General features: G+C 40.4%; 3 protein-coding genes across 5 annotated transcripts; 1 reads left to right on the forward strand and 2 right to left on the reverse strand.

The window, feature by feature from the left end:
- The first annotated feature begins 46,084 nt into the window (after positions 1 to 46,084).
- slc38a2 (solute carrier family 38 member 2) lies at positions 46,085 to 56,234 on the forward strand. Of its 2 annotated transcripts, none has more exons than XM_086146880.1 (16): positions 46,085 to 46,444; positions 47,553 to 47,663; positions 47,756 to 47,837; positions 47,936 to 48,051; positions 49,423 to 49,496; positions 49,586 to 49,678; positions 50,051 to 50,126; positions 51,485 to 51,567; positions 51,694 to 51,752; positions 51,999 to 52,160; positions 52,257 to 52,336; positions 52,464 to 52,564; positions 53,287 to 53,411; positions 53,492 to 53,636; positions 53,731 to 53,828; positions 54,290 to 56,234. In XM_086146880.1, exons 2-16 carry the CDS (start codon positions 47,554 to 47,556, stop codon positions 54,404 to 54,406), a joined length of 1,521 nt encoding a protein of 506 aa, XP_086003006.1. In that variant the 5' UTR covers positions 46,085 to 46,444; position 47,553; the 3' UTR covers positions 54,407 to 56,234. The 2 variants fall into 2 exon arrangements, with proteins under 2 accessions (XP_086003006.1, XP_086003005.1); XM_086146879.1 differs by having other exon boundaries at positions 46,297 to 46,444; positions 47,918 to 48,051.
- Positions 56,235 to 58,036: 1,802 nt separating this feature from the next.
- Positions 58,037 to 74,244, reverse strand: scaf11 (SR-related CTD-associated factor 11). The gene is made up of 15 exons (XM_086146881.1): positions 74,061 to 74,244; positions 69,325 to 69,371; positions 69,044 to 69,189; positions 68,183 to 68,266; positions 67,834 to 67,913; positions 67,650 to 67,729; positions 64,953 to 64,990; positions 64,792 to 64,865; positions 64,065 to 64,190; positions 62,952 to 63,052; positions 60,470 to 62,638; positions 59,390 to 59,715; positions 59,133 to 59,303; positions 58,927 to 59,046; positions 58,037 to 58,565 (listed from the first exon to the last, which is right to left on the reverse strand). The coding sequence occupies exons 2-15, from the start codon at positions 69,341 to 69,343 to the stop codon at positions 58,470 to 58,472; spliced, it is 3,630 nt and encodes a 1,209-aa protein (XP_086003007.1). The 5' UTR covers positions 69,344 to 69,371; positions 74,061 to 74,244; the 3' UTR covers positions 58,037 to 58,469.
- Positions 74,245 to 77,839: 3,595 nt separating this feature from the next.
- Positions 77,840 to 119,871, reverse strand: arid2 (AT-rich interactive domain 2). Of its 2 annotated transcripts, none has more exons than XM_086146888.1 (21): positions 119,389 to 119,871; positions 119,172 to 119,265; positions 118,160 to 118,257; positions 105,277 to 105,410; positions 97,482 to 97,700; positions 97,161 to 97,228; positions 95,496 to 95,565; positions 94,980 to 95,230; positions 91,983 to 92,079; positions 91,683 to 91,892; positions 91,268 to 91,432; positions 89,415 to 89,493; positions 87,109 to 87,243; positions 86,637 to 86,851; positions 82,854 to 85,243; positions 80,000 to 80,118; positions 79,726 to 79,864; positions 79,187 to 79,269; positions 78,843 to 78,966; positions 78,221 to 78,312; positions 77,840 to 78,102 (listed from the first exon to the last, which is right to left on the reverse strand). In XM_086146888.1, exons 1-21 carry the CDS (start codon positions 119,478 to 119,480, stop codon positions 77,991 to 77,993), a joined length of 4,986 nt encoding a protein of 1,661 aa, XP_086003014.1. In that variant the 5' UTR covers positions 119,481 to 119,871; the 3' UTR covers positions 77,840 to 77,990. The 2 variants fall into 2 exon arrangements, with proteins under 2 accessions (XP_086003014.1, XP_086003013.1); XM_086146887.1 differs by having other exon boundaries at positions 80,000 to 80,154.
- Between the last annotated feature and the right edge of the window lie 10,849 nt (positions 119,872 to 130,720).

Here is a 130,720-nt window from a genome sequence, read left to right on the forward strand (position 1 = left end):
AGTCCAATAACAAAACACCAATCGGGTTCAGATAGGTGGGGCCATTCTTCCCGATCATGCCCTCCCAAGTTGCATTGTCGTTGCCCAGGTCAGCGTTGAAGTCTCCCAGCAGGAGCGCTCTGAAGCAGCCCCTCCAGGGACCCCAAAAACGGAACTGTTGTTAGGTGCATAGCCATAAACAACAGTCAAAACCCATCCCCCCATTTGAAGGCGGGGGGAGGCGATCCTCTCGTCCACGAGGTTGAACCCCAACTTGCAGGTGTCAAGACGGGGGGCAATCAATATGCACACACCTGCCCGGCGCCTCTCAACAGGGGGCAACTCCAGAGTAAAAAAAGAGTCCAGCCTCTCTCGAGAGGTCTAGTTCGAAGCTCCATCCTGTGTGTCTAAGTGAGTACGACTATATATAGTCGGAATCTCTTAGCCTCGCGCACTTGCTCAGGCTCCTTCCCCGCCAGAGAAGTGACATTCAATGTCCCAAGAGCCAGCTTCTGCAGGTGAGGATTGGGTTGCCAAGGTCCCCCTCTCCAGCCACCGCCCAGCTCACACTGCACCCCACCCCATTGTCCCTTCCCCTGGGTGGTGAGACCAGGGGAAGAGGAACCCATGTCGAGCCCCATGGGTGAAGGCCAGGCCACCAGGTGCTCGCCATCGAGCCCCGCCCCCAGGCCTTGCTCCAGGTAGTGGCCACGGTGGCCCGCGTCCATGCAAGGGAAAACTAGGTCCAACATTTGTCTTTTTCATGGGGGTCTTTAGAGCCACACTTTGTCTGGTCCCTCACCTGGGACCTGTTTGCCTCGGGTGACCCTTCCAGGGGCATAAAGCCACCGACAGGATCACTGGGACGTGCAAACCCCTCCACCACGGTAAGGGGGCAGCTCACTGAGGGGTCAGCTCAAAATAGTATGCTTAATTATTTTATTTATACATCATTGGACTATTTGCAGGAAGGTCAGCCAAATACCTGTCTGAATAAATATATTTCAGCTGCTGCATAAAAGCTGATGCAGTGAGATAAGAACTTTTCAAAACCCTCAAGTCACAGATCGTGAAGCCCAATAAATTCTGGTTTAAAACCGGAGTTTATTGGGCTTCACGACCCTGAAGCCCAATGTTGTGAAGTAGAAGGTCAGAAGTTCTATGCGTTTATCCCTGAAAAGGTTAGAAATGAGTCTATAAAATGTATGCAAAATTGATCTGTAAATCAGGTCGGAGGCTTCAAGTATAGAGATGCTCAGCTTGAAGTAACAGGGAACAGCTACATTGTGGTAAATGTGGAGTCGGTTTCTCCACTGATTTTAAAAGTTAATGATCAAAACAAATCTCATTTGTTCAAAAATCAATTGCAGGAAGTTCCGATTCTTTTTCAAACCTGAGTTCATGAAAACTGTTGAACCAAACAGGAAGTCTGATGATATGTCAGGATGACACAAAGCGTGGAAAAAAATTGCACCCGTCAGTTCACAGCGCTTAGTTTGGTTAGAGTTTCTGCCTGAAGGTCTATACAGAATGAGGTGTGCGATTTACCCAGGATGCACAGGGGTTTGTGGGAAAAGTCATATAAAAAGGCGTAAATTAAATAAGGTCTGGAACAATCAAAAAATTATTTTGAATAATGAAATCCTAATCTGCAATTTTGCTTAATGGTACATGAGTAGAACAGGAAGCAGGCAACATGTGTTTCTTCTCTGCACGGCGGAGACAGAAACAGCATCCTGATCCTCTTATTTCGTTACTACGCTTTGTTAGAAATCTTGTTACAGAATCGCCATCAGCTCTGACCTTTGGGTATTTACTCACTGTATTCTCTTCATAGCAGAGTGTCATTAGAATCGCCTAACCTACTATCCTCTTCCTCACTTCACCAACGTCTGCCACCATTTGATGAACTGTGGAATCAACTCCACTCACCAGGTATATTTAACCAGTCAGCCGCAAACTTCAATTCAATCTAATATGCTTTAATTTTATCAGGTGTCCATCATGTTTTTTTTTTTTACATTAAGCAGAAGGTATTGACGCTATTGATTAAATTATTGTAACATATGGAATTTGAGAAAAATATAAGATAAATGGCAAATTTGAATCAGTTATGGGCAAAGCCAGTTGAATTTAATCAGCTAAACAAAAAAAAAAGGAAAGGCCGTTCAATTCTTTTGAATAGTGTGATCAGGTAGTTCTGATTGTCTCTCCTATCCATGATGTCTGCAGCTACTAAAAATCTCTAATGCTTGATTTTTGTAAGTGTATGAACATTTTCTGGAAATCCCATTACCCTCTGAAGACGTGTTCTCTTTGAATTATTTTAAAGACCCATCTTCACTCTTGTGGTCTCTCTTTTTCCTTCCATCTCAATTTTTCATGATTGCCCAATTTAATTTTCTCCACCATCGAACTCCTTTTGTCCCACCTCTCCTCTTTCTCTCTTCTCTAAATTCCTTGCTTTCTCCCGCTGTGCTGCCCTGCATCACCCTCCACCTCCACCTCCCAGGATTTTTTCCTTTTTTTTTTTCACTTCGATCTTCTTTTTATGAGGATTAACTGTTCCGTTCTGGGTAAATTCCAGGAATACAGCCACTGTTAATAACCCACTATCTGTGGGAAAAAGGCTGCCGCGGCACCACTTTGCACCAATTTTATACAAAACTAGATGGACAGGGGTCAAAAAATATTTATTCAATTTGAGATCAGTTTGCTGGTCCAAAGAGTCAATTTGCACCACACTGCAGTAACTGTGGCAATTAAAAAAAAAATGGAGGGTACCTTAAATCATGAAATCAAAAGCTCATCAAATGGTTCTTCTAAATATGTGATATAATACGTTGTACTCAACTCTTATCACATTAATAGGTGCAGCCAAACCAAGAAAGAATTACTTGAATACCAGACAACTAAAATTGCTGTTAGAGCCACAACTTCTGCTATGTTGGTGTTATCCTTACCTTGGACTGCAAGATACTTTTGAGTTATGAACCATAAAGATGGAATTTTGTGACTTAAGAGTAGCTCCATCATGAGGAGGAAACCACAGTTTCATCAAAAATAAAAAAAATGATATGCATTCAGGCAGCAGCAACAGTCTAAATGTTATCCCAAATTAAGACATTCATTGCATACAGCTAGCAATGCAGCCTCAGGGCGGCACTGGCCCGTGCCTCTCCAAGCCTGCCTTGGGGGGACACGGAGCAGTGTCTCCCTGTGCCGGTCCCAAGCCCGGATAAATGCAGAGGGTTGCGTCAGGAAGGGCATCCGGCGTAAAACTTTTGCCAAAACCAAATATGCGAGACAACCAAACTATACCATACCGGATCGGTCGCGGACCGGGTTAACAACGACCGCCATTGGTACTGATGACCTACAGGGTACTAATGGAAATTGGGCTACTGTGGGTCGAAGAACAAGAACAAGAAGAAGAGGAGGAGTGCGTGTTCGGAAGCAGAGAGAGAGGAGGAAAGGAAAGAGTCTGGGACTGAGAGTAGGGACTTTGAATGTTGGGACTATGACAGGAAAAGGTAGAGAGTTGGTGGACATGATGCAGAGAAGGAAGGTGGATATACTGTGTGTCCAGGAGACCAGGTGGAAAGGTAGTAAGGCTAGAAGCTTAGGAGCAGGCTTTAAGTTGTACTATTATGGTACTGACAAGAAGAGAAATGGAGTAGGAGTTATCTTGAAGGAGGAGTTTGTTAGGAACGTCCTAGAGGTGAAAAGAATGTCAGATAGACTTATGAGTCTGAAATTGGAAATCGAAGGTGTGATGCTCAATGTTGTTAGTGGCTATGCCCCGCAGGTGGGATGTGAATCTGAAGAGAAGGAGAAGTTCTGGAATGAGTTAGATGAAATGATGCAAAATATTCCCAGAAATGAGAGAGTGGTCATTGGTGCAGACTTCAATGGACATGTCGGTGAAGGCAATAGAGGGGATGAAGAAGTGGTGGGCAGATTTGGTATCCAGGATAGGAATGCAGAGGGACAGATGGTGGTAGATTTTGCAAAAAGGATGGAAATGGCTGTAGTGAACACCTTTTTCCAGAAAAAACAGGAACATAGGGTAACTTATAAGAGCGGAGGTAGGAGCACGCAGGTAGACTACATCTTGTATAGACGAGGTAACCTGAAAGAGATCAGTGACTGCAAAGTAGTTGTAGGTGAGAGTGTAGCCAGACAGCATAGGATGGTGGTTTGTAGGATGACTCTGGTGACAAGGAAGATGAAGAGGACAAAGGCAGCGCAGAGGACAAAATGGTGGAAGCTGAAAAGGGAGGAGTGTTGCATGGTTTTCAGGGAGGAGTTGAGAAAGGGTCTGGGTGGTCAGGGAGAGCTTCCAGATGATTGGACAACTACAGCTAGTGTTATCAGGGAGACAGGTAGAAGAGTACTTGGTGTGTCATCTGGGAGGAAAGTAGATAAGGAGACTTGGTGGTGGAATGAGGAAGTGCAGGAGTATATACAGAGAAAGCGGTTAGCGAAGAAGAAGTGGGATACTGAGAGGACTGAAGAGAACAGACAGGAGTTCAGGGAGGTGCGGCGAAAGGTAAAGATAGAGGTAGCAAAGGCAAAACAAAGGGCTTATGATGACTTGTATGCTCGGTTGGATAGTAAGGAGGGTGAGAATGATCTATACAGGTTGGCGAAACAGAGAGATAAAGATGGAAAGGATGTACAACAGGTCCGGGTGATAAAGGACAGAGAGGGAAATGTATTGACAGATGCTAGAAGAGTGATGGGAAGATGGAAAGAGTACTTTGAAGAACTGATGAACGTGGAAAATGAAAGAGAGGCAAGGGTAGAAGAGGTGACTATTGTAGACCACAAAGTAGCAAAAATTAGTAAAAGTGAAGTGAAGAAGGCATTGAAGAGGATGAAGAGTGGAAAAGCAGTTGGTCCTGATGATATACCTGTGGAGGTGTGGAAGTGTCTAGGAGAGGCAGCCGTAGATTTTCTGACTAGATTATTCAACAGGATCTTAGAGAGTGAGAAGATGCCTGAAGAATGGAGACAAAGTGTGATGGTGCCTATTTTTAAGAATAAAGGGGATGTGCAGAATTGTGGCAACTACAGAGGGATAAAGTTGATGAGCCATACAATGAAGTTATGGGAAAGAGTAGTGGAAACTAGACTGAGAGCAGAAATCAGCATTTGTGAACAGCAGTATGGCTTCATGCCTAGGAAGAGTACTACAGATGCAGTATTTGCGTTGAGAATGCTAATAGAAAAGTACAGAGAAGGCCAGAGGGAGTTGCATTGCGTTTTTGTAGACCTAGAAAAAGCATATGACAGGGTGCCAAGAGAGGAGCTCTGGTATTGTATGAGGAAGACTGGAGTGGCAGAGAAGTATGTTAGACTGGTGCAGGACATGTATGCTAGCTGTGAGACACTGGTACGGTGTGCTGTAGGGGTAACAGAGAAGCTCAAGGTGGAGGTGGGACTCCATCAGGGATCAGCTCTGAGCCCCTTCTTGTTCGCAATGGTGATGGACAGGCTGACAGATGAGGTTAGACAGGAATCCCCATGGACCATGATGTTTGCGGATGACATTGTGATCTGTAGTGAGAGCAGACAACAGGTAGAGGAAAATCTAGAGAGGTGGAGGTATGCTCTGGAAAGGAGAGGAATGAAAGTTAGTCGCAGCAAGACAGAATATATGTGTGTGAACGAGAGGAACTCGGGTGGAGCGGTGAGGCTACAGGGAGTGGAGATCAAGAAGCTGGAGGATTTCAGATACTTAGGGTCAACAGTCCAGAGCAACGGAGAGTGCGGAAAAGAGGTGAAAAGACGGGTCCAAGCAGGTTGGAATGGGTGGAGAAAAGTGTCAGGGGTACTATGTGATAGAAGACTATCGGCCAGAATAAAAGGAAAGGTGTACAAGACAGTGGTGAGACCAGCGATGATGTATGGACTAGAAACTGTTACAATGACCAAAAGACAGCAGGCAGAACTAGAGGTTGCAGAGATGAAGATGTTGAGGTTCTCTTTGGGAGTGACCAGGATGGATAGGATCAGGAATGAATCTATCAGAGGGACGGCACATGTTAGATGTTTTGGAGAGAAGGTCAGAGAAGCCAGACTGAGATGGTTCGGTCATGTACAGAGAAGAGATAGTGAATATATTGGTAGACGGATGCTGGAATTGGAGCTGCCAGGCAATAGGTCTCGAGGAAGACCAAAGAGAAGATTTATGGACGTAGTGAGAGAGGATATGAAGGTAGTTGGTGTGAGAGAGGAAGATACAGAGAATAGGGTTAGATGGAGAAAGTTGAAAGTCGCTGTGGCGACCCCTAACGGGAAAAGCCGAAAGAAGAAGAAGAAGAAGAAGATTGCACACAGCTAGCATGATATGCAAAACAATATCATGATGTTTACATCATTATGGCCTGCTATCAGTGCTATTTTGAAAACATTTCAAAATAGTTATTCTAAGCATGACAAGCATTTGCTATTATTGAAAACAATGTCCCAATGTTGAGCTCTGATTGGAATCCATGCAAAACACAGCTAGGATATGGTTAATTTTGAGGTAAAACTATTTGAAGTCAATAAACCATCGGACAAATAAGCAGATTCAATGCTATTCAATGCAAATGTGCTATCTGAACAAATTTGTTCATATTGGGAACATGATGAGAAGTAAACACAGATACAGATAGCTGACAGTTCAGTCGCATAACACATTTCCCTTTGGTTTTCACCACATGCAACTGTTAGTTTCAGGCAGAAAAGTGAATTTCCAGCTTTCTATCAAAACTTCACACCGGGATCTGGGCTATTCTATCATTTGTTCACAATGCAGAACATGAAGCTACTCAAACTCCAAAATATATAGCCTTCAGTGTTTGAAGTGCAGCAGTTAATCGTGACACATCGATAGATGCAACCATACAATCAACATTCACAATAGTGGGTAATGTGGGACAGTTGAATTTATGATGATGCTGCACACTTGAACAATTTGAAACGATAAATGAGCCTTGACACGCTGCTCCATTCATCACAAGTACATTTGAAGTTATTTTTTTCAGGAAGAAGTCAGTAGCCATTTCTTCTGCTATAACACCAACCTCAGTTCTGAACTATGAAGCCTGAAATGAATGTCCTGGCTTTCTTCAAATCAAAGATTATGTCTCTGAGACATGCTGACTTGAGGTCCAAAAGACACCAAATGACTCAGCGGGTATTCTTGCATCAGCTTATGTTCTATGTACAACATACAGACTGTTTCTGGGCCTGAGGAGACATTCACTCGGGATCAGGCACTGCGGGAAAAAAATCTGTCAAACTCATTTATCTGCACGGTCGTAAGGCCAGTATTATTGTGACTGCCATTACTGCAAAATGAAAGTGAAATAACAACTCACCTTGGAGTTTAAAAGGAAGTAAGATCAAGTTTTTTTTTATTGAAAGGCCACTAATTAAAAACAAGCAGGAATATACCAAGGGGAAGAGAAAACTTTTTTTCTCTAATTATGCAATTGTAGTATTCTGCTGTTTGCAGAGTAACATTGCACTCTGAGGGTAGATTGATGTCCGCGGGAAAAAGAAACTTTTCCTGAATTGCGCAACCTGCCATGATGTGAATCTGCAGGGTATTGCATCACCTTGACAGCAGGCTATCAAAGGCTAGAAACACAGGGGACATGACATTTTAACATGCACCCTCAATCTGGCCTTGTGAATGAGGTTACCTCTGAATAAGTTTACCTTTCTTTGCACCCATAGTCACTTCCATAAGATTTACCATCGTTGGGAAGCAGAGAAGTCTACTTTAAAATCCTCAACTCAAAAGAACCCAGTAGCACAAAGGTGTAGTCATTTTGAGTATTAATATCTGAACTGGATATTCTCTGGCATTGGGGACAGAAAACAATAGTAAAGAAAATAACAATCAACAGTGGATTTTAGGCGCTCATATTCCAAAGGCTCTGTATCCTTTAGATTCCAAAGGCTCTGTAGTTAATAAACACAGATTCAATCTCCTGGGCGCAAGTCACAAAAGTCAGACGAATGACAGTGTCTGCGAGAACAGCCATAAATACAAGCTGCTACATAACATGGGGTGCCTTTAATTTATCACTGAGGAAATGAATGCCTTTGTGTGTGTGTGTGTGTGTGTGTGTGTGTGTGTGTGTGTGTGTGTGTGTGTGTGTGTGTGTGTGTGTGGGAGGCAAGATTACATACACAAACTCAGTCTTCTAGATGGCAGTTTTCTGTGTGAGTCTCATATTGACTCAAATGTGGCTGAAGTGTCACTTTCCAAAGCATGCAAAAGCAAAGCATACAATAAGACAGACACACACCCATGCACTGTCCTATCAGCTCTCTGAATAGTTCTACCAAGCCAACCACCCACTACAAGTGCACACACACACACACACACACACACACACACACACACACACACACACATTCACACAAACACACACAGAGCTAGAGAAAGCTGGAGTTAAGGCTCAAGCTGACTTCAGCAGATATTAATTTTTCTCATTTGATATTGTTATTGGATTATACTTGTGATTGTTTGTATTATCATCATGTGATATGTTTACTTCCTTTTAAAGCTGTATATCAGTTCCATTGCCCAATACTTTAGAGAGTACGCAAGTATTGACCTAACCTTTTTTTGGCAGTCTCTCAAAGTTTTATCCATTGAACCATGAACAATGCAAGTCGAATTGACTAATCTGGGTTCAATGCCTTGCTCAAGGTCAAATGAAGAGGCAGAACCCAACCTTCAGTCCTATGTTTGTCAGAGACTCTGCTATGCCCGTTGAGACATCCTGTAACCCCCCCACACATGCCTCAGTTTTAGGATTGAAATCATATCTCTTCCATAAATCACTAAATCCCAAAGGGATATTTGTGCAAATTTGTCGGTCCGAACTTTTTATTTGATCAATGTACAGCAATCCGCCTAACTCCAACAAGAGGAAAACCAGTGAAATACAGTCCATAAAAAGTAAAGGGGACTGCAGTTTGGGATTATCACACAAAAAGCCAATGCAAAGTGCTTGTATATTCTTAATTTAAAACAGTTTCCGAGAGTTCCAACAGGACACATCAGTAGCCGAAGCAACTACCCATTAAGATGATTGCTGGTTGAGATGTAGGTTGGTATAGCATGCATGTTATTTGTGGCTATATGTCTTTACTAGTGAAGGATGCCTAACAGCAACCTGTTATATCTTAGTTATATGCGTCACCCCCTTTCAAAGGTAGAAGCTCCCATGGAAATTTGACATAATGGTGTGCTTTTCTATGTAAGGGCCAAGGTCTACATTATTTTTAAGGAAATTGATCGGTAATAATTACCAATTGTCTCTCATCTGTGGGTAGTTGTGTTTATTCAAGTCATTTGAGGGGAAGAGACCCCAGCACAGAACTTGTCTGATTGGTCGAGAAACTGTAATTACAGGATTTTATTTCATCACCACTGTTTTACCATGTGTGGCTACAAGCTTTCTGTTTGAGACATTTTTTTTTGCAAGACCGTATTTACTAGTCTGCTGTGAGACTGAGTCACAAATGAAAGATATAGACAGAGTTGAAAGCGTCACACTCTGCACTGCAGTGTCTTGCAGTGGAGTGCAGTTATATGTATCTCCTTTCTATAAATCCATCGTCTGCCGCTTATCCTGCACTCAGGGTCGCGGGGGATGCTGGAGCCTATCCCAGCTGTCATCGGGCAAGAGGCGGCCTACTCCCTGGACCGCTTACATAAATCATTAAACATAATTTAATGGAAATTCTGGCCAATCCAAGTTACTAAAAGCATAAAGTCAGTCTTCTAAAGTGAACAATAGTAGCTATTAGAACATTTCGAACTAATATTGGTTGCTAAAACTTTTTGAAAAAGTTTGATTTAATGTTGTTGTTGTGCTTCTTTTTGGGCTCTGATTGTTGGTAATTGTACTGTGGTGTTTATTAATTTCATGCATCTTTGTGTGCCCCGGGCTATTGTTATTGGGGTTGGGAAATAATAATAAAATGATTATATACAGACGGCACAAATAATGTTTCCCAGGAGATAGAACAGTGGAGATGAGCAATACAAGTATGAACTGCCATGGCAACAAACATGAAGTTGTCATAATATATGCATATATGCATGTTATACTAATATGCATTCATATAAAAATATTGATGAGAATGACTATACGTCATGACTTGGTTCAGCAGACATCGCGAAGAAGGTTAATTCCTTACATGAGACCTCAGGGTTGTTTGATTGTTGTAGTTATTACTTATTAATTGTAGGCAGGTCGATGGCATGATGCATTTCGTTCCTGTCTCCCAAGTATATAACCTACCAATGTTTTGTTACTATTTTTCCTGCTTGAATGACTGTTTCATCTTTGTTCCTTCAAGATGAGATGTGATTCAGGTTTCAGAGGAAGACTGCACTCCTCTCAGAGACATGGCAGCCCCACAGGAGTGTCAGAGATCATAGGTGGCTGTTTGATTTGCTGTGTCTAACTGCAAAGGTGCTTTGTGACATACAGCCAGTGGCAAAGATGCCGACACTATGAGAGAAACAACATTTCAGTGTGAGAGAGCAACCAAGACTAGCGTCGTGCCAGGTGAGGACACACAGTTGGATGGATAATTTACACACGTATATTGGCAAATATTTCAAAGCTGATGCTTAGCTTATAAATTTGAGGCTTTGCTTGACTATAGATCTGCAAATGAAAGACTAGAAGTAGTTTGCTCCATTTTCATAACTGATGAGGAATAAATCACAAAAAGAACAATCTCCCTTTACTATTTTACAGGTCTTCAAAGAAAAGCTCCACACTATGGTTTCCTGGGAAATGATATGCTGTTCATTCGTGTTTTGGTGTTTGGGTTGTTTCATCTGCCACATCGTGAGCACTGTTGACCTGACGAGAGGTCAGGTCACCTCACCACTCACAAGGCTTCAGCTGCCAGGCTTTGTGGGTCAGCATATGTGTTTGTGTCTTTGTGTTTGATGATGTAGCTCTTTGAACAGAGCTGATCCTGGACGGCTCATACTGCAGCAAGAAAATGGAATAAAGGTTAGATACAAGTATTTCCGTACACAGTGCAGGGTAAAGTTACACACAAACACACATTGTTTGTGTGTAACTGCTAAGATGACAGTAAAAGAAACAGCTTTACTGCATAAACCTGCCAAATGTATTCTGATCCAGCAGGTTACTATTATCAGACTAATCGTGTTTTTATAAAAATGTCTTTTAAACTTCTATTATTACTACAAATACTTCTGCTACTACTTATTTCCCATTAATCCTTCACTAATGTCTTATCCTCACCCAACAGTATACTATACTAATTTGACCGCATTTCATTAAATTTGGTTTGTTGTTTTCTTGTCCCAAAAATAATCAAATCTTCAATGGGAAATTTCAACTAGTTACACATATTCTGGCATCTGTATCTGGTTGAAAGAAGAAATCTTTCTGAAGATATCCGAGGTTTCAACCCAGATATTGTTATATATTCATGAGCCAAACCTCAAAACAAGTTTGAATCATCAAAAAGCCCTTCAAATATTTCAGCTGCACGATTTTGTACCCCACAATGTCCCTTCAAGACACACACAGACACTGGGGGGGTGTTAGTGCTGAGAAAAGAGGCCTGCTAAAGGCTACACATAACTGTGATTCATTAAAAAGATAATTTTCCCTCATTGTGCTTAGGTGACAACCTGAAGCAGACACAGATAAGATGGTGACCCTGGCAACGGAAGAAAGAACGAGGAAAGGAAGGCGCCAGGAAAAGAAAAGGTGACTTTGAAAGGAAATACACATATTTGTGAAGCAACAAAAAGTAATAATAGAAAGATAGAAAACATAATACAATTTTGCATTTACATTCTATTTCCTTTTTGATTCACTTGCAAAGACTATTGTATAGAAGCCAGTTGAAATACTGCAGGTCTGGGAAAGACTCCAACCAAAGACCTTCTCCTCAGCATTTCATCAACTCTATGTTCTTCTCCTGCTGAGTGAGAAAATCAATCTATTTTATTAGCTGGGTGGGTAGCCTTTGAGGAAAAAAAACACCGGTAAAGGATAGTTGGGACCTGAAAAGAAGGTTTTGTGAATATTTTTATAAGTCATTGGTCACCAAATATCTTTTTGAACAACAAAACTGCATTTCAGCGCATTGTTATACTGTAGCTTTTGTATTTCCTTGTGTGAACACATCACACTTTGTCCAGGAGCATGACGAATATCTGCTGGGTTTACAAAGATCGAGCTCTGTCCTTGTGGATTCAAAGGCCCGAGGAAATACTCTGAATTTAAATATCTTAACACCCCTTCTAAACATCTTCCTCTTTCTATTTGTGTCCATAACTCATTTATCCCGGAATCTATGGAAGATCAAGTGTGTTAAACCGTCTAAGACTTGAAGTTTCCATTTCTGATCTGTGACACATGATTACAGTAATAAGCTATTTGTTGTTTCATTGTATCAAGTAACTTTGGTCTTATATTCATCATACTGCCCATCATACAACCAAAAAATCCACTCTAAAGTGGGCCAAGCTGCAGTATTAAACATCATGTAGTGCGTAAAAGAAAAAAAAAGGATGGTGGTATTTCAAAATTAAAATAGAGATTGCTGTTGTAATTGGACAACTGTACTACCACACCATCATAGACTACAAAAATATGAAACATCCAGCATTAACATGGCCCTTTATCACCCATTGGATTAGGATTTCAAGTCTTTGTTTCTGGTGCTGTTACAACCAGCAGGCAATTGACCTACCACGAAAAATGCCAAAAATATAAAGTTTAATGTTATGTTTCATGCTGATGCTAATTTTAAATCTGATAAAATAAACCTTTTTTTTTTTTTTTTTTGTTTTTATGCAAACAGATGGATGCTTTGGTAACAAGGTGGCAGGGCCCTGCCATCCTGTAAAAATACCTTTCTTTCTTTGTCTTTGGAAGCCTTTTTGTCTCCCGGTAAATGTAAAATACTCCAGGCCATATCTAAAACATATATAATATACAGCACATATTTATTTAGGACATATGAAAAGCAGTTCTGTATAAAAAAGCATTGAGTTTCTTGAGTTTTCACACCATACCATAATGTTTCTATAGGAACAGAAGTGGCAAACTTACACACCCCCTCCCAATGGTCAAAAACATAGTGTGTAATATCCCCAAATCATCTGGTTCTACCAAAAATGGGGGCATTCATTTTGCACAATCACCTCTACCTCAACACTTTAATTTTGCTGTGTCTGAATTAAAATTGAAGACTAAAGTAAGCACATGCTCAATGACAATATTCTTTCCATGTGCTCAGTGTACATATCAAGAAATAAATGGGTTATTAAAGTGCCTTCATGTTTCATTTCTGTAACAGTCAGAGTAGAAAAAATTCTCCTGCTTCTGCTTTGGGATGCGTCTGTACTTTTTTAAACCAAATCTTGGTTGGAGTTGCCCCAAATGTGCTGCTGGAAAAACCAAAACAATGAGCCAAAATCAGCACAAACAAATTGAAGGTATTTTGAATTTTCTACAAATGTCTCCTTGAAAAAAAAACTCACCTGAAAAAAAATATGAAGAAGTAGAAGAAGAAGAGAGACCTTTATTATCACATTCAATAATACATAAAACACAACATCAGCAACATCAGCAACATTATACCCTCTGTGGCAAGTATGTTTGCTCACTCATTCCATTCACTGTTCTATTGCAATGGTCACATTCATATCTATATATGCACATATCCCAGCACACATCCCAATGCACTGTGGACAGCAAAGTAGGAATTTTACTGTACAGGGAAACTATTTCTATACCGTACATGTGACAGTAAACACTTTGAATCTTGAAAATTTGACCACTGCATTCAATCCACCCTGGATGAACCATGAGCAGAAGCCAGCTACTGAACAGCACCAGGGGGAGAACTTAAGGGTTCAGTGTCCTGCTCAACAAAATTTTGACAGGAAAGGAGTGCGGGTATCAGACCGGGAATGTTTGCCCCCTTAGACACACTGTTCCTGCAAACCATTAAAAATTGTCATGTCTATAGCTTTAATCAAATTATTGCTAAACTCACACCCATGTCCGGTTTTTACAATATTGCTTTCATAGCTTGATTTGCTGCTAATTCCTGAGGATACGATAAGAGCTCATTGTTTAAAAATGTGTGACTCATCCTTGCCTTGACACATTTAGGTCACGTGGAGACATTGTCAACACAATGGTACTGAACATTGGGGCCAAAGGACATAACTGAGGGCATTTCATGGTTCTATTTAACAATATTAGGAAATACCATCATCACCAACAATGTGGATAGATTATTAACATTAACACCCTTGGGAGGACAACACCTGTGCAGGAGTTCTTTTAAATGTTTGTGTGTTCATCCATTTATGGTTAATTACAACTGAAGGATCTTGGAAACGTAAGTTGTCACAACTCTCCATCAGTAGATTAAGGAGTTAAGGTTTTAAGATATTAGATTAAATAGGAAATTTCACTCTACTCAACACACCTGCAATATAAAAAATAAAAAGATAAATAGAAAAAAACCTTTTCAGGAATTACATGGTTGCACGAACATTATTAAATCTTTTTGATGCAGAGGCAATATCTCTGAAAATTCCTAAAAGAGAATTTTTCCTAGAAGGCATTTACAAAAGCTTAGCCGTGTTATTGTTCTGGAAGAGACAGTCACCAGCGGCCAACAGGAAATATTTGAGTTATTGTCCAAGAAGGGGCAAACCTGGTATGGAATTCATAATGTGAATCCATGTTTTTTTATCAGTTAAATCAGGACCCCCAGTATCACATAATAACATGCCGCTCACATCAATAATAAAGTGCATAGGAATTATAGTTGAAACCCCCAGGTGGTTTCTTCTGCTCTCCACCACCTGTTTCTTGTTTTGGTGTCACTGTTCATGTGACACATATCCCTAAAGTGTACATTTTATGAGTCGAGCTGATGACATCTATTTAAATATGATGGGTGGAGTTGCACAACTTTGTATGTTTTCGGCTGGTTTGTTTTTCTGGTTAAAAGTGAGATTACTGGTCAGTGAGGCATAACTGTACATCTGTTCAGCCCCTTGGCTCCCTTCCTGTTTATACCAAAACATGGAACATGATTCACACCGCTTCCTCTTTGGAGTTTTTTTTTCCGAGTCTACCTGATGAGTGAAGAGCATAACAGAGAATTATGTTACAAAACTGCGTAATAATGGGCCAATATAAGTCATAAAAGTGTGTACTTCAAGCACATGTGTTTGAGTGCGCTTTCAGATTGAATATAAAAGAGCTGAATAAATCAATATGTATCTGTGAGGCTCTGGTGAAAGCGGAAACAGAAGAAGTATCACTGCTTGTCATGTGTGATACCTCTGCAGGGAGAAAAGAGTAATTTTGGAAAACTTGTCTCTGTTTTTTTAAAGAATTTGACATGGTTTGTGTTACGGTTGGTTCCCAAGAGGACAGACACAGGTTCGTAGAATCGCAGGTGGTTTAATAAGTGGATAGACCGGGAGGTCATACACACATCAGGGAGAAGACTACGCAGACTTCTCATGGCAACGAGATCAGACAATGTCTGCAACTTTGGGTCCACCTTATACACTCTTGCCTAATTAGTGGGATTGTTTCCTGGTGAGGCGTGTTCACCAGGTGCAGGGGATAACTGCCTTGATTGCTGTGCCACCTGCCTGGGGATCCGATGAGTCGTGACAGTACCCCCCCCCTCCAGCCTCCTCCTCCTTGGACGAGGGCGCACGGCGACGGGGACGGCCACGGGAACGCGGAGCCGGTTGATCTGGATGGGTGCTATGGAACTCCTCCCACAGCCCTGGGTCCAGGATGTCCTTGCGGTGGACCCAGGAGCGTTCCTCTGGCCCGTACCCCTCCCAGTCAACCAGGTACTCCAGTTGACCCCGGCGGCGTCGAGATTGGAGTATCTGGTGTACTGCGTAGATGGGTCCCTCGTCAAGGAGGGGAGGTGGCGGAGGCGGCACAGCAACCCCAGGGCCTGCAGCGTCTGAAGAGTCGGAGGAATAGCACGGTTTTAACAGAGATACATGAAATACTGGGTGAATTTTATATTCAGGCGGGAGTTGAAGGCGAAAAGTAACCGGATTGATCTGGTGGGAGATCCTGAAGGGCCCGATATACTTTGGCCTGAGTTTTTTGCAGGGGTGTTTCATGCGAAGGTCCCGTGTCGAGAGCCACACTTTCTGTCCCACGACATAGGCAGGGGCCTGGGCTCGGTGAGCATTTGCACAGCGGCGGCGGCGGCGTAGAGCCCCTTGCAAATGCTGGTGGGCCCTGGCCCACACCCTCTCACTCTCTCTGAACCATTGATTGACTGCTGGGACTTCTGAGGATTCTCCTGTCCAGGGAAACATGGGTGGTTGGTAGCCAAGCATGCACTGGAATGGCGTTAACCCGGTGGTTGGTTGCTGGAGGGAATTTTGAGCATATTCTGCCCAGGGAAGGAATTGACTCCAATTTGCAGGGTGTTGCTGGCTGTACGTTCGGAGGTAGCGGCATACCTCTTGGATCTTGCGTTCTGTTTGTCCATTGGTCTGGGGATGGTAACCAGACGACAAGCTCACTGTCACCCCCAGCAGGCGAAGGAAGGCTCTCCAAAACCTGGATATGAATTGGGGTCCCCGATCAGAGACGATGTCCTCCGGCAGTCCAAAGTTCCGGAAGACCTGGTTGAAGAGGGCTTCTGCAGTCTCTGATGCTGTAGGGACTCCCCTCATGGGGATCAACTTTCATGCCTTAGAAAAACAATCCACTACCACTAGGATGCTCGTGTATCCCTTGGAGGGGGGAAGGTCTGTGGCATAATCAATGCCGAGATGGGACCAGGGTCTATTTGGGATGGGTAAGGGTTCCAGTTTCCCTGCTGGTAGGTGACGAGGCGTTTTCGCCCGGGCACAGTCGGGGCATTGGCTGACATATCTTCGGACGTCTCTAGACATTCCTGGCCACCAATATTTGTTTCGAAGTATGTTCTGAGTCGCACTCATTCCTGGATGCCCGGTACCTGGTGCAGAGGTGAGGAGAGATTCCCGGATGGTTTGTGGTACGTAGGTACGATTGGCCGGAGTGTTGGGTGGTGCGGGGTCGGACACTGATGCTTCCCGGATTTCTTCATCCAGGCTCCATCGGATGGGGTTTACTAGCACACAGTCACGCAGGATTTTCTCCGGTTCTTCTGGGGCGTTTTCTGGAGAGTGAATCCGTGACAGAGCGTCGGCTCGCCCATTGAGAGTGCCAGGGCGATATCGGATGTGGAACTGAAATCGGGTGAAGAGGGCCCATCTTGCTTGGCGGGGGTTTAACCTCTTGGCTTGGCGCAGGTACTGCAAGTTCTTGTGATCGGTTAGCACCGTGAATGGGTATTTTGCGCCCTCAAGCCAGTGGCGCCACTCTTCCAATGCCAGCTTGATGGCCAGGAGCTCTCTATTGCCGATATCATAATTGCTCTCTGCTGAACTCATCCTCTTTGAAAAGAAAGCACAGGGCTGGAGTCGGGCTGGCTTTCCATGGGGTTGGGACAGGACGGCTCCCACCCCCGTGGTTGAAGCATCAACCTCCACTGTGAAGGGAAGATCTAGGTCCGGGTGGTGCAGCAGAGGGGCGGACGTGAAGGCCTTCTTGAGCTCCAGGAAGGCTCGTGTGGCGGTTGGGTTCCAATGCAGGCGTTTTGGTTGGCCGCGTAACAGGGAGGTGAGGGGCGTAGCCAGTTGGCTGAAGTTCTCTATGAACCGTCGGTAGAAGTTAGCGAACCCCAGAAACCTCTGTAGTTGCTTGATTGTCTGGGGTTGAGGCCAAGAGTGGACGGCACTGACCTTTTCTTCATCCATACTCACTCCCTGTGGATGGAGGTGGTAGCCGAGGAACTGGACGGTGGTCTGGTGGAACAGGCATTTCTCTGCCTTGAGGAACAGTTGGTGTTCGCGAAGCCTGGTGAGGACCTGGGTGACATGGCGAATGTGACTGGACAGATCAGGGGAGTGGATCAGGATGTCATCTATATAGACGACCACAAATTTGGGAAAGGGAAAGAGGAAGTCTCTGAAAATCTCGTTCATGAAGCCTTGGAACACGGAAGGGGCATTGGCTAGGCCATATGGCATGACCCTGTACTCCCAGTGACCAGAGGGGGTTACGAAGGCAGTTTTCCACTCATCCCCTCTTCGAATGCGCACCAGGTTATAGGCGCTCCGGAGGTCCAGTTTGGTGAATATTTTGGACCCCCGGAGGGACTCCAAAGCCGCTGGCACCAAGGGTAGAGGATAACGGAATTTTACAGTGACTTGGTTCAGGATCCGGTAGTCCACACAGGGCCTCAACCCTCCATCCTTCTTTGCGATGAAGAATGGCGAGGCCGCAGGGGATTTCGACGGTCGGATATAGCCCTGGCGCAGGGATTCCTCTATATAGGTCTCCATGGCCGCCTGTTCAGGGAGAGAGGGTAGATCTTTCCGTTCGGTAGCGGTTGGCCTGGAAGTAGATCGATTGCACAGTCCCAGGGACGATGGGGAGGCAGCGCGGCGGCTCGTTGGGAGCTGAAGACGTCCTGAAAACCCGCATACTGGGAAGGGATCTGGGCCCGGTGGTCTTGCTTGGGGCTTTCTACTGATGTGGCATAGAGATGCACTATTCTCCTTGGGGGGAGCTGGGGAAAACAGTGCTCCTTGCAAGTCTCACCCCAGCGCAGGATTTCCCCAGTGGCCCAGGAAACCGTCGGCTCATGCGCCCTCAACCAAGGTCTGCCTAACACCAGATCTATTTGTGATTCCTCCAGGACATGAAACGAAATGTTCTCCACATGCAGAACCCCAATGCTAAGCCGAAGGGAGGAGGTTTGTGTGTTGACTTGCCTGGAAGATAGAGGTTTTCCCATCACTGATCGTACGGTGAAGGAGGGGGAACACGGGAGCCGGGGAATTTGTAGCTGTCGGCAGAGTGCACCGGAGATGAAGTTCCCTGCCGAGCCGGAGTCCAGGAGGGCGTGCACCAGGTGGGTAGAGTCCGACACACAAAGCTGGGCTGGGATAGTCAATGGTGTCAAGTAGACGTTAGAGGAAAGCACAGCGCCTACCTGGGGTGTTGGAGGTCTCGTGGGGCAGTGTAATATCCGGTGATCCTTATCTCCACAGTAGAGGCGGTTGGCTATGCGTCTGCGTCTCTCTGTGGTTGATAATTTGAGGGCATCCACCTCCATGGCCTCTCCTGCTTGCTCCGGCTGGTTCCGGGACGGCCCTGTGGCAGACCTTCCCGGGACAGAGAAACAGGCCTCTCTCCGGTGCGCTACCCGGATGGCTAGCTGGATGAACCTCTCCAACCCCATGCCGTCATCGTACGCCGCCAGGTGGAGGCGCAGGGAGGTGTTCAGGCCTTGTCGAAACTTGGCCAGAAGGGCTGGCTCATTCCATCCACTGGTGGCTGCTAGCGTCCGGAACTGTAGGGCGTACTCCACGATGGACCCCTTCCCCTGGCGGAGGTTGAAAAGTCGAGCCTGGAGGGAGGAATCCCCATCGGGCAGGCTGAAGGCTTCTAGGAAGTGCTCCACGAAGTTCTGCGCTGTCGCCGTCACAGTGCCTGGGGTATTCCAGATCGCTTCCGCCCACTGGAGTGCCTTACCCAACAGGAGGGAGATGACGTAGGCGATCTTGGACTTCTCCGTGGGGAACCGAGCGGGCTGCATCTCAAACATCAGCGAGCATTGTAACAGAAAGCCCTTACAACTTTCTGGTGCGCCGGAGTAGGTGGCCGGGCTAGCCATCGGGGCAGCCTGGATGACCTGATGAGGCGTGGAAGAGCTTGTGGGCTCCATACCAGGTCTGATCTTCTGTTACGGTTGGTTCCCAAGAGGACAGACACAGGTTCGTAGAATCGCAGGTGGTTTAATAAGTGGATAGACCGGGAGGTCATACACACATCAGGGAGAAGACTACGCAGACTTCTCATGGCAACAAGATCAGACAATGTCTGCAACTTTGGGTCCACCTTATATACTCTTGCCTAATTAGTGGGATTGTTTCCTGGTGAGGCGTGTTCACCAGGTGCAGGGGATAACTGCCTTGATTGCTGTGCCACCTGCCTGGGGATCCGATGAGTCGTGACAGTTTGGATGCAAAAATACATTAAATACATAATAAATACATATTGTAAGATTTTTGGAAGTAGTCAGTTTTGTCAGATTCAAAAGATGAGGGAAATTTTCTTTTTAGACATCTAACATTAGATTGCCATCCATCTGATATTTGAAGATTTGTGAATATAACAGAAACACTGGTAAGTCTGCTTATCTCTAAGAAATGCATGGTGGTGATAATGGAAGTTTTTAAAGACTAATAACAGATATTATGAAATAACTTACTGAATACAAATATTTATTACCTTTGCTCATGGTTGTACTGCAATAATGGATAACCATTACAGTTAACCTTTTGTTTCAAGACAACTCCTGCTATCTTGGGGGGCGGCTTGGCGCGGCACAGGAGGTAAAGAAATCGTCTTTGGATCCAAACATTCCTGTTTTGATTCCTCGCTCCTGCTAGTGTGTCGAAGTGTAATTGAGCAAGATACTGAACCCCTAACTGGTGGATTGCAGCCTATGGTTCATGGCTCATCCATGATGGGTTCATTCCAGAGAAATAATTTCCCCACAGGTATTAATAAAGAATCAACCATCTGTCCTTTTGGACAGCAGTGTGTGAAAAAAGCAAAATCACAGTTTCCATTTTGTGTTGCAATACCATTACAACATTACAACAGACTCTTATGTGAAGGAAAGAAAAAAACATTATTTTAGGTGTGGGAGTCAGAGGAAGGGTGACAAAAGGGTGACAAAAAGAAGATAGAAGAGCAGAATTACCATCTGGACAAAAGTATACCCTAATTGGGTTTTAGTTTGTGCACCGGGAATCAGTCATGACTTGAATAACTCTTTAATCCATCAGGCACTTACTGCCTCGGTTCTCTGTTTTTTTCTCAACACCTCCTTATCAGTGGCATAACTGCAAAGGTGCTTTCCAGAACAGAACCATACTGGGACTCACTGAGCTCTTATGTTTGTAAACTCAGGCAACATGAATGACTCAGACATCATTCCCTCTTTCTCAACTGCCCCACTCCATTTAGGCAGTTTTTCTAATTTACACAACACTGAAATATTTAGCAAATAATAATGTTAGTTATCACTGATTCTCTACATCTAGGAGTTACCTTTGATTGATCCTGGAAATTTCACTGACAGATTGATGACATCTGTTCTTTTAAAAGTGGTTTATTTATGTTTTTTTTTAATTGAAATCAATCACTTATTTATTATTCTAGTATTTATTTAGTATAAGTTAGTATTATTCTTACTAATTTTTCTAGTATTTTTGCAAGTGTGAAGAAAACTTTGAAAAGTTCCTGGTCAGCTTTCTACAGCGCTTCAGACCATCAAAAATGTAAAGTTAGGGAATGTTATATATTTGTATCTGTAATCCTCTGAGTATTACCATATTTCACTGATCAGTAAGACAATGATAGCACACTGATAAAATAGGAAATCTAGCAGAAACAAGTGCGGGAGAGATAAGGAACCATTTTACTGCTCATGACAGCACAGTGTCACATGTTATAGTTCATTCTGACAAAGATAGAAACCATGGCAACTTTTTTCTTGAGGGTACAAGTATTCATAAATTTTATTTATATTTGATTAACCACAATTATCTAAGGTGTTTGAGCTTCTACATACAGCATGAAGTGACAGCACTGTGTTACAAGGTACCTGAGATCACCACGTAAACAAAAACCCATCGATTAGATCATTGCCACAATTCTAATATGCCAGTCATTGACATGTAGACTTTAAAAAATGAGTAATAAACTGGACAGATTTGTCTCTGTGTGAGTTTGCTATTTAAATATCTTGTTTCCGCTACACAGTGTTTGCTAGACAAACGTGTCACTGTAAACCCAGGTTTTTTTCTTATATTGACATTTCATTTAAAGAGCTGCACCGCAGCTGAAGATGAAAATGCCTCTTTACCCTTGATGTGCTGCATTATTTTTATTTTTATTTTTATTTTTATTTTTATCTTTATTTTTATTTTTATTTTTATTTTTATTTTTATTTTTATTTTTATTTTTATTTTTATTTTTATTTTTATTTTTGATAACATTTTTTCTCTTCAGTATGTTCTTTAGTTTTATCTTTATTTATTTTATTTTATTTTCAGCCAATGTGGCATTCAGTCATTTGAAAGGGTCAAAAATTGCATTTTAAGAACATACAATGATATTGTTCTTAATTAATAGGAATAATTATTAGAATACCTTTCCGCAATCTATTTGGCAATACTTGATTTTATCCCGTCTTTATGCATGTTCCCCACACTTACACAACCACATTTTATTTTTCAGAGGTTTTCCTCTCTTACCAAAGTGCCCGAACAGCTGAAAATGAAATCGAGTGAGTTGATTTCAAGCCTTGTGACATCAGATGTTGCGAGATGTTGAGACTATGATCACAATCTGGGCTCAGTACACCAGGTTTCCAAGGAAGTAGATCTTAGTGTTGTGCAGGTGCCTGCTCAGTGTTATGCAACAATGAGATAGTAATGTGGTACAGATGAAGATAACAGACAAATGTTTGCTATTGCAGCTTCTTTTCCTGCTGCTTTGAAGAAACCGTGACTACTAGATAAATAATCTCTCAGTTCTCTCAACAAATGGAGCTGCCAATCAAAGGAAATGAACTCATATACTGTCTTACTATTACTAAGCTTTATGTAACGTAAATTGGTACCAGGTGAAAAAGGAGTTCTTTGATGGTCTGGATTCTTGGGGAGGGGGGGACAAAAATATTCCGGAGTTGAAAAATGCCCTGGAGAAAAATCATTGAGGACATTTGGGAATAGTTTCATGCAACAAAACTTGTAGATCTTTGACAAAATTACTCACATGCAATGTCACTCCACTCCTGGAGAAAGTGGTTGCCTTGAGATTGCACATCTGAGATGAGAACAGTGATATACATCATTTCATAAGGTGTTTTATGCAGAACATCACAATGTCACAGTGAGTTTGAGCTTTGCCCTTAGGGTATTTTTGCCTTCATTTCATCCTATTAGACATTCAAAGGATGTTTACTCACAATGAGGATATACTTTTTAATTTGACTTGCACCGTCCAATCTGCTCATCCTTGACTTTGCACCCATTATAGTAGGTTGGAGGAGCGGCATGGTCGCACAGTGGTTAGTGCCTCCACCTCACAGAAGGAAAGTACCTGTTTTGATTCTGACTTGAAGTCTTTCTGTGTGTAATTTGCATGTTCTGTCTGCATGGGTTTCCTTTCACGTTCCAAAAACACACAGTGAAGATTCTTCCTTGCCTACACGTGTGAATGAGAGAGTGAATGTTCGTATGTCTCTTTATGAAGGAACAATAAGAGCGTGAATGGTTACATCTCCATATGTGGCCCTGCGATTGACTGGTGACTGAGTGCAAGATAATCAGTATAGATAATGAATGAATACGTGAATGAATGGACTGGTCGACAGAAAAATTTAAAGGACGCTTTCCCGAGATATCATCTTCACAAGAGGATGGTCGGACAGGACCAAGACTGTCACAGCGGCTCTGAAAACTGATTCAAACATTTATCATTATTTACTTATTAAATTAGTCCATTATAACAATTCATTCACTATTCATTGTTGATACCTCTTGAGATTAAGCTGTGGGAAGACCCAGGCTCCTGGACCTGCTGCCAGGTAATCCCAGGACAACATAGAGACATCCAACCTCTCACTCTCTCATTCACATTTGTGGACAGAATTACACAACCCATACGATAGCGGGAGTGCAAATCGATAGCGGGAGAGAGCTCCCGTCCCTGTCCCACCCCCACCCCAGGCCTTCTGGAAGTTAAGATGAAGGATGCTTCTGACGATAACAACGAAAAAAAACACTAAATATTTTGGTCTGTCATTGTAGTTTACATTAATGAAATATATAACACTTTCCTTTTAAGGGTGATTGCATGACAAGTATGACAAGGCAGTCAAGGGCAAGATAATGCCAGATAATTTGATTTTCTGACAAACAAACCGGAACACAGAATTGCAGCAGGCTATATGTCAGCCAGTTCCAACAGTCATTCAGTTACAGCTCTGACAGTGACTGGAAAGCAGACGACAGACCTGTTACTGACCCAAAGTTGGTTACATGATCAAAACAAATTCATCTCAGGATATTATTTGGTATCTCAATCCCCAGAGCCAATGCATACTGCCCAAACTAAAGCCCGGTTTAAAGCCAAGTTTGATCAATTTCACATGTGCTCATTTTGAAAATATACCTTCAAGAAAAAGGACTGAAAACAGCTTCCCGTGTCCCCAGGCACAGATTAACCACTTGGTGTCCTTACTGATCCGTAACTCTATCCTGGGCAAGTTCCGAGGTCCAAGCACTCAATGAATACTGCTGTTTTTTACTAGTCGCCATCTTTCTGCCATTCTCCTTCCTCAGATCCTGCATCCAATCTACCTGCAGCCATCCTGAGCCCCGTGCATCTTTGTGGCCAGACTTTTCTCCAGACAGCCCCTGTACATGAAATGGTACACTGCACTGAGCCTAATAGTCCTGGTGACACTTTTGTAAGGTTTTACAAAACGTAATTTTATTTTTCAAATTATGACTGATAACTCTGGTCTACAAGATTACTGGAATTAAAGCGATCCTTTGATCAAACTTTGTTTAAGAGCTGCTTTCACGAGATATACAAGATGCAGGTCGTTTCATGCTGAGAAGGCACCGTCCCAAAATTACCTCTCAAGCAATGTTGAAACTTGCTATAATATTACACGGTGGTCAGCAGAGGATGAAATGCACAAGTACAAGTATCACTATTTTAATAACTGCACTAGAAATGTATGTACTTGAAATAGCAATTGTAATACATACTTCAGGTTTTATTTGCAGTCTGTGCCTTTAAAAAGTGCCTGCTGCGCACTGGTATTCCACCGGTGCAAACTTTACTAAACCCGCTGATAAAGTGTACAGAACTGTTTTTAGGCACACAGAGACATTTTAGATGAAGGTGAAACACGTTTGTGAAGGTCTCTGTGAAATATTGTCGTATGTCCCGGTCAAGTAGCAGGACCCCCTGACTGAATGTTATATAACTGTCTGCAGAGCCACCAGCTCCTGAAGACCCAGCATAGCCCAGCTCAGTGTTTCATTTCCCCTCAAGTCTTGGTGCTACTGTGTCATCTGTAACTGCCTTGAATTTCAATTTCAGTTTTTTTTTTATATATTTTTTGGTTTGTATATTATTTTGCTGAATGTAAAGTTTCATTTATTCTGTTTTGTTGTTTTGTTATAGTTCATCCTCAGGTATTTTAGAGTTCTTCTGGTTTCTGCCCTTCTGTTTGTTGTAAGTTAGAGCGTTATTTTGATCATTTTAAGTACTTTTGCTGATTTATTTTGCTTCTTTCTTTGTTTTGGATTATCTGATAGAGTATAGCTGAGTGTATCTTTTTATCTACTTGTCTTGTCATTGATTACACACATTATTGATGATGTCCAGGGCTCTCCAGTAATTTGACCAGTGCCTTAAGCAGTGTTTTCTAAGCCATTTTTTAAATTGCTTTGGTGAACATTTGGAGTGTTGTTGACTACATCACTTGGTTCTCATTGGCTGGTGCCATGCTGGTCAGACCGCCTAGAAAATGGATAGTACGGGACAGTCTGCTTCCGGGAACAGCAACAGGTGTTGCAGGTTTGTAAGCTTGTTCAAACATATTGTGAAATTTCAACATGATTAGACAGTTTTCAATAGCATACCGGGACATGCCTCGGTCACAACTATGTGGTGTTTTGTCACCATGTCTAACTGATTTTCTGACACATGGAAATAGGTTTCATCACAATCATGCAGATGAACAACAGGAGAGAATCATTAAAAATTTCTAGCAAACTAACCAGGCTCCAGATGCTTCTGGTTAAACTTCTGACAAGCAGATTGTTTTTATCAAGTGTTTGTGAATATTCTCAATAAAAAAAAAGTTTTTAGGTTATCCCAAACCAATGTTAATCTTGGGTGTTGCAGTTGAGAATGAGCCTGAAAGTTTATTATTATGGAAAATATGAAAGGTTACAAACCTGTTTTCATTTAAGACAATAGAAGCTAATAACGTCTATTTTTAAATATGAATTTATTATGCAACACAAACACAAATACTAATAACAAAAATTAGCCTTGACAATATAAAACGCAATCAGTTCCCTTCCTTTGGGTTATTTGAATAGTTTTTTGTTTGGTTTTGTTTTGGGTTTTCATGCTATGGTATGCTGCATTCTTATGAAATGTAAAGAAGTTGGTTTTATGTCTGCTATAAACTTACAAATATTAATTTAAGATATACAGTATATCTTTTGATTTCTCACATATTAAACTTAAGCTGTCAATTGATCGAAAATAAAAGTAATTATTAAAACGCAAATGTATTTACATGTTAAAATTTACGTTGTTTGTCCAAACATTACAGAATGTGACATTTTTTTATTGGTGCTATAAAAGGAGTTGTTTGTCACTTGAACAATTCTGGATACTTTTTCAGATCTTATTTGGCAGGATTGCAATAGATAAGAAGTGTATTTGCTGCTGTAGTTGCAGATTTTCAGTCACCAGCTGCTCCCAAACATAGATAACTAATGTGCGGTGTTTTTTGGGCTGAATGTTTTGAATTTCCAACAGGAGGTGGAAAGAAGTAGGTTAGTATCAGTTGTTACTCAACAGAACTCTGATAGACAGATCCCACTGATAGTAGGTTCTGCACACTTTGTCCACTTGAAATATATTCCCAAGTGTACTTGGAAAATAACAACGTTGCTAAAGAGGAGCATTTGGCACAACTTTGAGACACTTTTATTTCTTCCAATTGATAATGATGTTGTACTTCAAATCTGTTAATTTTAAGGGGAATAGAACTGGTCTGTATATAATTAATTAACAGCTTTTGTCGCTTTTCTGACTGACAACATACAAAAGTATATTTTAACAGTAACATTTTACTAAATGTCGAGCACTTTGAAGGACATGTCCTATGCATGTGTATTGAACATACATATATTACATTTTTATTTATTATGATATGATGTGAAATGATGGACTTAGATGTTGACTTTTCCGAAGTGGTAACTTATCCAAATTGAATATATTGCATATGAAGACATCCTGATATATACTTCCCACACCACAAATCATTTATTAAGTCTGTCAACTTCTTTACTTCTTTCTTTGTTTTGTTTTTTTTAGTTTTATTTGCTTTGTTTTTGCCAATCACAGTGAGAGTAGATGCTCATTTTTTAATAGATTAGGCATGGAGACTGAAATAAAAACCTTGTATCCCTTGCATAATCATTTTGGGCCCAGTGGAATGCAACTAAAAATGACATTATATACTGGAGAGAGATGAGCAACTGAACTGCTTAAGCAGAGAATTTTTTTTCTAACAATGACTAGATAAGTAGTATAAGAATGACGCAAAGTTTGGGGTTAATGAATCTTCTTTTCAATCACTTTAACCCTGTTAAACTGATTAAAAGGGTTCTCACATATCACAGATTTTTTTTTTTTTTAAGAGAAAAATATTCATTACTATGACTAAAGTGCCTCTTTATATCATTCAGATGAATATGATTTATTGGCTTGGCATTTATTATGTTCACAAGTTGCACTGTGTGTTTCCTTTGAATTTAGTCAAGTGCCAGTCATTGGTTTGATTCAGGGGTTTCTTCACTTCCCCATCATCAAACTGCTCTCCATCTCATGGATGGGCCTTTCTTAAGGGAAAAGATTTATTGTGCAGTGACTTTTAGAGTTCAGTTTCCCTTTCACATCCCCACTAACGTCAGAGGGCCTTTTGTTCAGGCACACACCATTCATATTTGTGATATGATATAATATCTTCCCTCGTCATTCTCCGGTGTACGCTTCCTGAGATTGATTTGAAACACATACATGTGTGGCCTATTTTATCACCATACTGGATTGTCTTTGTGTGTGTGTGTGTGTGTGTGTGTGTGTGTGTGTGTGTGTGTGTGTGTGTGTGTGTGTGTTTGAGGCCTCATTAAAGAAAAACTCTCAGGTCAGTTTCAAAGAGACCTGGTTTCAATCAGTCTGATGCTGGTCACAGGGACTTAGCGGGACTGTATATGGCCTCTCAGTGAGTTCACACCTTACTGAATTCAGGTCAGTGCCAAGAGAATGATGGATGAACATAGGGGCCTGCTGGACCTCACTGACCCGTGTGAATAAGACAAGTTTTTCAGTTCAACTTCAAAATCATTCATATTTCTGATGAAACATGACAGATACTTTGACACTTTTCTGCATTTAAAACCCCTTCTTGCTGGTAGATGTCGAGTTTTCTATATTTAAAACAATGTTTTGCTGGCATATGCGTGTGACTGGTTTAATATATACATACATATATACATTCATACATACATATGTATATATGCATATTATGCATATACCAGTACAGATAGTTATTTACTGAGACAACTGGATGTAGAAAAGCAAGCTGAACCTCCAAGTTGAATGCAAAATACCCTAAATTTGGTTAATTCCCTCTTTGGAAAAATAAAACAAAAACAAAATTTAATTTAATTTGATTTATAGAAAGTGGACAAAGGTCAAGGTGGACTTGATCCTTGACTTCAAAGCCTTGACCATTTAGATAAGTTGACGAAACATTACATAACACATGGGAATCTCCAATGAAACCTCTGTTCAAACCACGTAATAGTTGCAGGTTAGCAGACACACTAGAAATCAATCAGTCAAATATACTCCGTCTCAGTTCTCCGCCAAATGCCTCCACTCGTGGAAACAAACAACCACAGAGTGTGTTGGCTTCACACTGGCAGACTGCTATTTCACAATGCATTGAAGCAATAACAGTACAAGAGGCCCTGAATTCTAAAGTAGTGTTGTGACACCAAGAAGTGTTCCCCTTTTTTAAGTAAACGTGAATATCAAAGGGCCAGAACAGGAAGAGTGTTTGTTCATTGCAATTTGTTATCAAGAGCTAATATATTGTTTAAAAAAATGGACCGACGGTAATTGTATTTTTAAACATCTTGTCCAATCCTTGGTTCATTTGGAATGGTTTCAGGTATTAAGTCAAGTCACTCATGGTTTTCTTTTCAGCCGAAAGGTAGTTCAGACAATAATGAAATACCTCTTTTTCTATTCGTCAAAAATGATCAACATTAGAAACAAAGAAGTCAGTCTCTTTCAGAGTCGTTCTGTGACCCACAGACAGTTCGGACCCCGCTTTGTGATCATAACAACAATAACAACAACAACAACGATTATAATATTAATACTAATAATATTGACAGGGTTGAAGTAGTTAGCTTGGGTCTTGAATATCTCCAGCTGTGCAGATTTGCAGAATTCCAAAGCTACAACAGTAAGCGTTCAAAAGTTTCAGCATGAAATCTTATGACGTCTTTAAGATCACAAATGTCCATTAGATCGGTGGTCCCCAACCTTTTGGTACCAGGCACCAGTTTCTTGCATGAAAATGTTTCTGCAAACCGGTTAGAGGCACAGGGGTTCAAATAACAAAAACTTTTGTCAGTTGATTTGTCAGTTGGTTGATTGATCGTATTGATATTTGACATCAGTCTGTGGTACAAAATGTGATTTAAAAAGAAATCCCTCTTAAGACATTCTTTTGAGTTTTTTTTATGAGTTTTTCCTTTTACCTGAGCTGTGGAAACAATAATAACGACACGATGTATACAAAAATAATCATTAGAAGCAGGATTCTGACAGTAAACTATCAGCCGGTTCATGCACTTTGGTGTGGAATGAATGAAAGGGGAAATAAAACAAAGAGACGGGAAGTGTAGACATAGAAACTCTAACTTTCAGTTAGAACTACAGCTACATCCTAATTTAGTCGCATGCAAATAAATTACCATTTTCTTTTGACAGTTTTCTGAAATATCTCCATTATGTGATAGAATTACTATGAGGCTTTCAAACTCTGTTCATACAAATGAGGCTTACAATTAAAAAAAAAACCATATGTTTGTATTAAGTTATTCAGACATGTTCTGGGGCAACATGCTTCGCCCCAAGGCTTCCAAAATCTTAACAGAACCTTTTTAAGTATCTGAAAGGATTCATGATAAGAGTTGCCAGATTACAAAGTGAGGCCTGGTTTACACAACATAGAATTTGTCCAAATGCATGAAAAACAATGTTGGAAGCTGAGGTATTATCTTACTTTAGATGAAAAAAAAAAAAAATGAAAAAAAAAAGAAAAATCTGACATACAACTTTTTTATATCAATAAATATATATTTCTCACAAATGTTATTACACATAAATATTATGTGAGTAGAAGTTGGAATTCAGTTGGTTAAATCACTGCACATTTTTTTGATCATCTCCACAAATGTGGAGTTAACTGTGTTATTTATTAGCTTTATCCCAAACACTTCAAATCAGAAACTGAATGACCTGACCTTCCGACCTAACAAACTTTGGCTTGTCACAGGAAACAACAGCTGTGTCCATCAGGATCTGTTTTTCAAAATAGAAAAAAAAACAAAACAATGATAAAATGACAAAAAACAAACATGCATCTCAAAACACGTACCTCAAGCGTCTCTCAGCCTTACAGCGAGGGGAGGGGGGTTAATCTTTTCAGGCTCTATGTTATATTAACTCAAATGTTTCCCCGCACTAGTCTCAAGTTCTGAAAAGAAACATCATACAGAACAAAGCAGATAATAATAAAATCCTTTTTAAAAGCAAGTTATAGATGCTGAGCACATTAAGACATGATAGATTACCCTGGCCTTTGTTATATATTAGTGGAAGCATTTTGCAGTTCATATTTTCAACCATTTCAAACAGTTGAAAAACCAACTATCTTTCAATGGGACATCAAACTTTCTTTACTGACTTCTTTAAACAGATGTCACAGCTCTTTCCACATGGAGAGGATGTTTCTAGATATTGACTTCGGGATATTTTTGCCACTTCCTAACTTTTCTCAGCATCACTACTCTGTTTTGTTGTGTTTTCTGCCAAAGAGGAAACTGTCACAGTGAAGGTATTTATGGCAGTTCCTGCAGTGGACAGAATTCACAATAAAGAGGCAAACAGGAGCAATTATACCAGATAGGAACCAAGAGGTTGGCTGATGTAGGCAGATCTCTCCCTCTCCTGCTACTCGTAACTCTTGTCAGAGATTGTGAGATGCATGCTGTGCATGTGATAAATATTATAATCATAAAACATACCCGCAATGTCCGTTGGGATTTCGGTAAAATACTAATAAATGAAAGCTATTCTGCCATTAAAGGAGGCTGCAACTTCAAACGGGTACTATGTTCTTCTGGCTTTATTTCTCAGCATTGGTAAAATATAACATCCAACTCCAAAGTATGTGTCGGTACAAATGAGTACCTCATTAATACAGCCTCAGGGGGGCACAAGCCAGTGTCTTTGTAAGTCGGTCCCAAGCCCTAGAAAAATGCAGAGGGTTGTGCCAAAAAGGACATCCGGCGTAAAAGTTGTGCCAAAAAACAACTACATAAATCACACCAGTGACTTCCATACTGGATCTGTTGAGACCTGGGTCAACGACCACCATTGGTGCCAGTAACCTACAGGGTGCCATTGGAAATTGGGGTTCTGTGGGTCAAAGAAGGAGAGGAGGATGGCCTGTTCAAAAGCACAGAGAGAAGAGAAAGGGTCAGAGTATGAGACTTGGAGTAGGGACTTTAAATATTGAGACAATGACAGAAAAAGCTAGAGTTGGTTGACATGATGCAGAGAAGGAAGGTGGATTTACTGTGTGTTCATGTGACCTGGTGAAAAAGTAAGAGGGCAAGAAGCTCAGGAACAGATTTAAAGATGTACTATTCTGGTATTGACAGGAAGAGAAATAGATAAGGAGTTAATTTAAGGAGTGGTTTGTTGGGAATGATCTGGAGGTGCAAAGAGTGTCAGATAGACTGATGAGTCTGAAGCTAGAAATTGAAAGTGTGTTGCTAAATGTTGTTAGTTGCTATGCTCCACAGGTGGGATGTGAGTTAGAGGAGAAGGAGAAAATTCTGGTTTGAGGTAGATAAAGAAATGCAGAATATCCCCAGTGTCGAGAGAATGGCGTTGGTACAGACTTCATTGGAAGTTGGTGTAGGAAATAAAGGTGAGGAAGGGATCACAGAGGGAGAGATGGTGGTCGACTTTGCAGTGACTCCTTTTTTTCCAGAAGAGGCAGGACCATGGGGTCATTTTTGTGGAGTTTCTCAGTAATCCAGGTTATGGTTAATTCTTGTCAAAATATTCTTCTCATAGTAACTCCACTTGATTTTCTTTACCTATAGACATTTCAGCCCTCATCCAAGTGGCTTCTTCAGTGCGAATATCAGGTAACTTGGTACCACATCATTTATCACACTCCAAAGGGATATGTTGCAACAATCTCCACATATTGGGAATATCTACCCATCTCTATAACAACAAGGAAATATTAACCTTCTTGCCGTGCGCTTTGCATGAACCTCACCTTATTTTATCCCACCTCTGATCTCTCAGTTACAGGTCTTAACTTTTGGTTCTGTAATGATGGTAAAGTCAAGCTGATCCTTTCAAGTTAATATCAATATAAGGAACCAATCTGTCATGTGTTAAAGTTTTGAGTTAGTGCTCTTGTTCAAAGTCAGATACTGTTTCATTTCCCTATAAGTTCAGGTCTATATCACAGTTTGTACCATTTATTTATTTATTTTTGTAGCATTTAAAATAACAGCCATTTCCTGTCAGAATTATTTTTGTGTTTCAGCTCACATTAATCTTTTCTTTGGACAACTCTTATTGCCCTCACATTCAAATTTACAAAGCACCCGGGCTCTGAGTAAAATCAGAACTTCATCTGATTGCAAATGATCCCATAGCTCAATGCCTGCAGGGTTCATCCCTATTGGCAAAAGGTATTTTCACCTCTCAACAAGTTTGTTGTCCATTTTCTCTCTGGGGGAACAGAAGTGAAACATTTTTTTTACAATACAGCTCTTGTTTTTTTCAGTTTCATTTATCCACTGATTTTTTTTGCTCAAAAATATGTACAAAAACTGGAAATAATCCTAAAAGCTCAGCTAAAGACTCTCCGTTGCCTCATAAGAAAAAATGAAATAAAGCAGGACTGGATGGAACAGTTAATTTGATCGGCTGTTTTGACATTATTGGCTTTATCAAAAACATCTCCCTGGGAGCTTGACAACGAAACTGCATTAGTCATTGTTGATCTGCAGTTTTCATCAACATTCCTGAAAAGAGAAGTGAGCAGCATCACCATAAGTCTTCAAAAGAGGATCAGATACAAGCGTGCCTGAAGCCTGTCTATCAACTAGCTGTATGTGTATGTGTATGTGTATGTGTATGTGTATGTGTATGTGTATGTGCATGTGTATGTGCATGCGTATGTGCATGTGTATGTGCATGCGCATGCGCATGTGCATGTGCATGTGCATGTGCATGTGCATGTGCATGTGTATGTCCATGTGCATGTGCATGTGCATGTGCATGTGTATATGTATGCGCACATACATGCATGCCACTGCAGGTGTGTCTGTGTGTACTTTGAGGACCTGTTACAGGCGTAACAAAGAGCACATTAAAGAGCATATTAAAGTACTGTAGGGCTGCAACATTTCAAGATGCCCTAAACCTAGTATGAGGGTCAATGTCAGTGTCTGGTTTACATTTTGGTTCTGGAAAATGTTTCAGAACGTGTTTCATTGATGAATGCAACTATTAGGATGGTGAAATAAAACTACAGCTAAACTACTGGCTATGCATTTAGGTGAATGCCTTTACTTTGGAATGGGCTACTTCCTGCATGTTGTGTATTTCCTTTAACAATAACAAACAACTTGCCAACTGTTCAAGACAAGGACAGTTTGGTCTATTTTTGATTGTCTGAACACAGTGACCCAATCAACCAGCACCAGGGTGAAATGAAGGTCATGAGCTCCATTGGCACATTTACACCTGTAATTTAAATGGGTATTGTGTAATCCGACTGTACTTGGATTGTACGCATCCAGATGCACAAATGTAAATTCGTCCATACATGCTGAGGACAGTAGTCATGATCAAATCAGCCTAACACCACAATACAGCGGTCTTAGATTCTGAATACAACTATGTTGGACTCTGTATGTGTGTGTTCTTCTGATCCTCTCAGCCGCAGCAGCTCTAATTCCTTTGCCACAGGGCTGCCCTAACTTTACCCTGCACTGTGAACCAAATTACCTCCATATAACCTTTATTCCATATTCTCCCCACTCGCCGCAGTGTGAGACGTTTAGGATCAATTCATTTTTCAATACATACGTTGTCACACACAAAGACACAAACATATACTGACCCAGAAAGCCAAGCAGCTGGAGCCATGAGAATATTGAAACTGATATTAGTAATTTCACCTCTTGTCAGGTAAACTGTGCTCATGATGCTGAAGAGGAAATAATCCAAATACCAAAGTAGTCAAGGGAAATGTTCTTTTAATGGTTTAATATTACTCATTTGAAATCATTTTTTGTCTTCTGTGGTAAACGATGGAGCACAGGAAAAGATTACAAGATCAAAAATTTAAAATTTAATTTTTTTTCACTCAGCATCAATATGCACAACTTTTGTCCCTTCATGGTTAAGAAACATTTATTATTCCTACTGAGATACAAAATTCTGAAATAAACTGTAGCCCTACATGGTGGCAAAGTGACCTCTTGATTTTCTCTTTGATACAAAATCCCTGCAATTCATAAACTAAAGAATGGAAGCAATTGCAAAATTGTGCTATTACTCGGAACAAAAATATCAAAATGTGCAGAAAATGCAAATTAAAAAAAAAAAATTGACAATGTGCATAATTGCAATGTGACCGCTCATATATTTCTCTTGCCTGTGCCGAGGTTTCTCCCTCTGCCTTTCATCCCTCTGCAGCCTGGCGGAGGGGGACAGGGAGTCAGTGGGTTCACAGGGCAGACCGAGGACCATCCTGGGTGGAAAGTTTTTGGAGAGTGAGACGAACAGCCTCCGTCCCCCTCTGGGGCCCCTAAGGCTAACGTGATCCCCCATTTGTGCTCCTGTCATAAAGAATGCGCCCGCTAAACCACTTTCCCACCACTAAGAGGATTACTAAGGTAATGCTCACAAATCAAGAGATGCTCCGGCTCATTTGGACACAGGGAAGCTGAATTTAATAACTCATGTAGAAAACTGCAGTGAGATTTTACCCCAAGCGTCAACTGGGCGCCAAACATTTTTGTTTGGAAGTGCTAGCTTAGCATCCAGGCATGTCCTGGATCGAAGTTGGGGAAAGGGAACATCTTACCTGAGGCATATGGTTCAATACTCAAAAAGATGAAATTATTTTTCTGAGTATTTTTAGTCCTTGCAAAAATGGATTTCTATCTTTCAATTCATGTATATTCACATTTTGGCAGGCCTTTGGAAGTGGTAGCTTAGCATCGAGGCATGTCCTGGATTGAAGTTGGGGAAAGGAAACATCTTACCTGAAGCATATGGTTCGATACTCAAAAAAGATGAAATTATTTTTCTGCGTGTCTTAAGTTCTTGCAAAAATGGATTTCTTTCTTTCAATTCATGTATATTCCCTTTTTTGCCGGCTTTGGATGTTGAATGAATTTCGTGCTATAACTCACCTGCAAGTCCTTCATGCAAAAAAATGTTATGACTCTAATGAAAACTACCAGTGATGTTGGGTTGAGTTCCTTGACTGCATAGTGAATGGACATAGCTTTCCACTAATTTGAATTTGTACTGTATGTATTGCAGTAGCAAGAAGGCGTCTGTTTATTTTGCAGTAATTTTTTCCTTTCAGTTGCTGTGTTTTCAAAGTGGTGAAATACACTTATACGATTTACGTTCGCTAACAATGAAGGCACCCGAATCAAGGCATGGCTACCTCGAGCTTGTCATCCACAGCGATCTTTCTCCATCAGAGAAAATGCTTGCATCAGAGAAAATGGTTGCAAAATGCTAAGATGGTCTGGTCCACACTTGCTGCTCCCTCTTAATACTTCTTGTTGAATCTACTGAATCGGAGTGCTCTTGCCAGAGAAGCCACCAAAAAGGACCATGTGCAGTCATGTTATATAACTCTCTGTAAAGAATATCACCTCCAATGCTGACTATCAGGACCTTACGTCCTTGTATATGGTGCACAGGGTTCACCTGCAATCGTAACCACCTGATTTACAACCTCTTCGCCGAAACTAAGTACAAGTCAGAGACACTGGGACAAAACACATCATTCATGGAATCGCTGCATTCTGTTCTCACAATGGTCAGACCCTGAAGAAAAACTTTAAATCCAGGGTGTGAACACTGGCTTTGTTCATTCACTCTCTTCTAAGTCTATATAAAAAAAGAAATAGTTCAGTTTTTAAATGCCGCACTGTGGTTATTTATTCTATTGTGGTATTTTCAAATTGCTAAAAACTGGGTTTTGGGTTGTCAAATCTGCTCGAGCTGGAGCCACCCTGCATCCCATAATGGTTGTTAACATTGTGGGTTTTCCCACTATGCTAGGAGGTCTTGTTTAGCTAAGGAGTGTTTACGTAGTGAGCCTGATCCCACCGCAGGATTCACATCCGATCAGGATCAGCTATGCATCTGTGTGTGTGTGTGTGTATGTGTGTGTGTGTGTGTGTGTGTGTGTGTGTGTGTGTGTGTGTGTGTGTGTGTGTGTGTGTGTGTGTGTGTGTGCGAGAGCGACAAAGTTTCCAAAAGATAATCCATTTCCTCTTTGGCGATTTGTTTGTTTTTCAGTCTGATGGCCACAGGCCTTCTTTGTGTCACAAGAAAATGCCAGCTGCATTCAAGCACCCAATGTAGATTGAAACAGACACACACACACACACACACTCACACACATATATGCTTCAAATGCATCCAAGCTTTCCATCCCCATTCAAACATATCTTGAATGGAGAGCAAGTCGGTGAAGTAAAATGATATTTTGCAATCACTTCTTGCAAAAAATTGAATGTAAATTCACTTTTAATTGAATTACATTTTTGTGCCAAAAACTCAAATGCATCTATTTATCTAATTTTCTCACAAATCAGAAGACCATCTTTACCTATAGCGGTGTCTCCATTTCATGCTTGCATGCTTTTATTTCCAGAAGGAAATAATCCACTCAATGTTCTCTTCACATAATTTGACCCCAGCAAGTTCTTGTCATTCTCCTTTGGTGTTCACCTAGAGCCAAGGGATAGAAACCCAACAACCTCTATTTTCCTAATAAAGCTGGCGGATCATGAGAACTCCACCTTGGAAAAAAAGTTGTCTGTCTATATTGTAATAACGATCCTCCTTGGAGGTTAACCGTTCCAAGAATGCTCACAGTGGGGACGGGGTGAGTAAGGTTGAAGAGCAAGAAAATCCCCCATCTAATGTTGGGGAAAATGAAAAGTTAATAAGTCTGGGTAGGCGGGAGAGGCATAAATGGGCAGGACCAGTGTTAGTGATCTGGACCAGAATCAGCAGGAGGTCTTGGCAGGAGACGGGCACAGTTAATTGTGGTATCCTGGGAGGTATTTATCTGGTCAGTGGGCATTAGAGTACAAGAGAAGGATGGCTAATGAGGAGGTGATTAGTGTTGGGTTTGGGGTGATTGAGCACCGTCAGTGCAAGAGGGAGGGAAAGTGAAAGGTTTAATGACAAACATTATGAGGTTCCTGCTGTACATTCCTGTCTGGTGACAGATGATCTGTCAACGGTGAAAAGTAAAATCCATGGGTGTGATGTTCCTTTTATATAAGAGTGTCAAACTCAAATGCACAGTGGGCCAAAATTAAAAAAATCTGTACAAGTCGAGGGCCCGGGTGGTTCAATTATGATTGAAAACATATTGAAATGAACTTGTTGCACATATTGACCCTGAAACTAACAACTGTTTTAAATAATTGCCTATTAAAATGATATCAAACATTAAATCAATTGAAAATCAGTTGCAACAATTTCTTATGGCTCGATCTGCAGCATTTCCAGATTGACTTCTAATAAAAAAAATTTAAAAAATCCTTTAATGTCCAACATGGCTTGTGGTAGGAGGAAAAAAGTACAAAATAGAAACATAGTTTCTATTTCGTACAAAATTGGGGTGAAACATAGTTTCTATTTTGTACAGCAGTTTTCTGCTCTCTGATGCTCTCTTGTCTAGGCCGGAACCTTGAACTGACAACGCTTATACGCCTATAAACACAATTAAATACAAGAAAAACCTGTTGCATTTATTTCTCATGGCTCTATAGACAACACATTCTCATCCAAACATACCGGCTTATTACGCGCCCCATTTTCATTATTTTTCAACTAACTTGGAGAAGCGTCTGATTTTTTTCCTAATTTTTCGACAACACCTTCCCATGCGTCACTTACCGGCGCATTACGCGCCCCTTTCTCATTAGGTGTCATGTCAGTGGAGGCACGCGATTTCTCCTTTAAAACACAAACATGTGCAAAATTCAAACACCCCGTTTATTTTGATTAGATTTAGGGAGGCATGACGCTCCAGGGTCATCGAAAAAAATAACGAGAAAGAGATTCCTTGCTATGTGACGCGAAAGGAAGCCTTCAACATTCGTCAGGCGGTTGACGCATTGGGAAGAGAATGGACTGTCAAAAACAGCTTTTCCTGAGCAATTTCCTGAATAATTCCTAGCGCATTTTCTCCCGGATCCTGCCCACCAGTCCACTCTTTTGACCGCACATCGCGGGCGCTCCATCTGTTGTCAGTGCCACAAATTTATCCAAAAGCAGGCCCATTTCATTTACGCATCCGCACACCGCTGCAAAAATAAACTTTCCAATAGTTGTGCCATGCATCGATCTTCACCCCAAAAATCCCTCTTTTACGCACTGATCTGAGCCCACTCCACGGATAAAAACCGACTGCTGCGCAGCATCAGAAGTGTCTCTGCTCTCTCCTCGAACATATACACTGTCTTGAAACCCCCTGTTTTAAAAGTCCACCTTTTATTTAGCCATTTTTAGGAAGAGGGGTAACTAACAGTTGACAACAGGTGACCCAGCAAGGCCAGCCGATGAGCGGGTGGGGCTGGCGCTTGCCGGAACTCAATTGACGCGCCACTGCACTCGTAATGCATTCTGGGACTTGTAGTATTAATGGTGCTTGCAACACATCAGTTGGCCAGCTCTAATAGTAATTAAATATCATCCTGCGGGCCAAAGATAATTCCACCGCGGGCCGAATCCGGCCGTGGTGGGAGTATCTTGACACATATGCTTTATGAGATAGCAAAAGGCAAACGGTCTCAGTGCATCAGTATGCAAAAATTTTAACATTGATATTTATCTGTATGCAAGTACACACAGGAATATTCTTATTTTCTTTTTCCTTACGTTCAGGAGATAGACAACAATGCAGGCGCACCCAAGGTTGGTATGCAGCATGGCTCCTGTAGTCAGAGGTTGTTCCTTTTATTCCATATAGCTGCAGTGCAGTCAGTTGGATCCAGGTTACAGTGAACAGGGAAAGCCTTATTCCTTAAACTTCTCGACGCGGTTCTCAGTGCACTGCAGAGCGTCCACGTGACAGAATCAGTATTATTATTCAGACCGTGCTGCAGCAACAGTTATGATTACTGGAGTGGTATTGAGGCATCAATTTGAAATTTGTATTTCTGTGGGAGAAGAAAATTACTTGGAGTAAAAAGCTGGGGGAGTTGTTTTGATCCAGTGCTTTCATTCACCATTAATCTCCGTGTAGTCCACTCCTGTTGCAAGTTTCTTACGCTAAACTCAACCTCACCTTTGCACTGGCCCACTTCCACTGAGTTAACCCACATCACAACAAATTGGGAGCTTTATGGGTGTGTATGAATTTAGAAGGGGCAAGAGGGTACCAGTGTTCAGTCTCCGTCCCTTCCTGCACCCCTTGCCCCTGCTCCACTTTCCTGATCCGTCTTAGATCTGCCAGATCGTGCTAAACCCGCAGAACAAAGGCCTGCACACAGAGGGAAATACACAAAGTTACTCATGTGTGAAGGAGGGAAAGGGAATGCACAAAGTGTGCGTGTGTGCGGATGTGTGTATTTCACAGAGATTATGAGTTGTGAGTGAGAATCAACAGAAGCGTCTTTTCACTCGTGATTGTGCCTCTCTTTGAATTATTCATTTTGTGATGTGTATTTGTTTGTGTCTGTCTGTGTAAGGGTTGGAACTGTTCTTGTGATCAAATTGAGAGACAGTGAGTATATTCTTGTTCATTCATGTTCAAGCATACCTCGGTTTAACGCACTAAGGTAACTCCTTCCTCTTTCTGAGCATGTCAGTAATTTGGACAAAAAATACAAGCATCAACCTTTGTAAGTATATTTCAAAGTAATGAAAATAAGGAATCGGTTCTCAATCCTGGAGGAAAGATGTTGAAAGACAAAGCATTTTTTTCTGCAACCACAACCATTTGAACTCAAATAATATAAAACTGGTTTTTCCTGGTTTGGTTTCATCTTTCTATGTGTCTTTCTGTGAAGAAACAAACGCGAAAGCAAGAAGCCTTTAAACTACAACCTCAGGTTTGTAAAATCTTTGCCATTCAGTATTTGCTTTAAGGCCAATTGCTGTATTTTGACTTCACAAATGCAGACCAGAATCTTAAAGCCTTTGCATCATATGTCAAAGAAAGTCCTCTTCATATTATGAAGTTGCATATCATCGCTACATTTTTCTGCTGGTCTTGATTTATATTGCTAATAATGTCATAATATGTTTATTGAGCTCATTGCAACACAGATGAGCATGATCCAGCATTCCGACTAAGAATAACAAAGGCATAAGAAAATTAGCATTAATAATTGTATCAGTATGTAGTAATAGTAGTGGTCTACAGTCTTTGTTTTAGCAGTTGTAAGAGTTTTAGCAGTAGGTTTCTTATCACCATAGTTTATGGTATGGAAACACCAAATGCGATTCACAGAGATCATTACTAAACCAGTACAACTTGGTGATGGTTAAAGATTGGTCACATATCTACGTTATTTTGGTCCATGTATATAATTGGAGACAGTCGCCTTTTATTTTGAACAGTGTGGCGATCTGGCTGTGGGTACTGTTGTAGTTGGGATGATTTCTCCCAAGTCGCAACCACTGTGTACAGCATTATGGGCTGTCTGCCGGGTGGACGGGCAAAAAACCATGAATGCCCTGCAAATACCTTTTGGATCTGAATGAGCTTTGACATCACAAGACTGGCATGAACTCAAAGCTATGGTTTACGATGTTTGCTGGAAGTCCTCAATGCATTTTTTTCTGAGAAGTTGAACAAAATGTTCCTGTCTGTTCAGACTTTGTCTCTGATGGCATGTGGCTGCTCCCAGCGCCTTCTTATTCCTTGCAGGATCTTGACTGGATATGCTCTTTTCACTGGTGCCAGAAGTTACATCCAAATATTTACGGACATGACTTCATTCAAACTTTAGTGTGACTCCAGTCACTGCACTTGACCCTACTCTTAGCCAAATTATTTGTTGATACGGGGCAAAGAACATACGTCTACTAAGGTAGACATCTATCAGTCATATGTGGTCAGTTGTATAATAAGTTGTATAATCAGATATCACTGACAGTATAGTAAAGCTCCTTGCTGCAATATATTAGCCATCCTTTGTACAGTGACCCCACCCAGTCTCCCATTTGGGCAGTTCTGGTTTGACCCTACCATGACCTTTAACTCCAACAGCAACAACAACAATGGCGATGATAATAACAAAAATAATGATGATAATTATAATAATAATAATAATTATTATAATAAAGATAGGGGCGGCCTCACCCCATGAAGGACCCTGGTTCAATTCCAACTGTATGGAGTTTGCATGTGTCTGCATGGAAAAATTGGGAAAATTGCTCCAAATGTGTTAGTGAATGGTTGTTTGTCTATATATGTGGCCCTGCGATTGACTGGCGACCAGTCTAGGGCTTACCCCACTTCTGGCCAGATGACTGCTTGCTCCAGCATCCCCCGCAACCCTGAGTGCAAGAGAAGCAGATATGGATGGATGGATGGATGGATGGATGGATGGATGGATGGATGGATGGATGGATGGATGGATGGATGGATAATAATAATAATAATAATAATAATAATAATAATAATAATAATAATAAGAGGTGGCAGAGTGGTTAGTGCTTCAGAGCACGAAGGACCCTAGTTCGATTGACCCAGGTTCAATGGTTCTGTATAGAGCTTGCATGTTCTCCTCATGTCTGCATGGACTTTCATTGGGTTCTCCAGTTTCATCCCACAGTCCCAAATCTTGCAGCAGGTTAATTGGAAAAAATTGGGAAAATTGCCCCTAATGAGTAAGTGAGTTAATGGTTGTTTGTCTGTATATGTTGCTCTGCGATTGACTGGCAACCAGTCCAGGGTGTACCGCGCCCCTTGCCCAGTGACAGCTCATCGCCCATGACCTTGAGTGCAGGATTAATGGCAGAAGATGGATCAATGAACAATAACAATAACAATAACAATAACACTTGCAGTTGACTAGCGACGAGTCAAGGGGTCCTTTCCCAATGACAGCTGAGATAAGCTCCAGAATCCCTGCAACCCTGCAGAAAGTGCAGGAAAAGTGGTACAAAATAGATGGATAAAAATAATGATAATAATGAATATGATAAAGTTGATAATAATGCTCCTGTGCTTCCGTGATCCCGCGCTCCTACTAGCCAGTCGAAGTGTCGTTAAACAAGACACTGAACCCCGAAGTGCTCCCCCTTAGCTGCCTTCTGCTCATGGTTCATCCATGATGGGTTAAATGCAGTGGTCAAATTTCGCTGATCTTGTGCTCTATGTATAACTGAATGTGACAATAAAGGTATCTATCTAAAACCTTGAACCACTTATGTTGCATTAAATTTTTTCTTGCCACTAGTTATATATTATGTATGTATATTATGTACTTATTCTGTTAATCTTGTTTTATTCATTTCTATTTCTTTACTGTATGAAGCAACTGACATCATTCAATTTCCTTCCAAATCAATAAAGATTTTCTGATTCTGATGATGATAATAATAATCATTGTGATCAACATCATACACATAAGATTAATAAATATTTCTACAGAACTTTCCATCAATGTGGTCCATAATCAATGTGGCCGTTTGTGTCCCAACAGGAAATGCTCACAATATACAGGACTGTCACAGAAAATTAGAATATTGTGATGAAGTTCTTTATCTTCTGTAATGCAATTAAAAAAACAAAAATTACTATTCGTGATATTCTAATATTTTGAGCTAGGATTTTTGAGTTTTCTTAATATGTAAGCCATAATCAGCAATATTAATATAATAAAAGGCTTGCAATATTTCAGTTGATTTGTAATGAATCCAGAATGTATGACATTTTTGTTTTTGTATTTGCATTACAGAAGATAAAGAACTTTATCACAATATTCTAATTTTCTGAGACAGTCCTGTACATGCAGTTGCTTCTCTCCATTATCTCACATTACAATTTGGCATGGGATTTTGGATCATTTCAAAGACACAATGCCTTTGACAGCCTTTGAATGTTGTTTCTCCATGACCTCCCTCACCCAGAGAGTCTGGGCCTCCACCGGTCTCTGAAACAACCTCTTAAACTTAAATTGGAGGCTGCACTGTCAACTTCCAGGTTTCTCTCGTGGAAACTCTTTCTATATGGTAGGTAAAGGCACCCTCTCTAGCTTGTAATTTTGGCTGCCTCAGACCAAACCCTTCAGTTAGGTAGCTTTAAGCCTTGGCTGTCAAAGAGAACCATCTGACACTGGGATCTCTGTTTCTCCCTCTCTATTTGTACCTGTAACAGGTTTCTCTAGGTCATAGACACAGTGCTGTTCATCCAGAATGTAAAGTGCCAAATATGTGCTACACACCTCATTTGAAAACTGACACACCTTGGGTAAAAGTATTACACTGTCAGTATGACTTTGTATCTTACTCTCGATGATGATAAATATTAGTATTATAATTTCTGCCACCATAACGCAGGAAGCATAAACACGTAATGTTTTAATGCCTCCCGTGGACCATTTCCCCAAACACACACACACACATAAGCACACCCATACCCCCACATTCCCCCTCCTTTCAACACAACTGGTTGAGGCAGATGGCTATCCACATAAAGTCAAGAAAAAAATGTTAAGAATATTTTTCCCTCCAACCTCTCTCTCTCATACACACACACCAGGTGCTTAGTCATTGTGTTATTACCAGTCTCTGGAGCCGTAATAAATGCATGTCCTACAGGAAATTAGAAAAGTGCTGAAAAGATCATTCACGTTATGAAGGGGTGCTGCACAATAATAAAAGTCAATTGAGTGCAAGTGCTGAAAGCCCCCTTCTGTTTGTGATAGTATTACTGCATCACTTTACTAATGGAATTATCAAACTAACTAAAGTGAATGTTGATATAACTCAAGAACAACAAAGAAAAAAGGAAGTATTTTTTTGGTGGCTGCGGCAACAACTTACAACAATTATCACTTGTAACCAGATGTAAAATGGAAACTTACAAACCAACTTGATTATTAACTGACTACGGTCTTTGGGGATTAATAATAAACTAGAAACCGGAGCTGGAAAGGTTCCACCCACACACGCAAACACACACACAAAAGGAAAGACAAGTGTGTGAATACGGATAAGGGATGACCCCTGTCACATGACAGCATTCGTGCATAATCTCCTTCAGGCAGGGAGGTCCTTCTCATCCTGAGCCACTGCTTCCCATCTCTCTGTTGAACCCACCATGAAATAGTAATGTATTTCAAATACGCACCTTCACGTACAAAATACAGCTTGGATGAACTTTATATGTGATAATATAAAGGGTGTGATTGGACATGGAGAACAAATTTTGAATCCCTTCCTGGATCGTTTCTTCCTGGAATCTACTGAAAGTCCCATATCACACAGGGTGCAAGTTACATTACGTGACGTTCATGGTTGGTGAGGCACTGACTCCTTTGGAGTCAGATTTGCAATTGCAAGAACTCAGAGGAGTATCTTATTCTCTAATCAATAGCATGCAAATTGTCATCTGGTAATAGTGCATATCTCATCATCATTCTTCTCATTCTCTCTCTCTCTTTCTCGCTCTCTCTCTCTCTCTCTCACACACGCACACACACACACACACATAAACACAAACATACACACACACACACACACACACACACACACACACACACACACACACACACACACACACACACACAGGCATACATAAGAACATATTTGGTCCAGAGAGAATGTTTCTTTTCCCTTTTACAGTGGTAAGAGACAAGAGTTTTGGCTGCCTGTTGTTTTTTTTTTTTTTAGATGTTTTCAAACTTTAAATTGTGGTGCTTATAATCATTTTAATCCAGGTTGAACACAAAGTGGATAACGAGACAAACAAGAGACGGAGTCACTTAAGGTCATTTTTTTTTTTTTTTTGACTTTATCCATTCTCATTTTTCTAGAAAATCAAAATAATTTGTGAACAACATTTGGATTACATTGTTGTAAACGCCCAACTTTTTTCTACTCTGTTTTATTTATTTTACCATGTATCGCTCCGAGAGGGACGGCAGCAACGAGCGCTTCCGTGCTCAAGTGCGCCCCTTCAGGTGAGGCACAGTACTGTCTGCCTCACCTTGAGACTTTTCTCCGCAGTTCTCTGCTTTACCTCGGTTTGCTGTCCTGGATTTGACCCAGAATTGCGCGAATTTTATTTGAGGAAATGCTAGAAAAAAAGATTGGAATAATACAGATGACACATTTACATTTGACTTTTACCTGACCGTTGCGTCTCGTATTGTTTACAAAACACTTTGGCGCTGCGCGTAACACAGAGTCCGCCCACATCAGCGGCTCAGAGTCGTCCCCCTCCCCCTCCCATTGCATCCCCGTCATTCCACCGCCCTCCTCCCCCTCCTGCACTCTAACGAAGCTGATGCAATGCTCATCATATAAAGGGTCGCTCCTTACCCATCCATAGAACACACACTTCGTCCGAACGCGTCGCATCTTTGGGAATTTTGGGTGAATAAGACGGAATTAATTCAATTCTGTGCTTTTACGCACCAAAACCTTTTGACTTGAGACTATTTCCAATCGTACTGTTTTCCGATAGATTGTAAGATTACATCAGTTCTGGTGACAGCCTGTTCATTCTCCTTTTTCTCTTAAACGACAAAAAACCTTTATACATTAACAAATCTCGAAGGATTTGGAATCCTTTTATTTAAATCGGTGATTTTTTTCCGACTGTGAGACGGATTTTATTGGCATCCCTGCCATATCTTCAAAAGGTAAGAATGTCAGCATCTTATTATACTGTGAAATGTGTTTGAATGGCGAAAAAATGAAAAATATAACAGAAAATGATTTTTTTTTTCATAATTATTGTGACTGCAACGGCGTTAAACGCCTTTAACGGGCGTAATTTGCGGTTGTCGGATCAGACGCTCCTCGGCTGCGGTCTTTTACCATCGACGCTTATAGTAAGCGTTATTACGAAAAGAGAGATAGAGGGGAAATATTTTAGAGAGGAAATGAAATGTATTTAATGTTTTAAAGGTGTAAAGCGACGTTTTGTTCCAGGTCAGTTGCGGTCAGGATAAATAAATAAATGAATAATGAGTTAGTGATGCTGCAGTGGAGAATTACTGGCACATGGCGAAACACACACACACACACACACACACACACACACACACAAATTCTTAATATCGGAGGCGGGATAGGAGAATTTTGTTGGATGTGTATGGAGGTGAGACTCGAACCAGACGCCGTGCCCGTAAATGGACAGCACGTGCCTTTGTTTCCCCGGCGCCGGTGGAGGAAGCTCGCCCCCCCCCCCCCCCCCCCTCCGCGCACAACGGCGTGCGTGTGTTTGGCGGGGGCCTGACATCAGAATGTGATCCGGGGAATATAACACTGATTTTTCACGAGACTCTTCATCCATAAAAATTAGTTGGAGGAAGACGCGCGGACTGATTCTGCCGCTCATCATGTCTGGCTTTGGCGCAGAGTGTGCGTAAAAGTCAACAACGCGGACTGCGGGTTTTTTCTTTTTGTCTTCCTTTTTTTTCGCCTTCATTCCCATAAAGAGGGGTGCAGGACGCGGTTGCCGGTCTGGTACTTTTCCACTGCCGGTGCGTCAGCCCCCCCTTTTTCCCTCCGCCTCATCTCCATCGCTCTCCCCCTCCCTCCTCGGTTGAGTCATATGACCCAGCGGGAGCGCGCCCCGCTCACTACAATATTGATCATCCTGAAAGGCGTGAACGCGCACGGTGTTAGTCGGGTGGGGGAGGGAAGAAGGAAGGGGTGGGGGCCGCGCTGCGGATGACGCAGGAAACATGGCGCATGGAGTCAGACTGCAGAAAATTACATCAGATCTTTGTCTCTCCTGTGCAGGATGAAACAACCAACAGAGATGAGCCGCTTCTCTCATGAGGAGGACAGCAGCAGCTGCAACAGCAGCGAGTACCCCTACCCAGACTACAATAGGAAGGTCCCCCCAAATGGGTGAGGCTGACTTCTTCAAGCTCTCCCAACAGTCCTTTATAACATGTGCTTGAAATTGTAATAACTCCAAAACACTGTCCTCTCCTTTAAAGACAATACACAGATATCGAAGCGGAGAGTCAAAACTTCCTCCCCGAGCAAAATCTTGGAAAGAAGAAGTACGAGACTGAATATGTAAGAGCTTTTCCCAACCTCGAACGAATACATCTGATAAAGATTCATGAGTTTTTTTCTATTTTTTGTTTTAATTCAAGTGTGTCTCTCCTCCGCAGCACCAGGGCAATGCTTCCTTCGGCATGTCAGTCTTCAACCTGGGCAACGCCATCATGGGCAGCGGCATCCTGGGTCTGTCCTACGCCATGGCCAACACCGGCATCGCCCTGTTTGTGTGAGTATGCGTTTTATTTAAATGGTTTATTTCCTCTTATTAAAATAGGTTCGTGATTGGAAAAAAAAAAGGTAAGCAGGAAAAATTTCCAATGAAGGAGCGTCGCTGAGTCGACCCCGTGTAGGGTTCGATAAAGCAACCCGAGGCCTGCACACGCAGCTGTGTGAGCCTCAAGGTTGCAGGTCAGGATGTTCTGGAAATATGCAGGAGTTATTTTTCACACCCACTGCATCTGTATGCGCGCGTGTGTGTGTGTGTGTGTGTGTGTGTGTGTGTGTGTGTGTGCGCGCATTCACACAATTGTCTGGCCCTGAGCTGCACCTCATTCCTGAGTCAAAAGTGTACAGATGTTGCAAAAGATATTCTAGTGTTTACTGAAGATAAGGAAGTGGAAATATCTCATTTTTAAAGTAATGATAGAAGAGGTATTCAACTTCTTTGTTTTTTTTTTAGACTTGATGATAATTTTTCTGTGTTGTAACACCCTATGTAGTATTTTGTGCATCGCTGCTTGTCTTTACAAGTCGTGCTGGATACATGAGCTGCTGGCAACATGCCTCAAACGTCAGTTTACAGGCGCAGGGAGTGTCAGGAGGAGTAGCTTAGTTCAGCTAATCCTGACCATTGTTACATAAAGAGAACAACCCCCTGAATGAATGCCATGGTGCTCTCTGAGTGCAGGAAGCTAGGGATTACTAAACCAAAGCTCCAGCTCTCACTGGTGGAACACATAACATCAGAGGAGGTTTGCGTTCATCTCCTCAGACTCGCGCCATCACAAATCATCCAGAGCATGAGAAGCAATAAGATCGAAGAGAACCTGCCAGGGGGGAGGAGGTGCTGCACCGCACCCCAACCCCCCAGCCAGGATTTCTAATGGTAGATTGATTTTCAGCCGTGCTATTAATACAACGCCGGCTCTGCGATATCCCGAATGTTGAGAGAGAAGAGTTTTGTCCTGTGAAACCCTGCTGATGCTGCTTGTGACTCTCAGGAATGTCCTTGCTTTCACAATCAAAATGTCAGGAAGTGAAGGTTGCCATTAAAAACTGTTAACCCGATGAATCTCTGTATTACACTCATGTTGGGATAGTGACAAAATAAATTAATCAGTTAATAAGTTGGTAAAAGAACAAAGGGCTCATTTTCTACCCATTACACTTATTCTTTTCAAACACTGAGGCCACATTTGCAGATATCTTGAATTAAGAGTGTGTTTGCTGAAAAGTATCCAACTATTTGTCGATAGTGTTCATTGCTATATATTCTATAGATTCATTAATGTTTACATTAATCGCTGCATTTTCTGAAAATAGTTGAAAAATGTGTCAAAAATTGTCAAATAATTTAAGAATCTCATCTTGATTGCAGGATTCTCCTCGTGGCCGTCGCCATATTCTCCTTGTATTCTGTCCACTTGCTACTGAAGACGGCCAACGAAGGAGGTAAGTCAAAGTCCACAGTCCAAAAACACCTTTCTCTCAGTTCATTCTGGGATGTTCGTTTTTTGAATCGCACGTGTCCCTCTCTAAAGGTGCACTGGTGTACGAGCAGCTCGGTTACAAAGCCTTCGGGATGCCGGGCAAACTGGCCGCCTCTTGCTCCATCACCATGCAGAACATCGGAGGTGAGGGATTGCCGGGTTTTAAAGGAACAGATCCTCTGCCTCTTTTTTTTTCATGTATTATGTAACAATAATTGAACCGCTCACATAAATGTGGCTACCATGTGTTTATTCCACAAGTAGAAACACTGTCCCTCTGTGTCTAAGCTAAGCGTAAGGGGGTGGGGGCGGGGGTGGGGGGTATTGGTGGAAAGAGTTTTCCACCAGAAGCGCAGTTTCCAGTTAAAAAAACACGAGTCATCCTTCACACTAATTGTAAACACTTTTTCAATCTGTGGAAGCTCCAACCCTGCGCAAATATTAGACTTCTTTAAATTTGGACTGGGAGCGTTGTGTAGTATGTCACTAAAACCAACTGCTGTCCTGTGTTTTCAGCTATGTCAAGCTACCTCTACATTGTCAAATACGAGTTGCCCATCGTCATTCAGGCCTTTCTAGGACAAAGCAATGGGTGAGTTGTTAGATTTGTCTTTTCAACCATCTGCCTTCTGATCTCTTCCTGGACAGGAAACTTAAGAAATTATGTACCATTTCCTTATTACTCCTTATTGCTCTCGGCTAACCGGCATTTTTCAGTACAGGTTTCGGTCTCTGAATGTGACAGAAACACAATGACGGCATTTCATGAAAATAAAAAAAATCGTGTTTTTAGGACATCATTCTATTTCAATGAATCATAGATATATTTTGCTTTGCATACTTATATATTACTTTTTTAATTTTGTGTAAAAATCTGCTGACCAGCCTGCTCAGTGGCCAGAAGAGGTACTGCTCATATATTACATTTTTCTCAAGTTCTTTTGATAAATTAAAACCTATTGACCTAATTTCTCTGTTTGAATAACAGACACTATAATGTACACTGAATACAGGTAACTTACATGCTTGTTGTCTGTTTTAATACCTAAAGTAATCAGTACATTTTATCCCAGAAATTTAAAATAGTGCTATCATGAGATTTTTAGAAAATCAGCATTGTTTCAAAATTTAGAACTTTGATTCACTCAAAGATATAATAATTCAAGCGTATTAATGTAAGAATCTTAGAGGTTTATATGGAAACAATGGGTGTGGTAAAGTGCAATGAACAGTAGATGGCTTTCGATTTTGTTTTTTTTTTTCTCTGAGCGAGAGAAGGTAAAGCCATATCTTTGTCTCCGAGAGGAGCGAGGGGTCTGGGCGCTTACATGGAACCAACAGCTCTCAGTGTTTCCGAGTGGCCTTTCAAAGAGCTCTTTTAGTCGTTGGCAGGCCAGTGCCGCATGGAGACAGAACGCAGGATGAGCTCACTTCAAGTCTAAATCATTGATGTAGCTCCTCTCAGTGCTGCTTTGTTTAATCTATTTCTGTGGGTGAGGCTGTCAACCTGTGTGCATTTGATGTGTGATGCTTCAGATGCAAAAAAACTCCCCCAAACTGCAGGCTGAGTTTCCTAATAAACATAATAAAAGGTGATGTTTCATTTTTACAGTAAGGCTTGTTATTCAAGGGAAAAAACGTGATTCATTTTCTGCTGTTCGAATGGAAAAAAAATATCTTTCATGATCTTCAGCTGTCCTCTTTAAGGATCGAGAAAGAAATATTTTCATCTGTTTAAGGTTTAAAATGTCATTGTGCAACGGAAAATAAATGTAAATGTGTGACTGGATTATGGAATTGACTCAGTCCGGCCAATTCTAAATGTAAACGCATTTTCTCCGGACTGTATGATGTGATAGTGGAATAGATATAAAAGTGAAAGTCTTTAAAAGAGAAACTCTTTGTTTATAACATATTTACTGATATCTTCTTGTTTTTCATGTGTTTCAGAGAATGGTACACCATAGGAGACAACCTGGTGCTGCTCGTGTCGCTCATCATCATCCTTCCTCTCTCACTGCTCAGGAACTTGGGTAAGGAGTGTGTGTGGTTAAAAATGAGGTTGAATATGTCTCCCACACACTTTCGGGTGGGAGACACTTTAAAATAGAAGAGTCCTATAAAGATGGGGGCTAATGTTTATGTTTCCTCCACAACAGGTTACCTTGGTTACACCAGTGGTCTGTCGCTGCTCTGCATGGTGTTCTTTTTGATAGTGGTAAGTGAAATGCTTCACCAATTCTTAAACACACACACACACACACACACACACACACACACACACACACACACACACACACACACACACACACACACACACACACACACACACACACACACACACACTCACACAAACAGGTTTTTAGACTCTCGGTATATAGCAGAATAATCTCTTAAAAGACCCTGAAAAATGAGATGTAGAATGAAAAATAAGAAAAGTAAATTATCCACTTGTTTACTGCAGGTGATTATCAAGAAGTTCCAGATCCCATGCCCTCTGCCTGAAGACGTAAACGCCGTGAATGAGACTCTTAAAATGCTGAATATCAGCATGCCTTCTCTCAACTCCACTGCTGTGGACTACAGTGACGCCTGCACGCCCAAATACTTTGTCTTCAACTCTCAGGTGACGTTTTTGTACTTTATCCCAACAGCTTTCAAATTCTTTTATATCATCAGCTGTGTTTTAATTGGACAGTTCTTTTCCCCCTCCCCCCATTAGACTGTCTACGCCATTCCGATCCTGACCTTCGCCTTCGTGTGCCACCCAGCTATCCTGCCCATGTACGAGGAGCTCAAAGAGTAAGCGCTTTTACCTCAAACCTGGAACCCCGGCTGCTTTCCAAACAGCCGTCTCCCATCACTGCGTCCCGGTATAAACATTAAACCAGTGTAAACATTAAACCTCTCCTTTCCTCCATCCCCACAGCCGTTCCCGTAGAAAGATGCAGGGTGTTGCCAACGTCTCCTTCCTGGCTATGTTCATCATGTACCTGCTGGCCGCCCTTTTTGGATATCTGACCTTCAACGGTGAGTTCATTGGCATGAACGCCAAGGATGCACTTACAATGGGAATTGGCTATATGTACGCCAAAATCAAAATTAATTTTGAATCAGTGCACCTGAGATGGATGGGTTGGAAGTATCAGAGATGTTCATGACAAGCAGGCATTGTCCCTGAACATTACATTGCAGTGTCGAACGTCACACATTTTAGGGGAACGGCACTCAAGTTCAAACTTAACTGGAACAAAATGCTAGGACTGGAGGTCTGTTACATAACTCTGTGAAAAAGGCCACCTGATACGCCTCACCAGCACGCCAATGGGTTTTGTCTGTTTGTCATGTATGGAAATTTTCCTGGAACATCTAGCTGGTTAGACAAGAACGATCAATCAAGCCAGGATTCTTTCCCCCACAATGACAGGTCAAAACCCGACGCATTGAGAGAGAGGAGATATTGAGAAACCAACTGGTGTTTGTTCAAACCTGCTCAGTGATGTTTGGCTTCTTTTTGAACAAAATGGTGGCACCGGAAGTTAAGGTGTTTCCTTCAAGAAACTAATTGAAATGCCCTAAAAAGCAATGGGACATGTTCAGCTCGGGAGTTTTTGCGTTAGAAGTTTGAACAGAATACTAACATTATTGAGGCGACTTCACCTTTCCAAGCTCCGCCCCCCCTAAATTGAAATATTTTTTGGGTGTTTCGTATTCTGTTGCTGAAATATTCAAAATACCCATCACCCCTACAGTCCACGTGGAGCCCGAGCTGCTGCACACCTACTCCAAGGTCTACAAGTTCGATGTCCTGCTGCTGATCGTCCGTCTGGCCGTGCTGACCGCTGTCACCCTCACTGTCCCCGTGGTGCTTTTCCCTGTAAGTGTCTCAAGAGATCCTGCTCGGATCAGAAATCACCGCATAATGAAAGCGGCCCTAAATGCAATTTCTCTCTGTAGATCCGTACCTCTGTCAACCACCTCCTGGGGGCCTCCAAGAAGTTCAGCTGGATCCGCCACACCATTATCACAGTGTGCCTGTTGGCCGGCACCAACGCCCTGGTCATCTTCGTCCCCACCATCAGAGATATCTTCGGTTTCATTGGTGAGTGTTGCCCCGGATGACAATGTGAAGAAACGCGTAGAAAAAAATGAAAAAAAAAAAAAAAAAAAAAACATCACAATGTCTCTCTCCCCAGGTGCATCCGCTGCCGCCATGCTGATCTTCATCCTGCCCTCTGCTTTCTACATCAAACTGGTCAAGAAGGAATCCATGAAGTCTGTGCAAAAGATCGGGGTAAGTTTGCTCTCAATCATAAACAGCTTAAAAATTGTTTCAAAAGGTATCCAGATACATAGAAGTCACTCCCCTTTAACAAACAATATGGGCTGAGGTGACCAATATGACAAGCTGGTAACATTGACAAGAGCTCTAATAGCTGATGTAGACACTTGTTCTTTAAAGGTGAACTTGCCAAAATACAATATCCTACAAAAATCCAAAGTCCAACATGTTTTGTGTTTGATATTTTGTGATAAAAATAGCGACAACAACTCTTATAAGTTTTTTTGACTTTGTCCAACATTACGTCTTACATCTTTCTCAAGATGGATTAGACATAGCTACTAAATAGTGCAACTTAAGTCCAAATAGAAATAAATTGAACACTTGGTGTTGAAAGGACATGAGAGTTGCCCCTGTGGCCCTGCAGCTGATTTGTATTGATTTGTGCTAAATGTACAATGTCTCACCTCCAGGCTACCGCCTTCCTGCTGTTGGGCTTCCTGGTCATGATCGGCAGCATGAGCCTCATCATTCTTGACTGGATCCATAACGCCACCGCCTCCTCAGAGGGACACACCGACGGGCACTAAACTACACTTCCGAGGGGAGGACGGAGGAAGGGGGTCTCTCAATGCTGGATTGCAGGCGCATAAACAACGAAGATCGCAACACATTGTAAAAGAAGAAAAAAAACACAAAAGACTCACTTGGCACTCAGCTTTGACTTCCTGAGTGATGGACCATGCCATTCCAAGAGAATGTATGCAAACTTTGTACAGTATGCTATTCTGCACCAAAAGCGTGGTGTGCTACTTGTTTCTCTTTTTATTATAACTTTCATTGTCCTTTTTTTTCCTCGTTTTTACCTATAAGGTCAATTCTTTTTGTTGTTGGTTTTTATGATTGTGGTACAGCTGAAAACAAAATTTTGAAGGTGCCTCAAATCAAAGATGACATTGGTCTTAGAGTTCGAACCGCAGCTTACACTCAGGTACGGTGACGTGTGTGACAGTGTGGCTGTGACCTCACGGTTCAAAAGCAGCGAAAATATGCCGAGAGAAGTATGTGAACCTTCCCACATTCAGTAAGAGGCGACAGACTTGAGTGCTCATCATCACAACAAACATTAAGTTCCTTCCAAGATTAGTTTTCTATTTCTTTTTTTTTTATTTTGCCAAAAATGTATTTGTAAAGCATATTTGTATATTGAAAAAGCACTTACTCTTTAGCACATTTGTGGGAAAAAAAACAAACAAACAGACTTGTCATTTTAGAGGCGAGGCCAACTAAACCGCCTATTCAGTATTTTGTAACAAGGCTTTGTTACCTTGCTTTTTTGCGTCAGCTTTCCTTGTAAAAACAGTGTAAGTCAACAGAACCTGCCTTCTCAAAGCCGACACTGGGAGTTGCAGAGGACCTCGCATGAGGGCCTCTCTCAAAACTGTATTTACTCTTTCTAACCTGCTGAGGATCTTGTTGGAATAGCGTGCGCAGCGACGACACTACTTCTGCGAGACCTGGTGGCCGCAGCGCCGCCTGTTCCACCGCCCCACTCAGGGGAGGGGGGGGACTTAAATTTTTTTCTTTATAGGAGAATACTGAATTTGACCACGTACAGTGGTTGTAATATACCTGTTAAACTTGCATTCAAAGCCCTAAAATGTCAGGTACAGCGACACCGAACACCAAACATGTCGAGTGAGAAAGTCAAAGTGAGAGAGTGTTTTAACAATGTGAGCGTTCAGATGGTTTCGCGGTTTTCTTGCTGTTGAAATGTTTCAAAATGAAGACCCTGAGCGCTTGATGCAGACTTGTCTGCCACGGAGTGCGCACACATCTGTGCACATCCGACGGCACACTGTGCTTCCGACACTAACTTAACACATCAAAAACTGTTATTGTCCAACATCTATTTATGGAAGACCGCGAAATCAATGTAATTTAATCTATTTTACTATATTTATATAATATTGTATGTATATATATATATGTATATATATCTATTGAGTTCAACTGTATATATGCTTTTTTTGGTTTGGACTTTTTTTTAACAATAATGCATTGGAGCTGTAAAACAAACAAAATTGTATGATTGAATTAGCCTGGATAAGTTGAAGCTTCATCTCTGTTCAAACTGGCTGAATTATCTTACTGTGTTGATTCTGTGAAAAATGTTACATGTGGAAGCCATTGGCACCGTGGCAGCAGTCTTGTGCCCTTCTTGACCCTTGCACACACACACACACACACACACCCGGCTCAGTGAAATGTTCACGCACATTCTGGTTGGAGAGTATGTCAGTCATCTCTTGACCTCAGGAGCAGAGAGGACTTTGCCTGCCAGTGTTACACTCTTGTTTCAATGAAACACTATGTATATCCTGTAATTACTGACCAATTAAATTCAAAGATAATCTACGACAGAGACTGTTGGTGTTCTTGTGTACTGTCTTAGCTCTACAGCTGCCTTTGCCATTGTGGTGAGTTGGTATTTTCTGGAGTCATAATTGCGATGGGAGGACTGTTTGCATCTGTGCAATGTACAACTTATTTAAAAACAGCATAGGTTCGGAATTTTGGGTCCACTATATGAGCAACATCTAGATTTACCGATAGGAGGCCTCAATAATCCAATTTTACATTTCAGTGACGGTAGCAGCAGTTTTTTGTTCTGCCTGCATCTAGAATATCCATCTAAATACAGCTGATTTTTTTAAGCGGCCTGAATTTTAGGTTCTACGGGAACTTAATCCACAAAACCTTTCATAAAACTTATAGTAGGACATTCCCTTTTCCCACACCTGCACTCTAATGTGTTTAATGTCATACTAGTTTTTAACAGCCAGTCTAGTCTGGGAAACTAGTAGAGAATAGACAGCTCTAGATTCATACTTCCTGTGTGTATCTGTGCTCGTAGTGGCAAAAATTAGGTACTGGTACAGGCACAGTATTTCTATGGGACAGTGTAGTATTTGAGGTGCAGCAATTACACAATCCTCACTACATGTTTTTCAAGGGCAAATGAAAAGGTACTTGTATTGAAATGAAGGCTTTGCCCCTGGAATGGCTTTTCCCTCGACAAAGCTGCCTCCTGGTGGCCAGTAGGACATCATGCGACTTCAAAAAGTTCCATGTTTATTTTTGCTTTAATTATATTGCAGTTCTATTCAGTAGTGACTGCCATGATAATTTGGCTGGCAAGACTTAAACATGTGCAATGAGCAGTGAAAACACAACCATACACCCCAGCAGTTGTGACGCCAAAAGAGAATTGCCTGTTTGTTCTTCAAGAGGGGTGACAATGAATTGTCATTAGATGTCAAATGATCAAGGAGTCTGTGGGGCTTATTTACCTGCAAGACAGACACTGTTCAGTAATATGAAAGTATACAAACTGATGTTTAATATTAATTCCCAATTTGTTCTTAATTACTCTACGGTAGGATGTATAACACCTAAAATCTAATTTACTGTTGTGTTATTGATTAACCAAACTACATCTTCAAATACAAAATAAGAATAATAACATTCTACATATTAACTTTTTTAAGTTCAGTGACAGGATTTGATGTTGTAAAAACTGATTAACATTGACATTATTTTAATTTTAAACAAAAGGTTTACATATACAGTATTTGACAACATATCTATCTGGGGTTAAAGAGTAGCTGATTGTTGCAGACCATTCAGTGTCATGTTACTAAATTGCCAGTGGCATTTAAATGCTGCTCAAGTATCACTGAAATTGGGAAAAAAAAAAAGATAGACTACAAGTTTTTCCCTTTTTATGATTAGTGAACATTGTAAAGGGGGATGCATTCACTGTCTGTATCTAATTCCCCCATAAAGGGTGTGTAATTTATTCCATTATTGAACATCAAGAGATGATTGAGATGAAAGACTTCCAGGAAATGCAAAGCGGAAAACAAAATGAAACCTTCCCCCCAGAGGAAGGAGGCTCTTCCATTTTTCCTGACAGAGACGCAGAAGATCAGGAAGCAGCTACTTTATTTCACTACTCTCTGGATAATTTGCACAGTTCATTCTCGCTTTGACAGTAAAACACATTCATCCAGGGGGTGGGGTCCATCTCTGATCTCTTCCCCCCGGGAACTGTGCCTTACATTACACGCTTACCGCTGATTGCATCTCTTCAACCAACCAGAGCCCCGATTACAATCAGTCATCAGGTCGCTGAGATGAAAAAAGGCAATGCATTGTGTCTTTTAAACTAGGATTTAATCTGAAATATTATATATTTTAAAAAGAACATTGACATTATTTTAATAAGCTATGCAATCGGGATGCCATGGAGGAGAAAGTCATTGTACCAGCAGGCAACCTGGCAGATTCTTTCCACAATATGAGCTGAGTCATGATAGCTACCCTGCTCTCCTTACAGTAGTTCTGCAAGAAACGATCTATGCAAAATAAAGGGCTCTTGCATTACAATTTCTGATTGGGTCATTCCTTTTCTAACAAAATATCAAAATCTATAGAAAAAAATCTTCATCATTCAATAAAAGGTAGAGATATCAAAAAAAAAAATGTCAGACCCCCGTCTGAGTTTGGAGGCCAAAATTCCAGCTAGAGGAAATTGCACTTGAGCAGCTGTATGGGTCTGTGAGGGCATCGTCATGCCGGGGACACTGTTCATTTCTTGCGAGCATGTTTGTATTTGTCCACATAGGCCTTCACCAAATTGGCTACCTTGCTGGAGTTAACCTCACCGCTCTTGCTGTGACACACCTGAAGAGAAAAAAACACAATCAGACAAGTTGCAATATGGCCAAATGATTATGGCTGCCCTCTGGTGGTTGCTATGAGACAGACCAAACATATTAGGTTCCTGTAATTTGGGTCTAGGTGAGAAAACACTTCTTATTATCTGAGTCCCAGGATACAGATCATGTCTGCTTGCTTATGGATCCAGTTCACTGCTTCAAAGTGCAATAGGTATTGAGCAGGGTTCTTATTTTAGTTTGTATAACATCATAATGTGGAAAAATGAAGAGAACAATCGAAAAAGGTGACTTATCATTTGAGTAATATGCAAGGACTCACTGATAAATCATTTCCATCCAAAATTTGAAATGTAAAAGTGGTGTACCTTCTCAACTGCTTTGCGGACAATCTCCTTGTATTCTTCCTTTGTGATTTCCTTTTTTTGGTAAAAGGGCTTGATGGCTGTCTTTACTTCATTTATAGCTTTTTCTTGGATCTGCTGTTTCTATAGCAGGTGGAAGAAGAGCTTAGAGAAAATCTGCAATGTTTATGCTGCAGTGACTTGCAGTAAAAAGATTTCATCAAAGCTACCTTTTCCTTTTTAGAGCTGTCAGCTTGAGCCTTGTTATGCTGAGCAGGCTGAGTCGTGGAGGATGGCAACGCCTGGTTGGCTGGTTGTCCCTGGGATGATGCAGCCACATTTGCTTTGGTTGGAGTGGGAAGCAGGCCAGGCTTCCCATAACCTACCACATTACTTGCCATCTAGATAAAAGCAAGTAAGCGTGTTTTAGTCAAATGGTTTTGAGTTCTGGATGACTTTGTAGGCAAAACAAGCAAATGCAGCATACCTGTGTAGTGAGGCCGTCAGTCTGTGCCACTGCTGTCTGGCTGCCTTGCAGCATCGGTGGCGGAGGCGGGGGAGGTGGCGGGAGGCCTTGAGCGCCTACAGCAGGCATTTGCAGGAGTGGCACGGCAGGGTGGAGATGCATTGGGACCTGAGGAGGCATGGCGTATGGTGCTGCAGGCTGCAAGCTGACTGGCAGGGCTCCTCGAGAGCCCTGCATTGGGTAGTGATGATGAAGAACATTCATCTGAGGTGGTGGCATGACGTTCAGAACGGGCACTGGGGCATTGCCCGGGACTGCCTGGGGAGGGGGTTCAGTTTTAGGGGGCTCTAGAGAAGAGAAAGTTAAAAAAGGGCTGTGACTCAGGAGAGGCAATTTCAGTCAATTAAAAATGTTGCTTATTGGTACATTTACACTCGTCATAGTTTAGATGAGCAGATACAGATCATTCATAGAACATAAATATAAAAATCTAATTTGTAAAAAACCTAAGATTTCCTTAGCAGCATTACAAAAAAAATTCATATACTGCATGTGGTCTTAAAATTAACTGGAGGTAAATCAAGTTCCTATAAAGGGCTGATAATTGCATCCTAACAAATTCAAGCATAAACTCAGAAACCACTGATAGTGGATTTTATAACAGTTTAACCATTTCTGATACTGGGCAGTTGCTATCCATAAATAATATATAGGGAAAAATACGAATATATTAAGAAAAGAGAAAATGGTTATTACTTGATAGGCGTTCATGTAACGTACACTTATCGTAATTTAGAGAGACTCATCAAATGTGGATGATTTAATACTCTAAACACAGATACATGCCAAAAGAATTATGTTAATCACAATTTCTTGTACGACACTTAACTTCCTTAAATATCTAGGTAGATTTTACCTAAAGCAATGGCTTTGGAGACTCCACAATCCAAGTCAGTTCAATTGATTTTAGAGAATTGCATTGATTACACCCCCCTCCCCCAATGTCTTCAGTTAAGTGACACTGTTGTATTTTTTAATGATTATCAATAATTATAAATTTCAAAAGTGGAAAAACTGTACAGCCATCGGAAAGATTTTAACCTGCTGCTGGTTGCTCCTCCTCTGTTCGATTCCAGCCTCCGGATCCTCCTCGCTCCCTCTTTGAGTAATAGTCCTGAACATCTGCCGGGAGCGTCCTTCGAACAGCCCAGCTGGATGCCGATGACCAGCCTGACCGGTCAACCATTGCATCGCCTGTGTCGGACTCTTTCCTCCGGCTGCCGCCACGATTCTCATTGAAGCGGCTGTATGCGTCGTTCCCTGAATTGTTGCCTGTACCTGAGAAGTTGTTTCTGGACTGCCAGCGGTTGTCAGCAGGCTCGTCCTGCTGGTTATAGAAGCTACGATTCCCGACGCCCCGCCCTGTGCCCTGGCCATGCTCATAGCCTCCGCGCCCACCTCGACCTCTTGACTCTACCCTGTTCCCACGGTCTTCCCTGCGTGAGCTGCTGCTAAAGCCAAAGTCCCGGTTTCTGCCCTCAGGATCGCAACGAGTCTTTTCTGTCACCCAGTCAGGATTATCCGACCAACCTTGGTGATCCGGTGAAGATTCTGAGGGGACACCATTTTCAAAGCGGCCAGCGCTTCCATGATACCTCCGACTCTCACCACCACTACCCTGCCCTGACCTCCAACCCCCCCGACGATCCCTCCTCTGGGGAGAGCGCTCCTTTGAGGAAGGCCTTTCAGAGCTTGATGCTCTTCTATATGACCTTGTTCTGGATCTAGACCTAGAGCGAGACTTGGATCTGGAGCGACTCCTTGACCGTCGTCTCCTTCTCTCGCGACTGCGGTCCCTCCTTGAGTGGTCTCGGTCCCTGTCTCTGTCTCTGCTGCGAGTCCGTGGTGCACGGCTGGAGGGTGGACTACTGTCCCTATCTCTTGACTGAGAGCGTGAACGCCTGGATGGATCTCGCCTTGTATCCCTCTTGGGGGACCAGGTGGAGGTCGGGGAGTGGAAACGGGAGCGTCGCTGTTTGCCGTTCTTCCGTTCTTGACTCCTTTCTCTTTCTCCTCGGTCCTTGGAGCTCTCCTCCTTTGCGATTTGGCTTCCAGATGCTGGAGGATCTGTAGAAATGGATGTAGTGCTCTCTTTTGGCTGTTCCAAAATGGGGGATTCATCATGTTCACTCATGGGTGAGCTGCAGTCCATAGGTACAACATTTGTATCATCTTTAGATTGACTTCCATCCTTGTTGCCTTCTCCAGAACTGTCAGCTGCAAAGGGACTTTGTGACTCAAAGGTTTTTCTATCAGTGTCCACAGATGCCTCAGTTTCTTGTACAGCAGCATTGTTCTCAGACTGCTGAGTGGAAGGAGAAACAGGCTGGGGGGTATCACATGATGCAGGGTTAACATCCTTTGATAAATCTTCATTGCTGGCTTCTTCTGATGCTTCACCAGTCTCCATTTTATCATCCTGCTCACTACTGTGTGGGGACATGAGGTCCTCTAGCACTGCATGAGTGGGTGATGGTGAGCCTTTCTTATTTTCACTGGGTGAAATGGGAGGTGTTTTATCCTCCTGCTCCTCCCCCCTTGTGCTGCTGTCATCCTCCGAGCATGAACCAGGGCTTTTTACCGATGAGTCTGAGGGACAAGATCTCTCACTGTCTTCCTTGTCCTCTTTCAGTTCATGTTTATTAGATAGTTCCTCAGTCTCATTACTGTCTTGCTCCACCTCAGTGGACAAAGATTCTGCATCTCTTTGTTCATCAGGTGAGTCAAAGCCATCTGGGCCGACACTTCCTTCTGCATCAGACTGCTGCTGCTCTGAGTTGTTGATCGGCTCCGCTTCAGGTTTGTCTTCCTCCTCCTTGTCGCTGTTCTCACCCTCATCACCATCTTCCTCCTCACTTGCTACAGGACTGCTTACAACCTCAGGAGAGGGTTTTTTCCTTGCTGGGGCTTTCCTTTTCCCACTGGCTTTTCGGTTTGTTACCCGCTTGCCTTTCCTTTTGGCTGGCACTTGAGAAGCCCTTCCTGGCTGCGTGGACTGGCAGGTGGAGGAGTCAGAGTCTGACACACTGGACTGCGGTGGTGATGATGGCTCTGACGCTGGAGTCTCTTCCTGGGCTTTGCTATTGCGTCCAGATCGTCTGGATGGTAGAGACTCACCTTTTTTGGTGGGAGCTTCAGAGGTTGAGGCCCTGCTGCCTCTTTTCTCACCTCCTTTCGGACAAGTGATGGCACAGACAACACCCTGAAACACTGAAAAGAACAAAGTATGTAAAATATGAAGGGACCTTTTTACAAATACGGTCATAGGTTCACTAAAGTAACAATGGTGGCCAAACTTTGTTTTGTGCGTGATTCCCCAAAACTTCTGATTGATATTCAGTCGGTACTGCTGAAATATCTGATCATAAGGACTGTGAAAAATGACTGATTTCATTCCAAAACATTGAGTGAATTCATTAGCAGTATAATGTAAAGATAGCTGCGGATGGCCAATAGTGAAGTATCTTACAAGATTAAAATGACTGAGAAGAAGACTGTCAAAAATCTGTCAAACATGACTCACCAAAATGACCAGGACCAAACAGTGAATCAGAATGGAGGGGAGATGAACTGAATCCAAATGTAAACGACCGATGGTTCATGGTGGTGGGGCGGAAACTCTGCCTACAAACAAAAGTAGCCAACAAGCAATGTCAGATTTGAGCTTGGTGGGAGGATGCTGATACTGTGCATGGTAACTGGAGAGAGTAATAAACACAAATTACTTCAGTCAAAAACATTCTACCACAATTAAAGTATGAAAAGTAGCAAACATATAAATATATGATCATCTCTGAATGTAAATTTCCCTTCTCATGGATTTCTCAGCATTCTCCTATTTCTGAAATTTCAAACACCCCTCCACATCTATACCTAATATGTTACCTCACATTCAGGGTATGATTAGAGGAAGTTTGAGTGAAGGCTAAGTTTTAAGGGAGCTATTCAAGCGATGTGGGAGACAAACCATAATCAAAGTAGTAACTGTGCAATCTGTAATACTTACTATATGCAACTTGAAACATAACCAGTGAACAAGCAACTTATATTCTGATAGAAGCACTGTTGAAGTTTACTCAAGGCTGTGGGATACTCATTCATCTATATTGGAAGTTTTTACATGTTTTTGAGTGCAACACGTGACAGGTGTGAATGAAGTCAGGTGAATGCACACTTGGCCTGACCTGATACATGCTTTGATTTAGACATTTGGGAGTTTACATAAAGGGCAGGAGAAATCCAGCAAAACACACACGCACGCATGCAAACGCACACACACACGCACACACACACACACAACAAGATTTACAATTTTTACCAAAATGCGTTCTTGAAAGAATTATTCTAAAATTACTTCCATATCATAGGCCTACTAAAACACTGACCAGTGCATCAACAATAATATTGGTTTCATATCTTGATTGCTTTATTTGGCAATAAATTAATCTTTCAGTCCAAATTAAATTTCCACATTTTAAAACAAGTAACCGTCTAAATGTTAAACCAACTTGAATCATTATATCTTGATGAGACTCAAATGGGCATAAAAAGTCACATCTGTTGTAAACAAATATTGGCAGGGTTACACACAGTTTACAAAAATTGCAAAAAAGTCAACAGGGAGGTATTTCATTACCTTGAGGTGCCACTGGCAATGATGGGAGCAGATGGAGAAAGCCATGGGTAATCTAGCGCCTGGGGTTTACACTGTTTGAACTCAGCGTCATATGTAATGTCCTCTGTCATCCACAAGGGTTCCATGCTGCATTAGGATATGGATGAATATTTTATGAAAAACCTTTCAACAGATATAACACCACTGTGTGTATCTATATAAGAAACCGTAATCCAACTGTCTGAAGAAATACACTCTAAAGCAGTAGTCTCCAACCTTTTTGGTACCAGGGATCAGTTTTATGCATGAAAATGTTTCGGCGGACCTGTTAGAGGTTGTTTCCTTCTGAAAGAGCTCTCAAGCGACTTCTGTTTCTCGCTCATTTGTTTCAAGGCCTAGCTTGTGGTAGTTGATGTGTGAAATGGGGTGACAGGGTCAAGTGCGACAGTAAGGCGAAGGCGCAAACAGTCGTTTTTCAACAGAAGATCGGGAGGTCAAATGAAAAACTACAATTTGTACCAAGAAAAGATTTTCTTTGCAGACCGGTACCAAACGATCCGCAGGCCAGTACTGGTCTGGGGACCAGTCTGCTCTAAACTCCAGTGGGGGGGGGGGCTTTCATAAATTCTTCAGAATTCTTACGGTAGTTGTTCAAAGGAATTTTAGGACCCAACTGGAACCGAGTTTTGAACTGAAGAATAGTAAGTGCATCTGTCCTATTCTACCATTTAAGGGCAACATTACTTACATGTCTTCTGCTGAGATGGCCATTTCTGAAAGAAAGGAAGACGATGACCAAGCACAGCACTCTGTTCCTCTCACCTTTGTAAAATAAATAAGCAATGGATGAAAACAAACTCTTTCCAAAAATCAAAAGATAACACACAAATAACGAGAATGAACAAGCACCTTTTTATGGCTCAGTGAGGATGGGTCTTCATCGTTGCCTGAAAGAGATGTGCAAACAGTTAGAAATGGCGGGAAACATGCAATCTGTGATACTGTTGATTCGATTAGCAAAGCTGCATCTCTTGGCAGAGAGCCTGGACATTTTTCTCCCATGACAACTTTATCTTCAGCTATTCATGGTGCACTGACTGTCTTGAAATGAAGACTTTACAGCAGAGATCTTTAGCTAGACACCTATGACCCCTTGGTATTCCCCAGATGTACTACAAGGGGATTGTACATTTTTTGATGATTTTCCATTCTTTTAAAAATATTTCTAACCCAATTTTTTGTCTTTCAATACACACGGACATGAATCAATCTGCCCATTATTTTAAAAGCTAAGGATTGAGTGTGAGGTAACAGTGGCACTGTCAGGCTACCACTTATTTCCACATTGGTTTAAAATGAAATTTACATTTGAATAGTTTGTATATATGATTTCATCCTATTGACAGACAATGTTGATAATGGCATTGGTATATTAACAAGGTATGTCTATAAATGGTAATGTCACAGCCACCCTACTCACTGTACCTTGCATGTTTAAAATAAAAACATCAATATAATAGCCTGTGTTATTGGAACAGCTTAGTATTGAATGCACAATAACAAGGTACAACTGTACATAGCACAACGTTCAATATAAAACACCATTTAGAGTAGGGGGTCCCTATTCTACATCAGTTTGTGGGTTGTGGACCTGATAAAACCTTTGAAGACCTACGCTGTATGGTATGTGACTCCTTTAAGAGTGACTGAGAAGGATGAGGGTGAAACAGGACGTGGTCTAAACCGAACTGGATTTGTCTGCTAGCACAAGCACGAACACAAACATGCTTTCTTTTTTGGGACACTGAGTACTCCTGTAGCAAAGGCAGGAGTAGAATCCCCACCCCTCAGGTCAGAAGGGTAAAAAACCCACAGTGACCTCCAGCCTTATTTGCATGATAGTCAGAGCCCAAGTACAACAGCAGTGATTACATGTTGCCTGACCACTCCTAATTTTTGAGAAAATGTGTCCATTTGTTGCACACATTACAACATTCCTAGTGCATATATTGCTGTACTAGCCGGGGTGCTCAACACTTTTTCTACTTGACAAAATTTTTGGGTACCACATACTAGGGTCAACCTTTGCTGGAGGTCTCACATATGACACACATATCAGGCACAACTACAGTGGCCTCAAGGCAAATCACAAAACTCCTGATACCATATATTGTATGCAGCAAAACTGACTATCGGGTTGCACCAGAATGATTGTTTCTTAGCCCATGAAATCCAGTTTAAGAGGGGGGGAATGGAGTGCTACCAGCTGCTTTTGCCACAGCTTCATTCTGAACTACTGCATCAATTGACTTAAGACAAAAAAAAACAAGACCATCTTGGAAAGTTTTATCTAACACAGCACAATTTATTAAACAGGAATGCTTGATTATAAACTGGGCACATATCTATTTAAATGGTTTTGTGTTCAATTCCATCTTAAGACCAAAGGGGATAAGTAGATTAGCAGGTGAAAGGCTACATTTTGTTGTAAAATAACCATATACTGGAGGCACCCCAATGGCATCACATGGCAACACTCTTAATAGAGATAAAGGGTTGAGTGTGGACCCACAAGGAAAAGAAAAGGGCAGCAAATAGCTCATCATGTTCTGACAGGCGTGGGAGAGGTTACTCAACTCCATCCATCCCCTTCTGATATCAATCACACTGACACAACACTCTCCCCAATCATAAAAAACCAGGAGACAGCAAAGCAGGTGAAAACAAATGATGGATCACACAACAGCAACAGAGAATTACAGCCATAATGCTTTTTCTGGGATCCAGTAGCCAGATCCTCCTACGAAACTGCTAATGTGACAAACACTTTGCAGACAAAGGAGCCTGAAGAAGACCACAGTCGACAATTGTCCAACATAATTCAGCAGTGGGCACACCAGGAAAAGAGATTCCTCCTCTGTGGAGGGAGACAGAGTACTTAGGTCCAAAGCACAACACTTATCAGGTGTTGATCAAACTAATCAGGCAACAGGTTGGGCAAACTGGACACACCCAAGACATGCTCAAAAGGGCAGTATATCTAGATAATATTAACTATGCAATAACAAGTAATGTGGTGCTGAAGAAATGGTAAGGGCCAATTGCCTGGTCTTAGTCTACTTTTAGATGGGGTGAGTCTGAAGGGTGCAGATATATAAAAATCTATGGAATTGTAATTTAATCATAGCGTCCATAAAAAAACTGTGTATGTGCAGTTTGTTTTATGTATAGGATTTTTTATATTTGCATTTGCATTCGTGCAACTTTCACTCTTGCAACAAGCAAACATAGCACCACTCTAAACACCACATTTATTTTTCAACGGATTGATTCTACAGACATGGATATGACAAAGAAGCAGAGAAGAAAAGATGTGAGAAAGTAAAACCATTTGAGCTGTATTTCACATTTCAGCAGTGACTTTTGGAAATATTATAAATAATGATCTGTGTAAAAAAAAAAAGGCTTTTGTATCTAAATCTGCCTCTTGTGGTTGAAGTCTGTCCCTACTTCTGTCAGAGGATTAACCTTTTAGCATTGTAGGGTGAGGCCAATAAGAAATTGAATGCTATCTGCTATGCAGATATTAAACGATAGTGAACATACATTTCCTGACAAGTCCTTTTGCTTTGGAGTCAGATTTCCTCTCCATCTTCGGCGGTCTCTGTCTTTTCCCACGCTGTCTTCTGGAAAGAAAAAAAATCCAAATGGTTTTGAAGTAATCTATCTAGTTGTTAAAAAGGAGCTTGAGACTCAAAATTCTGATTATATGAAAAACACAGACACTTACTTGGGACCAACTTTATGTTCAGGGTTTCTACAGAGGCAGCTCTCTGCTTCATGTTCAGTCACTTGCTTTCTCACTAGAACCTTAAAGTATAAATAACATCACATTTTATTGTTCAGAAATCTTTAAGTGTTTTGTTTCACTTTAAGCTGAAATGCCAGTGCAAAAGTCTTTACACAGAAAGCAGAGGATGGGGTCCAATAAAAGAATGATGGATGTATTCAAATTAATAGGCCACAGCTTTACTAACAACTGACATCTCTTTGACTGATAACATGTAATGTGTTCTGAGGTCACAAAGCAGACAGAAGGATCAACTATAAGCATGGAAACAGACAGAAAGTACACTGACCTGCACACAGCCAAGATTACCATCCCATCTGTAAACATTGTTAAATGGTCGTCTGTCTACAGGGCAAGACGGAATCATCTGCAGCTAAAATAAACCAAAAAAACAAATATTACACAATCAGCATTCTCTAACCCTTAAAGTTGGACATCCACATCATATACTACTACTTTATCAGGCTTTAGGCCAATACACACTTGCCCATCAAAACTCCTTTTTCAATCATTTTCCATGATTTTTCAAATACCAGAGCCATCTTGATGCAGATCGGCACTTCATGCCACTGTCATATTTCTCTATTTTTGGATATATGGAGCTCCTCAGCACCGTATAGTGGGACGTTTAGGAAGTGTCAGTAGGAAGAGCCTTGGCAGCATTTATGTCTTGGAACCATTTTTAAAAAGGTGATTATATTTTTTTCTAAATTCTCTCACACACACACAAACACACAAACACACACACACACACACACACACACACACACACACACACACACACACTTTGAGTGGTCATTCTGCATTGCGTCAGCGGTGACTTGACTCCACTTTTACTATTACTGGGAATTGGCAAACAGCGTAATTACATTCCTGACAGCTCAGATTGGAGTGAAAGTACTTTTGCTTCACCGCAACGCAAGTCTTCCAATGTCAGTTGGGGATTACAATCTAATGCCTGGCACATTACACCTGTGGCGGTGCACTGTAAATGAGTTTTGGCCTTTAGATAGGATTTTTAGAGCATAGTGGCACATACAGATGTTATTCTAGGTTGAAAACATGTTTAAGCACGAAACAAACAGCACACTCTTTGCTTCATAACTTTGTCATCCTCGACTAAGTGAAAACTTTAATACTAGTGGCTCACCTCTGCCCATGTAAGAAGGCATCTGAGACAGAAGACATGGCAGCAGCTGTCTGGCACTGCAAGTTCACCACCAGTTAGGTAGCCCAGACAGATAGGACACTTCTCCGCCTCCTCAGCATCCAACCCATCAGGAGGGCCCTGACCTTCTACAGTCACAGGAGCAGAAACCCATACCAACAGATCCTAAGTTTATTCATAATTCAAGATGAAGTGGAGATCCACTGACATACATTGCATAGTGTAATTAGAGAAATAATTGAGTTATGAGTTAAGATCCTTACCACTTCCAGCTCCAGTCATGTCAAGCCCTGGGCTGCCCAAACCACCTCTGAATTTGTAGAGATAAAAATAAGATGTTTCAGCGGTCATTCCCACTTTATACAATTTAGGGGTTGATCAATCAAAATATTTTTCAGGGTAGATACAAACAACAACAGATTTTATGTACATACATTTAATAGATAAACAAAACTAAAATGAATAAGATTTCTGAATTTGAAAAATTATTGACGTCAAGACACTGATCACTGTCAGTGAAATGTTTTTAGAAATGTAATATCTGGTTGTCCAACAAAACAGTTAAAGTAAATAACGTTTCACCACAAAAACATTGTCAACAGTCCTGTTGAGACCGGGAGGTCACATTATAGGAAGAGAGAACAAGACAGAGCGTTGACAAACAAAAAATAATTTCTTATTAGCAGCGATGTTTTCATATAAAATGTAAACGCAATGCATCTTAGGCTACACTGAAGGACCACCTGACCAAAAACATACCTGTCTTAAGAGGGAATACTACATACTTCTAATGGCATCAACAGCTTATTATTATTTATGAAAGGCCCAGTATATAGTGTTTCTCTTGCATTCCTTTCAGAGAAAAAAAATCCCAGGCATCTCACAGTTCAAACATTGTATTGCATATCTATGTGTCTTTTTTGTTTGGTTGAATTTTGCTTTGTTTTTTTACTTATAAACTACATACACCCTTTTCTCATCCAAGGTCTGCAGTGACACAACAGCCAATCTCACACCTCTTTGTTTCCATCTAGACTCCTCCAACCTGATTATTGTTTTGTGTGCGCATACGGTTTACAAAATTGACAGAAAATTTGTTGACTAAGATATAATGACATTGGTGAAAGTAACTTCGGTAGAAAAAGTGAACATTTTGTTGGATGGCTATTCTGGAAATGTTCAATATTTTCAACATTCCTCCTGGGGGTATCTTGACAGAGATATAATTATTTAATTACTGGATTCAATTTGAATTGCAATATATTTCTTTAAAGTTCAGATAACAGAGGTGTTATTTTCATTGTACTGTAGTAAGAGCTATATTGAAATGTTTCAGAAGTTATTTGGATGCTACACTTGCTTTCCAAGGCTCTACCAGTATAACAATTTATTCTTCATTTACTCCCCTCTCTAATTTCATGGGGTCTGTAATGTGAATAAAGTGGCTCTTATGTTCATGATATATCAATAAAATTCCCGATGTCTTGCATTCGTGTTTCACTTTTGATATAACACTCACTATTGTCAAATCTTGTCGTGGCAGTTGCCACAAGATTTGCAAACAATTCACCATGACTTGGACGATAAAGAAACTTCATAGACATCACTCACCAAGTTTGAGTGCCACTCCTATCGAAGTGCTGTTCAGCAGCACCTTTCAAAATTTGTACCTAATTCCATTCTGCAGGTGCCAAATGCAAGATTGAATGAGTGAAAATGTGACAGAGGGCCGCAACAGTTATAATTCCAGGCTTCACTAAAAGATGTAAGTGGGAGTGACAGCCCATGTTTCAGATACATGATTTTCAATTAAGAGAAAGCAAGAGCAGCCAGAATGGCTTGGAAATTAATTCAATTTTCACAAGCACAGTTGTGTCTACAATGCCTACCTCTATTTTAGAATGTGATTGTGCTCTATTTGTTAATAAATATAATTCACATGCTGGGGTTTCATCATGCTGATGCAATTTTGATATATTTAAAAAACAAGATCAATTTTCTACTTGCATATAAAAAATACTAAATTATATATTATGTATTATAAAAAAGAAACATTTTTTACCTTTTATCAGGGGACACAAATACAAAAATCAATAGCAGCAAACTTAAACTGTGTAATTTTCACTCCTTCACTGGAGATAACCAAAGTTTCTGAAGACACACACATGTTGATCGATGATGGCACTGAAACACTACTTCAAGTAATCCAAGAAAGAAGCAAAAATGGGATGGGAATGAAAATGTAATACTACCACATCAAATTAAAATTTCATCTGTGGGGGACTCTCAAGATTTACCACCACCAGATCCATGCGTAACTGTTGTAGATGAAGACAGACTGCCGTTTCAACAACATGTGAACATGTGTTTAAAACTTGGAGAAAGGACAGCTAATAATGCAAACTCAGAACACTCCCTTTTCACTACAACATCTTCCAGAGTCTTTTGGATGTGTCTGTTTTGTCTGTAGGCTTTGAGGAATTAAGTGGACATTTATTTGCTTAAATGCATCAAACAGACATTAAGTATTAGGTGTTAACATGATTGAAGATAGTGTAACCCAGGTGAAGAAAGCCATAAGTTAACAAATACTTGAAAATAAAAATAAAATATTGAGTAGAATGCCATAATTAAAAAAAAAAATCATATTAGTGATATAAAAATGTCTAAATGCGATAAATAGGAATAAAAATATTATTTCATATTGTTAGTGAATTATTTTGTCATTTAGTTTAACACTACTGTTGCTTTAGGAAGTGGTAGATTTATCCGCCAATCATAATGCTGATAGCGATTTTGTTCCAGAAGTTACGAGAATGGGGAAAAAAAACAAAAACAAAACATCATATAGAAAGTCATGCTGTCGAGTTGATCGAGTGAGTGAACAAAGAAGGGAACGGATAAGTATTTCTGATGTTTATTTTATCTTTCAAAGTGTTTTATTTAATGTTCTGTCTATGTTGACGTTTACTTTGAACATTTTCCTGGTAAATTTAATGGCTGTGGAGCCCATGCATCCCGTACATGGACATGAATGCTTGATGGCGAGCCACCACAATAGGAGCCTCAACTTGACCGTATGTGCCTTCCTACTCTTCTGTTCTCCTTGCTTTTAGGGAACATGGATTTAAACAGCAAAGCCAATTGAGAACAGGTTTTCCCAACTGTTTACCAAGAGTGGATCTCAACACAGTCGTAAGAAGAGATAGCTTTGCTTTCACTAGCTAACTCACATTTACTTGTTAAGGGACTGATTGAATAGCAAGATTTTGATAACTGTAGAACTTTATATTCATTTTGTGTTTCATTTTATGTGGCATATCTTGAATATGTTGACCTGTGAATCTGAAGTGTTATTGCAATTGAAGATGTTTGTTTCCTATTGGCTTAATTGAGATGCTTAATGTGACTCAATGGTTACTGTAGTTGAAATAACCTCCATGTTATTTATTTATTTGGAAGGTAATACCAATACTGGTTTGTTTACAATAGTCTTATGTGGATTTAAAAGAAAGATACTAGTTAGAGCAAAATAATTTATTGCTTAAACATTTAAAAGTAGGAACTGAATAAGATACTATGATGGACAAAGTCTGAAAATAGAATTTAAACAGAGCTCAATATTAGACAATGAAACTAAATAAGTTTAACTCTATGGAAGAAAAATAAATTCATATTTCTTTCTTTACCTTAAGGAAAACAAGGGTTGAAATTGAAACTTATATTTATATGTCAATGCAAATGGTTTTGTGTACTTACTGTTGTGTCTGAGTAAATGTCTATGTGGAACCAATTTGTAATTACTAGTATTTCAAACTGCTTAAATCCTTTTATGAACAAGCCAGCATTTGAACTAAATATGGGTCTGCAGTGTCCCCTTTTCTTTTAACCATTTTAACAGCTCTTCCTCCGGATCTAGTTCTGGTGCAAACCCTATTATATCTGTAGTAAGTGCTACAATGGTCTTCAAATCATTTTGAAAGTTGGCAACACATTCAATGATGATTCATCACCATTTTCAAGCAAAACAGAGCTGATGCTAAATTTATTCGTAGTTTAAAGCGGATTCAAATGAGCAATTGCGGTTTAACTAGATGGGAGATGTGTAAAACCGATGATCATTAATACCATCGTGATTACATTATTAATTAATTAATTTGATTTTCGCCAGTTTATCAATTCGCACAATTTGCATTTTGATATCGGCCGTTAATCGGACAACCATCCGGTGATCGGGCACAACAATCGGCTCGCTGACACTCTCCTCAGAAGACTCGGTATTTTTCACAAGAACAAATGAGTAGTTTATAATTTAGACCGTGGGAGACGTGGGTTTTCAATCAATGACAGCACTCTCGCCCAAGCGCTTCGTAACGGGGGGATAAAGCCTACAATCTCACTTTGTCGAGTTAGAAACCGTATCAAAACATACACTCAGTTTGAATCCTTGCGCTGTCACAATCCTGAGCTCTGTTTGCCACTGGCTAACTTGTGCCTCTGACAAGTCTCAGTCAATCGTTCGACTAAAGTGAGTTCACGCGTTTAGACAACCTTAATGTTGTGATTTAAATAATTTGAGTGCAGATGACTTCACAACATGTAAGGTTTCTAATGAGCTTTCTGCTTCAAGCGACTTAGTGCCAACACGGCCTGGCTGCTGAAGACACAAAAATTAGCACCAACTATATCAACCAGCGCCAACACGACGCTGCCAACACGGTTGTTGTTGATTAGCAAAGCAGCTATTGCTAGCTAAAAACACAGCTGCATTAGAGCTAACTGCCCGGCGCCAACCGGATAGCAAACACGGCTAAATAGTATCTAATATTAGCGGCCAGAATTGCAGTGAAGGTCATAGGTTAGCTAGCTGGCTAATAGCAACTGCAGCTCAAATTTAGCTCACAGCTAACTAACAGCTTTGAACAACAGCACCTGCTTACGCCGCTTTAACTCGTTAGCAGTTAGCGGTAGGTAGCAAGCTGCAACTCTTGATACTCACCTCTAAAGTTCTGCTGTGGCCGATTTCAACCCCGCTTAACCGGTTGACGGGACGGACTCTTGTTATGAAACGCTTACGAATCGCAGTAAGCTGTAGTTGTTTGTGGCTAAAAACGGAGCGTAGATTTCAGAAAGTCCCGGCCACATGTCTCGCAGTCTGGATAAGACTTTGTGCAACTAGCGCCCCCCATTGGATATACTGGGAATGACAGAAATGACTCGCATTACCCCAAACGATGGTTGCATTACCTTACAAAACAATGTTTGCTTGCAATGCAAGTAATTACTTATTTTCATGGTTTAAAGTTATAGAAGCGGGATTCTGTCATTTTGTCAAACATACATTTAGCCACAGAGCACACCAATTTGTGAAGAAGGAGTGGGCACAGGCTGGAAGACACTGAAGATGCAGCTGAGCCAGGAATTACTCAAGTACTAAGCTTGTAATTACCAAAACATTGACGAGGAATTAAAATTAAAATCTCTCAGAAATTATAAACCAGCAAATTGGCCAGACACATGAAAATGAGAAGAAAATGCCCAAGATAAATGATCAGTGGTATACATGGATATTATTCAGAAAGTAACTTTGAAAGCAAAGCCACAAATATGTGAATGACACATGTCGGTAAAAAATAAATAACAAAATTAAAACATCTCCCCAGACAAGACAAACAAAAAAATGCAATGAATTTCCTGGAATTCAACAGGGGCTCTCAAAAAGTCTGAGGGAATGACTTGATATTCTGCACGAAATTTTCAACAAAATAAGGAATGGGAAATTCACGATATATTTCTCCATGACAAAACTATATCAACTATAAAGTTACTGAAGGTAAGCTAGAATTATTTTTTAAATATTCAGAAAAACAGATAAAATTAAAACGTATGACATTTTTGCTCAGGTAACAAACGTAGTGCTCGAATGTATAGAAAATATAAGAATGCTGTTGCGCTTTGTAAGGCCTGGCAGATCAGGACTTAAGGCGGTTGATACGAGCATTCTAGGAGGGATCCCTTTGCTGCCACCTAGTGGTCACACACAGACACTATAAGTCATGACATTCGAGTTATTTTCAAATCAGTTTTTTCTAAATTACAAATTTGAATGAAAACGGTTTCGTGGAGCTTAGTATTTCAAGATTACAAATTAATATCCATGTGTCACCTACCAAACAAGAATCTGTCAGTGAAAAATGTGTGAAAATATGAAACATTGAAATAAAGCATTCCGTCTGGTTAGTTTTGAGTGACAAAAAAAAAATAAAAATGAAATAGGTTGAAAAAGCATTCGAAAAAACAGTCTTCATTTATTCAGTATTTAAAACAAAATTAAACTGCCATTCAGTATTTACAGGTGCCCAGGTTGCCTCGTGTTTTTCCATTGGAATAAATATCTTGTCACTCTTAAAATGAGCTATGGCCAAAAAGAAAAAAAATCTACTGAAAGCAAATATAAAAAAAATTGCCTGCAACAATTGCACACAAAAAAAATTAACAGCATCGAGCGAGACACTTTTTTTTGGTAATGGTAAAATAATTGTATAATGTGAAACTATTTTGAATGCGGTCGAACGTAGCGCAATCTCCAGTACAACAGTATTCCAAACAGCTTCACGTGACTTCCTTTTTAAGCCACTTTATTTCTATTCCTAAAATGGGATGGAATTTAGACAACATAATTTTCTACCTATTCATTTATGTATTCATTTATTTAGTAACCTTTATCTAACCAGGTAAAAAAAAAAAACACTGAGATCAGGATCTGTTATGAAAGGGTGACCTGACCTGGAGGTCAGCAGCACATGTCCTCTGTTCATGACATTTACTATTTCCCCCCCTTTAAGGGGACATAAAAATGAGTCTTAAGTCAAATAAGTAGCTCATCACATAACTGACTTATTCGTAAAGACAAATCTCTCAAATATAGTTCAAGTACAAATATTAAGTTTAATTTGCTTACAACTTCATAAAAATGCCATTTTTGACAGTTGACACAAAGTACCTGTTAGGAAAATGAGAACCTTTCTGTGGGTGGCAGTGTTATTCATTTAATCTTTTAGATCTATAAACTCACCTTTTTAAAAACCAAAAAGCCAATGAATGTGAGGTAGAAAGTACAATCCCTCTATTTTAAATATTATGGGAAAAAAGTGCAGGCATACCGATACTAAATTCATAGATATTCAAATATGATTTCAGGTTAATTGTCTAAAGGGTTTTTTCTTATGTTTTTATTTTCCCCCCCATTATTTTTAGCTAAAGTCGGAGAAGTTGTTTGAACATACTTAGCACAACATACAAGTGCAACAAACTGACCCAAGTCGATGTTTTAAAAAATAAAAATCAAAAAAAAAATCTAATTTTATGTAACACTGACACTTGCAGAGGATTGGGCTGCATACACTAAAATTAAAGAAAACAGAAGAAAGCTTATAACCAAAGCAAAATGTTCAGTGTTTTATTTAAAAACTATAAACAGTCACCAAAGTAAATAAAGCCAATCTCTAACAGACTGTTAGGTCTATGTATAGTCACACATCCTACTGACACTGCAGAAATGAGGATGGTTGGGTCGCCCTGGTCAGATGCTAATACGACAGGCAGTCATAAATGTTACACAACACACAGTAGAGAGGACAGTCTGAGGACGTGAGCCGGAATGTGGCATGGTATTAAGAATGAAAAAATAGTACAATAAAACTCCACACTATATTAAGATAGAAAAAAGTAGTGAAGAAAATATTATACCTGCACATAAAGCAAAGAACACAGGAGAAAACCTGTATAAAAACTCCATGTATTTAAACCAATTTACAAATACAAAAAAATTGTTACGCGCACCGTGCCCGTACAATGACAAAATGCTTACAGTGGATACATGTTACTTGTGTGTGTGCATGTGTGGTGTGTGTGTTTATGTATGTGTGTGTGTGCGCGTTGAAAGGGAAGGCGTGTGAGGGACAAGGAAGGGAGAGAATACCTTCAATATTTTTTTCTTCTACAAAATGACATGATATATTATTCCATACTCTTTCAGCCAGCAAAATGAGTTCTACAAGGTATTATACAAAAAATGTCACAGTTCCACAAAAAACTGTTTTCCCCCTCCCTAAGCTTTACAGCATCAGTACCTTTGCAGAATTATTTACAGGTTTTTAAGTACATTCATCCACTGCTGAGTATAGAATCACATTAGATACAAGTGACCAGGGATCATAAAAAAGCAAACAAACCAAAAACAAACAAAAAACATACTACTTTATTCAATCCTACCAAAGTAATGCTTCTATTATGCCACAGAGCACGTTCTCCAGTGGCTGCATCAGCATGAAAGAGGATCTTCTTTATATATATTCACAATATATTTACAAGATTCTTTTTCATTAATTGTAATGGTATTTCATTTCAATAATAAATAAGTGAAAATATATTGACTCAAGTAAGAAAACCAGGCTACCAAGTTTCTAAAGAAAAAAAAATCTCTGCGCCAGTTGCCAGCTGAGTCCCGTGCTGCGCAAGCCCCACCCCTCTTCCCACCCACCCTAGTTCTTCAGTCAGTCGCTGCTCACTCCAGCGCACACGTCAGAGGAAAAAAAAAAAAAAAAAAACGAAAAAAAAACTAATTAACAAAATGTGCTCGTGTTTGGGGTTTCGTCGGTGGAGTCCCTTGGGGAAGCGATCGGAAAGGGCCCCCCCGGCGGGCAGCTGGTAGAAGACCCCGTGGCAGTTTGTGTGTGTGGGGGTTTGAAACACAGGTTGGCGAGGAAGGAGCTGAGGATGAGTGAGGGTTGGGGGGATGGCAGGCATGGCAGAAGGAGAGTTTTTGTTCTGATTCCTGCCTTCTGCCTCCCTGCAGACCCGCTACAGCTCACTGGTGGCTTCCTACTCCCGTCTCTGAAGAGGGATTGTAGAGGTTGTCCTTTTGGCATTAAGCCTGGAGCGAGCGTGTCAGTTCATAAAGGCATTTGGCGAGCGTGGTGGAAACCTCCATGTTACTCAGCGCCAGCACAGAGAGGTGCGTCTCATGCCTCTTTACCAACCTAAGGAACAAAGAAACCCAAAGATCTTTATACAGTATACATAAATACTGTTTGCTTAAAAAGAGAAAAAAGCCACTAGAACTCAAGAGCAAAGCTAAGCATCAAGTGTGAAACTCACATGCGACCACAGTCAGAGTGCTTGGCGATGTTCTTTAACGTTAAGGCAGCAGTTAGTCTTATGTGTTTGGTCACTGGTCCCTCTTTTTCATCCTAGAGGGGACAAGATGGGTGGGGGTAGAGAAATCAACCAATTTAGTTTTGTAGAAGGCAAAAACTGCAAATGCTTTTTTCAGAGATGAAATGGGGGGCGGTGTGGAGCAGGAGATAGAGCAATCGTCTTTGGAACTGAACATTCCTGGTTCAACTCCTGGCTCCTTCTGTGTCGAAGTGTTGCTGAGCACTACAATGAGCCCCTAGCTGATCCCCTGGTGCTGGTGGACAGCATGCCTACTGCTCATGGTTCATCCGTGATAGGTTCATTGCAGAGAATGAATTTCCCAACGGGGATTAATAAAGGATAAATTACATTTAAAAAGGCTGCCTCACATATTCACTATTTACTTGTCTCAACAAATGCACATTAAATAGAAAGCTAAGGATTTTGCAATCCAACAATTCAATATTTTTGCTAAATTTGGACACTCAGTCACTCTTTGGTGAGTCAACCAAATATGACAGATGTTTGAAGATAAAATAGTTGAATGGGGGAGAAGAAGTTTTGCTCAAAACTTTATACTCACTGTGAAGTCCCTGAAGACCAGGTTTCTAGAGCCTCTACGTAGGGCCATGAGAGCTGCGCTCGGATGATTGACAATTGCTTTCGGTGCTCGTGGTGCCGGTGTACCGCCTGCCACTGGCGGAGTCCTGCATTAAAACAACATTAAAATCTTTTTTTTTTTTAGAAAAATTAATTCAATCTAAGTTTTACGATGGTGTCCAACTTGACATTGCAATACTAGGATGAGACTGGGTTGAATAATGAATACTTCAATTATTAACTCAGACATGCTTGTATTTCCCATTCCATTGAAATTATTTGACTGGCTTAAAGAGCACATTTCAAGAATATCAAGAGATGACTTACTGAGAAGCCTGATTGGGACTTTGGGCCTGCTGCTCCTCCAGTTTGAGTCCAGCCAACAAAGCCTCTCGAGAACAGTGCTTATCCTGGACAAGAAAGAACATATTTAAGATTGGGGGGGGATTACAGAGTAATCTCAAACTACCATTGAAGGGGAGTCAAAAACCTCCACAAATCCAATCACAAGTCATATGATGTCCAGACAGAATCTTTGGAGGTGTATGTAAGCTCCCATCCAGTAACAGAAAGAGACATTTAAGACCGGTTCATTTTTGACTGATGGGAAATTGCTATATTTTATAATTTGGGGACATGGTAGTGGAGGCTAAGATGTAGGGGCAGCTTGATACAAAATCTGTTTACTGTCATGTTGATTGAGAACTTTTGAAAACCATTTGAAAAACCACTTTAGAAACCATTGGGTATTTGTATATTGTTTCCCTGGAATATTAAAATAGGTAGCTTATTTCTTTTAGTGATCTTGTGATCATAGCCTACCAGCCACAAGACAATACTTCCAAAAGACAATATAGTTGTCCTACCTGTAGATGTGTGATGAAGGACAGTCTCTGTCGTGGAAAGGGTTCACACCCCTCCCATTGACACTGCCCTCCATACACCTCTTTTCCACCATGCTGCGTTGCTGCATGGTAAAACACCTGAGACGGCGTTTCAAACCACCTAGTGGACAGACAACAGGAGTCATTAGAGGAAGCTCGAGAGGCTACCCAAATTTAATATAAACAGTCAACTGGAAACAATACAGTTGTGTTGATGATTTATCACTGGATTCAAGACGTTTATTGTGTCACATACCGTTTACAGGATTGCCACAGACACTTGAAGTTTTGCCCTGCTTTCCTACTTTGCTCTGGTGGTGCAGAGGGTGTTTGCTGAGTTGGGGGGTGGGGGCTGTGGTTACCAGCTGATGTGGGCTGAGAAACAGGGGGTGGAGATGGGGTAACGGTTGGCTGAGAAACAGACACATTAAATATCATTATGAGATGACCTATAAATGAATGTTATCAGTGCCCTGAACTTGCTCTTTCCACGCAGGAAATGAAAAGAACAATAACAGTACAAGTTTCGTGTGACAGAGGATATCAAAAACAGCTTTGTTAGCTGAGATGTAACCTAAGCTTGTCTAATAGCAGAGGCTGTTCTCTCAGCTGCTTTACTTTGGGAGGTGGGTATCAGCAAGTGCCACATGGTCTTATCTGGCCTCACCTTCTTTACCTCCTAATGACAACACAGGACTGCAAGCATATGGCGTTTTAAATTCGGTGACACATTTGGCAACAATTCATAAACATGCTTTGACAATGTATGAATGGCTTTTAGAACATTTCTAAGCGAACATATAATGAATGCAAAGAAAAAGAGTGTTCACCCTGGATTTGTTAGAATTTTACCACCTGCCCTTCATCGATTGTGTTAAGTAGACAGAGATAATAAATGTAACATAAAAAACTCGATGGCTTTCACATTGTACAATTCCAACACTAAACCAGAGTTACATGTTGCAATACATCTGTAATTTACAAGATTGCCATCAATAAATCTTTAAGGCAACAGTGTACACTTTATCTCACAACATTTGGAACCAACAAAGTACTTTGAAACTACTGGTACATACTTTCAAGGGTCAGCATTCCATTCCATTACAATGATTGGGTTTTGCAAGATACTACCATTGTGAATTATTCTCCAACATACTAGATACAAATATGTGAGTGATCTAAAGAAATTAGTTGCCAAATAAGTTTTAGTTTACATATCATGTCACCAATGTGTAGTTTATCGTACAAAGTCGAATGGAAGGACACCAATGATGAACTCTGATTTTCTGCCACTATGCATGTGCATTTTTGTTATCTACTGGACAAAGCTTAGAAGCTCATTCGACTATTTTTGAGAAGTTCTTGTTGAAATCTTCTTGTCTCGGCAACTGGAATTGAGTTTCTTCACTTGTAGACATTTCACCCCTCATCAGAGAGGCTTCTACAGGATGAGTGGTGAAACGTCTACAAGTGAGTCGCCAAGTCCAGTCGCCAAGACAAGAAGATTTTGACAAAAATTCACCGTGACCTGGATGACTGAAAACCTACACGGATATGTTTGATAAGCAAAGACAAAAAATGTCTGGGATTTTAACAAAATTCCTTGAACAGGTAATTAATTGTGGCCTATAACAACTATGCTTTGTGCTGTATTCTTGAAACTACCATAGCATGTTGTAGCAATTATGTACCCTTTATTTGTGTGAAGTTGCGCAGGAGGAAATGTGATAATACAGTGACTGTTGGAGTCTCCATCATGAAAGTGAGGTTGCAATTCTCTTGTATGTCAAATGTAAGTCAGACTGGAAAAGGCTAACTGTCGTCATATGTGAGATAAAGGATGGTAGAGGATGCAGCAGCAGGGAGAGATTTGTACTCCAACTGATCAAGAAGCCCATTTGAACAACTTCAGTATTTGGTCAGCAGAGGGCAACATTGAGGACTTTCAAGGCAAAGCTGTTTTCAAGCTGAAGTTAGTTTACCATCCCACTGCTGGCACTATGAAGACATAGCCAGAAAAAAAAAATGCAGATACTATAATGAAGATGCTAGGTTGACCTCCAGTTGGTGTCACACTGTTCATTATATTGTTTCTAAACTAAGAGATATCGTTTTTTGGTTAGACCCGAGGTTAATTGACAATAACTAATAACTCTTGGCAAAACACCATGTCAGATTGTGATCAGACTTTAACGGTCATTGAAAAATCCTAAAAGGCAAAGTAGGGTGCTTCTGTTTATAAACCGATTGCAGTTAACTTACTTTCAAGTTTAAAAGAAAGACCTAATTAATGTGATAAAAGGCTAATGAACACCTTTCAGCTGAAAATTTTATCAAATCCTGAATATACAACAAGCCAAATCGGAGCACAAAAATTTGCCAAGACTAAAGTCACTGCACCCAGAATCCGGGGGTTCCTCAGATCCCATGCTTCCACTCTCTACCAAGTTACATGAATAAATAAATATCGATCTGGTAGCTATGTATAATACTTCCCCATATAACATGGGAAAAAAACAGCTCCTTGATTAACAGTATATATGCAACAATGTATGATTATATCAGGCAAGAATGTTTAAGGCTAATTCTCATAGCAATTCAGAACACGAACATCACTACATAACTATTCAATTTACAACACATTGAAAAGCAGCGACTGTTTTTTTGACCTGATAAACCACCAAATGAAATTGTTATTAGTAATAGCTCACAAACAAGAGATTCCAGAAACAAACAAACAAACAATAAACACCATGAACAACACACAACTGGTTTATACATAGCAGAACCATTTCATCAAGAATCAATTCGCCAGCATTATGATGTGAAGAATAAATTCATTCAGTATAACAGTGAAGTACTACTAATATCAAAGTTTCAGTGTACTATGACTAACAGATTCAGTTTCAACTTTCAGTATAATGTTATTGTTAGAATAGAGCAAAATTATATGCAAGCTACATCACCCAGTACAGTTTCAAACTGAACTGAAATGTAAATACTAGTCTGGCAATGTGAGAGGCAACTATTTTTTATAAAACCAACACAAAAAGGCACATCAAAACCACAAGCTAAATGTTGCTTACTCTGAAACTAATTTTACTACTTACCGTTGAGCCAGCTGCCTGTGTGGGTGAGCAGTTCCTCTGCTGAGTGGCGTTCTCTATTGCTACTTTGGCTACTGTGCTTGGGTCTGTTCCTGCTGGCACTGCCACCATGGTGGCACTGCTGCCAGCATTGTTGGGGTCACTGATGGTGATGATCCGCACTCCCACTTTATTGGGGATCCCCGAGGATGCTGCGGCTGCACTACGATCCTCGTTGTCTGCTGGCCTTTTTAGGCCACGAACCTCAGAGGCCACTCCATTTGCAGGAGTGGCAGCAAGACTCTGGGAGGTAACAGTTACAGTGGATGTGAGGGAGGAATTAGGGAGCAGTTGCTGTCTTAGCACAGGCACGGCATGGCCAGGCCCTAAAGGTCCATTGGTTAATTCCGAAAGGGGCCTGTTGCCAACGGCCTGCGGTCCATTCACCAGGCGTTCAGCCTGCTGGGCTTTGGCAGTGTCCTGCTGAGGGGGAGGAGGACTAGGAAGAGGTGGATTTGAGACGTGACTCTTCTCAGAGGGAACCACCTCCCCATTCCCCACATATTGTTTGGAAGCAATGTGATTTGGAATGTTTTTGTTAAAGTTGCCACCACCATCAACCCGATCAAAGTCACATACCCCATTGACTAGAGTCTTTTTGGGGTCTTGGTTGCCCTCCAGTGGGTTCTTCAGGCCTGGGGAGAGCGCCTGTTTCCCATTAGCAGGAGGACTCTCCGAAGCCGGGCCATTTAGTGCCCCCTGGCTGTTCCCTGAGTGGTATGGAGGTAGATTAGACTCCATGCACTTCCGACCATTTAGCAGCTTGGCACTTGCCGCAACATCACCATTACTTGTTTTGTTATTGGAATCTCCATCTGCCAAAGAGGAATTCTCCATCACCTCTATTTTCCTCTCATGAATGTGCAGCCCCGTGGCATCTTTTGCTTCCTCCTCCTTTTGACAAATGATCTTGTCTCCTCTGAGGGGAGCTGGCAGTGGTGGTGGAGGAGCTTCTGGAGCATGTTGGGGTAATGTTCCAGTAGAGAATGGAGGGGGAGGGACACCAGGGGTCACCGCACCATGGCTGATAGCGGCAACAGCTGCAGAAGAGTTGGTGAAGCCAGTGTTAGGGACCACAGTAAATGTGACTTGTCCAGCTGCTGTTGGTGCCTGAATAATGGTAGCTGCCCCAGAGCTACTCGTAGAAATGAGCTGGCCTGGCAAGAGCTGGACTGTTTGAAGGGTCGGGGCCCCTGCAGCAGGAAGTTGGCCTGGAACCAGTTGAACATTGAGCTGCTGAGGCTGGGGTGAGGGTCCCTGGGGGCTGAAGCCTGCCTGGTAGATGACTTGCGGACTTGGGGCTACCGTGCTGTTGGGAGGGGGCACCTGTGGAGCAGGTAAGATTAGCTTTCCACCTGGTGTAGAAGGCCCTCTCTTTGGAAGCAGCAGCTGTTTGATTAAGCTGGACTCAGTGGAGGTAGGCTGAGAGGGAGGAGATTGGGAAATAATTTGGAGGGGAGGCTGCTGTTGATGCCTTTTCACAGACAGAGCATGGCTGACCGTTTGATTGGACTGGATCGGGGTGCTAGAGTGAGAGGCAGAGGGCGGACAGGGCGTAGAGGATGCTCCAGGCTGCCCTGCTATCTGGATAGTCTGAGCACCTGGAATGGCAGATGGGTTGGCAAGAACGATCTGGTGTATGGCAGGGGTGTAGGCGGGGTTTTGCTGGGGGTTGGGACTGACTATTACTACACTCTGTGCCTGTTGCTGAGGCTGCTGGTTGGGGGTGGCTATTGTGGCTGCTGGTCCACCTGACTGGTTTGGCGCTGGTTTGGGGGCAATATTTTGAAAGGTGACACGTGACCCCGTGGAACTGGGCACACCCACATTACTGAAAGTCTGACCAGCCCCCACCTGGATGGAGGACGAGGATACCGATGCAGCAGCACCACATTGAGACTCTACCAGCGGAGCTCCTCCCTGAGGCCCAGTCAAGGGAGGGGTCTGAGTTAGGGGCGGGTGCTGGGCAATTGGAGGGCACACACCTTGCACTCTGGCAGTAAGTATGTGGCCCTGTGGTACCTGCTGAAATAACGTGACAGGTGTTCCTGTGGGGAGCATTGGGGAGTGTTGCTGAACTGAAGATGGAGCAGCAGGGTTCTGTGTGTCTGGTGCAGATGTAGGAATCTGGACCGCTGGTCGAACTTGCTGTTGCACTACAGCCTGAGGATTTGGTGGTAACTGCAGAGGCACGTGCGGGGGTACCGGCTGACGAGATACAGTTGGGTGACTTGAAGGGGGATGTTCCTGTGCATTGAAGGCCATGGATGGAGCTGCACCACCGGTGTTGAGACTGGGGCCCGGTGCCCGGAACTGTGGTCCAAGACTCCCTGGAGGATGCCCTGGAGATAAGCCTAATACATTGGGGGTGAGGGATCACAAAAAAATCCATGACTGGTATGTTCTGACAACGAAATACATTCTGTTTTCCAAAGATTGCTTACAGTTATGAATATACCTATTTCTGGAGGCCATTCGTAATTGAAGAGAATGTAGGATAGCTACATACATTTCATTACAGCATATGCCTGTCCCCACTCATTCATTATCTACTGATACAATGAATTGCAAAATTATTCATCTCACTTGCACTTTTTCACTTTTGTCATGTAACAACCACAAACATAAACCTATTATATTGGGGTTTTATGTGATTAACCAACACTATGTGGTTTACAAAACCACATTTTTTGCATTGATAGCTGCAAGTCTTTTGGGGTTTGACTCTTCCAGTTTTGCACAACGAGACACTGATTTATTTTTTTTACCCATTTCTCTTTGGAAAACAGCTCCAGCTCAGACAGACTGGATGGAGAGCATCTGTGAACAGCAATTTGAAGTCCCACCACAGAATCTCAATTGGATTAAGGTCTAGACTTTGACTCAGCCATTTGAACACATTCAGTTGTCACTGTAGGTTTAGGGTCATTGTCCTGCTAGAAGATGAATCACTCCCTTAGTCACAAGTCTTTTGCAGACTAACTGGTTTTTCTTCCAATATTGCCCAGTACTGGCCTCCATACATCTTTCTATCAACTTTGATCAACTTTGTTTACTGTGATCAGCCTTACTCACTGTGATGAATAATTGATGTGCAACAACTGAATATACAGTATAGTACAAGTAGTTCTGGGGTTAAACTTTCATGGCTAATCCTGTAAGACAGGTATTTTACAATCACAGAATCAATTGCTATGATCATGAAACAATTAGATGACTAATTCGGTGCCTAATTATGTCATATATATTTGAGGCACTGCAAATGTAAATTCATACTTCTTTGATAATAACATATCTATATGTATGTATAAAGTAGGGTAAAACGAGTGTGGACGTCCAGAGTTTGTGTTGATGATCCAAAGCTTCCTTTCAATTTCCCTTCAAAGCTCTAAGTGGCTTCTTCTACTTCGATCAATTTCTTTCTATGTTTGACTACATTAGTTAGTTCGGCCATCTTGTCCCAATGGTACCAGCTCTGCTCTCTGAAAAACATACAGCATCCTTCTCAGACAACTATTCTGAAAAGATTTGCTCTTCCTTGGGATACTCTTCAGCTTTTGACACTGTAATTAACAAGATACCCCTCTTCTCAAACACGCCAATCTGACCCAGGGGGACCATTATGGTCCGAGTCAGCAACTTATGTGGCCAAACAACTCTGCTATCAAAGATAAACCACCCAATCAAGAGTAGTCCTGGTACTGACAGGCATGATAACAGGACTTAGCTATAAAATGTGTATTCTACCTGGGGTAGGGGCCTGAGCGTCTCCAAGGGCTTCATGTCGAGCTGCTGGAGATGGCGGAGCACAGGAATTCTGCTGCTGCTGTTGTTGCTGCTGGTAGTATAGCTGGATGGGCAGTGGGATTGATCTTCGCCTCAGCCCTACCAGAAGAATCTGAACTTGGGCATTTGTCTTTGACTCCTCTTGCCGTCGCATCGTATGATTGGGAAAGACAGTCCTGTAGGCGTTGGACATCATAGATTTACAAAGTGATGTGGAATAAACATCTTTTGACAACCACGAGAAGAAAAAAATTTCAGTCAAATGTATTGAGATTTTCCAAGCATCTATCTAACAGAAAATTCTCAAACAGGAGATTAAATTAAAAAAAAAAACAAAGAAGCTTCATTTTTCCTCTTTGCTCGGATAAGAAACTTTTCAGCATCCACTGCAGGCAGAACATAAAAGCATCACTCAGGTAGAATCGAGACTGACCGCAGACATTTGAGGAAGCCAGTGGAGTTTAAGATGTTACTTCTTCCCATCTTGCTGCATGTGGCCAGATACTCTGAGTACATTTCTGATCTGGACACAGAGCCTTCAAGGTTTGTCTCAAAGTGTGCATTAAGCCTGTTTGGGTGGGGGTGGGGGAAGAGATCACAGACAGAGTGGTTATTTTAATAAAAAAAAAAAGATTCAATTTACAAACATGAAGCATTTCCTTGACGAATGGTTAGAACTCCAAGATCTGAATAAATAAACTCCGCAGTTATAAGTCAAATGTCATCTTTTCTCTTAGTAAGGTAGTTTGCTTCCACATAATCATTCCATCAAAGGGAACCTCATCTGGGAGGACATATTGTCAGAAATATTCTTGAATGTTTGTCTCGCACTAAATATGTGTTGTTAAAAAAGGCACGAAGAACAGTTATTTATTTAAAAAAAAATATATATAAAGAAAAAAATTGCAATTTATAACATATTTTAACCCAGGGGCATTGCCATTGTCTTACTAGAAATGCATGCTGGGTCGATGAGGTATACAGGCTGTTCCTGTTCAATTTGCCTTTCCGCCAGTGTTAACTTTTGCTTGGTATGTTATGGTATAATATTTATCAGAGGTCCCTAACCCCCGGGCTGCAAATGATACCAGGCCGCCAAAGAAAAAATTAATTATTTCTGTTGGACTTATCTTCTAAGTCTGAATAATCTTAAGTTTGAAAAATCTTTTATTTCAAAAAATGACCGGACTCTCTCAGTAACATCTCCGTCACTTGAGCGCCAAAAATTTAACCCGCAAGCTAGCAAAATGAGTAAAAAAAAAACAAAAACAAACAAACGTCTTGGGAAAGTTTCTTATTGAAGGGAAAGGGACCCTGTGAAGAGACAGAAGAAGAACCTACAACTTCCAAATAAAAGAACGCTTTTAACAGACAATAACAGGAGTTCTACTTGAAATATGGATTTAGCGCAACAGGCAATTCCCACAGACAAAGTCCACTATGCAAAATATGCAGCGACAGGCTCTCTAATGATTGCTGGCTCTTGTTTATTTATTTTTAAACTTATATTTTTTATAGTTTATTTAGGGGGGCAGAGGGGATGTTAACGGAGACTTTGATGTTATACTCGTGTTATGTCGTTTGCACAATGTTACGAGGGAGCTGCTAATAAAGTTGCATACAAGTACACAGTGGATTCACGTTTATTATTATATTCGCAATATAAACAATCTAAGTGCACCCCCCCGATCTGCGGTAAAATTGTCAAGCGTTGACCGGTCCGCGGTGAAAAAAAGGTTGGGGACAACTGGTATATATGGTAATGTCATATTGTGCTACTTTTGGGTGCAATTTCCAGGGGACAAGAAGAAAGTAGTGGGAAATTGCTTGTGGACATACACAACTTCCTGAGGATCCACATCTGTGTTCTCACCGCTTCTCTCTGGATGCATTTGACATATTTAGCCGACTTAAACTGCTGGAAGAGCTCACGGGTGCTGCTCATTTTAAACGGATACTAAAGCCAAACACTGTGCCTACACTTTTGTTATGAGAAACCAGTGAAGCCGGTTCAAATAAATGCCATGGGCAGCAGTAGCTGGATGTTGTTCTGCAAGGAAGTCAACAACCTGCTACTGCAGGAGTAGCATCCGATGATGAAAGAACGATCACCAGCAGTCATGGATGAAAATGACGACCACCTGATCAGTCAACACAGTAGTCAGTAAGTCTAAAGTGAACAGCGGATTACAAAAAGTGGAGCTTCTTACAACAGAGGCTCTCCCTCTGTTAGCATAGAAACACAGATGCTGCACCCACACCACCAACTTTTGCCCACCCTTGCCTCTTCGTGTCTTTTTTCATCTATATTTTGAAGGCCATTTTGACTTCTCGGTTCGGTGTTATTCTCCTTGCTCACGTCTCTCACGGGCGCAAACGGGAAGGGTTGCACAGATGCATGTTTTTGCACCGTAGGGTAAAATGAATGGGACAAAGCCCCGTTCAACCTCACGATGTCAATACCCAGGCAACATTGCAATGTACACAAGTGCACGTCACCATTTTACCTATCAGTAAAAAGTTTTTTTTTTATCAATTATACACAAACTAAGATATGTTGAGCAAATTTATTATTGGTTTTATGAAGGTGGTAAAAACGTCAATAACATCTTGTTAACTAGGGATCCCTTAAACAAATCTATATCTATAATCTAAATCTATATCTAGGCACATTACAAGAGAAAATGTCAACTGAGACTTTCAATTAGCAATATACATTTGTGCATTAAGGATTCTTACCATTGCAGTATAAATTTTTCTCCATCCAGTTCAACAATACCAGGTGGTGGTTGCGTGGACTGAACTGGGACCCGTGTTACTAAAAAAACATGAAAAAAGCAAACGAAAATTTTAATGCTTCTGTGTAATCTCATTAATGCTGAAACAAGCACTATAAAGAAAGCGGTTTTGTATTCTTAAAGAGGTCCCCAGTCTGGCTTTTCCCCAGGCTGTCCACTAGATGTCAGAAAACAAATGACTTCATTAATAGTCCTCTACACAACAATGACTGCAGAAGGAACCTCAATTTTCAGGTTAGGTGAGTTGGTTGCCTGTAGGAGTTACTGAGCAAGTCACACACTAATGGTTAGAAGTTTGGTGAGCTAATCTCATGTCTCTTGAGACCCACACACGCAGGGGATAAACAACAAACACTTTTAGAAAAATAGATGAATAAATAGGAATCATTGAGGGCTAACTTTGTTGGTGGCACAACTTTAAAGACATAACAGGGGTTGACAATGTTTGTTTCGAAGTGCTCAGTACTTTTCATTTTAGGTTACGTTAAACCTAAACAGCTATAAACTCACACATTACCAGAGTCTGGTAAATGATAGTCCGATCTTTACAATTGGAATCGGCAACAGCGATCTAACATTATGCTTCACCCCCTTCTTTCAGATTAAAATAATTAAGAGTTGGGGTCTTTCTTCAGCACCAGCCAAACCGTGCCACATGCTGGTATGGGAGGCAGCTGTGTCCTTTCCTGTGACTTCAATTGTCAGTATTAAAAAGATTCCTAAATGGATAATTGCAAGAACCTAAATTTAACTTGGCTAGTTTTAGGATTAGGAATTTAGTTTCTAACTTCGATGAAGTCCCCTCTCGCCCTCCTTTGTGTTTGAGGACATCAAAATCGAGTACAGGTGATCCTCACTTAATAATGCACTTGGTTAACGACAACTCTGATTTACGACTGGCTTTGAGATAATATTAAAATGCATGGAATGCACTGGCAGCAGAGTTGTGAGTGATTATGTATTGTATGTGCTTATCCACGCTTAGAATTGGCCTATATTCATGCAAATATAAACATTAAAGGGAAAAAAGGGTAAAATAGCACGGTTTAAATGGCAGATATGTATGCAAATACTGTACGGTAGTATGGCAGAAACGGTGTTTCACTTAACAACGAACTCGCTTAACGACAGACCCCTTGGAATGTAACCCAATTGTTAAGTAAGAACCACCAGTATGTGAAATTATGGAGGAAACGCGTTTCTGCCAAAACTATTAATTAAAGCTCTAACAGTGCAAATTCGAAACATTTATAACGGATGATGATTGCACTCTTTTGGAAAAAACAAAAAGTAAGTACTGCTTTCTAATATTTGTTTTGTGAATGAATGAACCCTGCCTTCTCAATTGTATGCACTATTTACCCCCTCTGATTATGAGCACCTCTGTAGAAAAAAAACATCACTAAATATGCATGCCAGAGGTCATGTGAATTAATCTACAATCTGGTTGACATTTCCTAGCTAAGCAACTGTAAAGTCTCAACTTGTGTATTTAGAAAGTGAGATGAGATTAACGCCCTTACAGCCATTACATCACCAGTGCCTGAGTTCAGTCGGGAAAGGCCATTACAGTAGATTACCTGAGTGACTTTAAAACTATCTTGCTCAGACTGTTGGCTCTCTCCTAATAATACTTGTTTGCCTTGGAAGGACAAGAACATGTAGGCCTCACTCAGGAAAAAAAATCCTATTCTTCTGAGTTACAATATGTTATATTATAATATAGAATATTTCATCAAATATCCATTTTAGTACGACTGAGTGTGAAGGCGGACAGATGAAATGCATACTCACCAGGTGCTTGTGCTCCCGGGATGGGTGCAGGTACCTGCTCTACCAGCTGTGGTCGAACCTCGGCTGCCTGTTCAGTGTTGGCCTGATGCTCAATCAGCCGCACAGCTGTAAGGGCATCCGGTCCAAATGTATGTAGGTCAACTGATACTAACCTTACTAATAAGTCTGAAAGAAGAGGAAACAAAAAAAATATTTGGGACAAGCACACAACAAGCACACAATAATGTAACTAGCTCTAATATATTTCATCGGTAGAGGAAACTGACATTTGAAAGCCATGATTTGATGAGTCACTTAGAAATGACAATGAATCAATCATTTTTACAAGATAGAAGTTGTAAAAAATCCTAAATAAAACTTGGGATTATGATTTTAGTTTTTGTTGCAAAAAGCAGATATTTTGGGAGGTTCATACCTATGCTATGGTCAACGGAGGCGATCTTGCGGCAGGGAATCTCTCCGAGCTGTGCCAACAGGTATAGTACCTCCAAGGAGGCCATAAGAAGCATGAGGTCAGGCAAGGTGAGGAGCATCATTACTTCCCGATAGGAGTCCTGGTCCACATACTCGCAGATAAGCACACCATTGTCCTCTGCTTTGCTTAGGTTGCCCAGTATCTCCATGGCTAAAACAAAACACATTTAAATTAAAAATGCATTCTTTTCCGGACTAAAGCGGATTTAACAAACTTAATTAACTACTTCTAGAGTCTCACCTCTCATTTTGAGGAACCTGTCCCTTGACATCAAGCATTTGGTGATCGTGTGAAAGATTAGATGGGTCGTCCGAAAGTCAACGGGATCCAGCTGAAGCTACAAGATAAACAACACTTGACAAATATCCCTGCAAACTAGTAAGTCCAATGCTGGCCCCTACGATTACAACCCCTCAAATCCAAAAATTTTCAGGGTGGACAGAATTGGTCAGTTATATATATACTGATCAAACCATTCAGCTATCAATTGCCCTATAAATATTGGGAGGCAGAATGAGAGAGACCTACACGTACAAGGAAGCCTGAACCAAAATAAAGAGAGGCTTGATGTTATAATCTAAATATCATATTATAATAATTGAGGCAATGACTCAGTAATTTTACCATCACTTATTGATCACAATAAATAACCAACTCAAAACAGTTTTATATTATTTACATAAAAGATAATACAAGGCGTTACAGAGTCTCATCTAAAAAATGTTTTTGTGATCAAAACCCAGCCTTCCAGTTAATGACAACAAAAACCTATCTGATTGTATTTGGGACTCTTTGAATATAGCTTTCAATAAAGGTTCATCTCCATGCTGAGCAATAAATTTATATAAAACTGGCCTTTACGGACTTTCTTTAGGAGATTCTTAAAAACAATGTCCAATCACGTGAATTGTGAGAAATCCAGCTGTGCATTGTAAAAAGACCATAACGTTGGGTTGGTCTGAACAGTTGTAGTCTGACCTAATTTGATGTCTGATGCTGCTAAACAGGGTAAAGTAATTTTGGCCTGATATATTAAACAAAAAAAATAAAAATCTGACCTCTAGAAAGTGACATAAAGCCCCATAAAACAGCCAAAGTTGTAATTTCTTATGTAACAGTGGTTCCTTCGATTTTTGTAAAAGCTGACAGCTTTTTTTTTTCCCAGCAGCAGAATACTGAAACTTAATAGGTACAGTAACAAAACACAATGGCAGTTTATCATAGGTATTACTATTGTGAAGACAGACTTTTTTTTTCTAACAAATCATTTGGTCGAAAAAATATTCATACTCAGGAACAGTCCACAGATTTCCCAATAAGAACACTTTGTTTAAACCTAACTGTTTATTCCTGATGTTTCTTGAGATGAGATGGTTAAAGAAAAGATGCGTCAGTGAGTCACAACCTATATTTTCAATCACCCCAGTGCACCTTTTAATCTTACAACATTCTTAAACTGACCCAATTCCACTGAATAATTCAAAAGGTAACTCTTTTCAAAGCGGTCTTTTATTGCTGGCAACAGGTTTAGCCTTTAGTTCCCAAACTGTGGTGACCCTATATTGATTTAAGGGATTTGCCAAAGTCTGATAATGGATATCATCTGACACTGACTTTAAAAACTGAAACAACATGCCATCAAGGCCAATCCATTCGATTTTCCATTGTCATCTCAAAATCAAGATTTACTGACAAATTAACTCTGGGGGAAGGAGGGCCAACAGTATGGAGGGAGTTAACTACTAAGGCCCTGGGGTGTTTTTCACCTACTTTGTGAACAAAAAGTGTTTTATTATTTCAGCAACTGTAAAGTATAAACAATTAAATTAACAACAGTAGTTAGTCAGCACTCCATGCCGACCTATAATCAAAGTGCAGACATCTACATCCTGACTGAGCAAGCAGTGTTCATTTAAACTTCACATAATTTTCAAACTATTAGCCACTACTTTTTCACATGGTTTTAACACTGCAATGGAAAAAATGATGAGGCTAATTTTATGGGTTTTTAGGGGTCAATGAGCTTTATGCTGCCAAAAGAGTATGCCTTGACACATCAGACCAATAAAATTACACATTGACACCGCAGAACACAGGCATGTGGTTTACACAAGTGATATTGAGAGCGACAACGAGAATGACTGAGGAAGTATGTGTCGGAGGAATTCTGAAGCTGTTTAATTTTGACACTGAAGAAGTGGTTTAAGTGCACAGGATAAAGATGAAGATAGTGATCCATGACTTTTCCTGGTGGGCTACTGCATATTTCATTTTTTTTAACCAATTGTATTTGAAACACAATTTGAAAAAAAAAAGCATTAATAGAACGGATTGAATTAAAAGTAAAAAAAGTCTCTGTGTAACAACCTCCCCTGCAAATATCTTGTGTTACAAATGGACACTTGCAGCTAATATAGAAGTACAGCCTATATATGAACAAATGTTTTCTTATCTCTTCAAATGTAGTGGGTGGGGGATATGTTAAGGTGCGCTCAAGTTAATGTTTAAGTCGTATATTTTCTACCAACATTTTAAGGCCATAACCAACTGATAGCATTCCTGTGTAAATAGGCTACAGAAGCTATAAGCTAAATATTCCACCTTGCTCTTAAATAGTACAATATTAATAATAATTTATCCTTTATTGATCCCCATGGGGAAATTCGTTCCCTGCAATTAACCCATCATGGATGAACCATGTCATGCTGTCCACCAGTAGACCAAGAGAAAATAAAAATCACTTGAATGTCAACAATGCACTTTCTGTGTAAAGTGAATCTGGACATTTTGCTAATTTTCCCCACCAACAGCAAAGAGTAACATTTACCTACATATAATTGCCAGACAACCACTACCACAACAGGAGGAAACTGTAAAGTATTGCCAATTGTGTTATAGCTATAAGATTTCAGCTATCAAATAGCATTTCATGACCTGTTTTGCAGTGAAAGTACTAGTCCCTCCCAGAAGATAATGAAAGTGTAGTATTTCCACCTGAAATTGTGTAAAGCAAAAACCGGCTTGATAATAGACATCAATATAATTAGATATACTCAATTCGAGATTTTGAAAGATATTTTTTAATGCAGCACTCTGAAGGTTCTATCTGAATTTTAGCATATGGTGGGACTGAAAGTTTAAATTTACATGTGTGCACAGAACAGACTATTGTGAATCCACTCCAAACAGAGATATACAATCACTAAGCTATGTGTAAAATCAAACCAAAGGACTCACCTCGGCAGCCACGTTGCCCAGCGTGTCAAGTCCGAGCTGTCGGAGTGAGATGAGGTTACAGTGGGCACAGAGCAAAAGGAAGCGCAGGCACGTTCGGTTGGCCGCTAGCAGCTTGACGTTTGCCTCCTCAAACGAGAGGTTTCGTAGGATAACGGCAATCTGCAGTACCCGCTGGGCCTCCATGTCACTGATACCCAGGTTCCGTGGCGGGTGGAAGAGGCTCTGCCAGCGCTCTGCACCTGATGTACCGTCTGAGAGGAAAAAATTTAGAAGACCATTATGGAATTCTGAAATTATTTAATGTCAATTAAGTGTTACCAATATTAACAGGTTGAGATAATACAATTAAAAAACATAAAGCCAGTTTCCCATTCCTATACCTAAGTACAGGAATTAAAACAATATACAATAACTGGGTTATGTATATGCAATAAAGGTCAATGCATGTGTGTGAGACAGGAACTTTGTGGTACAGCCTAGAACTACTTCTAGTAGCATTTCAACAAGCTTGCTCACCTTGTAATGGGCTGCTCTTGTCCCAGATCAGCTCCCTGACTTCTGCATCCTCTACCACTTCTTTCCAGAACTATGGAGAAAAAGCAACCATGAGGTTCTGTGGACTCAACCTAGTCTTGAAATGATAAACTGGTGAAAAATGATTGAACAGTGAGTATGGAAAAATGTTTATTCCATTAATATTTTGTGAAGCATAATAACTAGTAAATACATTTTGAGGATCAACCTGCAGTGCCTTTACAAACCACCAGTGGGCCAAGGAACCTCCCGTTATAAAAAAAAAAAAAAACCTGCAATGAAAATATGCTCCTGGGGAAATCAGCTTACTGCCAAGTAAGCAATTTCAAATTATATAGTCAATCTTGCAGTTAAGCCAATTATAATCAGATCTCTGTCAAATGCTGCAGTGTATTGCTGAGTAGTGCACGTCACAACGTGTAGACAAATTATTTATCTCCCCCTTTCAACAAGCTCAATCGTTAAAAAGTACGGATGCACATCCTAATACATGTTGTGTTCAACCACATGATGCCTCTCTGCAAAATTGGAAACAACCCAGAAATCTGTACAATGTAGAACAAAACAGTGCTAATCTATGAAACAAGGACACAAGAGAGAATTAACGCACTCAACTATATTCACGTCTATATTTTTAAAACTTGTATAAATGAGAAACTCTGATTAATGTTATCTTGCATGCAGAGGATTTTAATTACTTACTTGCTGTAAATAAGAAAGTTAAAATCTGTTGAACAGTTTGTCAGTACAGTAATGTGTTCTGTTCCAACTGAAATGTCAGTTGCCGTTGTGACGGAATATGACTGTCACACAGCATGTTCTGAGAAGAAACATATTTAATGCTTCCTTTCATGATTGAAGAGGCAGGTTGTCATTGCTCTTCAAAAGAAACCCCACATAATCTGTGGTTGTGGGTTAGAGAATGACTGAGTTTCTATGGTTCTTGCCAAGTGTTGCATAAGACATTTTGTAGGAAAATATAGTACTTTTTACTAAACCTGATTTCATAATTGAAATTTATGAATGATTGGCTGCAACAATTAATTGTCTTTAAGTCAACTTTAAGGAAACAAAGGATGGACAGGAGATGTTTTTTGGGCTTTTTCAGGAAGGTAACAGTATTGTGTCGGTGACGTATAGATGAATACAATGTGGAACAATTACTTTTTTTTTAGGTTAAAGTTGATTGCCATCACAATGTATCAATTCATTTCACATATAATTTCAGCTTGGTACCAAGGAAGGTGTTCCTGAACTTATGAAGCTCCGTCTTATTGATGCATCAGAAAATGTGAAAACCTGTATTAGCTTTTTTCTGCTGTACCAAAGCAGTAAACTCCTGCATTAAGTTACTGCTGCTTAAATGACCTCTAACCTTCCTCAAGAACAAAGCCAATGGAATCTCATGGATGACTGAAAATATATGAAATCGTTTACATGTTGGATACTGACTGAAACCCATGTGAATTGGCATCAATAATGTTTTCAGTGTGTTGGGAGTAAGGCCTGAAAGCACATTAAACACTATTCTGTGTTTCCTGTAAGAAAACACTCTATTCAATCCATAAGCCCTTTTGATGAATGTGTGAATACAAAATAGATCATACATAAGTTGTTCAAGTTTTTTTTTTTTTTTTTTAACATTACCCTGACAAAGTCTCGTGACGTTTTCTCCTTCCAGTCTGTTCCAAATACCACAGAGAAGCTGCCTAGCGCTGCAAAGGAAGAAAAGGATAGTTAGAAAAGCTTGAAGCCTTTAACTTTAGTATGTGTCTGTATTAATCTGTACGGCTTCTTCATAAAATATTTAAGAACTGCTGAATAAAAAGAATCTTTTATCATGAAATAATTATAAAAAGAAGTGAACAGTTAACTGGAAAAATATTTTGCTGTCTTCACAAATGTCTAAAACTAGTTTTATTGGATCATTTGTAACAACTTGAAAGGGAGGGGGGTTTGGAAACGTACAGTCATCGAAGACTCCAGCATGGGCCAGCAGCAATGTGACCAGTTTGGGGTCCTTGTCCAGCTGCATGGCATGCTTGCTCTCATTAGAAAGCAGAGTGCAAACGTTAACAGCAAAGTCCACTTCATTGGGTAGGCCCGAGAGGAGGGACAGCACCAGTTTGTTGTAGTCACATGGCGGAACAAAATCTGTAGACAGTCCATAGCTTTGGCGGAGATAATCTGGGGAGTAAAAACTTTTATCAGTCTTAGGCGTACATAAACAGTGACTGTAGAATGTTGCAATATATCATTTCACTTCAAGAATCACAGGAAAGGACATTTGTGAGTGAGTGAATGTATACTTGGTAAAAATAAGTGACAAAATCCCCTAACCAATTTTCTGAATTTCACAAAGATGGAAGTTCCATCATATAAATGTAAATTACATTTCCCAGCAAAGAAAACCCCATTCACTAAAAGTTATCCATGGTTTCCTTGTGTGATATATATCACTGGATGTGACTACTACTAGAGGACAAATGCGGCTGGACACAGCAGACAACAGACGGATGAAAATTATATTAGTTTGCTTTTTGAAAACCATAAAAATCACTTATGATACGATAGAGAAAACAAGCAAAGCCCTCTGTTGCCTTCATCTGTTTCTATGAACTTGAGCGCCAAAACATCTTTGGCCAATTTACCTTTCAACTATAGTATTTTCCCTCAAATTAGTTTAAAGCTCTATTCTGATCTATTCTGACTGTTCATATTCATGTCTATAATCATATCTATAATCATGTTTACACTCCTCCTAGTAACATACAACCAAAAGCACCACGGACAGCAAAGTAGGAATTCCACTGTACAGGGAAACACGTTTCTCCACTGTACATGTGACAGTAAACGCTTTGAATCTTGATAAAAATCCAGTTTCACCCTTGTTAAAGATTAAGTGCAGTGCATATTCAAGGATTCAAATTGTTTATTGTCATTTACACTGTCAGGAAATGGGTTTCCCTGTGCAATGAAATTCTTCCTTCATTGTCCACAGAGAAGCCAGATGGTTTGACTCAGTGTAAGTAGAGAGCAAATAGCAAAGTTAGTAGAGAAAATTGGGTGTGCACATTGAGAAAGTGCAAACTGAATATTCAAAGTACTCTGAGACTCATCACAATCCAGTATTTGGGACAAACAGCTGAACATTCTCACTTTGAATCTAGTATTCCAAGGTCAGTCAAAAAACCTCTTAAGCCTAAATACCCCTGTTTTTTTCCTTCTAAGTGCCAGCATAGTTCTTCAAAGGCTTTCAATAGTGAGCTTTTGTGGCTACATCATGAAGCTGGAGCCACGATACTCTTTCTGAACATTTCACGTCCCCACCCCTTGCACCTTCAAAGGCTTTAAGTTGGATATCTCAAAATATTTCAGAAACGTGTTTGCTGTCAACACTTTCTTTCTCAAGGAACCAATCACAGGTTGTCTGAAAATCTGTTGAGATTTGTCACCTTGGTAACAAGCAAAATGGGAGAAGCTTGATCTCATTTGTTTCCTCAAACTATAATAGAAATTCAAGCCGATGGGAACAGAATTTTGCTGCTGAGTTTTATGCTGATGTCTCCTAAGGACGGTGTCTTTCTCTCTTTCCAAGCTGATGTACACACACACCTGTGTGGCTCTGGTCAATGCTTGTTAAATTACCAGTAAAACATTGCTTCATTTAAAATAAAGGTTTTTAAGAGAGAAAATTGATTTTCTATTCCTCACTGAAAAGAGACAGCGGAACCCTGAATATCCGTCCTGGCTCTGAAAGCACAGCAAGGCTCTCTTGACATGTTGGAGATCTCACTGTAATTCTCAGACTTTCCCTTAATTGCCAGACAGTAAGCAAGAGATGCTACCAACATCTGAAATCTGTAGTTTTAAAATTGGTCAATTACAGCCTTTTTTTTAGCATTGAAATTTATTACAACTGTTTATTTGCGACAGTTTGTAGGGCATTTCCAAACATCTTATTGCTACATTTTATACATTGTGTCTCTGAGCACCCACATAGTGTTGGTGTACATTGGACATTTCCAGTCTTTAGATAATTAACATCTAATTGGAGGATATTCTTATTTTTAATAAGTGCGTTATTTTTTCCTATCATATTTTGTAGTCAAGATCTGCTGAACAACACTTTGCTCTCTATCTCAACAGATACAACAGCTTTCAATTGGAAAAGTAGAAACATAGAACAATTTAAAAGCTGCCACACTAGATTTTCATTGCCTGTAGATGAGAGAAAAATATATGAAAGTGAAAACTCAGGAATGACTTATTATCCAGCCTGTTCCAAAAGGCATTCTAAACATTGTATTTGAAGCTAGTAACTACCTGCCATTCATATTGCTGGAATTTTACTGTAATCTCTTATGATTGTTATGTTGATTGCAGACATTTGGACACTTTAAAGAAATGCTGGGATTAAATTGAGAGTGGGTTGTTGATAACTGCCTTCAAGTCAAGTAAAAATGAGGGCTTTATAACTGTTACTGAAATTTTTATACTGAAAAAAGTGATACAAAGTCAATGAGATTGCCTGTAGGCTGCATAAGCTATGAACTCCATATACGGTAATTGTTGCCCAATCCCAGTCACTTAACAACACTCACTTGTGTGATTAGTTTTCTTCCAATCAAGAAAGATTGCCTAATTATAATTGATGCAACCAAGATTGCTGATTTCGACGATGGTCCACCCTGTAAACGTATTTCACTTTAGATTGCTGTTAAGCACCTGTTTCAAATCAGTCTTCCCACAAATATCTCTAAAGTTTCCAGAATGCACTTGCTCCAAATAAGAGATCACATATCATACATAGTTCACATACAAGAAGCAAAATTAAAATTATTATGGCTTTCCACAGATAGGATATGTGAAAGTGATAGAGCAAGTAAAAGCACACTCTCCCTAGTGCATTGATCAAGTATGTATGTTCATGGATGTGTCATGCAACTGAAGTGGAACAAAAACAACTCCTGTAAAATAAACAAAGACAACATATCCATAGAAATCACTAAATTTACAAGCAAAATATTACGATTTACAAGATTCCGTAAGTTTGGGTTAAGTATCAACACAGGGTAATGTTCGGGTCATATCCTACCTCCTGTCTTTTGTCAAATGGTCCCCTCTAATGATGCTGAAAGTCAGGTGAAAAGTGATTGGGGCTGATTTTCTCCACACTATTGGAATTATGTTTAAGGGGTTAATACTTGCCTCTAAACTGGCTTTCAGTTCATATTTTGCATAGGTGTAATCAATTTGGGGCATATTGTTATAGCTTGCAAAGCTAAAACACACAATATTGCTGACTTCCAACTAATCAGTGTGGCCAGATCATCGGTTCAGTTACTGTACCAAAAGTAATTTTAAAAACAAGGGGACTTAAAACACGCTGGCTCCTATGTTATGGAACGCTTAGACATGTCTTCATCCAATAACTATGGAGGCTTAATGACAATTTGAAACGTTTCTATTTTTTTTGGGAAGCCTCCTGGGACAGCAATTATTTTCAAAAAACATCAAGGTGTACTGTGGTTGTATAAGAATAGTTTCCAAGGAGACCACACAGTGTCCTTAAAGACCGTTTTTGTTCATCAAATGAGAATTGTTTCATAAGAAAAGAGGAAAAAATCTGTAATGTAAATTTCAAACTCCAGATAACATATGATGCACTTAGTGACAGCACAAATAAAATCCACACCTTCAGATACTGGGTAGTTTCATTTGGTGCAAACTTATATAATTTGGCCTTTAGAGGCCAATCAAAGCAGCCCGATATCTACTCCTATTTAATTTCCATACTGAAATAAGTTTGTACATGCAAATGCATTACAGAATTTGTTCTAGCAACAGATGAGAGAAGCGGTGACTGATAAGATATAAGGTGTGACATTTACTGAACACTGTTGTTGCAAGCCACAACCAAAGCTGATCAAAGCTAAGACAGACTGTCAGGGCAATGGAAATTAACTGACAGTCAGCCCAAAAAAGCATTATTGAAGAACAGCTGTTCTGTTATTTTACAATTCTACACCTGCACGAGCTAATAGTTTATACAGCCTTATACTACACACAGCAAAGGAAATCCAAAGCCCCATAACAACACAGTAACATCAACTACACCCTTGTAACACTTTATTTGAACAAGGGAAAACCAACATTTGGATAACGATCCTGCACACCATCTAAATCCAGTATCACTGCGTTTTAAAATTTGGTCTTACATATTATGCTGCCAATACTCTGTGTTGACACCTGTGCAACATATTATGCTGTCAATACACAATATATGTAGATGGTTTGGAGATAAAGTCGGATACAACCCAGGTGACATTCAGTAGCTTTTTGCAACATCTCAAAACAAGCGAAATCTAGGACAATACGTTAACCAAAATCATGTATTATCTATTCATTTTAACTACTCCAGTAAATTGTCAAGCAGCAGTAAAAGACAAAAATATGAAAGATAAAGGTGATGAGAATGAGGCAAGGAAACTTGTACTGCTTTAATTGAACACTCAATTTTGAATCAATTTCGACTAATAATCCTGGAAATGGAGACTACATGACAATATACTTTCCATTTCTTATCACAAATTTTCAAGTTTTAAAACAAGTCTTCCAAATGTGACATACAGGAACTAGAGGTGCCAGTAAAGTACCATTTTCACACATTTAAGGCAACTGCATCCAACTGCTATCTGGGCTATAATGCAGTAACAGACTTTTGGCCACTTGGAGGCAGAGGAGAGAAGACCCGCAGTAAAGCCAATGTCTACAATGTACCCTTCCAAGTTGATAGGCAGAAATGCAGGCTAACAGTTGCCAAGTCATACATCCTGTAGACACAGGAGAAAATTATCGTTCATTCAAATGACATTTTGGTCCTCTATCAAACAGCTCAAGTATTCAGCCACTTCAGCACTTTTGTGCCGACCAAAAGGACTACAAGCCTGGAAATGCTGCAGAAGGCTCTGCTCCAAACTCATCAAGTACCAAATGTATAACATGCTGACTTATCAGACATTAGGTGTTAAATAGGTGGGGCGGTTTTTCTATCTCTGATGTCTGATTTATCAAGAAAATTTACAATGAGAATATAGATATTAAAATAAAACAACCTTGCAATCTGGAAAACCAAACCGGCAACTTCGCTACTACCAACATGATCTACTGGTAGCATATGGTAGCATAAAATATTGATTTATGATTGATTCAAATTCCCAAAGGCCTGGCTTTAGAACAACAATGACAATACATTTGATGAGGCATGTCTGCAATTTCTGATGCAAAATGTTCCCGATCAAAAATTATTTGTCAAGTAAGATCACTGAAAACAAAACAAGAACAATACAATAATAACAATAATAAAGTGCTTCCAAAAATCCACAACAGCAGACCGAGTAGTGAAGGAAAAAAAAATGACCCTTTTCAAACACACTGGTTTAGTGTGTCATTTGGCACCCTGGTTATGCTGTGGAGTCAATCAGCTCAGGAGAACATTGGCTGGCAGCTGAGGAGAAGCCCTATGACTGAAACAGTGGATGGCTTTAATCTAAACTGAGGTAAACAGAAAACCCACAAGTGCTATGCTTTACCAGTCATCAATATCTGCTGTCTGGACAGTCAATTTCCCCTGAGCTGCTCAGCAGTTTTCACAACAACACCGAGGCTAATGGTCAGCCCACACGCACAGTGCGAGCAGGGTCTGATCCAGACAAGAAGTTGGCCTTGGCCAGTTGCACAACAACATTTAGTTTGAAATATTATGTTCTCTCCCACAGGCTGTTCTTTCATCCTGAAATGTAACAGCTTTTTTTGAGCTGATGGAATTTCATACCAGTATTTTTTTATTGTATATAAATTTCAAGAAACAATTACTCTAAATACACATGTCATACCCTTGGTTAAAGCATAGCAGAATAAAGGTAGGTGAGGGCTTAATTAAATGGGTTACTGTGCAATAAAAGAGATACATGTGACATGCAATGAACTGGGTCATGAACTTGAAAAATGGGAGGAACTTCAGCTATGGCAGGAACCAGAGGTCAACCAATATAGAACCAGAAATGTCTTCACGCTTTATAAAGGATGAAAACAAAGTTGAGAAGGCAGCAGTTATTCGATATTTAATGTGTGATGGGAATATGAATATGTTCTCTCGATGGAGATGGTGGTCAAAAATATACCAAGCAACTTTTAATAACCTTAAAACCAGAGAAGATAAGCCTTAATAAACTCTGGACAGTATTGGTAAGAGTTAAATAATTCTAACAGCATTTTCAGTCAAGTTTACCTTTAACTATTTGAACCAAATGCAATAACTTTAATCTTGGATCATTTTTCAAAGTGCAAAAAGTAGGGTTGGCAAGTGTTAAGTGAAATACCATAATGACACTGTTGGTTGTCAAGTCCACATGCTGCTGGATTAGATTTATGACCGAGCAATTATTGACTTCTCGGTTATTGAGTTTCCTTTTTTTGTGTGAGCATACTATTTGTAGCATTGGATAGCTTTACTAAAAAAGTGACTCTGACAATATCCATGGATATGAGGCAATCAAGATATGGGAAGTATATGAGTCAAAGTGGCTCGAAATATTCTGAATGTTTAAACATCAAAACTGGTTCTAATCCCTATAACTTCAGGCAAAAAGGAAATGGGAATTCTTTACAAGAAATCAAGTGCTCAAAAATGGAGAGGACATCTAGCATTTGAAATTGATGGCTAACAAAAAAGACCATTGGTCATTTATTAAGCCCGTCAATACATTGCTATTAGTAGACTTGCATGTTTACTCTGTCAAGGCTTTGCAAAGTAGCTAATTTAAGATGCTAATAATTGATGCAATCTATGCTGTTCTTGCATTGTTTTGTCCATTGTTTTGTCCATTGTTTAGCAAATAGTTGCGAAACACAGGATCATTGTAAAACTCTCTACAAGGTTACTCAGCAGCACACAAACTTCTCATCTGAGCACACATTCCCAAAAAAAAAAAAAAAAATCATACAGGACCATGTGGGAGCAGGAATGATACAGACGAATGGACTTGTTTTCTACGAGAGGGCTCATGGTTAAAGGAACAACCAAAACTATTTAATTCAAATAAAAATTTGATGCTGTAATGAATTCAGATGCGCTTGCGTTGTGTGCCACCAGTTTATTGAGTGCAAGAGCATTGCAAAATTCTAAACTGCCAAATAAAATCCAGGCCTTTGTCAGAGTCTGCAATCGTACTCTCTTTAACCTAAGATTATGCTTTCATGAAATTAATGAAGCCAACACACAATACATAGCACAACGTGTTACAAACTGCAGAAGCAGAAATCCATAAAAATGCAACAGACACTCTCCACACTGACCTTATTTAATGTAACATCCTATAATAAAACTAAGCAAGTACTTTGCTCATGTGCAAGTCTTTGAAACAAATAGCCATCATTTTCTGAGACTAAACACGGTGCCCATGCTCCATGTTTTGCACCTTTGACAGGCAGTTTTGCTCAAGTGATGCTTCTCTGTAATTACTTTTGATGTCAAGAGTTAAGCTTTTGAGATGGACAATTGGTATAGAGAAAAAAGGCAGCAAAATAGGTGGATCTTCAGAGAACATTAGAAAGAGTGAGAGAAAACAGGGAGTATGTCCAAATGGAAATAAATCCATCCATCGAGCAAATAAGAGCCAAAGTTGTACAAACATTAAGCTGAAATGAACTGAAGACTGAGAAGGAGGAAAATATTGTAAATTCAATGGTGTCTGTCTACCTGATACACTATGCTGCTGGTAGTTATAAGAGTTGGGGATTGCACCGATTGGAAGAGAGGCTTTGGGATTCCCTGGCGGCGCTTCTTCGTCATCCTCCCCGAAGTGGTGGACTTTCTCATATTTCTCCAAGTATCTGCAGTGCGAAAAAAAAAGGAAAAGCATGAGCCATAACATACATGGTCGGAACTTGGCAGTTGGTTAGTACTAGCTTCTTCCCAAATGATAATGAAACGATAGAACTGTCCTCCTTCTTTGATACACTGATTTACTAATCTTAAATTGCATTAGCTCCAAGCAAAAACCAATAATGTCAAAACTCTTATTAGACAGAAACAGCTTGGTATGTGACAGGTTGACATGTCTGTATGTCCCTCTTGCTCAGTGAAACAACATGTGCAAATGTAATGAGAAAATACAGTTTTAATGTAAAGGCAAATAACTTTTGGATATGGATGTCAATTCACCTTGAAACTCTGAACTATGGAGGCCCTTGAGACTTTCACAGTTAAAAAATGCCAGTCAGCTCTTAGCTCCCTTATGGTAAAATGGTACTATTTTGTAGAGCTCACTGGGATCAATAAATTAATGTTTAACTCACTAGCATTTTTGTACTAGGAATACCTCTGTTGTGGACATTTACTGGTTCAAACAAAAACTGACTGAAAATCTTATGCTGAATATTCAGAGTGAATCAAGATGAGAATTTTACTTCAGTGTACTGGCATTTGCAAAAATTGGACAACCTTGACACATTAATAGAACATGTTTTATTATGTTCAGGATTTACTTATTTCTCTAGCCTTACTCTAGGGATCAACAGTCCTAACTTTTCAACATGTATCCTTGACAACACACCTGCCTCAAATTCAAGACTGAAAACGACATTCATTGCAATCGGGCACAGTTGAAAGGAACTGGAAATTGGCCCCTGCCAGGCTACTGTTCATCACATGAACTGATTCTAGACAGCAGGGGTTCAATTTGCTTGATATAAATGCCATGGTTCCAAGTACAAAAAGTGTGGTATACACACTGACAGAATGATCTGTGACATTCCACAACACAAACAGATCTGTGAATCTGCTCATCTGACCCGTCAGGTTACCATGCAACTTGAGCATTAACCAACCAGCTCTTGAAGTGCACCACCTCAGGTAAAATAGCTCCCCTTCATCCATTTCTTCTCCACGCTTCTCATCCCAATTCTTTTGGCAGTCAGTGGACCGTGCATGAGTGCACTTCTCCGAGAGCATTACTGTGCCTCTCCTTTTTTGTATGGTGTTGAGTCACCTGGCTGTAATATATTTGTTTTCTTCTGAGAAGAGACACATTTTATGGCTGCAACACTACATGCTAAGCGCATCATTTTGAATAACAAGCCCTTTCATCACCTTTGTATGGTAAAAATCTGATCATAGAAAGTGCCATTTAAAAAAAAGACACTAGATACTAGATTATGCATCAGTCAGAATATACACATGCAATCAACTAACATCCTAATTTTACACCCAAAAGGACAGCAAGAAAAAACTATTGATACATATGTTTCAAAGCTTTTTAATGTTTCATGTATTGAATTAACACATCATAAAAGGCCTTAACATTTGGAAGAGACAATTAAACATTTGCTTGATTACTCTATCTCGAAGTTGGATGAATGATGCTGCTTCATGTTTAGACAGGGCTTTTCAGATTCAGACATGGCAGCTAGCTACCTTTTAAGTGAGATATCAGAGGACAAAAACGCCTCAAATGTATTTTAGATTATGGCCATTATTTGACTGGTTAACTGGTCCATGATATGTTAGAAAACAGTAAATAAGGCCACTTGGTTTGAGGTGATGTCTTCAAATATGCACAGCTCAACAACACCTCAACACACAACTTAACAAGTGGGACAACATACATAATGGAGTGGAATTAGATAATATTGACTTGTTGATCAAAACTGAATATTAAATTATAAAACGGGTTCATCTCTCACTGAAATGATTTGTGATTAAAGATTTTAAAAATTGACAATGAATAGATTCATTGATGCAGCTTTAGATATATCTCAATGGTATCTTGTGCTGTAGACAAGGCTAAGATCAAGGGAAGAGATCACAGTTTAAAAGCCTGCTCAGACCAAAATAAATCTCAGAGGAGAAATTGATTCTTTGCTGGACTGAGCTGGTAACCAGGATGAACACGTCTGGAGTGCTTTCAGTGGCTCAAAAGAGAACCACTATCTGCTTATGAAGGCTGAAAATGAGCACTGCACACATATGACTGGGTCACTTTATGACAAAGGGCAGGCAATTATGGCTTCTACAAAGAGATACTAATATTATGACGGATGAAATATAAGAAAAACAGACAGTGTATTTAGTCTTGTGGTTTGTCCTGAATGTTGGCATTTGTCAATAGCTTTTCCAGGCGGTTGAGCTCTGTGTCAAAACCTGTCAGTGAGTCACTTATTCAGCTTCAACAGACAAGAGCCAGAGAGGACAAATGGCAGTCATCAAGTCCCAAATAGGTTCTCTTTTGCAGACATAGAATGTATGTGCAGCTGGACTGTCAGCTGTTGGTCTTACGGTGTATTCACATGCAGTCTTTTCGGATGAGACATGGGCTGTTCGAGGAGACACCAATTGTTTTACACACTGTTTGCTTCCTGTAGTCTTAACCCCAGAGATGTGGAATCTCCAAGATATATTCCCACTAAACTATTTCAAAAGACCCAAACACAGAAATATATACAGATAAACAGGCAGACAAGCCCCAGTTACAGGAATCATGTGAAGTGTCCATATTGTGAAAGGCAATTTTCAGCACAATAGACAATTTTCATAGTCAGAGACATTTTTTTTTTTGCATATTCAAAAACAAACCAAACCTGAACTTTTAAGTTAAACAAATGACATCAACGCAGGTCTGTCTTGGTCAAACTTAGCCACAAATTCTCTTAAAAGTATGTGAAAATAACTTTTTAAAAAGTTCTCTATACAGTAAAGCAAATTTTATAATTTTCAAAGTCCAAAACTTCCACAGTATTGAGCATTAAAATTCTACATTCAATGGTTTACAAGGGTGATTTAAGTACCACCCTTTCCACCACAACATTTCATATTAAAAAAATATCTCAAGTGGCAAAAAAAACAACAAAGCAGTTAAGCAGCATCAAACAAGAAATGTATCTTCTGCTGCAACTCTCACCATACTTGCTTTCTTGCCTTAAGCATGAGAAAAATACTCTAGGAGCATGCATCTCATGATCAAGCACTTCTGAGATTTGTAGCTGAAAAACTTTCATCTGCCAGAAAGCATCAACACACACATGCACACAGACAGAAAAATACCTCAGTAGTGATAGTGTAGTGAACCTGGCCTGTGTGGCCGTGAGTCACCAAGCCAGCAAGTGCCTGTTTCTGAATGAGGCCCCGCGTGTTCATCACAGCCAAGGTAATCCCCCGTTTGCTGGCTGCCGGGTGACACACTGGACTATAAATACACTGAGCTCTCACTCGTAGCGAGTGGAGAGCGTGGGAGAGATAGGCCCCGCAACTGAATGCAGCATCATCAACCGCTGTCTGGGCACAAGCAGAAAATGGCTAGAGATGGGTGGGGGCTGACTGCAGCTGCTTCTGCCTGCACTTTCCATATTTCATATGTGCGTGACGATAGAAACCTCTGTCTCCTCCCCACTTCAACAACATGCAACAATAAACAGAAGCCCTTAAAGGTTTTTCATTTTACATCAACTGTTAAGCAAAATGTATGTATCATCGTTTCATTTTTTACTTAGTATCCCTTCAAAATGTTAACCGCAAAGGGCGGGGATCTAGACAAGACAAGACATGTGAAGAGATAACAGACATATTACAGAAACACCCTGAACATGAGTACTGTGCTATTTTGAAGTCATCTGGTTAACATAAATTGAAATACACCCCTGGCTTCAATCAATGTAAGAGGCTTGGGTGCCCTAATGCCTTCAGTGTGTCTGTGCATGTGAGTTGATTGCCCCCTGCTGGACATGGATGAAGATAAGCAAACACACCCAACACCAATTTCAGCAAAGATATGTTTAAAGGGAGTCAACTGGGCTAGCTGTTGAACTCAGGTTGATTATGGTTTTCTTTGTCAATAATAACAGGACAGCTACAAAATATTATTCATCATTGTAAAAATGCAGTTAAATGCAGATAATTTATGGCAAAGATTGCTGACTGAAATCGGTATTTGAATAGGAAGTCAACTGTAATGTTTCATTCTAAAACATGTGGCTTATAATTCTGGCTGACTAAAACTATATCTGTAAAGATTCTGACTAATGGTGATACATCTCAATAACAATGCTCTGAAGAAACCCAGTGAGTGCCACAAATAATAAAATCACATGTCAATACAGAATCAGCAGCGCTGGCAATTAAGCACAATGAACAAGTATCAAATCTATTGTCTGCAAATATCTAAAATGTAGTTATCAGTATGGTCAATCTCAATGACACAGTGGCTTATTAAAGCTGCATAGCATTTCGTTCAAACTAGACTCTCCAAAGTAGGGGGAAAACTATATAAATAAAATTGAACAAAAGTGTGGGTGGTAAAATTCTTTTTAATTTTAATTTAATTTTTTTTTAAATTTTTTACCATCCACTGGTGTATAATCACAATTCTTTGATTATCACTTTTTGTTTATCAATCAAATGCCTTCAAATTACTTTTTCTCCTCCCATATCATATGGAACAAAAGGGTTTTTTTTTGTTTTGTTTTTTTATATAAGTACATGTTTGACAGTATTTTCACCATTTGATATGAACTGGCAAAACTAAAATCCTAGAAGGCTGCACTGTTAACAATATGTTTTAAGATTAGTTGAAATATTATCATGCCAAATTTAATACTACTTCTGCTAAATTACGTCCTTAAAACATTTACAAGCATAACTTCAAATGTCTGTCTCTGGCTTCCTATGGGTATTTGATGTTGGAAGGGAGTGTCATAAGGCAAACCAGGGTGGCTGAGTGGACCGGGTCCACAGTTGTGTGTTGCAGTGGAGCTGCTAAGGAATATTCACTTGCAAGTTTAATTAGAAGCAGAAGAATCTAGATTCAACTGTTGATTATACTGCCTGCATTGTTTGATGGACATTATCTCAATGACGCTGCACTGCAAATACATATTGATTGCTTTGACCACCCGATTATAGATTCACCCCTACTTTCTTAATGTGTAGTGGAAAGAAATCAAAATGTTATACTGCTGCCTCAAATGTCATCTGGTACGATGAGGTATTCAAGGAAGCTGTGCCCATTTGTTCAACAGTTATATGTAGTTATATGTAGTAATTTCTTTATGCCTGGAGGGCCACAAAAATAGACCACTTTGGAAAAAAATAGAGATTTGTCGCACATGGTTGGTGTAGCAGTCCCAGTTGATTATGTTGAATGGAAGCACTCTGCAATGAAAGCCATGTCACCACTGCCTATGTGCCAGTATCTGCACAATACAGAATAGTGTATCCCATTACCAGTCATCATGTTACTTAAGTCAGCCATAGAAGGTGTAGATAAACTCAGTATAGTAGTTATTCAAAGAGGGTTACTGAAGCTGAGACAACCAGGATTAGCACTTTGCTTTCCAGCATGGACCTAAGAGTGATAAGAGAAGCATAAACCAGAAACACCTAAACTAAAAGTCAGTTCTTCATCTCCCAGCTTTTGATTGGTTGGATCTTGAAGCACAAGGGCCTCAAAAGTAGATCACTGTTAAATCGACGATGTGCAATGGTCACTTCATATTGCTGTACAAAAACATAATTTTGCATGGTGAAAGCATACGAGTCAACCAATATCAGAATACACCTAATCAAACTGTGAACCCAAGACACAGGAGAGCACAGTGAGTTTCAGGAGGTCTTAATCTCAGACAGTGGGTCTACTTAGCAGGTTTCCATGATTGGCCTGTGTAGTAGAATGCCTCTGTAGTATTTTGAGTTGACTTTAAATTCAAATATTAGGAAAACTTAAACACAAGCACTTTAAAAGGAACGGCACGACAAAAAAATGATGTATTACAGTAGATGAGGGACCAGAGGTACAACAATATAAAACAATCAGTAAGTCAAAATAATGTCATGCTTTTTTTAGCCATTAATGACCCCAAAGTAATCCTGTCAGCATCTGTTTTAATTGGATAAAACTCCCAAGCTTGTTTCCCTACTCCAACTCTACTTTAAATGATTTACTAAAATTTACTAAAATGTAATTATCAAGCACACAGACCAGCCAACATTATTGAATCCTGACAGACTTTGAACCTGAACACATGCACGCAAAGCAATACACTATTGAACACAAATGTATTTATTTATGGCAATACTACATACATTATTTCCAAGTGACTTGTAAATTCAGGGAACAGAGGTCTTTTCAAATACAGTACTCTACTATTACATAAACCAACAGCCTATGAAACGTCTCAAAAACTCTTGCAAAGAAAACAGCCTTCCATTTAAGTGTAACAGACATCAAGTGATAAAACGGATTCAAGCCAGATTCAAGTTCCATTGTCAAGTACATGGGCAGATCTGCTGATCTGCTGGCAAGCAGAGACTAAGTGAACGAGATTAGGCTATCAATGGAGGCCACCACAGCTAGAGGGTAGGTCATAATATAAACAAAACTAAAAATACTACATCTTGAAAGTCTTCAGATCTAAACCTTGACAGATAGTTTCCTCAAAAACTCTTGTGTTGTTTATTTATATTCTGTAACTAAAGTCAGCATTATAACATGCTTGTTCACACAATAAACGTTATCTATTGGTCATCTAAGGTGAGAGCAGCACCTCACAGAAGGGAGGGAACTGGCAATCACTAATGCAAGTCACATCATAGGCCACTTCATCCAGTTTCAGCTATGCGACAATGTCAATTGACATACACACTAACTTAGAGCAGGGGCAACACAGATAATATTGGACAGAATAATCTCTTAAACAGGTCTCTTAAACCAAACAGGCTTCAAACATTGAAAGTGGTGAAACGTGTCTAGAGTCAAAAGATGATAAATGCTAAAAATTATACCACAGACAATGTTTGCAGAAGGAGGTCTGACACCACATGTAAACAGGTGTTTAATATCTGGTGGACTTTGAGGCACCTTAGTGAAGCTTTATGTGTCTAGAGCTGTTTTTGGATAGGCTGCCAGGTCTATACTTTGTCTCTGTGTTGCAACACTTCTCACAGCTTAGGAAAAAGAATGCTCAGATTCATAAGACGATTAAGAATACCACTGGATTGCTGACAAAGTGAAGTCACAAATCAAAAATGGGTGAAAAACACAGGAATAACAAGAAAGTATGACATGTTGGAGGAGGAATGATATAGACCTTCTCATGCTGACTAAAATAAGTAAGCCTGTGAATTTAGGAACATCTGCTGTATTCTTCAAATAAAGGAAAAACATCAACAACTGACAGTTAAACATGAAAGTGTGAAACTTCCCCTCCATATTAGATACAGTATAATCAGTAAGAAAAGCTTATATTTTGATAGTAAATTTAGACAATCCGTTCTGGCAAAATACAAGTTCGATATTCAATAAATTATGAAGTTGTTCAAGATCCACGGTTGATAAAGGCCGCAAATGCAAAATTGAACACCATGCTGTCGAAGAAATACAAAACTCTCACAATTAGCATTTAAAAAATATAAACCAAACTACATGAAACGTCGTAGATTGTAATACCAGCTAAGGCAGTGACAATTCTCAACATGTCAGACCAATCAGTAAGGTTGAATGAATCACTTTTCAGAAAACATTATACAAATTCTATCATCATAATCCTAATACTGGACATATTCTCATTTTCTGTCATACAACCTCAGTCAGTATAATAAGTTCCTTTGGACCAGGGGCACATGGAGGTTTGTTCAACTAAATAGCCCTGCTATTCTTATTGCTGGAACAGTCACAATGTCACCATCAACAAACACATCATATCATATAGAGTGACATTTACTTATCCTTTTAATTATCCTGAGAACCCTGAAAATCTTGCCTAAGCCTCTAAACACCTTTATCGTAGCGCCAATGTATATGAAGACTTTTATTGCCAATAAAGATTTGCAGCAGTTCAGAATACGGAGCACCTGTCTGGTCTGTTTAAGCTTATGGTTATGACGATATGTCAGTAACAGAGCAAACTGACTCACCTGTTCAGTGTTTGGCTGTTTGCCTGTTGCTTGTAGCATTAACATTACCAAACACTTCACTTTGCATTATGAAAAATGGTTTTGCTTCCTTGAGTTCTAATTCTGAATGATATTCCTGTGACACAAGTTGGGCATGGAGTCCCTTGCACCCCAAAAATACAGATTGATTAAAACCGTCAGCTTAAAAAAAATACAAGTGCGAGGAAATACAGTATTTTCCAACAACCATGATCACATCAGACTCTTTAAGTCCTAAAATAATATTAGGGTGTATGTCGCATAGTTCACTGTAAAATCTACTGGCTGAAGCAGCAACCTCTCATAGCATCAGCAGAGAGGAAGACGATGATGGACACTGACCAATATCTGTCTTCACCTTCTCTCTAAATTTCATTCCGTTTCACAGACAGAACAATTGACTAGCATTTCAGATTTCACGTCAATGTTAAAAAAGAAGCACAACATTATTAATCTTGTTGTAAACATTACTATTGCTTCTCTGTAAACAACTATTCAATACGTGATGGTGATCTGAGTAGTACAATTGATGCAATTCGTACACCGGACAAAACAAATACCGGACATAGGAAGTTCTGAAAAAATATGGACTTCATGATCCTAACCCTATTTGATGAGAATGAAAATATGTGCTGATAAATCAATGATATGGCAGTCACCAGCTGAATTTTAGAACAATGTGTTAAGTAGCTCTTTGCACCACAAAGACAAAAACACTGAATGGTGGATTCTTTTCTGAAAGTGCGTCCATCACCAACAAACTTAAAGGGACTTGTAGAATCTATGCAAGCTGCAACTGCTCAAACAACCTCCAGTGGTCAAGTGCCTTATTAAGTCCATTTATCAATTTCCTCTTTAATCTGTCACATTTCCAGGTGGTCAAAAGGGGAAAGAAATAGGAAGAGTACTATTTCATCCAAACACTCTTGAAAAAGAATGCTTTTAAAAGATGACATCATAGTTTAAAAAAATGCCATGACCTGTCCGGGTAGACTCCTCAACATGAATACCGTTTAATGTTATACTTTAGAGCTTAATTTTTCAGTTTTAAAACTTACCTAAACCAGCTTGTAATGTTTGCAAGAGTTAAGCATTTTGAACATCAAGCTCTATCAAAAGCTGAACATTAGCTAACAGGTTTAAGTGACTGGTTCCTAGATGTCAATGCCTCCTGGGCCTGATTTCCTCCTGAAGGGGATGCAGTGAGAGGGCAGGCAGAGGTTGAAGCGGTCACCTGACTTGGCTTCTGTATAAAATGCCCTGCAGTTTGAGATATAAGTCAAAGATTGTGGCAACATCAAGGCCCACATTTCACAGTATAACTTATTAATTCTCAAATTGTGGGGTGTGCGCCTGGACAATCTGAATTGTGTTTGACTGCAATTAAGGGCACTGTGTCCCAAACAGTTTGATGGATTAAAGCAAAACCCCTCCAAAATCTCATGGCAATGACAAAACCATGATGAATAACAAAAATGTTCATCCAATAGAAAACTACAAGCTAAATTTTGTGACCCTTAACACAATAATTAGAATGGTATTAAATCATTTCTAAATTTCTTCTAAATATGTATTTGTACCTCTTTCTGCACTTCTCAATTTAAGAAAAAATTTGGCCAAAACAGAACAGGTCCTGCTGTTGTTGAAAGAAATTAAATTGAGTTTCATGTAAATAATCAGCATCAAAAAAAGAAAACTGGATGATCTGGATAAACTCCGAATTTGTTTACAACATCTTGAATTTGTTCACAGACAGTAACCATGCAATGTCACCAAGCAATGTCAGAACTTATTCAGTCTAGTCTACCAATTTATTACTATCACTTCTTAACATGCTAAATAAGTGAATAATTAACTGTGATGAAGGAATTTATCTAAACAATGATTCGCGAGCCTTATTGAGTGATGCAACGCCTTCATCAAAAACTTTGTGTCCAGCCTCCTCTACCCAATTCGGTGTCACATTCTCTTTGGAAGCCAGAGAGAAGTGAATACAGCATTTAGTGGGACTAAAGATGTGGAGATAGAGGCAATTCGGTGAGTTGACCATCAACATCTAGATGAATGGAGTTGGTGAAAGCAAAGTATGTTTTTTTGATCACATTCACATTAACAGTCAGAGGATAAGGCAAACAAGTTTGGATGCCAGCTGCAGATATCCTGCTTTCCCCAGTTGATGCTTAAAGGCAGTCAAAGCTGATGGTGTTGATTTATTTATTACGGTGGGGAAATTAACATACATCACACAATAATACAAGTGAAATTTCATGTTTGTGTAGCACTTACGCATCTAGTAACTGTAGTAGTCATTTAATGTATAAAAAAATTGATTTCAAGGAGGACATAAGGAAACAAATTCTTGTTATGGTGAGCCTGACAGTCTGGACAACAATATTAGTAAGACTGAATATTTTTGATTATAGGTTTCAGACAAAGTAGGAACCTTTTTTGATGCCCACTGCTGTTGGACAGTAACTCTTGACAGTGAAGCTAAAAAAACATCACTTGGGTTGTATGTGTGCCCTTTTTGTGTCAGTGTGATCTGATGCAAAAGCAAGTGTGATTCAGAGTGTGAATCCCTCTCAGTTTGACATGAAATTAGCATCACTGATAGGATAGATGGCAAAGTAGTGATTCCACAAGTTGAAAACAATGTGAAAGTATGTTTCTGGCAAGCATCACTCGCTTATTACCGAGTGACATTCAGATATCACACAGGCAGCAGCAAGAGCTGGCAATCAACTTCAGTGCCGCTTATTACTTTGCTCTGAGTAGAAACACTCACTAAAGCAGAGTAACATCATGACTTTCCTATTCATCCAAACAAGAGAATAGACAACAACTGATCAACAGACAGAATCATCGGTCTGTAATAGAAAAGTCACAGATTTGAGCCACAGACATTTTTGCAACCATGTGCCAACACTTTTATCACTGACAGCAAAATCTTGAAACTGGGGGTTTTCATGTCCAAAGTTGAACAAAAATAGGCTAATTTAACACAGCAGAGTTCCTTGATACCCCTACATGACACAAATGTTACTCACAAACCACAGCACAATAAACACCTTGGTTTGAAGATTCTTTGATAAATTCAGACAGGTTTAAAGATATTCATTCAACTGGATGAACATGGCACCAGATAGTGAAAAAAATCTACTAAGTATAGGCATCCATTCTTAAGCAACAACAAATCTGAATCTGCTCCAATGAGAACAGATCCTCCGTATCACTCTGACCTTCCTATCTGGGAGCAAAAATGAAAATTTCCCCAACACTGATTATATTATGGGTGAGAGAGAGGGAGGGAGGAAAAAAAGATTCATCCTATCATGTATCACTCCCGCAGTGATCGCACTCAGTTAGCAGAGAGTGGCACAGGAAAGGCAAGGTTAGTCTATTATCAGCCGTAGTTGCGAGTCAAGTCAAGCTGCCGCAGCCCGAGATCCACAACATTGAGCTTCCTTAGATAAACCTTACAAATTAGTTCCAAAAGCAGACCAACAGAAGTGCCACATTCAGCATGTCAATTCAAAGTAGTGTCAGGCTACATTTGCCTCTCCCATTCTCACCTTCCATCAGTATTTTGATGGGTAATAACTACAGTAACTTTGAAAGTTAACACAAACTGGTTCCCTTGTTTCATCACAGTTTATCTAATTGTGTCCTTTGAGCAATTCTTTGAGAAATTATACGAACAAAATGATCGGATATTTTTCTTTGACAGATACTTCAGGCACACTCATTACAGAACAACTTTTTTTGACCTGCAATGTTTTACCAGGCCTATAAAGAGAAAATACCATATGAAATAATATAATCACAGAAACCACACACCCTTACACAATCACCACTTCTCCTGGAAGAGGAGCAGACCAATCTAAATAATGGGATGGCATAATGGAGAAGAAAAGCCCTGCAGTTTGTGTCCAATAAGTTACTGAGGAAGACCTCACTGAGCCACAGCTGGACATCTACATGTGCCAGAGCTGTCTCCCCATGCCACTCTCACTAGACACCGTCTGAACTCAGAAGGAACTCCGACCCTCCTTAGTGCTATGCAGCTGGTTTCTGAACGAATCATCTTTTTCGTCAACTTGTGAACTCAATTTACCGAGAAGCATCCATGAGTGGTGACAAGGATTTCTCTTCTCTGGAGGTGTAAACCCCCTTCAGACAGGTGATAGTGATGGGAACAAACGTACGAGTTGGGAATGAAGCTGAGTAGAGAGAAAGCAGCTAGACCAAAACCTCAAAAGCCAGCAATAGTCAAGATGAGCATTTACACCAAACTCCCATCACCAGCAACGGACTGCGTTGGGACTCACATACGTTACAGTTAAATGGGATCTATCGAACCGAAAGCCTGCTGGCAACAGCATTTTCGGCGCGGACAAACTGTCATGTGTTTACGGTTAGAGCCATTATGGGAACTAACAGCTCCGAATGTTCCAAAACAATGTTTGCAAATACAAGGGGCAGGATTTCTTGAATAAAACTGAGTGGCCATACATCCATAGTGTCTCAATAGTAAACCAACATGGCACAGACTGGGTTCCCAGCAGAGAGAGGAGCGCTGCTGTTGATTCCACGTTAACGTTTGTAAACACTTCCCACATGCTACCTGCGAGGAGGAGAGCTGCATGGCTTTGGCACTTACCGAAGGTAGTACTGTTTTAAAGCGAATGCAGCGTTTGAACAACTCCTTGGGAAGTTAAACTCCTCTCCAAGTTCGGACCACTGGTTTTTGTCAGAGACCTGAGGGGAGAGAATCAGTGCGTTAGGGAATAAAATACCGGCATCAGCAATACATAGGCGCGCATACACGGCGACCATCTGGTCTTCTTGAGATCCCCCCCAAAAAGACAGTATCAGAACCGACAAGTTTTTCAAACTGCTAAAAATGTCCAAAATTCTCCCGTCGAGTGAAATAGTCCGACAGAGCACGTTGTGCGGAAGCGCCGAATTGGCTCATGTTTGTTATGCGAACATATTTACATTTGACACATCAGTGAGTACAACTGCCTGACTCCCCTTAAGATAATATCGTTACTGTTGAGGCTAGTTAGCAGAATAGCTAACGAGCTAACTTGACTAATTCCCATTTGACGTTAAAAGCTAACGACGCCGAAGTCCAACAAACTGCCGGCGGCGACGAACAACCGCGGTCGGCTTGCGGCGACCCCTTCGATTTGGGAGCAAGTTTTGATACCGTTTACTGAATTCACTACATGGGCCTACGAGGCCTACATTTTGCGATCAGCCATGAAGCCACAGAAAGATGGCTATGGCGAGAAAGACAAATCAACCCTTTTCCTACGAGGAACGAGCCGGTAAACGCCCGGGCGAACGGCTATGTCTTGAGCGGTGTTTTCCGAGGCTGGGCTCCGTGCCGATAATCGATGTTAAACGTGCCCGCTAATTTTGAGTCGCTCCAACTGCACTCTGACTCCGAGCGGTTGGACTCTCAATTCAAAACCACACAACAACACAAGCCACCACATTGCATGGAGATACATGGCAAACTAGCACAAGGCCAACAGCGACCCATTAACGTTTTTCTGGGGGGTTTACACTTGTCCCGGGGTACCCGCACGGAGTTGTAGAGCGGTCCACCGAGGAGTCCACACACGGCAGAGTGTGGAGAAAATCTACTTTTGGTTCCCACTCACCTTAGCAAATCCACCTAAAGAGACGACTCTGATATAGAGAGCATTGAGATCCAGCTCTTTCCCACCCACGATAGGAATCTTCCTGAACGGCGATCTGTGGGGATAACACAAGAAATAAACAGACATAGGTTTAAATAACTGTTCTGTGCCACTCGCGGTAACATTCAATGCATATTTAAAGTTATATTTCATGTGGGAAAAGACGCCCCAATCTCACCCTCTGCTTTGGTGAAATTGCCGCAGCTCGTCCAGGAAAGCCTGTCCTTTCCTTCGCTGATCTAGTAGATTTTTCCCCGTCGAATTTGCCATTGTTTTTGCATGCAAAAACGGTTAAACCCCACTTCAGTCGCTTCTTAAGACACCAAGGATCCCATACTCCGCCGGCGCTCAGTCATTCGCGAGGCTGAGTGTTTAAAAAGTTAAAGAAATAGCTGATAGCAAGAAGAGCGGCAGCTCGCTAATAAAGACTGATGCACACAGAAAGCAAGCCCGATTCAAGCCTGGACTAAGTTCCAACGAACAGTCACAAATACGACCGATTTACCGGCAGATTAGAAACGCCATGACAGAAGGCGTTGAATTAATGCTTTTGGTCGCGGTTGTATTCGTTTGGAGTGGTTTGACAGTGTGTTACGGACGCAGCTCCGAGGCTATCGCACACACTGTAGAGCGGCAGAGGGATCCAGTTCTCAGACAAAAAGATGTGAAGGCCGCGGAGCCCGGCCTGCCGTGCGTGAGCGCCCCCGGTGGCCACATGCGGTACCGCACCGTCCAGAGCCGAGCGGGTGCTGGAACAATAGAGACTGTTTTCTTTTTTAGGGACCGTCTGACAACTTGCCTCGCTGTTTGGAAAACGGGTCAGGAGGTACTTGAAAAACGTCCCGTGGGGGAGGGGAGAACACTAATTAACACGGATCTTGTTATCACAAACCACACGCAAAAACTTTAGATTGTACCGGAAAAGTGTCATATTTATGATCTGAAAAATCCTCGGAATATGAACTTGCCGTTGCTATTTAATGGGGCAGTCTCGCAAATGGGGATGAAAGACTAGTAAGCGTCAACAATCTCGTTACTACTTGGCAGCAACGCTTTTAAATATTGCAATGAGTAATAACAAGACAGGCTGCTACATTGTGTGCGATTAATCCGAGTTGACAAAAACCAAACGACATAATTTTTTTACTTTCAAAACATATTGCATAGATAATGAAAAGCCCATCAACATGTGAGTGATCAGTGATAACACGAGCAATTAACGCGTCGGTACGCTTTTGCATGTGGTACTCGAATTCTTTTTTTTAAATGCGGTTAAATTCAAAATGATTACAATGGATGTGTGTCAAGGTCTTTTAGTGGATATCATGATCATGTATGATCATTTGCTGCTCAACCACCTGTCTACCATGTTGGCTGTCAAAGTTTTGGTGGTCTTAAGAGTGATCACTAAATCTCTTCGTTTTTTGTCTTTTAAAGGGACATTTCGCAGTAAGACGTGAATTGGTTAACATTATTATTATTATTGTTATTATTAATCGTCGGGGTAAAGTGCTCCTGTCCCTTGGTGGCCACTTCAAAACGACTCATCTCATGGGATGGCTGAAAATTACTCCTGGTCCCTTTTTTCCTGTAACTGCCAAGCAGGATATCTTCTTGATGGGGTTACATTCAACCATTACACGTACCCCTTTGCTCAATGAAAAACCTGTCACAAAATGGCGGAGACGTACGTTAACAGACCCCATTTTGAGGAATTGACACTAACCAGCGGGAAAGTGTGTGCGGTTGCTTGTTGCAGTCGAAATAGCGCTCGTTTTTGCAAACAAACTGCGCCTCACTGGAGTTCACCTCAAGCCTGTTTGGACTCCCCACCCGTCAACCGAATTCTGGGCTAATGAGTCGGTCGTGCTCTAGCAGCATAGCTTAGCGGACTTTAGCTAACACGGCGAAAGGACCACGATACCGTTCCGTGTCGTTTGTGATAATCCTATTACATTGTATTTAGTGTTTACTCAGGATCTATACGCTGTTTGCGGCGTCTTATTTCGATACCAGAAACAGGCGTTGCATAAATAAAAACCTAGCTTAACCTTCCGGGCGCTCGCCGTAACTCGCATTAGCGCGTCACATTCCAGTCCCTTATTAAAACTGCTAATATTGCTGTCCTGCTCCCCACCGCCTGCCAGCAGCAAAAATTATATGGAGAAAAACCCGACAAAAACCTTTGCCGCTGATGTCGTCTTTCATTGGCGAATTCAAAATATGAATGGATGTCTATCAAAGGACGAGCATATTTCAAATTTCCTTCCGAGATCGGCATGATACGAGCCGGTGTTAGCAAACGCACACTGTTTCCTACGTCTCCGCATTCGTCTAGAACCAAAAACACAAACATAACGTTTGTATTTAACTTAGATTATAGGGTGAGTTTTCTATGACGATTTAATAATCTAGTGATCGATGAATATGCTACGATACTCCCACCACACACACACATACACACACACACACATAATGCTTGTATCGACTTCTAGCTAACCAACGGTAACTCCAGCCTCGGTCGTCCTCAAGCTAAACATTGGCTTTCCGACGATTAAAGAGGGGTTTTGTGAATTTTGGTGTTTTCCGTGTGAATTATGTCTTGAAAATACGCAAAATAAAACTTGTTTCGTTAGATCGTCTGCTGGACTATAGACTTGTACAGGGCACTACCAGATTAACAGTACCGTCGCCGTCCTCATCGGTTTTCAAATATACTGCATTTACACTTTAATGCGGAGATAAGATCTCGTTGAACCGTCGTATTCAGCCTTGAATATTTAAATTGTTTTGGAGTTATTTTCTTGACAGAAGTCGTTTGATGTAGCAGCTGCAGTTTTAACACTTGAACGATTAAAGTACATTGAATGGTGAAAGTGTTTGCTGCCAGAGCCACTAAAATAAGTCATTTCCGTTGGTTTACAAAGAATCAATGGATATCCGTCTTTTATGGCTGCGCTTTTGCCTTCAGAAAAACAAGACAAAGTGACAACACAGGATGTAAAGACACCTTATTGCAGTGTTAAAACACTCGCAAGCTCTGGACTTGTTTCTTAATCTATCCCATTATTATTATTATATTTCAACTGAAGTGATATCAATTCATCCCAAAACCATTGGCTTCCGTTTGGCCTTATGTAATCTGTGTTATCGCAATACATTTTGGTTTCACCTCAGTATGATCGCAAGAGTGTTCGGAAGTAGAGGAATAAAATCTGGTGATGCGACGTATATAGAGCCCGCAGTGCACAACCTTTCGGCAGTCGACCGTGTCAGTTGCATTTAAAACGGCGAGGAACAACGTGCGGCGACCAGGAGCCGCAGTGACACACAGCTCTTCATGCAATGTGACAGCCAGGCCCCCCCTGGCATATGGCACCCACTGGGCCGCTACGGTCAAGACGCCTCCAAGCACCCAGACAAAAGATCCCAGTGGGACGCAAACGGCATGTAACGATCTTACACCTCCCCGCTCCCAAAGGGCTTACCCGCCCGAGGTTGATGTCCCCGGAGTCTATAGGGAGGGCGCTGGGATATTGAGTGGAATGTGGCTCCACCTCCTGGCCACCGGGTGCAATGTCTCAGTGAACGGATGGATTCACAGCCATGCTTTAGGAACATATTGTACTTGGATGGATCAGTTGGGAGATTTTAAACTGGGTGCAGTCACAGATGGACTATGATGCGTTCTGATTAGAAAAAAAAGGCCAGGAGGTGATTCTTATATAGCTGGGAGCTATATACTTAAAACATTAAGTGGACCCTACGACAGAAATGCATGTCATTTCATGACATGGCTGTGTACTGATGACAGCTTAAGACTGCCTGATATCATTTGACACATACAAATTAAAACAACTTTTGCACATTATAAAAGATGAATTGGTCATAAATGTGTGAACATCTATGTTTTTGTCATTTTTTCACTTGTTCATTAAAAACTAACCACTACATCTGTAAATCTGTTCGTTCTTACTCCAGGCCTCGTGCTTGGCAGTTCCAACTTCAGCATCCACCCACCAATATATTCACTATCCCTCCTCTGGACATGCCCACTTGTCTCATTGTGGCTTCTCTGACTTTATCTCCAAAACAGCTAACATGTGCTGTCCCTCTGATGGACTCGTTCCCGATCTGCTGCCTGTCTGTCTCAGTGACACTTTCTAAACCGGTCACCGGTCTCACCACCATTTCCTTGTCCTTGCATTCCAGCAGAAACTCTTATCACACAACCCCACCTAACACTCTCCTCCATTCATCCCAATCTGCTTGCCCATGTTTCTTCCATTCTTTCCCACTCTCCATTGCTGTGGACTGTTGATCCTAGATACTTAAAATCCCCCTCCTTCTTTGTTCCTATTCCCTCTGACCTTACCATTCCACTTAGGTCCCTCTCATTCACCCATATATATTCTATCTTGCTGTGGCTAAACTTCATTTCTCTCCTCTCCAGGCCATATTTCCACCCGCTACCTGCTCTCACTGTAGATCATATGCCATCTGCAAACATCATAGTCTGTTAAGATTCCTGTCAAATCTCATCTATCAGCTTTTTCATCATCAAGATAAATAAGAAGAGGCTCAGAGCTGATCCTTGATACAGTCTGGTCTCAACTTTGAACTCCTATATCACACCTGCTGCACACCTCATCACTGTCTTACAGCTCTCATGCATGTCCTGCACCACTCCAACATACTTCTATACCACTGCAGGCTTCTTCATACAGTATATTGTCATATGCTTGTTCGAGATGTACAAAACTACAGTGCAGCTCCCTCTGACCTTCTCTGTACATCTCTATCTACATTCTCAAAATGAGTGCTGCATCTGTAGAACTCTTTCTTGGCATAAAACCATACTGCTGCTCACCTCAGTCTAGCTTCCACTACTCTCTATATACTGTACTCTCTGTATGGCTCATTAATGTTATTCTGTTATAGTGAACACAATTCTGCACATCTCCTTTGCTCTTAAAAATCAGTAACAACACAGCTCACCTCTTTTCCTCAGGCATCCTCTCACAAGATATTGTTGAACAACCTCGACAAAAACTGTGCTGCCATCTCTTCTGGACACTTCCATACCCCAAGCAATATATCATCCGGACCTTTCCATGCCCCCCTTGCATCACTTTATATTAATCTCTGCCACTCTGTGGTCCACAAAGGTCCCCTCTTCTCTCTCATTTTTCCTGATTCATTAACTCTTGAAAGTACTCTTTCCATCTTCCTATCACTCTTCCAGCACCTGTCAATACATTTCCCTCTCTAAACTTTAATCACCTGAACCTGCTGTAGATTTCTATCTCTCTCTTTTACCAACCTGTATAAATCAGTCTCTTCCTCCTTACTGTCCAACCTAGTGTACAAGTCATCATATGACCTATGACCATGCTACAATTATTTTGTAATTTTGTAATTTTGTAATTCGTGTAACTTCTATTTGTTACGACACACGTGTAAATACATATACACATATTTCTGTCTTTTTACCTTTTTAAACATATTTTTTGTCAAAATATTACATTCTTGGTCCTGGGTTAAAACATTATGAAAAAGATAGCATTTTACACAGCTTTAGAAATATGTTAAATAAGGTGCTTGAAACTCCCGACTTAACCACATAACCTTGCACAGAATACCACTTTGAATAAATAATGTAAAGGCGAAACCTCTGGGTTTATTTTTAGTCCACTGTTTTTCTCCCCTTGTGATCTTCAACACAGATACAATCTCAGGTGGAGCAGCTCCTGCAGTATTCTCTATCAGGATGAAGTTTTACAATATAATGGTAAGCTTTTAATTTGTTAAGTTATCGTTTCTTCACATTGTGTATACAGTCAATGGTGGAAACGTCAGCATAAGAATAGTTAGAATGGCAGTTTATTCGATAGTAGTGATTACCATGTTTATCCTTTGGCCTTTTATACTGTTCATTTATTCGTTATCTAGTCTGCCTATCCAGTCGGGGTGTGCTGGAGCTTATCCCGGCTTTCTTCGGGTAAGAAGCACGGTTCACCCCGGAATGGTCGCTAGTCATCCGTTCTACTATTTTTCTCTATTTATTCATATGGATGATTTTCATAAGAAATGAATAGGAGGGTCTCTCTCCGGGTATTATCCATTTATTAACTATGTAACTCTGGTACATAGGATTGACGTCCACCAACCTTGCTTTGGACAAGAGGTTGGGTTCACCCTTCACTTGTCAATCATAGAGCTGCATATATTCGTTCTCCCAATGTTTGGAATTTATTGTAATTTAATCACACCCTTGGTGAATTTACAGTCTTCACTTAACCTTAACCTGTTTTCTTTTGGCTTGTGGGAGTAGGCAGGGGAACCTGGGTGAACCCACAAAAGTAAGATGAGAACATGCAAGCTCCAAACAGAGACACTTCAAACCCAAGGTCTTCTTGCTGTGAGGTGTAAGTGTTGTCCGCTGCTCAACCATGGTGCTGCCATGAGTTATTTCATATGATTAGAAATGGGGTTTGTTCAGCTGCAACTGGTCATAACAAGGCCTGTCCAACATTCTGCCTGCAACTGTTTTGAAACTGAAACTGTTAAGAATTATTCACTTAGACCAGCTTTAAATCTAAGGCAATTTTGTATCAGTGGAAGGCAGATTTATTTACCTGACAAGAAACTTTTTTTCTTAACCATCTTTTAATCCAATCAGATGCGCAACATGTCTTGCCCTGGACCAGGGAAGTTATGATAGTATTCTTCATCAGTACACTCCCAAAATGAAAATAAAAAGTTAATTCAGAAAGTTTCTGCTGTAACAAATACTGTAGAGGGTCTTGTTCAAAAGTTGCAGTCAAAAACTTGAATTAATGATCTCCATAATCTTAACATCCTGGGAGAATGAAAATGGTACCTATTAAATTCAAAGTGAGTGTCAGGTTTGGCAAACACAGATCTGTTTTCCACAGTTAGGCTTTGAGCAGCAATGCAGTCAGGTCATAGCACAGAATATAATACAAAATACACAAAATATATTTAATGTAGTCCTAATGAGAAATGCGTGCAAAATCCCATTGAATACAATAAAATATCTGTTCAACAAGCAAGGAACGGAAAGCACTTTAGATTTAGAACAAAATAACTGGGTAACTTAACAAGTGCATATTTCATGAAGAATCAGTACATTTACCACTACAGTATCCTAGAAATAAATGCGACAAAACACAGGCAGTGGGTGAAATTTTAAGAAAATGATCACGGAGAATTGAAGAAATCGCATTAAAACTCTCAAAATGTAAACATATAAAATTGTCACTAGAGTTAAAATGAGGGGAATTTGGAGACAGACATATCTCCAGGATTTTAACATTTCCATGTGTTTTCTGTTTTCACCAGTAGATGGCGCTTGAGTTTAAAGTAAAAACACAAGTTGTTTTTCCAAGCGAGACTAACAGAGACTTTTGATGATTCTGGGAGTGATTTTGCTTTTTAAAGTCAATTCAGGGTTTACTTAAAGAAACAGAAACATATAAGAGACGTTTTTGAAATATGATTCCCTTCCTCCCTTTTTGCTCTCAGAGCCAGGAAAGGAGGCAGAGTTGTGTCACCAGAGCAAATCCTAAATTGTGAGCTTTGCTGTACTTTTGGGTGACGCAGTATTGGCTGAATGACATTAAATGGCAAACATGTTTAGAAAAGTACTTTAACAGAAGAAATAAGTATAAGGGGAAAAAAAAACTATGAAATGGCAAATTACCAGAAAAAGTACCGCCAAAAGAGACAGCGTTATTCAGAAAATTTAGGATTAAAATGTTAAAATAATCCTGACGGATAGCAAGAAATCACTAGAAACTCAGGGAACAAGAAAAGCTCTGGAAAAAAAACCTAAAATACATCTCCTAATCCATTCTCAGTACGACAACTAATATCAGTATTAACACTGCTACTTCTACCACTATTTTCTTTTAGAAATAATAGAGCATATTCAATAATATTGAAATGTCAGATTTCAGTGATTTTATTAAGATGTCTGTGACAAGTCCTACAAGCTTTTTTATGTTCTGCGCCCTCACACGCACTCACACACACACACGCACACACACACACACACACAAATGCTGCCAGTATCTACATGATGAGAGCTGTTCCAGGTCACAGCACCAATTTGAGGCTTGGCTGCTCTGTATTTAAATAATAATCCCTTTCAGGGAATTTGTGCCACTTGACTAAACCTCTGCACATCTTTTAAGAAATTTGAATATTCATTAATACATAAAATCATTTTTCTCCTGGTTCGATTCTGACAAGGGGACCTTTTTGTGTGGGGTTTGCATGTTCTCCCTGTGTTTGCGTGGGTCCTCCAGTTTTATCCCGTAGTCCAAAAACATACAGCAGGTTAATTGAAAAAAATGGGAAAATTGCCTCAGAGTTAGTGAATGTTGTCTGTCTTTGTATGTGGCCCTGCGATTGACTGTCGACCTGTCCAGGGTGAATCCTGCCTCTTACCCGAAGACAGTTAGGCTTGAGAATCCCCCAGGACCCTGAGTGCAGGATAAGTGCTAGAAGATGGATGGATGGATAGATGGATACAATCATTTTGCTCATAATTTTGCTATTTCAGATGGATAGATTTACCCAAATGAAATCCTTTAGAATATTTTTTTGTTGCTAATTAAAACCGAGAATATTCATTTTTCAAGACAGAGTAAGTTTTTTCTCTTAATTTTTTTATTTTGCTTTGGCATGTGTTTGTCATTATCATGTGATCAGTTGTTCTGTCTTGGGGAATGTTGTGCTGCTTTTATATTTTTGTCTTGCAAATTCTTATCTCTTAGTTTCAATGCTTTTTTTTTTTTTTTAAACTTTCTGCATAATTTTGTGAAAAGTTTGCCACTATTCGATTTTTCATTCAGTTTACACTTACTCATGGTTTCATTGTTGATGGCAAGAGCAGGTAGTAGCTGCACATTTTCACATCTGTATTTCTACATAAGCATAAAAGTGATGAGATAATACAACAACCCATCAATGTTAAAATTATCAACTGGATGACTTGACACCCAACTCTTAGATCATTTTGATGAAAAGCCACCTGTAGTTTGTCTTACAGCCCTAGAACCTGGAAAAGAAATCACTTTGGATACCAAATTAAAGATGAACATACAATTCCAGCAAGTGTCCAATTGATTTTCTGGTAATTTCCTGGAGAGCGCAGCACAGAAATGGTCAATTCATGGTACAAATGCTTTTATTTTATTTTTTTAACTCAATTTTTATTTAGTTTTTCTCTACATCAATGACATATACAGAACATATCATGACCAAACAAAAAACATTCCACATAGCTAATCTAAAAGGATATGATGCTTATGTCCGGTGCCAGTCCAAAACTCTTTCGATCTAACCTTATTGTATTAGTAAAGACATGGCAGGAGCCCACCGTTTAGTAAAGATAGGCTTCTGAAGTCTTAATGAATATGTAATTTGCTCCACCTGGTAAGTGTCCCATACTTTTTGAATCCATGTATTATATGTAGGGGGATCCGGTTTTAATCACCTGATAGTTGAAGCTTTTAATCCTGCTGTGAACATCATGTTTGGGAGGTATTTTTCATCCTTTCTGTCTCTACCCATAGGGGTTGCTCCTAATAAAGCAATTGTAGGGCTTTGTGGAATGTCCCGTTTGAAGACTTTTTTGAGGGCGTCAAAAAATTTGGGGAAAAGCCAAAATATATATGTGTGGTTGGCAATATCGTTACCACAATGGCTCCAGCAAGACCCATAACTTGTCGGTCCCATCTTGGATATTATTTCTGGTGTTCTGGAAAACCTAATACTTACTTGCCGCTTGAATTCTCTCCAGGAGTTTGAATTTGTGGTCCGGTGTGCCTCAATGCATATCTCCTCCTAGGTATCCATTGATATGTCAATGTTCATTCCGCCTCCCATCTGCCTTATCTGTTGGGAGTTATGTATATTCATAAATAAAAATGTATTATACAGCTTACCGATTATTTTATTTTCTCTATCGCTTGTTAGTGCTATTAGGAATCTTTCTATGGAAGTGGGTCTTGTGAGTTTTTCCCACCCCTTGTGCGTTGTCAGAAAAGATCTTAACTGTAGATATCTAAAAAAGTCTGTCTTTGGGAGATCAAATTTCTTTGTCAGCTGTTCAAATGTTTTAAGATTGTTGTCCTTGATTCAGTTGATGGACATAGATTAGGTTATTTTCTGACCATGAAATAACGTGCTTAGTTTCCAGTGTCCCAATTTGCTTATTTGCTATTTGCCAATTTGCTTTTATCTTACTCCTTGGCTATTTAATTTGTCAGTTCAGTTAGTTTTATGCATTTCAAGTATTAATGCCATTATTGATCAGGGAAATGTTTTTAGTCTTCTTTAAGCGGGGCAGTGGGCAATCAGTTCCAATGATTACATTCCTCGAAAGTAATTATAGTAATCACAGTTTGTGTTACATATCAATGTCGGTGTGAAATGATTTTCAGACAAATTCAGATTCACCTGCATCCCTATCACATATAGATGATTCTCAGGTAAAATTTCCTATTTTACTTGAACATTTGCAAAATCATAGAATATGTGAACAAGGGTTAATATGTGTGCATTGAAATATCTACTCCATGTCTTGTTCCTGCAGTTATCTGTATTGTAAGCTAAAACAACATATACATGAAGGGATACCTTATGAGAGCTACTATCCTGACAGTTTGCGTTTTATATCTGACTTTTCTTCTGAAAGTTAACACAAATTTTAAAGTAATTTGTGTCAGACGTTAGGATAATATATTTCAGGTATTCATAATTTTCTGCCAATTTTTATGTAATTTATATTGAAGGCATATTGAATTATATTTCTTCAGCGAGGTGACTTGTTTTATCTATAATGTTTTAATCATTACCTCATGAATATAAATGGATAATGAAATTCTCTTATTGACTTTGAGGTCATCAGAGTTGTGATCGGTAAGTCAAATACCTGGCTAGGGATAAGAGGTGCAAGGCAAATATTAAATCGTCACAGCGTCACAGATGATGACCATCTACGAAATAAAATCCCTCAATATATTACAAGCCCATTTCAGTTCTGCACAGGTTGGTAGCGAAACAATCTCCAGTTTCAGGAAGCTTAGAGGCCGCCATCAGGCAGGGAGGCTGCCTGGCAGCTGGAGCACTGTCTGTTTCATGAAGTATTTATGACAGGAAAACATGGATGGCTGCCATGGTGTAGCTGCACAATAATGAGGGTGTGGCTGACACTCAACACAAACTCTGCCTCCCTCGAGACTTAACAGCCTTGACTACACGTGAAGGAAAACGGATACATCCTCCTCATTGTTTGTCATAAACTAGGACAGCTGACTGTTTTCCAGTTTTAAGTCAGTGCCATTCCATCAGATGGAGGTTGAGATATTGATTTCGACAACATATTTCTCTTCACAGTGTAATCTCATTGATTTGTCATAGTGTATCTATATTGTTAATACACTACAGACAGCATTTGTCATCATCATCGTACCTTC

The sequence above is a fragment of the Fistularia commersonii genome, chromosome 5 (genome assembly GCF_037954325.1).
Source record: "Fistularia commersonii isolate RoL2024-O1a breed Wild chromosome 5, RoL_Fcom_v1.0, whole genome shotgun sequence".
Classification (NCBI taxonomy): domain Eukaryota; kingdom Metazoa; phylum Chordata; class Actinopteri; order Syngnathiformes; family Fistulariidae; genus Fistularia; species Fistularia commersonii.

Bases quoted from the DNA above. Each gene is read 5' to 3' on its own strand.
- slc38a2 (XM_086146879.1), top strand. From the start codon at position 47,554: ATGAAACAACCAACAGAGATGAGCCGCTTCTCTCATGAGGAGGACAGC. The intron at 52,337-52,463 runs GTAAGCGCTTTT...CCATCCCCACAG, and splicing joins ATGTACGAGGAGCTCAAAGA to CCGTTCCCGTAGAAAGATGC. The intron at 53,412-53,491 runs GTAAGTGTCTCA...TTCTCTCTGTAG, and splicing joins TCCCCGTGGTGCTTTTCCCT to ATCCGTACCTCTGTCAACCA.
- scaf11 (XM_086146881.1), bottom strand. The intron at 67,730-67,833 runs GTAAGTGTCTGT...TTTTCTTTCCAG, and splicing joins GAACATAAAGTTGGTCCCAA to AAGACAGCGTGGGAAAAGAC. The intron at 63,053-64,064 runs GTAATGAAATAC...TTTTGTTTGTAG, and splicing joins ATTGCCAGTGGCACCTCAAG to GCAGAGTTTCCGCCCCACCA.
- arid2 (XM_086146887.1), bottom strand. From the start codon at position 119,480: ATGGCAAATTCGACGGGGAAAAATCTACTAGATCAGCGAAGGAAAGGA. The intron at 119,266-119,388 runs GTGAGATTGGGG...TTATCCCCACAG, and splicing joins CAATTTCACCAAAGCAGAGG to ATCGCCGTTCAGGAAGATTC. The intron at 118,258-119,171 runs GTGAGTGGGAAC...CTCTCCCCTCAG, and splicing joins CTTTAGGTGGATTTGCTAAG to GTCTCTGACAAAAACCAGTG.